Source organism: Callospermophilus lateralis, chromosome 18 (assembly GCF_048772815.1).
Source record: "Callospermophilus lateralis isolate mCalLat2 chromosome 18, mCalLat2.hap1, whole genome shotgun sequence".
NCBI classification, from domain to species: domain Eukaryota; kingdom Metazoa; phylum Chordata; class Mammalia; order Rodentia; family Sciuridae; genus Callospermophilus; species Callospermophilus lateralis.
The window spans coordinates 8,884,663-9,024,293 of NC_135322.1; the positions used below are offsets into that span (position 1 = coordinate 8,884,663).

A 139,631-nucleotide genomic window follows, 5' to 3' on the forward strand; every position below is an offset into this window, starting at 1 on the left:
GATTTCCAGAACAAAAAACATCCCAATCCCTAACCCACCTCCTATAACCTTACACATAGTAAAAAATAGCTTCTTGCTTCGTTTGGGGACCTAGCCTAATTTGTTTGGTCCCCTCTCCTTGAGGCTGAACCACTCAGTTAAAGCTTTACCTGTGTGCTCCTGCTCTCTGGCCCAATTTCATTGCAGTGCTCACTGGGTCAGAAGTTCCCATCTCTGGCATCAGATTTAAGGAGCAAGTGTAGGAACAGCAATTAGCACAGGGCAGCGTGAAGTGTGAGTACCTCATAAATAGAGCCAGTGCCCTCAGAACAAAGACCCAAACCATAGCACGACCTACTTCTCCCTGGTCCCAGGGTGCCTCTCTGGCCCCTCCAATGCTGCCCAAACCCAGCTCTACTGAGGTTTCATCAAGGACCTCACCCACAGCCCTGCCTCTGAGCCTTTGCACATTCTGTTCCTGCCCTCTGCCTCCTGCTCATCCTCCAACACATAGAGAAAGTCCTGTGCCTTCTGGGCGGTTCTCACCAACGACAAACCAACTGGCTGAAACTGAAAGTAAATGTCTTACGTTTCTGGAAGCCAGAAGTCTGAGATCAAGATCAAGACGGGGCTGGGGATGTGGCTCAAGCGGTAGCGCGCTCACCTGGCATGCGTGCGGCCCGGGTTCAATCCTCAGCACCACATACAAACAAAGATGTTGTGTCTGCCGATAACTAAAAAAATAAATTTAAAAAAAAAAAAAAAAGATCAGGACTGGTTCCTTCCAAGGACCCTGAGGGAGAATCTGGCCTGGTTTCTGGTGGGTCGCTGGATCTCTGGCACTCCCTCCCTCCGTGGTTGCAGAGACACCACCCGGTCTCACCTCGTGTTCACGGGCCATGTCCGCGGATGTCGGTGTCCATGTGCCCTGGTTTATAAAAACCATGTTGGAGCAGGGACCCGCTGTACTCCGATGTGACCTCACCTTAACTAATGACATCCCTAATGACCCTATTTTCAAATAAGGTCACGTTCAGAGGTTAGGGGTTAGGATTGTCACATAGGAATTTTGTGCAGGACGCAGTTCAACCCGTAACAGCACTGTTCAGAGGGCCCCAGGTGATCTCTCTGGGGCTCTATAGTGCATACCAGTGATGGCGGGGACAAGCAGTCCCTGGGCACGGCTCAGTGGCAGAGCACTGCCGGGACCTCACGAGAGGAGGGACATTCCTCTTCTGTCACTGAGAACAAGGGGTCCTTGTTGCCCCGCAGGAGAGGCCAGAGAAATCAGTGGCCGCAGGCTGGCACTCATCCGTGCCCCTGGGTGTCTCACACACACAGCCCCCAGGGGGACACCAGCACCCCTTCCCCCGACTGCACAACTGTACACTCGCCCAAACCCAGCCCAACTGAGACACAGTCACATCAGCACCTGTCTTTATTCAGCCACAGGTCACCACAACAGCCCGTCAGTGTCTAGCCACGTCACGACACATCCACAGGCGCAGCCACCGCCAGCCTGCTGCAGGGGGGGATGGGTGACAGTACGCAGCGCCCAACACACAACACACATGTATCCGCCCAGGAACACAAAGGTCACTCAGAGAGCCAGCCCCTGGGACCCACAGTCAGGTACCAAGCACCATGCTGCACAGACTCCATCGCTAACGCCCATGACACACAGCAACTCAAAATGCCACCAGCCCTGCCGAGACACAGCTGCTCAGTAACATGATAGGGCATGCTGTCATTCATCCAGGGACAAGACACACATTGCTGCACTTGGAGGCGCGCGCGCGCACGCACACACACACACAGACACACACACACACTCACCCAGCCGCACTCCCAGACTTTCACATGGATCTGGAACCCACAAACACCACACGGATATGCTCAATAGAGACGCTGTCACTCAATGACACCATGCACTCCGTCCCCCACTTAGAGATGCATGGTAGCCCGTGGTTCCTACCTCCTAGGTCTCTAATTTTATCGAAAATAAATTTTATAAGTAAGTGGCCCATCCCCTGTAATCCCAGTGACTCCAGAGGCTGAGGCAGGAGACTCTCAAGTAGAAGGCCAGCCTGGGAAATGTAGGGAGACCCTCAGCAATTTATCAAGAGCCTGCCTCAAAATAAAAATAAAAAAGGGCTAGGGATGGAGCTCAGCGGTAAAGTACCCCTGGGTTCAGGACCAAAAGGAGTTCCATGGGCCAGGGCAGGGCTTTGTGCCTAAGGTCCCAGCAATATGGGAGGCTGAGGCAGGAGGCTGACTTGAATTCAGGAGCTGGAGACCAGACTGGGCAAGATCCCATCTCAAAATAAATGAACAAATAACAGAAATTTTTGTTTGTTTTGTGGTGCTGCAGATTGAGCCCACAGCCTGGAGCATCCGGGCAAGCGCTCCACCAATGAGCTGCACCCCCAGCCCCTGGCTGTTCTTTGAGATCTTGATTTCCTCTCCAGATCTGATTTCTCTACCTCGTCTACAGCAATCATTGCCACATAATCCCTTTCGATGAAGATTCATCTGCACGTGGGACGGGGCGGGAGGAATGCAAGAAGGAGTTCACATAGAAGTCTGGGGCTGCCGTCCTTATACAGCTCTGCTTACAAGATCCACTCTGATCTGCTTGCCTCTGGGAAATTCGCTGGTACATGCATCCCTCCATGTCCTAATGATTAGAGTGGCCTGGGCTGGGGGCATAGCTTAGTTGCAGAGTGCTTTCCTGGCATGTAGGAGATCCTGGGTTCAATCCCCAGAATTGCAAAAAAAGGCGAGATGAGGGTAGGTCAATGTACCTGGACTGCTCAGAACTGCACACACCTGCTCTCCTCTGGAACATCCAGACACAGGTGCATGGTGACTCCGTCAATGAAAACCTGGGGTACTGAGCTTCTGATGGGCTTCGCTGGGCAGAAATGCAGCACACAGATTGCTGTCTTTCCACTGGGGCAGCTAAGCTGCTCTGAGCCACCCATTAGGTCATTTTCTCCTTTAGATCTGGTGCGTGTCTTTATTCTGACATCAAGTAAATCAACTACATACTGGCTCCCGTAAGTCCTTCTAGAAAATTTCCTAACTTGGAATGGTTTGGGGGACAATTGGTCACCCCTGATCAGAGAGGGAAGAATAGGAAGAAAAAGGTAATGAAACACAGCTGTTTCATGCACCTGTATTCCGAGAGCTCAGAAGACTGAGGTAGGAGGATTGAGAGTTCAAGGCCAGCCTCAGCAACTTAGTGAGGTCCTAAGCAACTTAGGGAGGTCCTGGGGATGTGGCTCAGTGGTTAATCCCTGGTGGATTCAATCTCCTGTACAAAATAAAATAAAATAGTAAAATAAATAAAACACAAATCACCCACATTGTTCCTTAAGGATAGAAAGACTCATTTTATAAAATAAAACTTGTATTTCCATTAGGGAAAGAAAAATGGACAGTTTTCACAGGTTTGGAATGTAAGGCAAATTCCCATTTTAAAACTTTAGAATTCCAAATTCCTACAGCCTGCTCTCCCTTGGGTGCCGTTCCCACTCAGCCTCTCCAGCTCCACGGCTGAGCTCGCTCAGGAAAGCCTGGTGCCCGCCGCTTACCCAGAGATCTGCAGGACTCTGCAGCATCTCTGGGAACCACCTATCCCTCTCCCTGTGCTCGGCCGCAGTGGGCTCCGTGCTCTTGTGGGGACATAGCAAACACATTCCCTCAGATTTTTTTCCCCTCATTTAAAATATTGAATTAAGCTGGGGATATAGCTCAGTTGGTAGAGTGCTTGTTTTGCATGCACAAGGCCCTGGGTTCTGATCCCCAGCACCATAAAAAAAAATTGAGTTAAGAATCATTTGGCATAAAATCAGTACTTTTAGTGGCGACACAGTACAAGACATGCACAGAGCTTCTCGGTTTTTGCTTTCACTGACCCTAAGTCTTTTTTTTTTTTAAACTGGGGATTTAATCCAGGGGCACTTCACCACTGAGCCACACCCCCAGCTTTTTTCTGTGTTTTATTTTGAGACAGGGTCTCGCTAAATTGCTTAGGACCTCCCTAAATTGCAGAGGCTGGCTTTGAACTTGCGATCCTCCTGCCTCAGCCTCCCGAGTTGCTGAGATTACTGATGTGTGCCACCACTCCCAGCAGTTTCTGAGGGTACCCACAGAAGAGGCACTGGAAGGCGATCCTAAGGAATTCCTGGGTCATTTCCGTGGAGGGAACTCAACTCAGGACAAGTGGGGTCTTGAACTTTCATGACAGAAAAGGATTTCCGCAGCATCAGTAGAGGCTCAGGACTGTATTTAGGAGAGCAAGGAGCACGCTGGAGGGACCATCTCAGAGTGAGAGATGCGTTTGGGGGTCCCTGGCTCCACTTTTTCTTTGGGGGGGTACCTCCTCCAAAGACTGAGCCACACCCCCAGCCCCATTTTGTATTTTATTTAGAGACAGGGCTCACTGAGTTGCTTAGTGGTCGCTGTTGCTGAGGCTGGCTTTGAACTCTTGTTCCTCCTGTCTCAGCCTCCTGAACTGCTGGGCTTACAGGCTTGCACCACTGCGCCCGCCCCCTGGCTCCACTTTTAAAGGAAACTTGGTGGGTGTGGACATGGGATGGTAGCAAGAGGACCTCAGTCTGGTTTTCCTCGGGACCCCTGGGGTGACCCATCTCCATTATCTGATGAATAGGCAATGCTGGAAAGTTCCTTAGATTTTAAATTTAAAAAAATATTCTGTGTATCTCTTTGCTTAATCTACTTATTAGTGGGCTAATTAACAGTGTGCAAGGTAATTTTCACAAGTGGATGCATCTATGGTAACTCTTGAGATTTCCAGATTTACAGCTGGGCATGGGGCCACCCACCTGTAATGCAGCAACTCAGGAAGCTGAGGCAGGAGGACAGCAAGTTTGAGATCAGCCTCAGCAACTCAGCAGGACCCCTGTCTCGAAAAATAAAAAGGGATGTGGATGCAGCTCAGTGGTAAAGAGCCCAGAACTGGAAAAAAAAAAAAAAAAATCTACAAATTTCCCAAAAGGACAAGCCATTTCCTTGCCCCCTCGTCTCCTTTCTTCCTGTGTCTTTGATTTCTTCTGTCCTCCCTCCTTCACATCCGCACTGAGTTTTTGCCTTTACTGGTCCTTGGCTGGACCCTTCCTTCAGGTAACTCAGGGTCCCCTCCGCCTTCCTTCAGGTCTCTGCTCCAACGTCGCTTCTCTGTGGGCCCCTCTCCTCCGACCTTCTCCTTCCTCACTTTCCGTGATTGTCTCTGTGTCATTATCCACACACACACACACACACACACAGGCACACACACCCTAGTGTTTGTTTGTTTTTTAAAGAGAGCGTGAGAGAGGAGAGAGAGAGAGAATTTTTCGATATTTATTTTTTTTAGTTCTCGGCGGACACAACATCTTTGTTGGTACGTGGTGCTGAGAATTGAACCCGGGCTGCACGCGTGCCAGGCGAGCGCGCTACCACTTGAGCCACATCCCCAGCCCCAGAGCCTAGTGTTGAAATGCTTCTCTATGGCTGCAGTTGAGGGCTGGGCTGGGGCTCCGTGGCAGAGCGCTTGCCTGGCACGTGGGAGGCCCTGGGTTCGATCCTCAACACAACATAAAGCTAAATACATAAAATAAAGGTATTGTGTTCATCTACAACTAAAAAATTTTTTTTAAAGGGCTGCCGTTGAGACCCATTTTCACAAAACCCAGAACTTATAAAACAACAACCATTCCTCCGCATGTGCACACACTTGGAACAACCGCGTCAGGCAGCAGTTCCTGTGAGCCAGGAAAGAGACTTGTTAGCGCCAAGAGAATTCTCATCTTCCTGCCCCACGATAAGGCTCATCTCTTTCCAGCAAGTACCAGACGCTGGGAATTCGGGTGCTGAGGGGTCAGAGGAGGTATCCGTTTCATTTCCTGTCCAGACAAACCTTTGGCTGGAGGCAGATTTGCGTCCTTAAAGGGAAAAGGCCTATTTCAGGGTGTTCATGTTTTGAAATAGAGCTTACAAACTCCTCTCTCACTAGGGGCAGAATTTTGCAAGGATGCCCTGATTCCCGGTCAGACCTCTTCAGTTTACTGTGCCTCACACACAGGGGTGCACTTAGAGGGCGGGAATCTGGTAGGACTTACTCTGGTGACTATGATATCCAGAGGGGCCAGGACACATATGTGCAGGCAAGACAGAGAATGTAGGGTATACAGGAGCTTGGGAGCACTCCGGGAAGCCTTGGGTGGGTGGTGAATGGAAGGATGGATGGGTGGATGGATGGATGGACAGGTGGGTGGGTGGCTGGGTGGATGGGGGAAAGATGGGTAGATGGGTGGGTGTTTGGGTAGATGGATGGGTAGGACGATGGGTGGGTGGAATGGATGGGTGGATGGATGGATGGATGGGTGGATATGTGGGTGGAAGGGTGGGTGGATGGGTGGATTGTGGGTGGGTGGATGGATGGGTGGATGGGTTGGTGGATGGGTGGGTAAGTGGAGAGGGAGATGGGTGGATGGATGGATGGGGGGATAGTGAGTGGATGGATGGGTGGATGGGTAGGTGGGTGGGTGGACAGGTAGATGGATGGATGTGTGGATGAGTGAGTGGATGGATGGGTTGCTGGATGGGTGGATGTGTGGGTGGATGGGTGGATTGGTGGAAGGGTGGGTGGGTGAATGGGTGCATGGTTGGATGGGTGGATGGGTGGATGGGTGGACGGGGTGGGTGAGTGGATGGGGGTGTATGGGTGGGTCTGTGGGTAGGTGAATGGGTGTATGGATGTGTGGGTGGTTTTGTGGGTGGGTGGATGTTTGGATGTGTGGATGGGTGGGCTGGTGGATAGGTGGGTGGATGAGTGGGAGGGTGGCTGGATGGGTGGGAGGGTGTATGGGTGGGTGGGTGGAGGATGTGTGGGTGGGTGGATGGGTGAGTGGGTGGATCAATAGATGGGTGGGCAGATGTGTGGGTGGGTGGATGGGTAAATGGGTGATGGATGGGTGGATGGATGGGTGGGTGGCTGAGTGGGTGGGTGGGTGGATGGATGGGTGGATGGATAGATAGGTGGGTTTTTGGGCAAGTAGATGGGTGGGTGGGTGGGTGGGTGAGTGGATGGGTGGGTGCATGGGTGGGTGGATGGATGGTGGATGGATGTGTGGGTGAATGGATGGATGGGTTGGTGGGTGGATGGATGGATGGGTGGGTCAGTGGGTTGGTGGGTGGGTGGATGGATGGGTGGGTCAGTGGATTGGTGGGTGGGTGGATGGTTTGTGGATGGGTGGATGTGTGGATGGTTGGATGGGTGGGTGCATGGGTGGTTGGATGGGTGTATGGTTGGATGGATGGGTGTGTGGGTGGAAGGATGGTTGGGTGGATGGGTGGATGTATGGGTGAAATGGTGGATGAATGGATGGGTGCATGAATGGATGGTTGGATGGATGGATGGGTGAAATGGTGGATGAGGGGATGGGTGCATGAATGGATGGTTGGATGGATGGATGGATGGATAGATGGATGGGTGGTTGGGTGGGTCGGTGGATTGGTGGATGGGTAGATGAATGATCGGATGGATGGAAGGATGAATGGATGGATGGGTGGGTGGATGGATGCATGGGTGGATTTAGGGGTTAATTGGTGTGTAGATGAGAAGGCCACAGCTTAACTAGGTGAGGCTCTCCTCAGATGGAAGATCTTGGAGATGGCACCCTGTCCCGTGAATCGACCTCCTCTCCCTCTCTTTCACCCTCCCGAGCCCCTCCTGCTGTTCAGCTCTCATGCACACCAGTGGCCACTGCTACCTGGTGGCTGCATCTGTCTGGAGCTCCAGATAATGGACTGAGGTTCAGCGCTCTCCTGGCAGCCCCTCTGCCGTTCCCTGCCACCTGGAACAGGCACCTGAGCCAGAGGTCGCCAGAAGCTCCAGTGACCTGCTGCAAGGCGCTGGCAGTCCCAAGGACAGACCCACTGCTTCATGACAGGCAGGGACCCAGAGCACTCTGTCCACCTGAGGCTGGGGCTGGCCTGGATTCTGGTCACCGCAGTGCCCTCCAGCCCCCGTCAAGATCTGGATCCTCCCCCTCCTCTATCTTTGGGGCTGGAAATGGGACCCAGGCCAGGGCAGCGATCCTGCTAAGTTGCCCAGACCAGCCTCAAACTTGTGACCCTCCCGCCTCAGCCTTCCAGGTCACTGTCACGACAGACATGCCCACTGCATCCAGCATGGAATGTTTTGTTTTGTTTTGTTTTGTAAGGACCTCAGCCCAGCCCCGTGGTGCACACCTGTAGCCCCAGACCCTCTGGACACCGAGGCAGGAGGACCACGAGTTCACAGCCAGCCTCAGCAAACTCAACTCAGTGAGCCCCTGTCTATACAAAAGACAAAACAGAGCTGGGGCTGGGGCTCAGTGGCCCAGTGACCCTGAGTTCAGTCCCCAGCACCCCGCTCCCAAAAAGGAGAGAACTTTCTCTAATCAGCTATTTCATTTTCTCCATATAGAAAAGGCAGGAAGGTGGTTTGTTTTTGTTTTTGTTTTTCCCAAGTGACATTGGAGCCGACCTGTACCTGTTACAGGATGTGGCCATCCCAGATTCCATTCCTCTCATCACCTTGGAAACCAGGTAAGTTGGCCCAGAGGTGATGCTGGTCTTTCCTGGATGCCCCCCCCCCCCACTTCTTAACCTCTTTGATGTTAAACACTCACACAACACTTCCGTGTTGTAAACATTTATATGCATTACCTCATTTAATGCTAGAAACTTAGTATCTCTCAAGGCACAGAGAAGTTGAGTGACTTACCCAAAGCCACACAGCTGTCGAAGAGTCCAGGATTAGATCCTAGGACCTCTGCAGGGGCCTCCCGGCTGGTCACTGCCCTGTAGCACCGTTGACACACCTTCTCCATGCAAGATGCACATTTTACCCCTTTAGCAGAGAAGAATTAGAGCAGGCCTGAAACCAGGCCCCTGCCTCAAAAGCTAGGAGTCAAGAATAGCTTCAGATTCTACCTCGTGGTGGTGGGTGGGTAGAAGACTCAGTCCAGGCTGACTTCCTGGAGGAGTAGGTCTAGATGTGGTCCCACTGGGACAGACAGCAGAGAGACTAGGGACTGTAGAGGAGAGGAGGGTGGGGCATCCAGGCGAATCTTAGACAAGCTTCCGGTTGTGTCGGAAACCGAGTTGTAATTGGCTTAAGCAGTGGCTTCCCATGTCTGAAAAGTCCAAGGGAGGGCTTCAGGCACAGTGGGGTCCAGAAGCTCTGGTGGTTTTGCTTGTTGAGAATCAAGTCCCACCGTCTCCTGGCTGTTTCCTCCAGGTCCCAACAGCTTCTCTAGCCTCACTGGGCTGGAAGGCAGGAACCTGTGGGGAACCCCAGACCATCTTGGCTTTGGGACATGTGATACCTGGAGATTTCTTCCCTGGAGTTCACTGATGCCTGCCAGCCCCCAGGGGTTCTGTGTGAGGTCTCAGTCTGGCAATAGGGGAAGGGACAGGATGGGATGCTGTTGGGGCTGAGGCCTGAAAAATGACAAGGACCTGTACACACAGATTGTCCTACCAACTTCTGGCCCCACCCCACCAGTCCCTTCCCCAACTCCAGACCCCTGCCCACCCCCACTCCTCCACTCCCGGGGCTGAGTCCTGGTGGGGGCCAGAGGGGAGGGGGTTCCTTACCAGATGGAAACAGGAGTGAGGTCGCACCCCCACCAGGAACCCAGAGACCCCCTGAAGGGACCTGTTTTCTCGTGGGAACCCCAGGGTCTTCAGGATCCTGGCGCGGGCGGCCCCTGGCGGCCACTTCCTCCAACAACTCGACCCTCCTTAACTTGGGAGACCCTGCACTGGGTGGTCGCAGGACCGCAGGTGGCGCCACCAGCCCGCTCTCAGCAGGTCACTGGGGGCGTCTCCACCGTGGACCCTGGGCACTTCTTAAGGACGAGCCTCCTCCTGCCCACCCCTCCTCTCTGCGGGGACTGCCCTACCCTCTCCACCGCCTCAGAAGCCACCCAACCCACAACCTGACCGTCTCCCTGCCGGTCCCCTGAGTTCATTTACATCACTGACAAGCCCAGTGGTGGCTTGGGCTTAATCTGGACAACATGCAACACAAATTTCTCCACCCCAAACCCATGTAACTGAGTTGTCCCCCCTCGGTTAACCTGTCGGGGGTTTTGTTGGTGGTTGCATTTGTGCGTTTTTATTGGTGGGTGGTTTTTGCCGAGCAAGGGATGAGCCCAGGGCCTTGTGCATGCTAGGCAAGCTCTGCCCCCCACTTCATCGCCAGGCTCCGGGCTCCTATTTTTTTTTTTTTTTTTTTTTTAAAGAGAGAGCGAGAGCGATAGAGAGAATTTTAAATATTTATTTTTTAGTTTTCGGCGCACACAACATCTTTGTTTGTATGTGGTGCTGAGGATCGAACCCGGGCCGCACGCATGCCAGGCGAGCGCGCTATGGCTTGAGCCACATCCCCAGCCCTCCGGGCTCCTATTTAAAAGGAAAAAAAGATGTTTGCTCCTGCCTGGTCTGGTGGCGCGCCTGTAATCCCGGCGAGGAGGCTGAAGGAGGATCGCCAGCCTCAAAAAGGGCTGGGGTGTGGCTCAGAGGTTAGGCGTCCCTGGGTTTAGTCCCCAGTAACGTTTATTAAGAGGCAGGGGCGGGGGATGTTCATTATAGAAAAAAAAAAGGAAACTCTGGAAAAAATAAGTAGATCCCTGGGACACCCCGCCCACAGGACTTGGCAGGGGCTTGTTGGATGAAGGCCAGTGTGGACGGTGTTCCCACAAAGGCTACTGCAGGGCTTCCGGCCCCTGGGCTGCTGGGCGCAGGGGCCTCCCCGAGTGGTGGCGCCTGCCCAGGCCGGGGCTCCATTTCCTTCCATTCTCCGCACCCCGCTTTGCCTTACGCCTTCTGAGTTCCTGGCGTTTCCTTACAACACTTCCCAAGGGTGAAATCAGCATGTCAAAGGTCACAGCATTTGCGAGGCCTCTCTGGCACAGATCGCAAGTTTCCACGACTTTGTTTTCCCTAACCGTGGTTATAATAGCCAACACTCAGGGCTTAAGTGAGTGCGCCCAGCCCTGTCCTAAGCGCTCTCACGCACAGCCTGACTGCACCTTTGTCATAACCCAGCAAAATAGGCACTGCCATTTCGTCCATGCAGCAGGTGGAGGCACAGAGAGGTTGAGCAACCTGCACATGCCTCACAGCTGGGATTCAAAGTCAGGACCCAGGTCTCAAGTGCAAAGTCCTCATATCTGATGCTGCCCTCAGGTGGGCTCCATCCTAACAGCCAAGTGAGGCCCATTGCGCAGTGAGGTGTTTGATTTCTTCAGCCGTTACCCTGGAGCCCTTCCAATATATATATATAAATTTTTAGTTGTAGATGAACACAATGCTTTTATTTTATTTATTTTTATGTGGTGCTGAGGACCGAACCCAGGGCCTCACACATGCCAGGCAAGTGCTCTGCCACTGAGCCACAACCCCAGCCCCCCTTCCAACATTTTAATATGACAGTCAGGCATATCCAGACTTGACAGTGCCTGAAGTTTTCCAAGACCCGAGTCGGTTCTATTTAGGAGAGATAATACCATGTTACAGATTCAGAAGGAGCAGGACCTTGGATGGGACTGTGAAGTGAGTGCCCAGAGGCCTTAGCTGCATCACAGCCTTACAGAAGATCCAAGATTTCCCCCCAGACTACTGGGGATTTTAAAAGTTTTTGGTGGTAACGGGGATTATCCCCATGACGCTCTACCACTGGGCCACACCCTCTGCCCTTTTTATTTTTTGAGATAGTCTAAGTGGCCATGGCTGGCCCTGAACTTGTGATACTTCAGACTGTGATCTAGGGATGCATCCAAGGAAAATTTTTCAAATAGCAGAGTTGAGAGAATTTCCTGAGAACACCCTCTGTCCAGCAACTGGGTTCCTGATTCCCTTGTTAATATTTGCTCCCTGTCCTGTCTGCAGCTGTCCAGCCGGGCCACCCGTTCATTGTCTGATGCGTGTCAAAGGAAGCTGCAGACCCAGGGGCATTACAGTCCCAAGGTCATCAACAGCGCCCTGTCCTTGCAGCTCTTGGGTTGATGCAGAATCCAGACGGGTGAAGTGCACGTACGTGCGCCTCTGCTGCGGACCCTCACGTTCCGCACGCAGGGAACAGACGCATTTCCCCCCGCAGTTATACAGCAAGGTTTCCTGAGGACACTGCGTGTCCAGGCCGCAGGACTCGTCCTTGAGTGTCTGTGGCCACCCCCATGGCACCACCTCTGGCCAGAGGCTTCCTCCCCTTCCCGCGAGCTCATTCCCATGTGCACTTCCAGGTGAGAGACCGCAATCCACCCCCAGCAGGGCCTAGAGGCTCTCCCTTCCTTCTGTGTGCTGCTGGGCAAGGGCTTGACCAGTACCCTCGGCCCCGAAGGCTTTCATTGTCACTTCCACCCACTACCCCTGCCACCTGTCCCACCCCACTCAAACAGAGAGCTGTTTTCTTATCTGTAAAACATTTTTTTTTGTACTTTTTTTTTAGGTATAGATGGACACAAAATCTTTCTTTATTTATTTATTTTTCTCTGGTGCCGAGGATGGAACCCGGTGCCTCACACGTGCTAGGCAAACGCTCTGCCACTGAGCCACAGCCCTGGCCTCACAGAACATCCCTCTTTATTGAAAATGGGAGCGGGGGAGGAACAGCAGAAATAGCCCCTTAAAGTCACAATACTCTGTGGCATGTGGTAGAGGAAGAGGGAAGCCCTGCCTTCTTTCACCTCATCCATTTCTTTTATAAACTGCTTGTTCTGTTTTATAAATATCTTGTCCTGGAGAAACCTTCTCAAAGACCACAATAGAACAGGGAAAGACTAGCAGAAAACACTGAACACTTCTGCTTGACAAAAGACACTATATACAAAGGAGGAAAAGCAGCCTGGGGGGAATGTTTGTAATATGTATGATACTGTTCAGATCCACCACAAATAAAGTTACTTCAAATAAACAAATGCAAACATCCCTGGAGGAAAATGGTCAAAAGGTCTGAACCAGCACAGAGGAGGAAATACAGATGGCCAGTGATCGTGAAGAAACACTCAACTTCATTGATAACAGGCACAGCAAAGTCACACCATAGGAAAACTGCCGGGATACAGATGGGCTCTGTGCAGTTGGAGAGGAGGACTCCTGCTCAGCCTATCTGGAGAGCACCTGAGCCAAACTGAACGACCTGTGGCCGACACACAGCAGCCCAGAGGTCCACTTCCAGGTGGTCATCCTATGGCACAGAGAAAGGGCAGGACACCAAGGCTCACCCCAGCATCACAAGGAGCCGAGACAGGGCCCGGCACAGGTGAGTCATGTGTGCACCCCACAGGAGGGGATTCCAGGCAGTTGTGAGAAAGGACAAGGACCCCCTGCCATGTCCAGATACTGAGAGGCCCCCAGATGCACAGTGAGCTCGGGACACTTCCTGGAAACTGAAAGGTCTCGTGCAGGTGACTAAATCAAACCCCAGCGAGCAGAATCTCCAGGCAGTGCAGCAGCAGGCACTCCAAGGAATGGCAGGCAGAGGCCAGGTGACAGCCGCATTGTGACCGTGACTTAGAAACAGAGTAGTTTGTCCTGCAGAATGCAGGGTTTAAACATCTCTCAAAAGAATAGGAGCAGGGGTTGCACAGTGCCACATGCCTGTGACCCAGTGACTCCAGACTCAGGACACTTTTGTGGTTCTATTTTTAGGATTTTTCTTGGGGTGGGGTGCACAGGGATCGAACCCAAGGGTGCCTGACCACTAAGCACGCCTTTCCTGAGCACCATGGTGTCTGGCTGGCTCTGTAGGGAGAGCAGCAGTTGCACCCGGCAGCTGGGTCACCTGGACCCAACCACACCCGGCTGGACGTGATCACACCTGCCCTGCTGCCTGCCACCCTGGTCTCCCTCCTCCACCCCGCATGCCTTTCATCATGCCTCAAACACAGCATGTGTCCTCCACTCTGCCTCCCTCCCCACTCCACCTCATTGACCACCGGTTTGCTTTGCCTCCACGTGAGAAGACATCTGGCCCTTGAATTGGGACTGTCCTGGCAAATGCCAGTTTCATTCTTCATGGCTGAGCAATACTCTACTGTGTACATGCACACATCCCCTTGATCCACTCATCTACCGATAGCTACCTGGATTGGCTCCATAATTTAGCTGCTGTGATGTGTTCATCTCTTCACCTATGAAATGGAAATGCTTGTAGCCCCTTAACCAGCAGCAGTGATGCTTCACTACATTAATTTACCTGCTCAAGAACAGCGCAGGGCCCAGCAGCTCAGGAGGCTGAGATAGGAGGATCGAGAGTTCAAAGCCAGCCTCAGCAAGAGCGAGACGCTAAGCAACTGAGACCATAAATTCAAAAATTGGGTTGGGGATATGGCTCAGTGGTCAAGTGCCCCTGAGTTCAATCCCTGGTACCACCTTCCCCGCAAGAGCACAGGGGCTCAGCCTCCCCCTCCCCAACAGCAGCTGAGCACCACAGAGCAGGGGCCCTAGCTCAGCACAGCAGGAGTGGCCACCCGCAGTGCCAGCCAGACCTGCAGCTTGGCCTGCCCCTTACCTCCCACCTCCAGTTTTCTCTGGTGCTGGGCTTGTGTCTGCCACCAGTCACATGTGGCTGTCTGTCTGAGGCTCCGCATCTTCTCCAATGGCTGATGGCCTGAAGAGCCTGGGTCTGCACCAGGCTTTGGTGGAAAATAACACTATGGACCCAACCCCCCCCCCCCCCCCCCCCCCCCCCGTGCGCGGAGGGGGATGTGCAGAGACTGCAGGGAGGGGAGCTCAGAGGCGGAAGAAAGCCATGCAGCCCTGGGGCGGTTGGAGAGGCTTTATTTTTTTCACAACTGGGGCCTGAATCTGCTTTACCACTGAGAAGCATCCCCAGCTCTTTATTTTTTGAGACAGTCTTGCTAAGTTGCTGAGGCTGGCTTAGAACTTGAGATCCTCCTTCTCAGCCTCCTGAGCCACTGGGATCACAGACAGGCGGGTATGTGTGGCTCAGAGGTGCTTCACTGAGGAGCAGGGTGCTGGCATCAGCCGCTATAACCTGCAGACAGAGGAGAGAGGCTGAGGGAAGATGGGGGGGTCCCACATCCTTGCCTACTCAATGCACCTTTGGCGACCCACACGCCCACACTTGGAGTTCAGATGCTGTGCTGATCCTCTTTCAGGCCTGGCCAAGGGAGTCTGGGTTTGGCAAGGGCCCTGGGACTGGCAAATGCCCCAGGAAGAAAGGCCCCTTTGGGTTCAAGTAAATGAAAACCATTTCGGTCCCAGCCAGAACCCAGCCTGTCCCCTCCCCCGGGAAAGGGAGCTGCTCACTGGATCTCGCGGAACGCCCGCTTCTCCACCAGCTTCACTTTGTACTTGCGCTTGAACCTGGAGAAAGGATGGGGACATTAGGGAAGATGAGGGACCAGCAACCTCACCACGCTCAGGGTCCCACCCCCTGCCCCAGCAGCTGAGCCCGTACTTGGCCCGCTCCCGAGGCTCTATCATGTTCCTCCTCTGGAAGCTCTTGAAGCGGTCACGCAGGATGTGGCCTTCGGGCTGCAGGAAGAGAGGGAGCTTCAGCAGGAGGCAGACCTCCACTGCTCGAAGGCAGGGCCAGCCAAAGGCCAGGCGCTGCACCTGGCCCCATGGTGGGTCTGGGTCAGCAGGAAGGGGCTGGAGGGGAAGCGGAAGAGGAAACACCAGTCCCAGAAAACAAGGGGGCAAAGGCCGGGCCAGAGAGAAGGTGTCACTAAGGCAGCCCCCCTGGCTGCAGCCCCCAGGCCAGGCCAGGCCTCCTAGGGCTCCTGGCTTAGGGAGGGGCCAGGCAGGTTTGGAGCAGGGGAGGGACAGGTCTGTCTTGAGCTTCAGGAAGACCCCACAGGACTAAAGAGGGTGAGGGGATCCAACAAGAATCAGGCTGGACCAAAAGACTCTGAGGGTCACTGGCCCCAGCCGTCACCTGCCCCCCACCAGAACCTCGTGCCCTCAGCCCCCAGGCAACGGCCCAGCCGGCCCAGCCCAAGGGCAGCCAAGGTGTCGCCCATAGCCCCTGGGGGCACGGGGAGCAAGGATGGTGTCATCATTGGGCACGGGCTCCAGAGCACCACGCTGGCCGTGGGCAGGTACCTTCAGGGTCCTGAGCGAGCCGGACAGTTCATCGCTGAGCTGCACGTCAATGTCAGGAGCCTGGTACCTGGGAACGTGGGAATACAGGGCACGGATGGGTTATACTCCAGCAGGCCCAGAAACCCCAGTCCAAAGCCTCCTGGGGCAATCGGGCCTCAGGGGACACAGTGTGGAGGGATGGCAGTCTCCCAGGTGTTCCTGTGCCAGGGCGTCCCAACCTCCCTAAGCGGAGCCCTGGCCTCACTTGAGCCGCCCCAGCCTGCGGGGCTTGTCCGCCTCGGCCAGCCGCCGAATCCGCCGCTGCTCCCGTCGCCTTGCCAGCTCTGCCAGCCGCTGGGCCACCTGTGCCTTGATCCCACGCAGCCTGAAGAGCTCCTGGTGCCTGAGCCGGGCAGCCCGCAGCGCCACCTGCTGCACCCTCTGGGGGCAGGGGTCAGACTCACCATGTGCCCCACCAGGCCCTCCAAGCCCACGGCCCAGCCTCTCCTGTCGCCTCCATGCCCGTCAGTGTCCCTCACGTCCCTCACTAGTTGTGCTCCGGAATCACCTCCAACGTCCTCTCTGGCTCTCAATCCCTGCCATGAGTCCAGGCAGGGGCTGCACCCTGCTCGATGCCCTGCTGCCCCTCCCCAGGGTGGCTAGACAGTCCCAGCTGAGACAGTGGGTGAGGCCCTAGACAGCAGAACCTGCAGGCCCAGGGCAGAGGAGGGGAGGCCAGGGCAGGTAAGCAGAGGAGTCCAGGAGGGGCCGGGGCAGGGCTCACCAGCCTCCGCGCAGCCTTCTCCCGTCGCCGCTGCTGCTCTGTTTTCTTCTCCACGGAGGGCAGGCGGCCAGGTGCCTGCGAGGTCTCGGCGCCTCCGGCCTCCGGCTCCTCAACCGTGTCCTGCTCGGCCTCCCCGTCAGACTCCTCCAACAGCCCCTCGCACAGCTCCCGGAAGGTAGACGCCTGGGGAGGGGGCCAGGTCAGGAGCTGCGCGGGGGTAGGGGGTAGGGGGCAGGGGCGGGTGGGGGCGGGGCGGGCTGCGCTCACCTGGGTGGCCGCCTGCTCTGTGGCGGGCAGGGCCAGCCTGCGCTCCAGCTTTCCAGCCTCTTTCTCACGCTGCAGCTCCACTTCATGGGCCGCCAAGAGCAGGGCCTGGAGAGAGACATGAGGACCCAGGGCTCCTGCAAGTCCCAAGCCCTGCTCCAGCCCCGCCCCATGCTCAGGCCCCTGCCACTCCCAAGGGGCTCTAACCGACCCTCCCACCTGCCGTCCCTTCTGCGGCTGCTACACACTAGAATTTCACCAAAATAAAATGTCCACAATAAACAGGCTCCTAGGCCAGGAAGAGTGGGGATGCCTGAGTCTAGGGGAGGCGGGGACAAGGTGGCAACAGCAAATGGGCGGTCAGCTTCTTGCAGGGGTGATGGATGCACGCCCCTCCACCCTCCCCCCACATGCATTTTCCTGGGACGTCCTCTCTTCGTGGTTGGCGGAGAGGCCGCCTGACAACTGGACACCTCCCAGCACGGGTTCTGCACCTGGAGCAGTGACCCTGAGGTCCCTAGCACCCTGTCCCTGAGAGGTGCCCCTCCAGGGAGCACGAAAGGGGCTTTGTCACCTTGGCTCACAATATCTGTGCTCCAACAAATGACTGGGAAGTGAACCTGAACTCAGGCAGATCTCCCCGCTGCCACGCTGCCTGTCTTTGGATCTGAGGCCTTGGCATCTACGTCTAGGACTTCCCTCCTAAAAAGTGCTGGGTCCCCACCTCGGGCCTCTGCACACACTGTTCCTGCCGCCTGGAAAGCCTACTCCTCTCCTCAGCCTTCTGAGTGCAGACACCCCCCTTCCAGGCTGCCCCGGCTGGGCAAGGGCCATACTCCCAGCCCCAGCCACCCTGGGTCACTGCTGTCTAGGAACAGACCTCAGAGGGCTCTTGGTCTCATCCAAGTCCCCAGTGCCACCCAGCACAGGGCTGGCACGGCACAGTGACCGAGTAGCAGAGCTAGACCTAGAAGGGCCGGGCTGGGGCCTGCACCCACCTGGTGGTCCTCGAAGGTCGGGTTGTAGGAGGCTCCTGCAGGTGTCACCTCCACAGCAGGTGCCGGGGAGGGCTTGATGTGGAGACGAGGTGGCCGCTGAAGGAAGGTAAGGCCAAGGCAGGCTGAGGCCCAGGCTGAGGCCTGAAGGTGTCCCTCAAAACTCACACTGAAGCCTAACTGCCCATGTGATGACATGAGGTGGCAGGGCCTTCAGGAGGTGAGCGAGTCCCAGAGTGACTCCTCCTAGAGGGGCTTCACCAGCGTCCCCCCTTCACCTTCCGCCTGCCGGGGTGAAGACTAGGCTTCAAGATTCCCCCACGAGGCAGAGACCAGCCCCCACCAGACACCAGACCTGCTGCCGCCTCCGTCCTAGGCTCTCAGCCTCTACACTGCAAGCAATAAACCTCTATCCCTTGTTCATCACCCAGCCTCCAGGGTTCTGTCATAGCAGCACCAACGGACCAAACAGCCCGGGAGGCCTGGCGCTTGCAACCTCACGTCCCACAGTGCTGGGCCCCAGGCCCAGGAGGGCAGGGCTGCAGCTGCCTGGCTACGCGGCCTGTGGGACCCAGCATCTCCAGTGGCGAACAGATGTCCTGGGGGCAAGGGAGCTGCCCGCAGGCAGGATTGTCAGCTCTCCAGGTGACAGGCCACATGGTGTTGTCCCCTGGGGTGGAAGTTCTTAGTGGCATCACTACACCTCCAGCTGTGCCACAGAGGCTTGAGCGCCCCCCTCCGGCAGAGCAAGGCACAGCGGAAAAATGCTTTCTAGAGTCTTGTTGCTCATTGTGGTCAGAGAACCCCAGGGGAGCCCGGAGCTCGTAGGGAATGTGAGCCACCAGGACCTGCGTTTTCACAAGGCCACTTGTGATTCAAGTGCCCCCTGCACTCTCCAGGAGTGCTTGCTCCTCCTTTCTATTAGGTCTGTGTCCCAGGAAAGGTCACTGGTCACAAGAAAAGGGTCAAGTGGATGCCATGCGAGCTCTCTACACCCAGCCCCTGTGAAACTGCTGCTTCTGTCCTGGAACTCTGTCCTGGTCCCCACCAGCCCACACTGGCTCAGAAACCACGGAATAACTTTGGCTCCGGTGAACCTGGCCCCTCGCGCTCACCCAGTGCCTGGACTGCTCTGCGTCCTGCAGGAAACCCTCTGGTGGCCTCCCCAACCCCAGTCACAACAACCCCGCCACCTGGCCTGCAGCCCTCCACTGCACTGGCCTCCTCCAGGCTCCTTCCTGCACAGTGCCTGTCCTGCCTGGTGGCCTGTGCACCTGCTGGCCAGCAGTCTCTGCTGGCGCCGTCCCCCTCCGCGTCCCTAAGCCGCTGGCACTGTTCCAGCAAAGCTTCCCGACTCCAACCCATCGCCCGACCTCCCACCCCTCCCAGATCTTGGTGCCATGGGCAGCCCACGCACAGAGATACCACCCGGGAGGAGGGTGCCGCACCCTCAGCCTCTACAGGCTCCTGTGCCTGCACTACTGCGCCCAGCAGGAAGCCGACACCTGTCACCTGAATGAAGCTGTACCCCAAGATTTAGTTCCTGGCTCCTAATACTCAGCATCTCCTTCTCCAGTACAGACGGCCACAAAATAATAATGCCCAATGTGATGGCCACAGTGGCTCCACGTCACCTCTAAATTCCCCAACTGCCCCGTGAACTAAGCCCGTCTGCTGTCTGCAGGTGAGAAAGGACGCAGCACATCAGCCAGGCTGGAGCTGGGACAGCAGGCAGGAGCCTGGTCACCTGGATGGCAGGCACTGAGGCTGAGACGGAGACTGCTGCCAGGAAGCAGAGGGCTCCTGCCACTCCCACTCCGCCCCCGCCCCCCAGCCGCCTTCCCCTCCTCACCCTCACTCCCTTTCCTCACCCTCACTCCCTTCTTCTTGGTCTGCTCCAGGAAGAAGGCATCCTGGCCCTCCAGCGGCTTGTCCAGAGGGTCTGCAGAGACAGCGAGCAGCTCTGGGGCTTCTGGCATTGGGACCCCCAGGGCCTCCCTCCAACCCCTCCTCATTTCCAAAAAATGGCTCTGACGCTCAGGTGAGGAAAAGAGATTCACAAACACCAAGCCAGCCCACCGCCAGATTGGGTTCAGGAAATGACCCTAAGCCCAGGCTGAGGCGCGAGACCCCACAACTGCAGAAAGGGGAGCACAGGGGAGAGGGCACCACTTCAGGGTGCTCAGCTCTGCTGGGGCAGCCCTTGGACGCAGTGCTCCCGTGCAGCACGCAAACCACACAACTGTCCATGTCAGTCCCAGCCCTGTTAGCAGGTGACACCGAGAACACTCACTGTCCGGGGCCCAGAGGTCATAGAAGGGCCGCTGGATGGTGTCCTCAGGCCCAGGCTTGGTCTTGGCCACAGGAGGGTTGAGAAGCCGGGCCTGGGCCCTGCGCACGTCCCGGGGCAGCTCGCCCTGCTTCGCCAGCTTCTCCCATAGCTGCTCCTTCCGCCGGAGTTTCTTGGCATTGGGGACCTGGTGAGCGAGGATGCTGCGGGGGGCAGGAAGCAGCAGAGGGCAGCAGGTTGGAGAGGCTCCTGCCACCCAGGCAGCCCCTGCCCAGCCCTCCCCAGAGGCACTGCACCTCCCGCCCTTCAGAGGCCTCTTCCCAGCCATGCTCCTGAGCTTGACCGAACAACGCAAGAACCCTGCCCTGGACGTCCCCTGGCACCTCACACCTGCCAGGTTAAAACTCACCTCGGCATCACCTGTCCCCTCTTCAGTGCTGCCTGACCCGCCCCTAGCCAAGCTCCCAGACTCCCCACACCAGCCCTGTCCCCTAGCCAGGTCCAGACTGTTCCTCATGGCATGGCCCCAGCAACCTAGCCAGCCTCCTTCTCCAGTCCCCTAAAACCCAAGTCCGACCCTAACCAACTTCCCCAACACTCCACCCCCAGGAAGTCCCTCAAGGCCAGTCTCTGGCAGAAGGATGGAACTAAGTGTTGGTAGAACACTTACTCTTTGGGGGCAGGGATCTTGGATGTGTTCTCAAGGACAAGGTCCACCCGCAGGGGTTTCTGGAGGAGCAGCGATTTCTTCTGGACCCGAGTCTTCTTCCTTTTCCGCTCTGGAGTGGAAGAAGAAGGGATGGAGGCCTCAGACTCCCCCACTGCCCAAGACCAGCCTCCCCAACCCCATTTCAGCTCCATAGGAGCCACAGGCTTGCAACCCACACTATCCCAGGGCACACCCAGAGGACCCCAGACTCCCAGGCAAGGGAAGAGCCCCCAAAGGTAGGGCCCAGAGTGGCCAAGTCCTGACCCTCACTATACCCACATCCTGGGCCAGCATAGGCAGGTTGGGGACACAGGAGGAGTCACATCCACAGCCCCACATTGAGAGGCTCCAGGTGCAGCCAGAAAAGGGCCACAGAACTAAAGAGAGCAGTCAAGTGACACTGAGGTGTAGGGAGCACCCAAAGGCGTATTCAGGACCCAGTACGGCCCTGCAGTGTCCTCTGCTGTTTCCTTCAAAGGCCAACCAGCAAAAGTAAGACTAAAGCAAAACATAGCAGGCACTGCACCTTTCACAACCCCTGAGGCTACAGAGGGGGGCTCCTCCCCTGGGCTTCCTCAGTGAGGACCCCACTATGCGCCATAGCAATGTGCTCATTACAGAAGCACGACAAGGATCCCTGGGTGCTCACGGTACTACCATCTTCTCTGTCTTTTTTGTGGTTCTGGGGATGAAGCCGAGGGCCTCACACGTGCCAGGCAAGTGCTCTGCCTGAGCTCCAGATCCAGCCTCCGTGTGTGTCTTCTCTGCTTCCTAAAGGTTTCCTGCTCACCACAACAGGCCCATAGGCCCCTGATGACCATCCCATCCTCGGACTGATGTCCCCACCTCTGTAAAAGTGACTCTGTAAACAACCACCTTCACCTGCTCATTCAAAGCCCCTGTGCTTCAAAGCAGCTCCTTTCATTATCTTTTGCTAACTGAAAAGGGTCCTGTTTCCATTGAATAGACCCTTGACCTCTCACAAGTTCACTGGGGACATCATGCTGTTACAGTAGCTTTCTCCCTTGCTCAGGAAAACTAACTGCCCTCATTAAAGCAGGTCACGTATTTTTTTATATCCCTTTTTTTAAAAAAACTTATTTACTTGTTCTAACTTTTCATACATAGCAGCAGAATGCATTTCAATTCATTGTACACACAGAGCACAATTTTTCATTTCTCCAGTTGCACACAACATGTACTTAGGATAGTGACGTCCATTTCATTCCACCATCTTTCCTACCAGGCCACATATAAAAATTTGTTTTTCTACATAACTGATGTAATCCCTATTACTCATCAAAGCAATCCCCAATCCACTCTCAGTCCACTTGTTAAAGCAGGTCCCAACCACGATGCTTGCTGGCAAATTAAAGTAAGCATGTTACCTAGTGTTTAAAATACATCTTTTTGTTCTTACAAAACCTCATCTTACTAACTAAAACAGATCTTTTTCTTTTTTTGGTACCGGGGAACTGAACCCAGGGGTGCTTAACCACTGAGTCACACCTAGCCCCCCCCCCTTTTTAATAAAAAAAAAAAAAAATCAAGACAGTGTCTCAGGTTGCTTAAGGCTTCGTTAAATTGCTGAGTTTGGCTGTGAATTTGTGATTCTCCTGCCTCAGCCTCCCAAGTTGCTGGGATTACAGGCATGTGTCACTGGCTCCGGCTCAGATCTGATTTAAAGTAGGCAGCATGACTGACTTTTCTGCAGCTAACAGAAGACAACTTATCAAAGCAAACTCTACCTGGCTTACCTGTGCATTGAGAACAATGATAGCAAAGAAAGGAAAGGAAAGGAAAGAAAAGAAAAAGCTTTTCACAACGCTGGGATGGAACCATCAGGATAGTGCTGGAACACTGGGCTACATCCTCAGCCTCCCCCACATTGTCTTCTTTTCACCCATCCAAAATGCTCTCCTTCAAGTTGAAATCTGAGCAGGTGTTTGCCTTCACACAGATCTTCTCAGAAGCTCGAGGCCACATAACAGTCAACGGTAGTCCTGCTGCACAAAAGCCCACCTCACCTTTCTCCTTGGAGCCAGTGTCCACGAAGAACAGTTTTTCATCAGGGGCCTCTGACACTAAGCCACTGGGGGACAGAAATGCAGACCATCAGTCAAAGTTGTGAGGAAGAGAACAGCTTTAAAATCTCGGGGTTCAGCATCCTCATTCAAGCCTCCTCTTCCCGCCGTGGGGCGCTTTGGGCCTTGCCCCTCCGTTTCCAGAGCCTGATATTTAAAATGCACCAAGCTAGGGTGGGTTCATGGGACCTACTTCTACTAAAAAGTTAATTACTGCTCACTAAATTCGAATTTAATTGGGGGTCCTGTATTCTTACTTAGGAAATTTGGTAACTCGCGCGCAACCTGGGGCAGGTTCCCCAGCCCCCCGGAAGCCGCCCAAGCACACTCGGCCTCGCACTGGGCCCAGCTCCCGGAAGTTCCGCCCCACATACCCGGTCGTGCGCTCCTGTAGCCGCACGTCCTCCAGGAACTGATCAACTTCCAGCCCCAGCGGCTCCTGAGCGAGTCGCCGCCAGCCCCGCTTCTTATTTCTTGGGCCCCGCCGTCGCCGCCTCAGCGCCGGGTCCACCGACGTGGGTCGCAGGCCCAGGAAGCCAGAATCAGCATTGCTTTTCGAGCAGTGTCTGGCACGATCGCCATTGCTTCCTGCCGCCATCTTGTTAAAGGAAGTACTCAGTTGCGGATGCCCAGAAATCCGGTTCGGATCTTGCGCGGGCAGCTCTCCCGGCCTCTCCTATTACGCACTTCCTGTGACAGCCATCTTGGTAAAGCGGTAGGGGAGAGAAAGGGGCGTGGAGCCTGCCATCTTGGTACAGGATAAATGGCTCTTTTCTCCTCCAGTCTTTGCAACAAAATCTGCCGGTTCCTAGTTGCGGGAAGCGGGTTATAAGTTCTTGACTCTTGTCCTAAGCAAAACATCTTTCCCGACCGCCCAAGGTCTGATGATGATTGTTATTTTTTTGGTAATAGAGATGGAACCCGGGGAACTTAACAACTGAGCTACATCACCAGCTCTTTTTATTTTTTTTAAATTTTGAGACAGTGTCTCACTGAGTTTCTAAGGCTGGTTTTGAACTTGTGCAATCTTCCTGCCTCAGCCTCCAGAGCTGCTGGGAAGTGAGGATGGCCTTAGGCCTGAGCCTAAGCAACTCCATTTTAAAACCTGCAGTCTCATCAGGCACGCCTAATGGAGCCCTCCAGTATGGCCCTCAGGCACAAACAAGTCACTTCACCTCACCCTGATAAACTCAGAGTCTAGTCTCTGGCTGGCTGTCTGTCTTCTGCTGATAAGAGGGAAAGGCGAAAAGACCAGGGTGGAGACCACCAGACTAGATGTTTTAACCCCAGGGTAAATGATGTCACTGAGAGACCCGGTGCCAATTGATAACGATTGAAAGGGCTGTCCAAAACCCCAAAATTTGATATAAACATTGGAGCAAATGAGCAGACATTCAGCCAGCTGACAATGATGCCCTCACGCTGAGAGCTTGATGAGGACTTGGATTGACATCCCAACACGTTTTCATTGCCTGATCCTCAACCAGCCATCAGCCTCACCGAAGAGAAGCCTGCTTTGGTTTCTGATCTGATCACTACAATCTGAGTGAGTGTGCATCTGCTGGACTTAGAGCCTAAGGCTTGAGACTTTAGTTTAGCATGCAAAAGGAATGTCATGAGCCTAGCATGATTCAGTGTGTTTGTGGTGCTTAGAATTAATCTAGAATTGCTTGCTGTGAATTGATTATTTTTTGCAGTGGCTAGCATTAAGGATGGTCATTTTCTTGACTAAGAACCTATAGAGTGAAATTATATTGAGTGATTTGAGTGAATAAAGCATTGACTAGGGCAGAAGCACATGGACATTATTTCTCCCCCTGGACTGCATAAGTTGCACCTTTTGCCCCTTGAGACAGCAGATTATAGGTGTGTGCCACCACGTCTGGCTGATTTCAGAACTGACAGTAGCAGATTTAGCACAAGACACACTGCAATCTCAGGTTTTGGCCTCTTAATGTTCCAATCCTAGAATCTTGAAAATCAAATAGTTTTAGGATTGTCAAGGCTGGAAACACAGAACATTCAAGGAGTGTTCAAAATATACACTATCCAGATCCCTAGTTAACACGTATAAGGCCCTAGGTTCAATCCCAAGCCTTGCAAAAGAGGGATGGGGCGAGATCCCTAGAAGCACAGATTCAGGATCATTCATCATCCATAAAATGGGAACGATGATGATAGATTATTCTAAAGATTAAAAACATAAAGCAAGGGTTGGGGATATAGCTCAGTTGGTAGAGTGCTTGCCTTGCATGCATAAGGCCCTGGTTCAATCCCCAGCACCACAAAAAAAAAAAAAAAAAAAAGTAAAGCATTGAAGACTGTGCCTGATATCTGCGTTAGCTATCGCCCCTGAGACTTAATCTAATAATCAACTCATATTTGCTATTTACAAATAATAAAACAAGCTCAGAGGCCTTTGGGTCCTTGCAACCATCCAAAGCTTCATAAAAGCCAGTCTTGCAGGGCGCTGTGGCACACGCTTGTAATCCTATTGGCTCTGGAGGCTGAGGCAGGAGGACCGCGAATTCAAAGCCAGCATCAGCAATTTAGGGAGGCGCTAAGCAACTCAGTGAGACTCTGTCTCTTAAAAAAAAAAAAAAACACACACACACACAAAACTGGGCCGGGGATGTGGCTCAGTGATTAAGTGCCTCTGAGTTCAATCGCGGTACCAAAAAAAAAAAAAAAAAAAGCCATTCTTGAGTCATAAATGAAAAAGACCCAGAGAGGTAAAGCGCGACTGGGTGGGGGGTGTCACACAGTGGAACGCAACCAGATCCTTGCGCACAGTGTTTGGAAGGTGACAGGTCCTGAATGGTGCCCCCCAAACCCGAGCACGCACCTGCCGCTTCGGAAATCAAACTGCCCTGCTCCCGAGACTCCGCCAGAGGGCGCCGAGGGCCACAAAACTGAGCGCGCGTGGGCGGGCGGAGAGCGGGGACAGCGTGTCCTGGGTGCGGCGGGTGTGGCCTGGGTGTGCGTCCGAGGACAGCACAGGGTGCGATGCCTGGCGCGGGCCGATCCCCAGGGCGTGAGCGCGCGCAGGTGGTCCTTGGCAGCCTGCTCGCCGCAGGACCCCGCCCCTCCCTGGCGTTCCGTGTCGCAGGCTGGGTACCCGAGTCGTGCCAGCCCAACTCGGCTGCCCGGGCAGGCGAGGGTCACGTTGTGCCCAAGAGCGCACTCACACAAGCCCAGGCCCGGCGCTGGTTCCCAGGCCCCGCGGCGGGAGGCGGAGAGAGGGATGTCCCGGGGGGGGGGGGGGGCGGGCCCCAAAGTAACTTCTCTTCGGAAAATATGCAGGGCTGGCCCCCAGCCCGGGCCTGAGTCACCGGGCTCCGCTGCGCTGACTCACGGACCCTCCCGACCCCGCGAGCTACGAGGGCCTCCCCACCCCGAGTCCACCCTGGGCGCCGCTGCCCTGGAGGGGCGTGGGCCACCCCGCCCCGAGACAGCGCGACTCCGGCAGAGGAAGAAGCCTTGCCTTTATTCGCTCTACGGGGGACACTGTCTGGCTCTCGGCCCTCCCAGCGCGGGTGGGGCCGACGGTGGGCGCGCGCATCGTGGCCAGCCACCTGGAGGAGCGCCCTCTCCAGCTGTTTGGTTCTCCCGCGTCCTTTTCGCGGGGCTTCCCACCAGGGCCGATCCCTGATGCGGGGGAGGCACTAGAGGGCGTGGGGTGCCCCTTGGGGAGGGAGGGGAGGACGGCTGTAGCACCAAGAAATCGCTCCCCACGATCCCTGAAAAGGGGCTGCAGGAAAGCCCCCAGGCCTTTGCATCGTGGGGGCTACGTTGAAGTATGGACTGAGCCCGGTGCGGGGCAGAGACTAGAATGCTGCAGTCCTCAACCCCAGGAGCCTGCGGGGGCCAGGGCCGGGCTGGGCCTTTCAATCCAGGGCAGGTGGGCAGTGGACAAAGTACCTCCAGGGCGTACAGTCTGGGGGGAGGCGAACAGACCGACTGAAAGGGCTTTTCCACGTGCTGCAGGATCCTTATTAAAGAAATTTGGGGAATCAGAATTTCCGGGCTTTCCTGGGGACAGGAAGGGGCTGAAGAAGGGTCCATCTGAGGAAGCAGGGGTCGTGTCTCCTCTCTAAGCCCCCAGTGGTCCCAACACCTGAAGACACGATGTGGGGGAGGGTTCTGGCTGGGCAGGAGGAATAGGGGCAGAAGGGAAAGTTTATCTGTCACTTCAACCAAGTGGTCTCTCACCAATGGAGAGGGACAAGGGGTCCTACCTGGAATCAATTATGTGTTTGTGTGGCTATGTATCTACCCTCTCCTGAGGCTGTCAGCTCCATGAGGGCTGGGCAAGTAGTAGGTGCTCAATAAATATCTGAATGAACGTTGGGTAGATGGGTGCCTGCGTGCTTTCGTGTGAGGTGCCCAGGTGCATGTGAGGGTCGAGGTGGGAAGGGTGTAGAGAAGCCTTGCCACTCCCTTTGGACTCCACTAAATGCTTAGAGTGTCTGGCGGTGGGCCGAGGAAGCCCCCACTCCAGTCCTTGCAGCTGCGTAGGGTGGGCAGGTAGGATGCGTGCGGACAGGGCGGGGCCAGAGGATTATGTGCGCGCAGCCGGCTGGAGCTGGGGAGCCACAGCAGGGCAAGTGGGAGGGAGGGCCTGCGGGTGGTGGCGGGCTCACTCTGCCGAGCCCTTATGGCGCCGCTTGGAGGGTGGCACTAGACGACGAGGCAGGTTGGTGGGCAGCCCGTGGCCCTCGAGCTTGGACTCGATGAGGTGGCTGGCCAGGGCGAACTCCTCGTCATCAAGCATGCCGTCGCGGTCAACGTCGCTCAGCTTCCAGATGCGCCCCAGCACCGAGTTGGGCAGCTTGGTGCCCACCATCCAGGTCTTGGCCTTGGAGCCGCTCAGCTTGCCGTCGGCGGGTGCCAAGTTGTAGAAGATCTCGTCGTATTTGGACTTGTCCTTGGTCACCACCCATTCGGCCTCGTCGTCCGAGCCTTCCTCGCCGTCCTCCAGCGCCTCGTCAGGCCCCCGCTCTACGAATGGGCCCATGTGGGTGCCCTCGAAGGCGCCGCCCTGCACCCCGGCCTCCGTGCTCTCCAGCTCCTCCTGCCGCAGCAGCGGCATGAGCTTGGCGATGTCGTGGGTCAGCATTTCATCCAGCGCCTCCAGCAGCTTCGGCTTGAGCGAGTGGAACTTGGTGAAGTCATGTGCCATCAGCAGCTCCTGTAGTGGAGAGCGGGAACACTGAGAGGTGGGGGAGCCCTCTCTAGGCCCTTGGGGTGCAGGCCTGAGGACGCTTGGGAGCACTGAATACCAGCTCTTCCCCAATAGCTGCAGAAGCTTTTGAATATCCAAACAGTGCTTTCTGCTTGGGCACTCCCACCCCCTCTTCCCTACCCAAGTCTAGCGGGCTGAAATGCAGACAAGGGTTGGAGGTTCTGCAGCTATTTCATATCATGAGGTTTCTTGGACCTGGCAGCCAAGCATGGAAGAAAAGACAGAAAGGGACAAGGTTCTCAGCTCTATGAAGCACCAAACCAGCCCCGAACCAGAAGACACTTGAGCAAGAGAGTCCCCGGGGCCCTCTGATGAGTCAGAGCAGTGTCCCTTCACCAGATGGTGGAGGAGGAGTTCAATATTTTAGGGCACCTGCCAGCCCTGCCCACCCTCCACTCCACCGGAGGAGTCCGGCCAGCACCCCACCATTTTGCAAGTTAAGAAAAGTCAATTCCATCAGTCCTGTGCAACACAGCAAGACCTCCATCTCAGAGAGAGAGAGAAGGAAAAAGAAAACTCAGCGGGACAGTGGAGCAGCGGTCATCCCAGTGACTCAGGAGGCTGAGGCAGGAGGATCCCAAGTTCAGGACCAGGCTGGGCAACTTAGCCAGACCCTGATTCATAATAAAAAATAAAAGGGGGCTGGAGTTGTGGCTCAGTGGTAGAGCACTTGCCTGGCATGTGTGAGGCACTGGGTTCGATTCTCAGCATTGCATATAAATAAATGAATAAAATAAAGGTCCATCAACATCTAAAAAAAAAAAAACACTTAAAAAGTAAATAAATAAAATAAAATAAATAAATAGAAAGGGCTGGGGGTGGATCTCAGTGCTAGATCCCCCCGGCTTCACCCAGTACCAGAAAAAAGCATTTTCTTTTCCAATTCTTGCCACCGTGTCACTGTACCACAGGGCGCAGCTGAGTAACTGGTGCCCAACCTGGGTGGTAGGGTTAGGATCCTGGGACACCTGCGCTCTGCCCAGGCCATTCTGCTCTGGAGCAGCTGTGTGTGTGTGGTCACTGGATTGTACACTGGAACCCTAAGTCACTGCGCCAGGAGAATCTCGGCCAAGGTCGACTCACTGCATGCACCATGCTGGTTTCCAGAGCCCAGGAGAGTGGCTCCCGGTGTGACTGCAAAGGAAGAGGGCTGTGACGGGGTGGGGGGAGTGCCATCTGAGGACACCCAGCTCCACCTCCTAGAAGCTGGGTGGCCTTGGGTAGTGGCTTCACCTTGGTTTCCATGGTTTTGTTTTGTTCACTTTGATACCCAGGATTGGACCCAGGGGCTCTTTTCCACAAAGCCACATCCCAGCCCTTTTAATGTTTTATTTTGAGACAGGGTCTCACTAAGTTGCAGAGGGTCTCCCTCAATGCCAGGGCTGGCCTCAAACTTCTGATCCTCCTGCCTCAGCCTCCCAAGTTGCAGCCACCATGCCCGGCTTGGTTTCCCTGTTTGTAAAACAGGGGTGATGACATGAGCATGGTGGTATAGTTGGGCTCTTGAATGTCCCCAAAGGATCATGTGTTGAAGCTTGGTCCCCAGGTTAGCAGTGTCCACAGGCGGACCTTTGGGAAGTGATGGATCCCCAGGGCTTTGACCTCATGGATGGATGAGTCCATTGGCAGTTGGTGGCCGGGGCTGGGCGGGGGTGGGGGGGTGGGAATATTGGGAGGCCTAGTTGAAGGGAGTGGCCCCTGGGGACTATATCTCATACTGCCCACTCCCAGCCTGTCTCTCACTGCTCCCTGGCCACTCGCCCCTCCGCCGTGCTCTGCCTCACCACGGGCCTACAAGCAACGGAGCCAGCTGCCGTGGATGGAGACCTCGGAAACCCTGAGCCAAAGTAACCCTTTCCTCCTCTAGGTTGTTTGTCTCAGGTATTCTGGTCACAGTGAGGAAGACCCGACTAACACACGCAGGGAAGGCCAAACAAATTCCTCTGGATGAAGTGCTGGGCAGCCGCTGTGCCTCCAGCCCCGTGGCTCTCAAGCAGGGGCGATGTTGTCCCCCCAGGGGACAGCTGGCAACATCTGGGACATTTCTCTCTTTCTTTTTAAATATTTATTATTTTTTGGCTCTGGGAATTGAACCCAGGGATGCGTTACCACTGAGACACATCCTCAGCCCTTTTTGTTTTGAGACAGGGTCTCACTAAGTTGCTGAGGCTGGCCTCAAACTTGCCTTGGCCTCCTGAGTGACTGGGATAATAGACACGTGCCACCTCACCTGGCACCTGGAGGCATTTCTGAGGGACAGAGCTGAGGAGGCGGTACTGGGCAGAGGCTGCTCCACTTCCTGCAGTGCACGCCCCCCCTCCTCCAAGAATCGTCCACCCCAATGTCCGTCACAGGCATTGAGAAGCCCAGATGTAGCCCCAGCTTTGGGCCAGGGCGGGCAGACAGTTCAGCGTGACCAGGTTGATGCGGGCATGTGCCCATCTCCCAGGGGAAGAAATTCAGGCTCCCATGGGGCTCCACCTGGCCAGGGTCACTGAGCTGCTGGTGGCCAGTGGGGACTCTGCCCAATCCTTTGGGGTCTAGGCTGCAACTGTCTCTCCCTCAGAAGTCACAGTCAAAGTCAGCCTCAGAACCGAGGCCAGGCAGAGGCTAGCCCAGCCTCCCTGAGCACAGCCTGTCCCCACACCCCGGCTCCTGCCTGCCCACCCACCTCCCAGGCTGCACCACATCCCTGCCAGCACTCCCCCAGTGCGTGAGGAGCCCCCACAGGTCCCCGACGTCCATTCTGCCCTTCTTCCTCGGTGCTGGATCCCTTGACTGTACCTGACATCAGCCACCAAGAGGAAGAACCATGCTCTCAGCAGCCCCCGGCCCTGTGACTGAGTCCAGCTAAGTGGATGTGAGCAAGGAGTTGCTCGTGTAATTTCTAGGATTACCATGTTCAATATGGTAGCCCATGGCCCCGTGTGGGTATTTAAACCAGTTAAAATTAAATAAAATCAATGATTCAGTCTTAAGATCTTTTTTTCAGTGCTAGGGATCACACCCAGGGCCTCATGTTGGCTAGGCAAGGGCTCTGCAACTGAACTACCCCCAGCCCAGGAAGTGTCCTTAAAGAGAGTGATTGTACCCTTCTCTTCCTTTCCCTCCCTTCTTGCTGGATGGAATGTAAATACAATGTCTAGACTTTCTGCAGTTGTTTTGTACCATGAGGTTTCTCAGGACAGAGGCCAGGCATGGAAGAGAAATAAGACAGAAGGGGGCTTCACACAGCACCAAAGCAGCCCTAGACCCTATTGGGGGTTTTCTCCTGATCCATCAGACTAATTCAGAAGCCATGCTCCCATGGACCCATGTGCAGGGGACTTTCCCACATCTGCCAAGGTCCCTCCAGCTTTCCAGGCCCCTCTCTAGAGCACACTGGAGGTGAACTTCCGCCCCCACCCCCCATCCCCTGGGCAGCCTCCCACCTGCATCTTCTGGCAGTCGGGAAAGTCCCCGGGGGAGATGTGGTGCTCCAGCTGAATCTTGGCAAAGATGACGGGCAGCTTGAGGATCAGCTGCTTCTTCTTGTTCTCCTTCCCAAACACAGAGGGCATCTCCTTCTTCAGGTAGCTGATGATGTACGCATGAACCTGCGGAGCAGCATCCTCACCTGAGCCCCGGCAGCCACAGGGAGGTGACCAGCAGGGCGCGGCCTGGGGGTCTGCATTCCTAACCCATGGGGGGGGGGTGCGGCTGCTGCAGGCCAGGCAGCCTCTCTGAGCCCTGCTGCCTTATCAGCCGGGGCTCCCCTGGACTCCCCTCTCTTGTAAGCGATCCCCACCCTCCCAGGCTCCAGCTCCCCTCCAGCCGTCCACTCCCACATGCCAGCCTGGACCTCTCCCTGAGCTCTAGCCTCAGCTAATGGCCTCCTCGACATTCCTCACCTGCTCCGCACCCTGACACCCCATGTGGAATCCAGGCCCAACCCCAGACTGTCACTCTAAGCGGTTCCCCTGTAGAGAAGAGGAGCCCTCTTGACCTGCCTGGTCTCCTGCCCCTGCGGCCCCTGCCCGCCAGGCAGCACCAGGCCTGATCTGCTTCTCATCCACGTTCAGAATTCCTGCCCTAGCTGATGAGGCCCTATGGGGCAATTCTCCAAACGTCTCCAGGGAACTCTAGGGGCCCCAAGACCCTTTCAGAGGTTCCCATGGCCCAAACTATTTTAATGATAATACTAAATCGCCAGGTGCAGTGGTGCAGAGGGATCACAAGTTCAAGCCCAGCCTCAGCAATTTAGAAAGACCTCAGTAACTAGAAGAGAGCCTGTCTCAAAAAGTCAAGAAAGACCTGGGGCTGGTGTGGTGGTGCACGCCTGTAATCCCAGCAGCTCAGAAGGCTGAGGTAGGAGGATCAGGAGTTCAAAGTCCAGCCTCAGCAACTTAGGGAGGCCCTAAGTAACTCAGCAAGACCCTGTCTCTAAGTAAAATACAAAAAGGGTCTGGGGATGTGACTCAGTGGTAAAGCACCCTGGGTTCAAATAAATAAATAAATAGCCATTTGTTCCTGAGACTTTTTGGTTTTTGCTCTAGTTTCTGTATCAGGGATTGAACCCAGGGGTGCTCTACCACTGAGTTCCATCCCCTGCCCTTTTTACTTTTTGAGATAGGGTCTTGCTAAGTTGCTGTGGCCTCAACCTTTCCACCCTCCTGCCTCGGCCTCCTGAGTCACTGGGACTATAGATGTACAGCACCCTGCCCAGCGACAGTGAAGTTTCTAAAAAATTACAAGATGTCTAACATTGAGACTGATGGAATGTTCGAACAGAGCAGAATCAGGCTGTCTCCTTTGAAGCCAGATGTTAAAGTGATTTGCAAAAAATGAAAAACAAATATATAGCCTGGTATGGTGGCCACCCTGTAATCCCAGTGACTTGGGAGACTGAGGCAGGAGGATCGCAAGTTCAAAGCCAGCCTCAGCAAGTTAGTGAGACGGTCTCAATAAAAAGGGCTGGAGATATAGGTCAGTACATAAGTGCCCCTGGGTTTAATCCCTAGTTCCACAAAACAGAAACAACAATTAAAAAGTTTTTAAGAACGCTATTAAAAATGTTTTTAAAGAATCACAGGTTTCAACTATTAAAACTTTCAGTGATAGTCTTCACCAGCTGGTTGAGTGATTTCTTCCCACCCTCCACCACCCAGTCTCCTCCAGCCACCTGGGATTTGCTACCTCAGGGCCTTTGTACTTGCTGTACTCTGGGCCTGGAATGCTCTCTCTGCAGATCGCCACTCAGCTCACCACATCCCCTCCTTCAGACCCCCCCCTACTACAGTCCCTCACCAGCCTCCCTCTCCTGGGCGTCACTTGTTCAGTGTCTGCTTCCCCACTAAGCTGTCATTCTTCCAGAAAAGGAATGTCGTTTGTTCTCTGCTGTATTCCAGGGCCTAGAAGAGTGTCCGAGCACAGTGTGGACGCTCAGCTTTGTCTAAGGTTTCCCTCCCAGCATCTCACCCTCTTCAGAACCTGGCCTCCTGAGATCCTGGCTTCAGGAATCACAGCACCTGGAATTCCCCCTCTAGCAGCTACCAGTTCAACCTAAGGGCGGGCCGGAGGACTCCCCCGGGCACCTGGCAAGGATGGGGAGCCCGAGCAAGTGGCCGGTGGGGGACGGTTACCAAGAGCCCCTAAGGGACAGGGAGAGCTCCTGAAGGGAGGAAGACAATGTGAGCTGTCGGTGGCCAGATATGGCAAAATCATTCTTGAGGAGGGGGTGTGGAGGGGGCGTGACACGGCGTGGGGTCATGGCACAGTGATGCCCAGTCACACTGGACCCTGAATTCCATGCCCCAAGGAGATGAGCGCACCAGGGAGCCAGGGATGAACCTGCTGAGGGGTGGGTGTGGCCTATGGACCAGAGAGACCAATCAGTGCAGGGGTGTGGCCAGACGTGTGGGTGGAGCCTACAAGAGCGGGCCAATGGGGCGAGGGGGCGGGGCCTGCAGCGGTTCCACTGGGATCCAGAGGGAGACCGCTGGCGGGAGGTCGCTGATGGCTTTTCCAGAGAGGAAGCGGGGGAAGGTGCCAGGAAGAGATAAGGTGCAGGGCGGGCTGGGCCGGGGCGCGGGTCGAACTCCGGGGTTTGTCCGCCTTTCCGGAGCCGCCTCCTGCCTGACGGGGGCACCAGGTGTCCGGCCCCGCCCCGCCCCTCGGTCCCCGCGCCTGGGTTCCAGCTCCCGCCTCTGCTTCCCCCAGGGACCTGAGGGAACGAGGACGAACCCGGAGGCTGAGAAGGACGGGGGAGGCCGAAAAAGGGGGAGGATGCAGAGAGCAAAGGAGTCAGGGTGAGAAAGAAAGGATGAAAGAGAGAGAGAAAGAATTGGAGAGACAGACAGACTGACAGCCACTGAGAGCTGGTGGGAGAAGAGAGAGCTCCGCAGGCTCCAGGCAGGATTCCTGGAGGGAGGGTCTGACTCGCCCGGCCCTGCTCCTCAAACCAACACCTCAGCTCCCCAGCACCTCAACCTTCCCGGCTGCCCTGCTGCCAGCTTCCTACCCCGCCTCCACCCTGGCAGCCTCGCCTATGAGTGTTCCATTTGGCCTCCAAAATCACTCTTCCACCAGTTTCTGTGCTCTCCTCTCCCTCCCCAAGGCCTGACCAGGCTGGCTCCTCCAGCCTCCTCCCTGGTCTGCAGGCCTCAAGTCACACCCACCTTCAACCGCCCTCCAGAAGGCAGCCTGAGTGGAACCCTGCCTCTCCCCAACTCTCACCTTCCATGGCTCCCCGTGCCCTTGGGACCAAGCACAAACTCCTCAGCACAGCCCACCAGTTCCCAGGTGTTCTGGCTCCCAGCCACCTCCCCAAGCTCAAACCGGGTTACTCACACTTTCTCCACTGGGTTCAACACAGACACTTTTCCTCAAATGCCCTCTCCTCCACGAAGCCCTCCTCGTCTGGCCCCACCCCTGATTTGCTGGCCTGTCACTGTCTGGGGATGGGTCTGTCTCTTCCCCAGAATCCCCGCAAGTCCTGGGACTGCCTTGGGGTTTCGGGGGAACCAGCAGGGCAGGGCTGGAACTGCCTTGGTCATTACTGTGTCCCCAGGACTGCCCAGCAGAGGGCCAGGCACAGAGGACACCTTGTTCAATTTGTGGGTCTGTCTAGTGTCCTCATTCGACAAATATTTCCTGAGCAATTCTGTTTTAGCACTGCGGCTACATGAGTGGAGGAAGTCAAAGATCCCTGATTCCCAGGAACTTAAACAGGAGGCAGGAGGCAGACAGTGAACACAGACTCCCCAGTGAGGCTGATGGAGGGAGGCTGTGATGGTGGGAAGGCTAAAGCAGAACCTGCAGGGCCAGAGCTGTGTTCCTGAAAGGGAGGCGGCAGGGCCCTCCTGAGAAGGTGAAGTTTGAACAGAGACTTGAAAGGCAACCGGTGAGGACAGCCCAGTGGGAGGGAGGCACAGAGGCCAGAGGTGAGGCTTCTAGGACTTCACCCCAAGTACAAAGACCCTGAGGGAGGGTAGAGGCAGCCAGGAAGGGAATGAGGTGAGGACAGAGGGGAAGGGCGGGAGGAGATGACCTGTGGGCCACCTGAGGAGTCGGCTTTTGTTCCAAGACAGGGGACAGGAATTGGAAACAAGCAAGGCCAGCCACCAGACCACCAGATTGGTGGTGGGAGATGGAAGAAGGCACACCACGGAGGAGACCAGCCGGGAGCTGCAAAGTACAAACTCAAGGTAGAGAAGTGACCCTCTGCCCCTTTCCAGAATGATCCACCTCACTGCCCTGGTGCTAAGTTGGTGCCAAGCAGCCTGGGAAGGAGAGAAGGAGGGAGGGAGGCCAGGCCAGTGGCCTGCCACTGCTCACCCGCACCAGCCGGGCCCTCTTCACCAGGTCGTTGAGCTTGCGCAGCGCGGCATGGCGGGGCAGCCCCTGGATGTCGCGGAAGAGGTCCTGCTCCTCCAGCTCGAACAGGCGCCGGTTGTCGGGCACCAGGAGCGGCTGGGACCAGAAGGAGCCGATGTAGACGCGCAGGACCTCGGGCGTGCCCACCACCTTGCCCAGAGCCCACATGAGCGCGCCATAGACGCGCATCAGCTGCTGCGTCTCCACCATGTCAGCCTTGTTGAGAACCACACGGATCTTGTCCTCGTGGCCCCGCAGGGCCCCGATGGCCTCGGAGAACTCGTCTGAGATCTCCAGCTTGTGCGCGTCGAAAAGCAGGATGATGAGGTCCACGCGCTCAGCGAACCAGCGCAGCACAGCTGGGAAGTCGTAGCCTGGGGATTGGGGGGCGCGGGCAGACGTCAGACCCCACCCTCGAGCCAGAAAGTAGGATAGTGGACTGCACAGATGTCCAGCTGTTAGCTCTCCAAATCCTGGTCTATACGAAATGGCCAACAGCGCCAGGCCTGTGGCTCCACTCTGGCTCCCCCCAGAATCACCCTCCACCCAGCCATCGCTGTGGCTCCAGCCCCTCAAGATACCTGGTTGCTGGAGACCGCAGCCCTGCTTGCTTTTCATTCTTCATTCATTCATTAGGCTGTGGGGGGCCTTGGAATGGCTGCATTGCTCATTAAAATAAGAGACCCCTGTACTGTGGACACGCCCAGTCTCCCAAGCCTCCTAGCTTTCTGGTCCCTCCCCAGGGTCTGCCAGATCTCCCACAGTCCACTGACTATGGTTCTGCTGGTTGGTTCTTGCCATGGCAAATGTTACCTACTTCTGTTTTGTTGAGCCGTATTTACTGGGAGTCCTAACTGAGCCAAGCGGGTCTTGGGCACTGGGATGCCGCAGACAAGCTTCCCGCCCTTGGAGCGCACCCATCCCCACAGGCCCCTGTGTTCCTCCCACCACTCCATTCACTTCTTTATCCACCTCTTCTTACCATCGCTGTTGACACTTTGTTCTCCATAAAGCAAAGCTTGGAGAGCAGAAAGAAATGGTTGAGACCCCCTGACCTGGCAGTCAGAAAGACCCGGATTTGAATTCCTGCTCCACCCCATCAGCTATGTGACCTTAGGCAAGTAACTTAACCTCTCTGGACTTCTGTTTCCTCTTCTATAAAATGGAAATCACAATAGAACCTACGTTATAGATCTATTGTGAAGATTAAAAGGATATGTATGAGCTAACATGGGGAAGATAGTGCCTGGCATCAGACTGTACACCTAAAAATGGGTGAGCTTGGGGGTTGGGGCTGGGGCTCAGTGGTGGAGCACTTGCCGATCCTGTGTGAGGCACTGGTTTGATTCTCAGCACCACATATAAATGAATTAGATAAAGGTCAATTGACAACTAAAAAAAAAATTTTAAATGGGTTAGCCTGCTGAGTGCAATGGCACAGGCCAATAATCCTAGCCACTCAGGAGACTGAGGCAGGAGGATCTCAAGTTCAAGGCCAGCCTGAGCAACCTAGGGAGACCCTGTCTAAAAAGTTTTTTAAAGGGCTGAAGTGGCTCAATGGCAGAGCACTTGCCTAGCATTTGTGAAGGCCTGGGCTCAATCCCCAGCATCACACACACAAAAAAAGTGTATGAGCTTCTGGCTTCTGGCATGTAATTATACTTCAATAAAACTATTAAAGACAAAGCAGCGCTGGGAGCAGAGGAAGTGCTCAGCAAGCTTTAGTCATGGGGCTCGTCAGACCTTGTGGGGGTCATTCTAGAACCATCCTCTGAGCTGCTGCTCTGTGGGGGAGGTGGAGGCAGCCCAGAACTGCCCTCACAGGCCCACCATCCACTGAGGATGTGGACCTCACCAAATGGCGAGGCTGGAACTGGGGGAATCCAGGGATCCCTGCAGCCTGGAGCGCGCCTGGCCTGATCAGGGCAGTCAGTCAGGGAAGGCTTCCTGGAGGAGGGGACCTGCAGGGAGTGGCACTGGCTTTCCTGGCTTGAGCCTGCTCTCCCAGACAGAAGGAGCTCAGCGGTCCACAGCATGCAGGAAGCTAGCTCTCCTATGACCCCACGTTCCAGATGAGAAAACGGAGGCATGAGACGCTCTGGGACTTCACTGAGACTCCCAGGCAGGAGGTCACAAAGATGCTGTGGGACCCACATTTGACAGCAGACCCAGACATCAGTGTATGTGCACACACACCAGCACACCCAATGAATGCCCTCAGTGACAACAAGCCAGAGCCCCATGGGCCTCCACGCTCCACTGGGGAGCTGGTACTGGGGCCAGTCCTGCCCAGGAGGAGGCAGGCTGCTCACTGGACAGCTCCTCGGGTGGGGTGGAGCCATGTTTGAGGGAGGAAGGGCCAGCTGGAGGGACCGCAGCTGGGCCTCTCCCCTCCAACGTCCACACACACTGGCCCGGATTTGGAAAGTGTGTCTCATGGGGCAGGCCGGGCGGGGTGTGGGGGCCAGGAGTGTGGGAATGAGACGTGGCAGAGAGGAACCGTCCTTCTTCTCCACTACAGGCTCCTACTGTGCGCCACACATTGAGTGCTTTGCCTGCGTGACCTGTTCAACCTTCTGACAACCTAGGAAGGGACATCATCGTGCCCTCACAGAGGAGAAACCGAGGCAAGAGATAAGGGGTGTCCTCAAGCTTCTGGGGTTTAAAGGCAGCAGAGCCCAGATCTGAGGCCCAAGGCCCCATTCAGCTACCATTACACACACGTGTGTTCACAGACATTACCCGCAGAGGTAGCCACACCCCCACCAATGCACACACATCAACGCACACACCAGCACACACAGCCCCACACAATCAGAGCCACAAACTGCAAGTCATGTCTCACTCATGATCCGGAAACTGCACAGTTACTTATGTTCCCACAATCACAACGACACTGTGGGACCCACATACAACAGCAGACCCAGACAACAGCATGTGTCACACACCAGCACACCCACTGCCCTCAGTGACAACAGATTCACACAACCCCACAGCCTCCCAGATGTAAAGACATCCACATGGCCACAACCACACACTGTTGCACAAGACACTCCTGCACACACACTCACAAACACACTTACACAACTGGATAGCAGACAGAAGGCGCTCACTGCATCTACAGCACATCAGGAGGCTAGCACCCTGTGACCCCACATCCCAGATGAGGAAATGCAAGAGCAATCCCTCTGCCCTACCAGGATCCTACAGCCACGGTCACATGCAGTGCAGACACACAGGCCCGGGCCTCTCAACAGACAGGCACACACAGCCGACTGGGACCCACGATCTCACGCCTTCCAGATGCAGGCTGAAGGATCTACATGGGCCAGAAGCCTTCTCAGACACACACCGGGACACACGCATTCTCCAAGACAAGTGCCTGGAGGGAGGTACAAGGATGGGGATCCCACGATTCTCCAGTCCTGCAGGATCCCTCAAAGTCACAGCCAGTCACACCTTCAGGCACACACGGATTCCCCGACACACGCGCACACACACCAAACCACTCAAGTTCAGAGTCATGACCTGGGTTGTAACACGTTGTCCCCACACTCAGTCATTGGCAGCCACCCACGCCCAGCCACCCTGTCCCAGGACGCACACAGTTACACCCGGCCCGGCACGCAGCCTCCCGTTCCTTCGCCCCACGGCCTCTGAGCGGAGACCCGCTCCCTCCCGCCGCCCGGCCCGGCCCGGGTGGAGCCGCAGGAATCCTCCCCTGCGCGCCCTCAGGCTCCCCCGGGCCGCCCCTGGACGGCGGCCAGGGACACGGTACCGCTCGCGCCCGCCCCGCCCCGGCCTCCTGCAGGGCCTCCGGTCCCCTCTGCCCCACACTGCGGCCTCCTTTGCCCCAGTTCCCGGCCCCCCGAGGCCAGGGGGAGCGGGGAACAGAGACGCTGCGGGGGCGGGGCGCAGATGCTGAGCAGGCCCCGCTGGAATCCACCCCCACCCCGCACAGCTGTTTATAAATTCCAGCCCCGGCCTTGGCCCCGGCCCAGAGTCCCCTCCCTGCCCCTTTCTCTGCCCCATCTGTGGCCCAGAGGTGCCGGGATCCAGGGTCCCAGAGCCTCCCTGCCCAGGCTCTCTCAGGTGGCTCTGAATCCGCCGCCGGGCCCCTTCATCTCTCCCTCTCCCTCCTTCTGACCCGCCCAGACATGTGGCCCCTGCCTGCTCACACGTGTCCACCTCCCGCCTGCCCAACCTCCAGATCACCAACATGGAGGACTCCCAGCCTCTCCCAGCCAGCCCAAGAGGCCAGAGTCCTGGAGGCCGCCCAGCCCTCTCCTCCCTCAGACCCAGGGGTCCAGGCCCAGCCTCCTCCCTCAGACCCAGAGTCCAGGCCCAGTCCCCTCCCTCAGACCCAGGGTTCTGCGGGCGCCTCCCTCCTCCCAGGGCCTTGCTCACTCACCCCGGCTCACTCTCTGTTTGGCGCCCGACAGGATGCCAGGTGTGTCAATGATACTGATGCTCTCCAGGACCTGGTTGGGGAGCTGGGCACACATGAACCTGGGGGAGTGGAAGGCCAGGGGTCAACTCAGAGGAAGGCAGAGAGAGAGAGGACAGGTAAGAGGGGAAGTCCAGACTGTGCAGAGGAGAAACAGGCATAGGGGTGGGGGTGGGGGCCTGGAAAGAGGGACAAGATGGAAGGAGAAGGATATCTAAAACATCCCAAGCTCAGGGTCTCTGGGTACTTGCCTTGAGTCCAGAGCTATTTCAAGTTCCCCCTGGGGGGTAAGAAACTATAGTCAAACCCATTTTTCAGATGTGCATGAGAGGCACAGAGAGGTTAAGTCTCTTGCCCAAGGCTGCCCAGCTAGCCAGTGGGGGAGCAAGGACTGGAACCAGGCAGGCTGGCTTAGCGGCTGCTGCCCTAGGAAGGAGCTGGAAGGGGGAGACCGCAGCAGAGAGAAGGGAGGGAAGCCCAGTTGCAGGTATGGAAGGTGCCCCACCCCGGGCAGCGGCCATCGCACCTGTTGAGGAAGGTGTTCCCGAAGGGGTTGAGTTTTCGGAAGGGCTTGTCGGGGTCCACCACCAGGGCATTGCCGGGCACAGTGCCCTCGGTGTCGCCGTGCATGACGGCCACGAAGCAGTCGGTGGTGGGCTCGGGCCCCACCCGGGAGCCGGGCACCTCCTGCTCCAGCAGGTACTGGATGAAGCTGGTCTTGCCCGTGCTGTACTGACCGGCCACCAGCACCATGGGCTTCCCATCGAAGTCGGCGTCCTCCAGGGCCGGGGAGTGAAAGGCCCCGAAGCGGTAGTGCTCCTCCAGGGGCAGCAGCTTCTCACGGTAGAGCTCCTTAAGGGCCGAAGTCACTGTGCGGATGGCCTCGGGCTGCTGGCCGCGAGCCCCGCTCTTCTTCAGCCAGCTGAACATGGTGGCTTCTCGCTGCCCACTGGGTTCACTGGGGGCGACTCGAAGGTGCAGGAGAACAGGGGGTTGATGGTGGACTGCCTGGAGGGAGAAGGCAAACCGAAGGTAGATAGTATGGTGGAGGAGGAGGCGCTGGGAGCACGGATGGCAGGGGTCAGGAGGAAGAAGAGGATCACAGAGCCAGCCTGGGAGGAGGGAGAGATTAATGGTGGTATGGTGGAAGAAGGGGAATTGAGAGTGGAAGAACGAGGGGTGGAAAAAGGGGAGAAATGCCTTCCTGAGACCTTCCTTCTTCTCTTCCTGTCTTCTCCCTCTGATGCATTTCCACTGGAATTCCTCCACACTTCAGAAATGTGGCCCAGAAATGAGCCAGAGACCAGCTGGCTCCTACCCAGAGCCCCAGTGAGGACCAACAGTTCAGGGTGCCCAGGAAATGCCAGGCCTCTGGGGAGGGCATGAGAATCACCGTGGGTCAGTAAAGATCAGGCAGGGCCAGTGTTCAAGCTGCTTTTACGAGGGACAGGCGGGATGAGTGGCTTAGGAAAGGGACAGCATGTTCAAAGGTCTGGGGGCCTTCAGAGCAGGTCTCCTATGATGGGTCTGAGGGTCTGAGTTAGGGGGAGAAGGCGTCTCCAAAGCCACAGCCACGCCATGCCCTGTGATCAGACTGTAGGGTCTGGGTGTATCCCCTCTTTATTCCTGACAGGACACTGGTAACAGGTTTTGCTCTTTTTGTTTTGTTTTGATCTTGGGTCAGAGTAGATGCTTACAATTGAACTAACTTTTCCAGAGCACCAGCTCTGCTCAGATCAGAGTCGAAAATACTGAAAAGGACCCGGGGGGGGGGGGGGGTGGTGGTGGTTCCTTGAGAGAGGACTGATCCCGGGGCTGGGGCAGGGAGGGCACCAGAGCCTGGATTCCATAGGAAGCGCCAAGGGATGGGAGGGGCATGTCGCAGGGACACAGGGCCCAACTCTAAGGGACTCCCACTAACCAAAGATGTAGTTAGGATGTAGTTAATTGCAAATCAAATACAGCAAATTCATAAAGTGACACTTAAAAAGTGGGGGAGATAGCAGGGAGAGGACTTGGGGAAGCAGGGCTGGAGAGGCAAGGGCGGGCGGGAGCGGCGATGGGGGATAGGAGCCGAGGGAGGGGGCCCTGGGTGGTGTCCTAGGCTGGGAGGCCGCTGGGGACCGTCCGAGGAGGATGCTTGGGCTGGCCCAAGGGGCTTTGGGGTTGGCGAGGCAGGAGAGTCGCTCTTGGTGGCAGAGGGACCAAGTTGGACGGACATGGAAGAGGGCAGTGGGGGGCGGCTTGAGGAGGGAATCTGGAGCTGAGCGGCTGGGGTGGCCGCCACGGGGAGGCTGCGACGGCCAGAGGAGGAGTGTGGGACCGGGAGGGTCGGACGGCTACAGCCTGGAGGGCTGGGGACACGGAGAGCCCGTGGCGGGGTGCAGGGCTGCGGTTTCCGCGAGCCAGGGAGCCGCGGGGCCGGGGCAGCCTGGGCTCGGCGCGGGGGTCGCGAGTGCTCACCGACGGGCGCTGGCGCTGGGTCCTGCGGGTCCGCGGGGATCGGAGGCGCCCGGAGCGGCCTGTGCTCGGGTCTGTCCTGCTGCCTGAGCCGGGTGGGGCCCGAGCGGCCGGGAGGAGGGGCGGGGGGCGGGACGAGCCCCCCCCAAACCCGCGCCGGCCTCTGGCGCCCCCTGGCGGGGGCTGGGGAGCGCGCTCTTGGCGCGGCGGCGGCCCCTCGGGCTGCCAGTCCCGGGTTCGAATTGCGCCTCCTCCTCGGGCATCGGGCCGGCCACGATCTCTGGCTCCTTCTACCATGGCATAAGGATAGTACTGCCAACGAATAAAACTGCTTTAAACCTCGAGGTCGTGAAGCGGTTCACAACTCCCCCGATTCCCTCCGGCTCAAAGCCAAAGTCCCCCAGGCCCTCCCTGCACTCGCCTCCGGCTCCCTCTCCCTCTCCTCTCGCTGATCCTCAAGCAAGCGCACAGAGCTTCGAGCTCAGAGCCATTGCCGGTGCTGTGCCCTCTCTCTGGACGCCTCTGTCCCCAGGGATCTGCATGGCTTCCTCCCTCCCCTCCTTCAGGTCTCTGCTCAAACGCCACCTCCTCCGAGAAGCCCTCCCTCATCTCCCCGTGTAGTGCCCACCATTTACTCCTCCTCGCCTCTTTATTCTTCTCCACCGTCCTGACAACCACTAAGCTTGTTCTGGGTTCTTCTGTGGCTGTCCCCCTCGGGAGAACACAGCCCCCAGGGCAGGGCTTTCCCGCTGCGTGGTCCCCTGCCTTGTGCTCAGGCTCTGGCGCCCTGCCTGACTCAGGCCAGAGGCTCCTTCCAGCCAGCTGAGCACTTCCGTTGTGCAGGGCGGCTCTAAGCTCTCTAAGTGACCTCACGGACCCCTCAGCATGTCCCAGGGACCAGGTGTCCTTACCCTCCTTTTACAGAGGAGATAGTGGAGCCCAGAGAAGTGAATTTAGAAACTTGCTTGTTCAGGACTTAGCAGCGCCCCTGGCCCACAGTAGGTGCTTAAGAAACATCAATACTTATCATCCACATCCAGAGCTGAGCTCTTCTCCAGGTCCCTGAACCTCTGGGATTCCGTACAGGAGGCCTTGGGGACCTTGCTCCTCTGTGCCTCAGCTGCCCATCTAGAGGCCTTTATCACTTCCCTTGAATCTCTGCTCCAATGGCCTCTTCTGAGAACTCCCCACCCAGCCCCTGGCACTCTTGTCCCCCTCCCTACTTGATTTCCCACCTTGGCCCTTGTCACCATTGGCCAGTCTGTATGTGCTACTAATTTTTCAATCCCCTCCCCTCCAGTTAGAGTGTCAGATTCCCAAGGGCAGGATTTTGTCCAACGTATTTATAGTTGGCGCCCAACGCCTAGAACAGTGCCTGGCACACAGTCACTTTTTATTAAAAATAAACAAATTTACTCAGGAGGCTGAGACCGGACTGATGGCCTAAAACTTGTGATCCTCCTGCTTCAGCTTCCTGAGGTTATAGGTGTGGCCACCAGTCCCAGCAAAAATTGTAATTTATAAACTATTTAATATTTACACAGAAAATATTTAATTGATTACAATAATGTACATAATTAGGGTGATGAAAATATTCTAAGATTGTGGTCTGGGAAGGTGGCTCTGTGGTAGAGTGCTTGTCTAGCATGTGTGAGACCCTGGGTTCAATCCCCAGCACATGCAAACACACACACACACACACACACACACACACACAGACACCCTAGAGGGATCTCTGAGTGTCCAACCACCCTGTCTCTTTGAATATGCTGAATAGCCTAGGTGCTGTCTTGCCCGCCTGTATTTCTGTCCCTGTTTCCTGAATCATGGATCCTGTTTCAGGGGTTGCTGTCCAAATCCCCAGATGTCCTTGCAGCCTCTGGTGTCCCCCCTCCCCAAGACACTATCTCATTTTTATTTTGTTCTGCTTTTCTGGTTCCCTCCTTCCCCATCTGTCCAAATGGTCTGGAGAAAATCTGCCACGTGCCACACATGAATGGGCCTTGAATAAATCACACCAAGTGAAACAGCCCGTCACCCAGGGACAGAGGCTGTGTGATTCCACTCACAGGGAGGGACCCAGAGGAGCCAGAGCCAGAGCCAGAAGGCAGAATGTGGTTAGCTGGGGATCACTGGACGCCTACAAATGGTCAATATGTTCAGTTGTGCGTTATGTACATTTTATCACAATTTTTTTAAAAGCAAATTTTTAAAAAAATGGATGGAGGTGACAGTCAGTGTGTCTGGATTTTAGTGGCTGAAGTACGGGTGCTGTCTCTCTTGGTTCAGACCCTGCCCTGCGTCCCTATTACTGGGCCATGTCGTGGGGCCTCCTGATTGACCCCGATGGGAAGGGGAAACCCACAGAACACCACCAAGCTGCAGCAGCCACCCGCGAGCAAAGAAGCTTATTTTGTGTGTTCATGGAATGGCAGCCGTTGCCTTCCTCTGCTCCGTGGCACGCAGTCACCCTTTCAGAACGGAGGCCCTGGAAATCACGGCCACCCTCTGAGTGCGGCCACCAGGGATCAAGTCCTGTGTCCTGTGATCCAAGACCAGAAGAGCGCCCTTCTCTCACGGTGCTTTATTTCGGTCTAGAGCTAGGAAGGGAGCTAGCCCATCCCTCTGAGCCCCCATTTATCAGCTACCCACCCACAAACAACCTCACGGGCCTCTAGAGAAGATGGGCGCGTCTGACAGGTCCAGCGGCCACCGCTGTGGTCGCCTGGGCTGGCACAGTGGGCTTGGTTGCCACTCCCCCACCGCCCCTCCCCACTTGGCCGTCAGAGGGCGCCAGTGAGCCTCATCAACTCACAGTCCTCCAAGGCTCAGAAGCTGGCTGTGGTCCCCTCTTAGAGGGAGAGCCAAGTCACCCCCAGGAGCACAAGGTCCTATAGGATTAGGCTTCCTTTGTTCCCTCCTGACCTTACCTCGGTCTTCTGCCACTTACTTCCTGAGTTCCAACCCCACTGGTCACCTTGCTGTTGGCTGTTCCTTGAGTCTTAGATGCTCTTGGCCCAGAGATCCCTGATGTTTCCTGCTATATTTCATGCATGACTCTGCTTATATGTAACCTCCCTTGCCACCTGATCCTGAGACATGTCATGTGCAGTTGAACAGGCTGTTCATTGTACAAGTCACTGTGAATGGATGAGAGGGGGCTAGAATCCAGCTCACCTCCAAAATCCAGGAGGCTGCAGGAGAAAGGGGCACCATTTTCTAGTTTACACAAAGGGGACTAGCGGCTTCCTTGAGAATGTCTGTTGTTGTAGGCTACCCAGTTTGTGGCATTTTGTTACAGAAGTCCAAGGAGACCAACACACCTCGATTTGACTCATCACTGTTTAGTAGCCAATCCTCAAGATGTGCGTCAGCCATATTGGTGAATCTGTCTACTCACCGAAATTTCTTTGAACACCTTAAATCAATACCCCTGGTACTTCCACGGGCACGCACAGGACAGCAAAATAGCAAGTCACTCCCACACGTGTTCCCAGGCAACGTGGAAGAGGAACAGGTGCCTCTGTGCCTTCCGTTTCAGTGCTCATATTGCAAGCAAGTCCCTTTTATGTGGCACCACATTTCCCACATTCGGGAGCTTCTCGAGTGATTCACTGTTTAAAATGGCCCCTAGTGGAGACTGGAGAGCTGCCTTGGTCACCAAGCGCAAGGCTGTGCTGCGCCTCACGCCGGGGATATGGATAAGCTGTGCCAGGCACAAGTTCCATGCTGTTGGCTGAGTTCTGAGCCAGGGAACCAACGGCACAAGGGTCCCAGGCCCCACCGTGGAGACCTACATCCTTGCCTACTCAAGCCCTGGTACAAAATGGCATAGTGTCTGCATATAATAATGCACATCCTGCTGTATGCTTCAAATCATCTCTAGGTGACTTGTCATATCTAACGCAACGTAAAGGCTAGATTATGGTTGTCATGCTGTATTGTTTAGGGAACTGTGACAGTCAAAAAAGTCTGTACATGTTTAGTACAGATGCAGTTTTTACAGAAGCATTTTTGATCCTGTTGGCTGAACCCACAGATGGGGAACCCAGGGATGTGGAGAGCTGATTATATATATTAAAAAAGGTAATTTTAAACAGCAACATATGTTGGGTGCAGTAGTGCACGCCTGTAATTCCAGCGAATCAGGAGGCTGAGGCAGGAGAATGGAAAGCTCAAGGCCAGGGACCTGGGGATCCAGTTCAGTTGGTATAGTGCTCACCTCCCATACACAAGCTCCTGGGTTCAATCCCCAGCACCAAAAAAAAAAAAAAAAAAAAAAGAAAGAAAGAAAGAAAGAAAGAAAGAAAGAAAAAGAAAAAAGAAAGTTCAAGGCCAGCCTCAGCAATTTAGCGAGGCTCAAAGCAACTTAGCGAGACCCTGTCTCATAATAAAAAGGGCTAGGGATGTGGCTCAGTAGTTAAGCACCCTGGGTTCAATCTCGGGTACTAAATAAAACAGCAATGAACATAAAACAAGCTGACATACTGATCAGCTGATGACAGCATCGTGGCCAGAGGCTGCCAGGACTCTTCTCCCATGGAGTGTTTCTGAGGATCTTACCCAGAATATTTAGAACTGGCCTGCCCTGGGCGCAGCTGTTCACCCTCTGCCTCCTCAGATCACCAATTCAAAGGGGCCTCTCTGTCTTGTTCATGAGTACCCCAGGGCCTGGTATGCAGAAGGTGCTCAAAAACTGGTATGTGGTTAGTCCCTCCAGCCCTCCCATGCAGGCCTAGCTCCTAAACCCCAACTCCAACCCCACCAAAGCAACAGGGCCAAAAGGGCTTGAGTACAGTTTTAAAAAAAGGATCAGTTTTTAATTTACAAGAGTTCTAAATGTACAGAATTCTCCTTTAAAAAAATCGTTATACACAATAAATACAGTACAAAAAAATTTATCTTACAGTACTAGTTTTGTCTCCGAGATTTCAAAACGTGGCGCGGGCAGCTGGAGGCAGGAAGAGCAGAGGGAAGACCATGGGGGAAGGGGGAGGCGCCCCCAGTTTTCTGTTGCTCAGATTTCAAAGTGGAGGGGTGGGAGCATGTGGGAACCTCTCTCACCTGCACGCGCGCCCACACACGCGTACACGTGTACACACACACACACACACACACACACACACACACACCCGAGACCAGGCACAGGGCTGGACACGCACACGCACGTCTGCGAGGCAGGCGGTCTGGGACACTGGCTCCTGCCCTCTTCTCCGGTTTCCTTTTACAGCCAGTGGGGGGCGCTGGGGAGACGCTGCACGCACCGGGGAGGACACCCCCAGCCCCAGTGCCCTGGGCCATGATCTGTGGATCCACACATTCAGGTACCTAGAGGTGAGCAGTGGGAGCCACCAGGTGCCCCCATCCCAGGCAAACACTCGCACGTGTCCCCAGACAGGGGCGGGCGGTGGCAGAAAGTGGGAAGAAACAAGAACTGACACACCAGGACGGCCCCTCCTTTGGCTGGGGCCATTCTCCATTGCAGCCCCCTCCCCTAAGCCCACGCCCACTCTGCCCACTCTGCAGAGGCAGGAGGCGGGGAGGAGGCCTTTGTGACTCAAATAATTTAGGCAAAAAGAACTGTCAGGGGATCCCCGGCTCGGCTGTGTCCCCCAGGAGGCTATGGTCGGATGCCCAGCGGATGCCCTGGTGGCCGCGACAGGGAAGGGAAGACCAGCCGGTGTTATCTGTTCAACGTCCTGGCGCCGAGGCCGCCGTTGTGACTGGAGGGTGGGTAGGCCTCGGGCCTGTGCAGGGGCGACGGCGAGGTGGGCGTGACGGCCGCGGGGCCGGCGTGGGGGTACGGGGGTGCGGGCGTCCTGCCGGGGGCCTGCTGGAGGTTCAGGATGCTGTCGATCGCGCTCTGAAGGTGTTCGGTGAGCGTGTCGTCCTGCGGGCTGTCGCTGGAGAAGCTGGCCTGGTCCACATCTGGGGACTCGGACTTGCGCCGCTTGGCAGGTGGCAGCGGGGGCGCCTCCCAGGCGGCCTCCCCGCTGTCCCCGCCCTGCCCGGCGCCGGCTGCAGGCTCGGGCGGGGCCCCCTTCAGCATGCGCTGGTACAGCTCGTCCTCCACGGCTGCCAGCTCGCGGATGAGCCCGCTGGTGGCTTCGTCCACTTTGGTGGGCAGTGGGGCGGGACTGCCGCCCCGGGCCCTGACTGTGCTCTCCGCGGCGCTGGGCGCCTCCACGTTCTCACGGTAGGTCTTCCGGAGTGGCAGGCGCGGGCAGTGCGCGGCGGGCACCGCGGCCTTGCGGTCGGCGGGTGGCGGGTGGTCCACAGTGCCGTTCATCTGGCCCGTGGGCGGCGGGGGCGGCGGGGGCCGTGGCGGGGGCTCCGCCACCTTGAGGGCGGCAGGGGGCGGCGGCGGGGGCTGGTGCACAGGGTCCAGGGCCGTGTTGTGCACGACCTTGCTGAGCCCGGCCTCCTGCTTGATCTTGAGCTTGAGGCCGATGCGGCTCCGGGCTTCATAGGTCTTGATAGGTGGGCGGTTGCGGGAGGGCATTGGGCCATCCTCGTCGGCATCCAGGGATGAGGCCGCAGAGGACGAGGACGAGGAGGACAGGGAGGACGATGCCCTGGCCCAGGTCACCGACGGAGAGCCACCCGCTCCACCGTGGCGGATCACGAGCTTGGTGGGCAGGTGTGGAGGGGGCTGGGCTGAGGCCCCGGAAGCTGAGGACGAGGGTGGGCCGTGGCCAGTCAGCCGATGACCCTCGGAAGAGGCTGAGACAGGGAGGCCAAGGGAGCGTGAGGAAGACACATACTCGTCTGCAAAATCAGAGGGCAAAGAAAACCCACAGGAGTTAGGAGAGCGCGGAGGCCCCAGAGCAGAGCTAAGACTTGGTGTCACTGAGCACCTGCCCTAGGCAGGCTTCAGGCTGAGGCCTTGATTCTGCACATCCTCAGGGCACAAGGCTGGGTGTGACCTATCAGCCATCCCAAGCCCTTCCTAAACTAAACCACACTCTCCCACAGGGCCACAGGGGCTGTTCAAGAGGTGAAAGAACTAACTACAAGAATATAAAACAAAAGGCGCAGTTTCTCGGTCACACTGGCCACACCCAGCACACTGGCCAGCACCTATACAGCAGGTCACCACCGCAGGTAGCTCTCCTGGCCGCACTGTGGAGGGAGGAGGGTATTTCATTTGGTGGAGGAGGTGATGTGAGGGTATTTGTGGTCTTGACTGGAAGCCCATCTCGTCCACTGCAGAAATCCTCACGTGTATGTGCTCACAGGCTGCTTCCCAGAGCCCGCTAGACACTGTCCATGTACCGTGTCACATTCCTGAAGGCATATCCTCTCCAAACAGGGCCCCCAGGGTTTAGGATAAAGGACTGTATACTGCTACTGGAACCTCCCACTTTACAGCTGAGAGAGAGGTCCTGCGAGGTAAGTACCTCGCCAAGGTCCCACGGCCAGCCAGTGCCAGAGCTGGCGTTGGAACCAGGGAGTTACAGTCTGGTTAGGGAAGCACCTCACCACCATGAGCTCCTGCCCCACTTCACCACAGCCACACCTCGCACCCATTTAAGTACCAGCTGCTACTTTTTTAAAAACTAAGGTTCATCACAACCCTCTGAGTTTGATTCCCAGCACCACACACACAAAAAGTAAATGACTAAAAATAAAAACAAGATCCAATCTAGCAGAATGAAAGCCTGTGTTGGTGGCAGGTATAGGGACAGGGCTTTTCTCCAGGGAAGCACTGGAGAGGGTTAGAAGAAGGTGGGCAAGGGCTAAGGGGACACTTTGGAAAACCATGGCTGGATTTGACTGTACCCTTTCCTGCATCGACTAGGGAGAGGCTTGTGAGAGGCAGTAAAAAGGCAAAAAAAAGGGCCACTGGCTCTCCAGCAGGCACAGGACTGGCACCTGAGTGGGCACGGTCACTGCATGTTCTGTAACCCTGGAGCCCGCAGTGTTTGCCTCCGGGTTCTCCTTCTCTCCTGGGGATGGCAGGATACTCCCTCACCCCAGGATCCAGGGGAGAAACCGACATAGGCATGAACTGTGCGAGGAGAGCAGCGCCAGAGAGCCTGCGGGCCAGGGCGGGCGCCACCTGGTGGTGGAGTCAGGCAGGGGCCAGGTCAACGTAATCCTAAGGTGTGGGTGGGATGGGAGAGCCACTCCTTCCCCTCCTCTCTCACCCGGCTTCTCCTTGGCAAGCTGTTTATCCAAGGCAAGGGTGGTCTTCTCCTCCTGAATGAACATTCGGTCGATCATTACCATCTCAGCCGAGGGGCTCACCCTCTGGTGGGGTTGAGAAGAGAACACAGGTTAAGAAGGGGGGGAGCGCTGCGGTGTCTTGTGATCTGACCTCCTGCCTCCCTGCCAACCTCTCTTCGTGCTAAGGGGCAGGAAGCCCTTCCCTGCTCAAGAGGGGAAGGGAAAGGCTAGGGTCATAGGCAGGAGGGAGGGCAGGAAGGAGTGGCAGGGGGTGTGGCCCTTACCCGGGACTCCTCCAGGAGCAGGAGCCTGTATTTATTAAGCATGGCCTGGGTGCGCTTCAGCAGCTGCGTGGAGACCGTCTCAAACTCCTCGTCCACTGCCAGGAAGACAAGTGAGGGGGCCAGAAATGAGGGCGCAGACTGTGCTGGGTCTGCAGGTCAAGTGCACATGCGCTGACCCGTCTCTATCCTTTGGGCCTCCTGCCCCTACCAGGACCTGGGGGTCAGGGGACCGTGGGGAGGCCTCACCTCTGTGGTAGTCGTTGGGGGAGGGGAGGGCACCCTGGTAGACGTGGTAGGGCAGGAGGCGATGCAGGGCGTCCTCGAAGGAGGGGAAGGCCGTCTTGTAGTCGGGGTGCAGGACCGAGCCCTGGTGTCTGTGCAAATGCTCTAGGAAACTGGGGCAGAGAGGGGTGGGAGGGACCACACAGAGCAGGGTGAGGGCCAGGAGGGAGATGAAGGGCAAGGGCCCTGCAGCGGGAGGCTATGGGCACACGTACCCAGCCTGGGCCCTGTTCCACTGACTCCCTGCCACCAGCCAAAGGCAGCAGTGTGACCATCTCCCCATTTTACAGTAGAGGAAACCAAGGCTGCGAAAAGTAAGGGAGTTGCTCCTGCCCCAAGTACACAGAGCAGAGCGCCAAGGAGTGCTGGACCGCAAGCTCACGCTCTGTGCTGTTCAGTGTCCTGCCACCTGGCAGCAGTGTCCCCCTGTCCCTGGCCTCACAGCCCTCTGGGGAGCAGGGTGCTGTGGTGGGTGGGTGGCAAGATCCTGTTCCCTCCCTGGGCTGCCGCCTCCTCACAGCGCCTGCTATAGCAGTTAGGTCTCCATAGCGGGGACTGACGCCTCCTGCCGCTGGCCCGACTCCCAGCACACCTGGGGGCAGGGGCTCTGGTCTTGTCACTGTGAGGCTGCCAGCACGTACACACTGAGCACCTCATACACACTCGGTGGGAGGAGGACCAGCATCAGAGCCCACCACCCGAGCGCCCGCCTCTCCACCGAGTCTTTTCTGCCTCTCAAAACATGTCTACCCATGCAGCCAGGCACCCTCACCTGCACCCTTGGCTCTAACACCCACCTGCCCACAGGTTCCATTCCCTTCACCCACCCTGCGCCAGCATGTCTGAGGCACTGAGGGAGACCCTGCTGCTGCCCCCCAGAAGCCAAGGCCCACTTGTCCCAGCCAACCCTCACCCCCACTCTCATCAGCACTGCATTCTCGGGAGGGGGAAACTGGGGGCCTGGGGGGTGCTGGGGGGAGCAGAGACACTGCTGAGGAACACAGCCTTGGGGTGGCGGGGGCAGGGCACAGGGCAGGCGGCACCCACTCACCAGGCCTCCTTGCTGGGCTGCAGCGTGGGGGGCTTCTTGAGGCTGCTCAGCTTGCTTTCGTACTGTGGGGAAAGAAGGTGAGCGACAATATGACGGGGACCCTCCTAGGTGTCTGGACCTGCTCCCCTCCAGCCTGGGGCACAGGGAGGCAGGGGTCCTGGCCCTAGCTGCAGGGCAAATGTGGTCTGGGCTGCGCTGGGGACAGGGGAGAGGGTGACAAGCAGGCCCGAACCCTGTCCCCTGCCCAGGTGGTCTCTGGGTCTGTCTGACTCAGGTCTCATGTCTCGTCCCTTCACCAGATGGCCCTGTTCCTGAGCCACTGTCTGACATGTGGCCCCTCCATCTGCATGCTCTGTCTCCACCCACGTCACCCTCTTTCCCCTGCCTTGTCCTGTCTCCCTTCTGCCTCTGGCAAATTGGTCATCTCCACCTACTTGGGGCCCTGGTCCCTCTGACCGCCCTCTCCCCAGCGTCTGAAGGTCAGTCTGCCTTACCTTGTCCTGGTGTCGCTGGCACCACCTGACCTGTGGGTCTGTCTGGAGTCCTGACCCTGACCCTCCTGTCCATGTCAACTCCCATCTGGGACTGGCTCTCATACTGTCACCCGGCTGTCCTGGCACCTGTCTGTCCGTCTGGGTTTTGACCTCTAAATCTTGGTCAGTGGGTCCCATCTGCCCCTTCCTGCCCATCTGGCTGTTTCCAGTGTCCTAGTTCAGCCTGCCCCGCTGGCCCTATCTCCCAGTTCCCTGATGACGCCCGATCCTTCACTGACCCTGCTCTGAGGACCTCTTACCTGCAGCCCGGAGGACTTCCCTGGCCCGGATACAGCGGCCTTGGCCACACTCAGGGTTGGGAGGTTGCTGGCAAAAGTTTTGCTCTCGGCAGGAAGCAGAGGAGGGAGGCCTGGGCGGGGCGGGGAGACAGGCCCAGGGTCACTGGCACGAAGGCCAGCCGCACACGTGTGCTCCCCTCTGCCCACCACTCTCCTCCTGGTCCTCTGGCCTTGACAGACACAAGCCCTGGGTAGCCCTGGGTAGCCCTGGGCCAGGGCAACAAGCCCTGTCCCCTGCCTGCCTGTGGCCTGATGTCTGGGTGTCACCCTGGGCTGGCAACCCCACAGTTCTGCCCCAGCCCACCCCTTTGAATCTCAGCCCCCACCCCGCCTTCAGCCCGGGTCTCTCCTGTGTGGGCTCCTCCCCCTACCTGTGGTGGCCATGGGTGCCTGGGCAGGGGGATGGCTGGAGGCGGTGGGGGTCCCGGATGGGGCCTGCCCACTGACCAGCACAGAGGCAGTGGGGTTGGCGAGGGGCCCCAGGCTGGTGGAGGTCTGCGGGACGGTGGGGGCCCCCCCAGTCTTGTTCTGGAGAATGATTCCGGACGGCACCTGAGGAGGGGACAGGTGGTTGAGGGGCACGGGCTAGGCGTGAGGGTGGCCAAATGCACCAGGGCCAGGGATGAAGAGCCAGGAAGCAGAAGGGATGGGCCGGGCGGGGCGGCAGTGTCCCTGTGGTCCATTACCTGGTGGAATCTCTCCAGAAGAGCCTTCGGCTGGGGCAGCGCTGGAAAGGGGGTGGTCACCATCTGGAAGGTCCGAGGAGGCGGTGGGGGGGGCGCTGTGGGCTCGGGGACCAGGTGGAGGGTCGGTGGGGGGGTGGGGGACTTGTGGGGTCCCTGGCCAGGTGGGAACTGGAGCTGGAAGTCAGGCGGCGTGGGGGCTGGCAACCTGGTGGGCGTCTCAGAGGAGGCCGCCCCCGAAGAGGTGGAGGTAGGAGGGAGGTGGGGGGCTGGGGGCAGCGGACCCTCAGGTGGCTGGGATGGTGGGCGTAGGGGGGGCTGGGGGGGGCCAGGGGCAGTGGGGGCCGGGGTGCTGGCTGGTGGGGGTACACCCAGCTGGTTCTGGATAACAAAGATGCCGGGCAGAGTGGGGGGTGCCTGGGGTGGGGGGCACGGGTGCAGGGCTGGCTCTGAGGGCGGGCGGGACAAGCTCTGGGGCTGGGAGGGGGGGCGGGAGTGGGGGCGAGAAGGGGGGCGCGACGGGGGCCGGGCGGGGTGCGGGGAGGGCAGGTGGGGGCTGTCTCCCAGAGGGGCCTGGTGAGGTAGTGAGGGGGACGAGGAGGGGCCCGGGCCCTTCAGTGGAGCTGCTGCTGGGATCTGGGCGGGGGAGGGAGTGAGAGGGAGGGGCGGGGTCAGAACAGCCTGGGTCCCACTGCTCCCAGAACTGAGGACCCAGCCACCCCAGCCCGAGCCCCACTCTGAGCCTACCTCAGTCCTGAGGAAGGACCCCACGTGGCTACCCTTCCCCGTCCACTCCGCCTTCTCCCTGTGCCACCTCATCCCCACTGCCCCCCACCTCCGCCTGTCCCCACCGTCTCCCCCACATTTCCCTGCCCTCTGACCTCCCTCTGCCTCCCCCGCCCTGACCAGGTGAAGGCAGGTCCTGCAGGTTGCAGGTGGGCAGCAGCAGGGGAGCAGCGGCAGGCAGGGCAGCCCGGGCCCAGGGAGGCCAGGAGCAGGGAGCAGGGGCAGAGCGGAGCATCCCGGCACAGCCAGGGCACAGCCAAAGGACAGCACAGGCACGGCTCTGTGGCCAGGGTGTGGGCGCAGAGGCTGGGGCCATGGAGCTGAGGGCAAGAAGCAGCTGTGGAAGCCTGGCCAGGCCGGTTCACAGCCACATGAATGGGGATACACTGGCAGGTGAGTCCTGGGCCCCTGTCCAGGTGTCCTGAGCCCTGTCTGTCCACCTGCAGGGCCATGGCCGTGCGCCTAGCTGCACAGCCCTGATGAGGTGCCTGCACCCTTATCAGGCAGAGCCCGAGTCTGAGGACACAGGCAGCCCAGCACGTTCTGAATGCCACACAGCGACCTCCCCAAGCTGGCCTCTGCCAGAGCGCCTCACCCCTCTGAAATCTCTTGCCAAGAAGTTACCTGCCATCAACCCTGACATAGCAGCCATTATGTAGCCAGGAACCCAACACTGGCCCCACACCCTGACGCCTGCAGATCTAGCGCACACAGCTGGGCACCCGCACCAACCCTGCCACCCCCGCGTGGCCATGAGAGCAGGGATAACTGGACGCATTTCACAGAAGAGAAACAGGCCGGGGAGCCCCGGAACCACTGCCCAGTCTCCTGACGAGGACGGGTCAGGCTTGGAGGCTCTGACGGCGACTCAGCACCTCTGCCTGACACCACTTGGCCACTGCCGAGCCATCTTCCAAAGCTGGCTGAGGAGGACCCAGGACCAGGGAGCTCAAGGGACCTGCCAAAGGCCACCCGATGTTGCCATGCTCCAACGCTGGACCTCGGCCGTGGGCCTCCCATGTGGGGACAATGTGGATGCAAAAAATCATGTTCGAGTGGCTTGGTCGACTGAGAATCCTCCTCAGCGTCAACTGTTTCAGAGTCACCACTAGCCCTGTCCTCCAAATCTGGGACCCTTCCAGCTCCGGCCAAAACCTGGCCCTGAACCACTTCAGGTCAACTCAGAGACAAAACAATGAAAATGACCACACAGTTCAACACCTCCCTAAAGGATTACCACCCCTAGGAGAGGTCAGAGGGCCAGCCCCGCTCTCCACAGGCTGAGGGGACAGTCCCCTAGGAAACCCTCCAGAAGGCAGCTTGGTCTGGGCCTTTGAAGGGTCATGACTGAACCTGGCCGTTCTCGCTCCAGGATATGTGGTAAAGCACACGCAGCCGAGCTCGGGTGGGAGACAGAGGGGACAGGAACCGGCAAGGCAGGGGTGGGTCAGTGCCCTCTAGGGACGTTTCTGACCTTGTGTGTCACTTTTAAAATTTGAGAAAGAGGAAGAAGTGTAGTTAATGATGGCAGGTCGCTTGCCTAGCATGCCTGAGGCCCTGGGTGGGACCTCCAGTACCGCAAAAAAGAGGACAAGAAGGAGAAAGGCAAAAAAAGAACATCTGGCGCGGGCTTGCAGGCCTCCCACCGGGGACAACCCAGAGGACCAGCAGCCAGCCAGGAGGAGACCGGTGGGGAGGGACCACAGTGCCGCCCACTTACCACCCCAAACGCCTTCCCAGGGGCTCAACAAACGGCCACACGGAAGCGCCGGAGAGCTATGTGGACCGGGAGGACGCCGCCGGCCATGGTGAGGGGGCAGCAGGTGAAACCGGACTGTGGCCAGCAGACTGGGTCCTGCACTGCATGCTAAGCTCACCGACTTGGACGACAGTACAACAGGTAAGTACGAGAGTGCTCCCGTCCCCCAGGGCTGACCTATCACACTGAGATGTCCAGGAGCAAAGAGGCGTTGTTGGCGATGGGGTCTCAAGTGACTCCGAGGGGAGACGTGCCTACGGGTGAGAGCTCCAGATACGGCTAACAATGCAGAAGGTTCACGGTGGGCGACAGGGTAGGCAACCAGCCTCCAAGTGGCCCCTGACGATCCCCTCCTCCTGGTGTTCAGTCACCTCCCACAATGGACCAAGGCTGGTTGTGACCAGTGCAATTTGGAACGGCAGGTGTGGTCAACCGTAGGTCACTTCCCTGATTTGGTTATAAAACAAGACTGCAAATGTCACTCTGAGCAGCCCCACCCGGCTCTCCTTCCACTGGGAAAGCCAGACGTGGCCTGTGCGGACCTGACCTTTACAGACCCCCTCGGGGAGGCACTGAGGCCTCTGGCCAACAGCCACAGGAGAGCTGGAAGCAGACTCCCCAGCCTAGTGGGGCCCAGTGACTGCAACCCCAGCTGACACCTGGATCATAACCTCACGAGGGACTCAGAGGCAGACCCCTCAGCCCGCTGCTTTCAGGCCCTGACTCACACTGAGAGACACACTGATGCTTGCTGCTTTAAGCTGCTAAGTTTTAGGGGTCACTTATCACACAGCAACAGATAACTAACAAATGTGGTTAAAGAATAAAGAACTCTTCGGGTGCCCTGGCGCACACATGCCTGTAATCCCAGCAGCTCTGGAGGCTGAGGCAGGAAGATCCCGAGTTCAAAGCCAGCCTCAGTAAAAGTGAGGTGCTAAGAAGCAACTCAGTGAGACCCTGTCTCCAAATAAAATACAGAATAGGGCTGGGGATGTGACTCAGTGGTCGAGTGCCCCTGAGTTCAATCCTCAGTACCAAAGAGAGAGAGAGAGAGAGAGAGAAATGCACATCAAAAGCAGCCCAGAGTGTCATGTTTTAACTCATCATTTTGGGAATAAGTCAAGTGTCCAGTAAAGACTTTCATGCACGTTGTCCACACTGGACAGTCGGCTACGACTCCAGAGGGGTGCAGTTCGCCTGCAGCGACTGGATCGCGAGTGCACATCCGCTTATTGCAGCACACAAGCTCCCAGGCAGTGAACAGACTGCCACGCGGGGAATGTGGCAGGGACTGGGGCTTCCTGCGGCGCCATGTGGAGCCTAATGCTCATCAGTAGCCACGTACCAGGGAGATAAACACCACTGTCCCCAGAGGAAGGATTCCAACTATACCCGAGGATGAGGACACGTGCCCCAGGCCACCTAAACATATAATGCACAGCCTGGGGGCCAACGAGACAGAACGGAAGGCCACCTTTCAGCACCCACACGAAGACCTCAAAGGGTGTGCAAAACAAGTTGCCGTGGTTACCTGGAGGGGGACAGGTGGCAGTGGGCTGGGGAGGTAGGGCCAGGGTGACACACTGTGCCCAGACACAGAAGAAACCCACGACATTACCAACTGCACCCACAGGGTGCCATTACAGGAGATTTTTTTTTCTGTATCTTCTAAATTTTCTAAAGAAGCATTAAATTCTTATGTGTATACATGTGTGTATATGTACACATGTAGACACACACCACATACACGTCCCTCCTGGTGCTGGGGAGTGAGCCGCGGGTCTCATGCATGCTCAGCTAGTGCTCTACTAGGCTGCACTCCAGCCCAATCAGTTTGAATACACTGCCACAGGAGTATTTATCAAGAGATTCTGGCCTGGAGACAGAGCTCAGTTGGTAGAGTGCTTGCTCTCTACATGTATAAGGCCCTGGGTTCAGTCCCCAGCACCACAAAAAAAAAAAAAAAAAAAAAAAAAAAAAGATTTCAACTGTCCATGTGGATGGCAAGATGCTCGGCCTCGTGTACGATTAGAAAAAAGGACAGGGAACTGATGTTCTGTGGCCCGGGGAAGAGCAGGCTAGCTGTGACCTGGTGTGGTGGGCTATGGGAGGAAGCCCTCGGTGGCCCAGCCCCGTACAGGGCAACCAGGTGACATTTACATAAAATGTTTGGGAATCAGTTTGCTCTGGAGCCCACGGTTCTCCTTCTAGAAATCTACCCTGCAGATGTGTTCAGCACGGACTCCAGATGTTTTAAGTGCTGTTGTTAGCCATGACAAGGGACCACCTTGAGTATTCCTGAAGAGGGAACTGAATACATACTTCAAGGTGACTTCAAACAGCTGGCCCTGTGACAGCTGAATGGGGAAAGAGGTTTATAAAGGAATTATGTCTGCGCTGAGCACATTCAGACATTTTTTTCTTACTATTCCCTGAGGAATACAACATGACAACACTCTCATAGCACATCGTCTCAGGCACTGTAAGTCACCTATGAACAACCTAAAGCCCAGGGGAGCAGGTGCTGTCAGGGTGGGGCACTGCTGGACAGAGCCCTCGCCCAGCTCACACAGCCCTGGGTTCCAGCCCCAGCACTGTGAGAATCAATTGCAAAATCCACGTGAGGTTACGGAGAGGCTCCGCAGCTACAGAGCCTTGGTGTCTGCGTGGGGGTCTTGGAACCAACCCCCTTGCAGGGAGGGAGGGATAACGATCATGAGCCACAACAGAAAGACCTCGAAGGAGAGCACATCAAGGCCACAGGCCACAGCTGGCCTGGCCTACCAGCTTCTATGTCCCACGAGACAAGAAACGTTTTTACATTTTTAAATGATTGGGGGAAATTTTAAAGTAGAATAGTATTTTGTGACTCATGAAAATCATATGACATTCCAAATTTCAGCGTCTTGGAGTTTTACTGGAATATTCCAAGCTTGTTTGCTGTGGTTTATGCTGCTTCTCCACTACAGCGAGAGCTCAGGACCGGCACGCTGGCTCATTATGGCGAGCTTGCCTGGAGAAACAAATCACTAAATAATGGAGAAGGACAGAAGACTTGGCCCGGTTATTTTTGTTCCACAGTAAAACATACACTCTTTCCAGGCACCCAACCCTGACCTAAGGGCATTACATACATCAGTTTATTTAGTCCTAGTAACTATAAAGTAGCTGCTATTATCCTTATTTTTACAGATAAGGAACCTAAGGCCCAGAGAGGCCAGCAACTTGCCCAATTCACAGAGCCTGTGGGGCCAGGGGCCTAAGCACCCTTCCTCACTCCCAGGCTTGGCTGCCAAATGCTCCCTGTGCCCATTTGCAATGACTCAAGTCACCCCATGGGCTGTGATCAGATTTACGAAGAACACAAGAGAGAGAATAGGAAACACTGGTGTGCATCATGCAGGGCACCGGGGAAGCTCTGTGTTCAGTGACACATACACACAGGTGTTCCCTGGGTGGTGACAGTAAGAGGCACTCTGATCCAAGGTGGGTGGGGAAGTCGTCTGAGAAGCAGGCCTCCAACACTGTTGCTAAAGAAGCAAAGCCGGATGCACAATGCGGTTTGGGGGCTTCTGTCTGCTCAGACATGAGAGGAAAGTGCACGTGTACACAAACGCACACACACACACGCACGCACACGCACTCACACGCATATGCATGCATGCACAGTCAAGTCTACCTGGGTCAGAGCTCAGAGGCTGGACAGCAAGGAATTACTGCTTGGATCTCATATGCTTCTCAAAGGGCCCCCTGGTGACCACTGACCCCCTCACTGCTCACTGACCACCACTGGAGAGCCTCCCACACGTCAGGCATCATGGTAGGCAACCGCTGCACAGGGCCAAACCTGTGCACTGTCCTAGACGGCCTGTGTGTGATGGAATCAGCTGACATCCCTACCTGCCGGTCCAAGTGCCCACAGGGTCACTACCATCCCTGAGCGCTGGCCTGTGCACAGCCACTGCGTGGTCAGTCGGGCGCCTCACTCCATTCTGCAGGTGAGGAAACTGCACTTCTGAGAGCTGACTACACAGAGCGGGCTTCACACCTGGGCCTGTCTCTTGCCACAAATTGCCAGGGTTTGGATCCAGGCTCTGCCCTGACCAGCTGGGCAGCCTGGGCAAGCAAATTCATCTCTCTGGGCCTCAACTTCCTCATCTGTAAATGGGGGATGAACACCACCCACCTGAAGGAGGCGCCATAGGGTTTCGATGAGAGGCTGGCTGTGAAGTGTGCGGCTTGCACCGAGAGACAGAAAGGGCTGCCATCTGTGGTGTGATTGCCACACACCCTCTTCCTCAAGCCTCCAGCCCTTCAGCCATTTCCAAACCGTCCCCCAAACCCTTGCACTCCTCTCCCTCGTCTCTGCTAGCTCCCAGCCTGAGACACTGCCCCCTTTCCCCGGAGACCCCCCCAGCCACCTCAAGGTCTCCACTTCCACTCTTGTCTTCCGACAAACCATCTTCCAATGGCAAGTAACCGGAGCATGCCGCGGCCTGGCTGGGGACTGTCCACCCCTTCTATGTCCAAACTCCTCCATGGCCCATGGGAGCTGCGGCTTCTCCGACCCATTCTTGCTCCGCCACTCCTCCCCACTGCCTCATCCCAGCCTGGGGCTCTGCAAATGCAGGGTCCCCTCAGGGCATAGGCCCTCCTGCACAGGGAGCGGTGCCCCTGCTGCACACGCTGCTGCCACCACCGCCAATGCCCTCTCTGGCTGGCTGCAGGCCGGTGACGGGCCTGAGTCTCCCTCCACTTCACTGTGGTGGGCTCGACAGAGCCGGCCACGGAGTTCCCCTGAGGCTAGGTGTCCCTCCATCCTGTGTTCCCATCCGCTGGGCACCGGCTACCTACCAGGCACTTCTGGGCACAGGGGACACACCCCCTGCCCTCCCAGAGCCTGGATTATGGCAGAGAGTGTGAGTTACTCAACAGAGACCGTGCCCTTTGGGCAGGAGGACACGAGCACTTTGGAGAAGGCAGGAGCAGGCTGGGCTGCAGTCTCTGAAGTGCCTGGGGAGGAGCAGATAGGGCCCTCGACCTGGGCTGTCTGGGACTTCGTTTTGCTTTTTGGTACCAGGGACTGAACCAAGGGGTGCTTAGCCACTAGTCACATCCCCAGCCCTTTCTATTTTATTTGAGACAAGGTCTCGCTAAGTTGCTGAGACTGGCCTTGAACTTAAGATCCTCCTGCCTCAGCCTCCCAAATCGATCCAGGACTCTGTTTTAAAAGTGAAAGTCCTGCGATCGAGGGCTGAAGGCTGTACTGGTGAACAGGGAGGGCCTATTGCCTCAGGACGAGCAGGAGAGCTAGCACTCAGCGCACATCTTCTCATCCACAACCACCAAGGCGCAAGAGTGCACAGGTCTCCACAGTGCCCTCAGGAGGGCTCCCACACCCTAGAGAGGTGGCCTGGAGAGGAAGTCACCAGCCAGGCAGCTTCAGCTCATGCATTTTTAAAACAGGACCCCTCATCCCCCTGCCCCTTCCTGCCTTTCTCCCTGGGTGCCATCCTAACCCTGTATCTCTTTGGTGACTGTCACTGGCCCCAGGCCTCCTCCCATAATGACAGCTAGGAACAATAATGACCTAACCATTTCTGGCGGATTCCCTCCTTCACTGCCTACAGCTGCTGCCCCTCCCCCATCCGAGGGAGGCCTGAAGAAGCAGGTGGCTCAATGTCACATTGCAAAACCACAGCTGTCCAAGGCCAAAGGCCATGCTGATCTCTGCCACCTGGCCCATGCTGAGGCCACTCCCTCTTCTCTCCACCTGTCCCTTGTCCTTTTCAAAGACTACACCATCCACTCCTGCAGAGCAAAGTGGCCCTCCATGACTTCTTATGTTTACATGACAATGACTCATATGAGACAGGAGCTCATTTTCCCTACAGGTAGTTTCTATAAATCAATAATAAAATGACCAGTGACCCAAACTTTAAAGCAATTTCATAGAAGAGAACTTACAAATAACCCTTCCTCTGAAAACTTGCCTGACCTTATTCATAATAAAAGAAATATGTTTTGAAACAACATACGGTAGTTGTCGTCACCTATCAGCTTGGCCAAGTTCAATACCAGCGAGACTTCAGGAAAACAGGTACAAATCACGTACTGATGATGAAGATCAAGCCGATTTAGACCCACAGAGGGGCCAAGAGCAACCCCTGTAAGAACTCAGCCCACAGAATCATGGCACACTCATTCTCTACAACTAATGACCAAGCCTGGCCGAGCACGCCACCACACAGCTGTAGAAAAGAAGAATGTCTCTAAGGTCACTGGAAATGATAAGATGCGACCTGTAGGCAGAGTACGTTGTGTTTGTAAAAATGGAAAGAAAAGAATGCACGTGTGACCTTCCTCTATGTGCAGAAAAGAACTGCAAGATGCCACCCCAGGGAGCTTCAGAGGCTGAGGAGCGGCTTTCACCACCCCTTTTGGCCTCTCCTGGGATGTGAACCCTCGGGGCGTCACTTACTCCAGGGTGAGCATGGCAACTTTAGGAATAACTCGTTTCCCGCTGGAGGCATCCTGTGTCCCTGCCTAGAGCGTGGGCTCCCAGGGCTGGACCTGGTCTCAATGGTCCCCGCTCTCTGGAGACACTCACAAAATATGGACAGGCGGGTGGGGGGGCGGGGGGCGGCAGGGGGCAGGGGGCACACCGAGTCAGCGAGAGACAGAGGCAGGCAGGGCAGAGCGGGGAGGAGAGCAGGAGCAGGGGCGAGGCTGGGTCTCAGCCAAGGACAGAGGCTGCTGGGGTTCATCTACCTGGGGGGCTGGAGCCGGGGAAGCCTGGCTGTCGGGGGCCTGAGGGCCGAGGCCAGCTCCTTTGGCGGTGGGGGTGGCCAAGGCTGGGTCTTGGGCGGGAGGCGGGGCGCTGACTATGACCGAGGCAGGCACGGAGAGGTGGGGGCCCTCTGTGGAGAGGGGCTGCTGGCTCCTCTCCTGCAACGGGCAGCCCGCACAGGGTCAGAAGACCACCCCACGGACCCCCGCCCCCCACCAGAGACCTCTGCTCCCCTGGGTCCAGAGCACGTGTGGTGGGCAGCCAGCGTTCCAGGGCCAGGGAAGCTGCAACCCGGGCCCTGGGCACCAGTCCATTGGGTGTCTTCCAGCCCCACCCACTCCCCCCTTCTGCTGTCTGTCTGTCTATCCGTCGCCCGGGTTTGCCCACTGAGAGGTCCTCCTCCTTGTCTGTCAGTTGGCTAGCAGGTCCCTTACCCTGCCTGTCCGTCCTTCCCCTGATCTGTCTGTCAGCCAGTCCTGCTCTCTGCACACCCGCTGGCCAATCTGCCAGTCTGCCTCCTGCCGTCTCAGCCAGGTCCTTCACCCTGACCTCCTGGGGGTCAGCTGTGCCCACAATACCTGTGCTGAGACACTCCCCCCTCCGCCGCTGGCTGCCTTTTCCACATCTGGTTTCGGCTGGGGGGCAATCCTCAACTCCCCCCCTTGGCCCAGTCCCCCCGCCTGGCCCAGCCCTGGTACCTGGGGCAGGAACATCTGCAGGGAGTCCTGAGTGAGGATGGCCGTGGCGGCTGCAGAGGGTGGCTGTCCCAGGACGATCTTCTCCGGGCTGGATGCCAGGCCTGGGCTGGGCTGGGGGGTGGTAGCCTGAGGTGGGGCAGCAGCCTGAGGGGTGGGGGCCTGTGGGGGTTGCTGCACTTGAGGCTGTTGGAGGCCCAGAGGCAGTGGCGTGCTGACCGCTGGGGGGACTGGGGGAGCGGACTGCACCGTGAGGACTGGTGTGGCCTCCCCGGCGGTGGCAGCGGGGGTAGCCGGCTGCACCAGCCCATCGGGAGTATTGAGCATGGCCACGGCACTGGGGGGCAGCGTGACCCCCTGGAGGACGGTGGTGGCAGCAGGGCCAGCGGGTGCCGGCTGGCTCTGTGTGGGCAGGCTGCCGGCAGCGAGTGACACGGGCATCTGGAAGAGTGCAGGCTGGCCCACCTGGATGGGGGCAGCCGAGAGGATGTGGGCAGCACTGTGGGCCCCCGAGTGCGGGGCCAGCACAGGGCCCAGGCTCAGCGGGCCTGCCAGGTTCTGGTTGGTGAGGATGGGGTTGGCGATGAGTTGTCCACCTGCGTGGGGGGCGGCGGCAGTCAGGATCTGTCCCCCCACGTTGGCCGGCAGGGCTGAGAGCGACTGGGGGAGCTGGACGGCAGGCGTGCCGGGCAGCAGGAACTGGTTCTGGCCGGGCAGCATGTGCTGGGCTGGGATGACGATGCTGCTGCCTTGGTTCAGGAGGTGGAGGCTCATGGACTTGTTCAGGGTCCCGGGGGCCGGGGATGGGGCTGCGCCCGTGGTGGTGACAGGGGGCTGCTTGAAGACGTTGGCCTGCAGGGCGGGCGCTGGGAAGCCCGAGAGCACCACATTCTGGCCTGCCTTGCTCGCTGCCATGAAAGTCAGGTTCTGGGGGGCCTTGGGCGGCTGCTGCAGGGTCCCTGGCTCGCCCTGGATGGTGAGTGTGGCGCCCGTGGGGGCGAACGGCTTGGGCGTCAGCTGGTAGAGCTTGGGGGGCAGCACGCCTGCAGGCTTGGGCTGGATGGGTGTGGGGGTGCGGTGCAGAATCACATTGGGTGCTGGCACCAGTGGCGACGTGCCGAGGCCGGGGGCCACCGCCAGGGGCTGTCCTGAGGGTGCCCCGCTGGCTGCTGCCGTGGCTGCCCCCGTCCCCGCGAACACAGAGTTCCCGTTGAGTGTAGTGGCTACAGCCGCCGGGAGGCTCTTCTGGATGACCAGGCCAGCCCCCTGGGGGGACACACCAGCTGAAGCCAGGGTCACTGGCTCTGAGGGCCCAGCTGCTGAGGCCAGGTAGCCGCTGACAGGCACCTGCTTGGCCAGCAGCTGGGAGGTGGGTGGGTTGAGCGCCATGACGGGCTGCCCCACCACCTGGATGGGTGCCAGGCCAAGGGTGGCTGCTGTGGTCCCCCCAGGGCTGCCATTGGGCAGGCCCTGGAGGCCTGGGATGGGCTGCAGGGTCACATTGCCCAGGCCTACGGGCTGCAAGAAGGGCTGGACACTCAGGGCCTTGTTGACCATGTCCTGGGGGGGGACCAAGGCCTGGTGGGTCAGCACAGTGGGTGGGGCCTGCAGCCCCAGAAGGTCGGCACTGCCTGGGAAGAGGGCCTGGGGTCCTGCGGCCACAGCGGCTGCCCCTGCAGCACCCGTGGGACCTGCCCCACCATCCGCGGGCTGCAGGGTGGGCAGTTGGAAGGGACCCAGGTCCAGCTCGGCCTCGGCCTCGAGCGTCTGCTCCGTGATGTTGGCTTCCTGGAGACTCTGCTGCAGGATGTCGCAGGGCTGGTCGGCGCCCCCGCCGCCCCCGCCACCCCCTGTGGCGGGCGAGCCCAGAATGTCATCTTCCAGGAAGTCCAGGTCCACACTGGGCGCCGGCTGGCTGGGCTCTGGGTTCAGGTGGTTGCCAGGAGCTTCTTGCACATGGAGCTGGGGTGAGGGAGGGGAAGGGGGAGAGCTGAGGTTAGTGAAGAGCACACCCGGCGTCACCGTCACTGCAGCCTGTTCAGGAAACTCCACGGGGCTGGGCTGCGGCTCAGTGTCAGAGCGCTCGCCTGGCACTTGCGAGTCCCTGGGTTCAATCCCCGGCACCACATAGAAATAAATTAATAAAACAAAGTATCGTGTCCAACTACAACTAAAAAATAAATATTAAAACAAAAAACCAGAAAGAATGCTCCAGCCAGAACGCGCTGGCCCTGCGATGTGACCCCAGCTCTGCCAGCGCCTGTGTGGCAACCTGGGGCTTGCTTAGTCTGACTTCAGTTTCTCACGGGTCCCATCAGCAGATGGTAATAAAAATGAATTTTTAAATAGTTCCTTTTTATTTTTTGAGTCAGGGTCTCACTAAGTTGCTTAGGGCCCCCCTGAATTGCTGAGGTTGGCCTCAAATTGCAATCCTCCTGCCTTGGTCTCCTGAGGTGCCAGGATTATCGGCGTGCGCCACCATTCCTGGCGAGTTCAACATTTCCAAAGCCCTTTTCAGCCTGAGGGGGACACAATCCAGGCTGCGCGTGTGTGAGCTGGAGCCCCACGGGCGGTACTTGGGCTTGGAATATGTCACCTTCACTAATCTTAGACCAGATAATGGATCAAAACCTGTAACTTGAAAGTTCTGAATGAACCCATGGAGGGCTTAGAGCAACGCCCAGAACAGCACGCGTGTGAGAAACAGAGGGGTTATTATTGTCCCTGTTTTTAGTAAAAGCCCAGCAAGAGGTGCTGCTACATCCTCCTTCCAAGCAGGGAGGCCACCTGGGCCCCAGCTGGTGAGGAGAGAGGAGGGGGCACCACAGGACAGGGCTCTGTTTGGCCAAACTGAATGAGCACCTGGGAGGCCACTGTGCCCCGGGGTTCTGAGGCCAAATGGTACAAAGTGCCAGCCTTAGGGACAGTGTGAGAACTCACCGACACCAGGTGTGAAATGTGCTAGGAACCCAGCCGGGGACCTCACAGGTGAAAGAGTGACAGTTACGATGGGAATAACGTTCACAAAATAATAAAAGTACAGGGTAATCATCGTCTCAGGTCTATACACATAACAACTCTGCCGGGACATGTTGTTGTTGTTTCTAAATGTAAACATTTATGTCATGAAAGGCAGATTACTCGGAATATAATATTATAGTCGCTGGAAGAACTAAATGGAAATTAGCATCCACACCATTTGTACCTTAAGATACCGAGAGCCGGGCGCAGGGAACGAGGCCAGGGCAGGGGCCCGGCAGGTGCTCCAGTGCATCCGGACTTCCCCACTCTGAACTTTGTGGTCACCACACCTTCATCCCCCAGGCAGAGACATGTCTGTGTGAGGAGGCCCCTCTCCAGGCCATCCTGCATGGCTAAGCTGGGGCAGGACCCCTGCCTTCCCCATCCCTCTCTCCAGAGCAGTGTCCCATGGTGAGCCCAGCTCCCAGAACTGCTCTGCACCAGCTGGCTCAAGGACACACTGGCCTCACACACGGTCACGGAAGTCCAACCGCGTGGACTGCCCCACCTTGTTCCTGGTGACTGTCCCCTGCACTGGTTCATCAAAGCCTCCAGGGGACACACCCAGGCTTTCCCTCTGGCCTTTGGGGCCTCCTCCCTCTGCCTGCTTTTTGAGCAACTCGAGTGATGACTGGGAGCGTGGACACTTACCCCAGGACCTTCATAGAAGGCACTTTGGGACTCCCCAGGGGCATCCAGGAGGTCATCGCTGTCCAGCTGCAACAAGACCCATCCCCACCTGAAGTTAAAGGTCAGCAGGGCAGGCCCAAATTCTACAGCAGTAACCCTGAAGGCAATTTGGGGTTATTCTAGACAAAAAGAGGAGGGTGAGGTGGAGGGTATAGGAACCTTGGCCCCAGAGAAAATGGGCTTGGTGGCCCACTCAGAACCCAAGGCACCCCAGGCCCAGGCCAAGCCCCAGGCTGGCCTTCAGGGCTCTTCTGGTGTGTCTTCCTTGGACTTGAGACCTCTGCCTCGGTGCCTGTGGCCAAGCCATGCCCCTGTCTTTGGCCCTCAGTCTCCGGCAGCGCGTCCTTTGGGTGCTGCCTGCTCCCGACCACTGCCCTTCCCTCTCACCAGGTCACCCCTCCTTCACACAGCCCACTACCTAACACACCACAGAGGCCTGTTTCTGAGAGGGTGAGACCCGGTTCTGAGTTCCAGGAGCATCTCTGGTGCCTAGAACAGGCTCTGGCATCCATACTTAAGGGCCCAGTGTGGGTCTGTCCATGGCTGAGGACTTCTAAAATTTTCTCTCAGCTGAAGGTCTCTCCAGAACCCCAACTTGTACATCCAACATCCCACCAGGACTTCTGGAATCTGCTCTGAATTTCAACTCTTAGAAACACAGCACTACAATCCGTTTAGTTGCTCAAGTCAAAATCTGGTAGTTGCTCGAGGCCCTCTCAATCCCCTGACATCAAATCCACTAGCAGTTCTATTAGTTCCACCTTCCAAACAGATCCTGAGCCAGCACTTCCCACCCCCCACTGCCTGAGTCGCAGCCAGGCCAGTGTCTCCCGCTGCATTTGCGCCAGCTCCGTGACTTACTCGGTACCTCTCCTCTCTAGCCCAGAGCTCATCCCCTCCCTCTGAGCGTGGGCCAGACTTAAGGACTCTCTGCTGTGAATACAACAAGACAGAAGCGACCATGCAGGACTCTGGAGACTGGGTCATAAAAGGTACTGTGGCTTCCTCCTTGTTCTTTCAGAGCATTCATTCGGGGGAACCCTGCTGCCATGTCCTGAGGACACTCCAGCAGTGCCACGGAGAGGCCCACTTGATGAGGAACTCAGGCCTCCTACAAGTAGCCATAGGCAGGAGTCATGGCAAAAGGACATTTTCTAGCCCCAGAGAGCCCTCAGATGACACAGCCCCCATCAATGTTTTGATTGTGCCATCATAAGAGTCCCTGAACCAGAAACATCCACTTAAGCTGCCTGCAAGTTCCTAAGTATCACAAACTGTAACAGATGTCTCAAGTCATATGGAGATGATTTGTTGCAAGGCCAGAGAAAACTAATAGAGCTGCTCATAGCCTCACCCTTGCTCCAATCTCCAGGGTGAAAAGTGAATCTGGGATTCTCTTGCTCAATAACCCATGAGGGCTGCTGTCACATTCTGAATGAAGAATCCAAACTCCTTTGTCAGGGCTTCGCAGGCCCACATAACCTGGTGACTTCTGTCCACTCCATCTTACGTCCTACTAGTTTCCCCTTCAGTTTGGCCCAATCAGCCTTCTTTCTGTTCCTTGAACATGCCACTCCCTTTCCTACCTTTGTATCTGCCAGGAGCACTGTGGCTACCTTCAACGTCATCCTCTCTGACCACAGCAGATAATGGAAACTCTCAATCCTTTCATTTTCTTTTAATTGTGTGTGTGAGTGTGTGTGTGTGTGTGTGTGTGTGTGTTTGTATGTGTACACACACACACATGTGCACACATTGCCAGGGAATGAATGAGGGACTTATGTGTGCTGGGCAGGTGTTATACCACTGAGCTACACTCCAGCCCAAACCTCTTTCTTGTGCAGAAGACATCCTTATTTCTCACCATATTGTGCACAGTGGTTTCATATTACCTTTATTAATTATCGTCTTCTTTGCTTAGCAAAGAGATACATGTGGTGTAAGGGCAAGAATTTACTATTTTGCTCATCAATATAACCCCAGTACCTGGCTTATACAAAGCACAGAGCAGACATCTATTGAATCAAGGGGACACATTTCACTGCCAATTCCATAGCTCTCTATCCAGGAATGCCTCTCTCTGACCCATATTTACCTTCTCGGATCCATGCAAGAAGTCATTGAGGGCCTGAGGGTCACTGAAAGAGAGAAAAGGAAGAGACACTGAGGAGGTGAGCTGGGAGGGGGAAGGGGAGTGGGGTGCTTGAGAGAGAGGGCGGGTGGGGAACCCATTACTCACCAAATCACGTCTAGTAAGCATCTCCCATCCTCATCATCCATCGCCACTGGATGGGGTGGGGTCAGGAAGAGGGCGAGGGAGACAAGGTTAGATCGTGACAGTTTGCTCAGTCCCCTCCCTTCAGGGGAGCCCCCTGGAGGGGTCAGAGTTTCTGCTTCCTTGAGTTTGTGGGGCAGATGAGAGCGGGTGCCCTCCCAGGCAGAAACTCCTGACCAAAGACAGCTCCCTTTCCTCATCCCCAAACTCCCCCAAACACCTGAGGATGACAATGACAGTGACATCAGCTGGGACCACACAGGCCCTGTGCTAAGTGCTTCAGATGCATTTAGCTAAATGAGTCCTCTCGGAAGCCTGTGTGTTGCGGGGGGGGGGGGAGTGGGGGACTGCTGCCACCTCTACTCTGCAGATGAGGAGCTGGCGGTGCCAAGATGGCTGCTCTCTATTGTGCAGCAAGCAGGTGGCAGAGCCAGGCCCTGAACCCAGGGCGCCCCAGGCCTGCTCTTCACCAGTGTGCTGCCTGCTCCCTGGAGAAGGGCCTGGCTCAGAGTGGCACGTGGTAGGGGTCTGCCCCGTGAAGGAGCAGATCAGGGAGGGAGGGAATTGGGGTGGGGCCTATGGCCCCAGGTCCCAGGCCCCCTGAAGGCCATGGGTGTGGTTCTCAAGGAAGGGAAGGAGATGGGGGAACCGAGGGGGAGGAAGGGGAGAGGGGCCCATGGGGTGGGCTACCCTTGCTGTCGGAGTGATGAGGATGGCGAGGGCTAACGTTTGCTGAGCGCCTGCCTCATGCCAGGCCAGGGCAGGTCACAAACGTTAGCCTGTCACCCCGTGAGGAAGGGGTGTTCCTCCCCTGTCCCTCCAGACTGCCATCTTCCCATCTCTAAAGTTCATCCAGCCGCACCCCTCCCCCTAGACAGTGGGCCCGCCTGTCCTCTCACCCACCCATCCCTTCCTGCCCCCCGGGTTCCTTCTGCCATCCCCCTTCCCTAGGGACACAGCAAGGGAGACAGAGTCCTTGAGCAGTGGCGGCTCACAGTCAGGCCTGGGGGGCTCTCACCTGCTGGTGTGTGCACGTAGGGGAGGGCCCTGAGCCCACGGAGGGCTTGGTGACTGCACAAGCAAAGCCCCGTGCGTTCACGATTCTGCATGCTCTCTGTGGGTTCGCAGCCCCTCACCCCAGGGCACCCTCTGGACGTGCCTAACAGCGACCTCCTATGGGCACCCTGACCCACCAGCCTTGAGTGCTCTGGGATGGAAAGGAAGAGTGTGGGCCGGGGCCTCCAGCAGAGGCTGGGGCTTCTCTGAGAAGTGCCAGCGGAGGCTGATGAAACCCAAAGGCCTCTGGCCAGAAACATGCCCCAGCGACACACTGCATGTGCTCCGGGGTCACAGATGGCCCTCCTGCCACACAGCGCAGAGAGCCGCATAGCTGGGGCACTCCTGGACTCTGCACATGGGTGGGGACACACGCTCTCCTGCCCCACCGCTAGCCCCTGCTGTGCTTCCTTCTGCCACAAGCCCTGCCCTCCCCAACTAGCCAGGGTGGCCCACCAAGGCCAGAGCTGCGAAGGATCTGGAGGAAGGGGAAAAGGGGCAGTAAGGTCCTGTCTGCAACTGGCACGAGGCAGGGGGATGGCCCAAGTGACCTAGGCTGGAGTAGGAAGAGCGAAAGGAGGTCGCTAAGATAGATTTTGCCAAGTGGGAAAGTTCCTTCCTCATCCCACAGCCATGGTGGACCCAGGGAGGGGCACGAAGGGATTCTTCCCTGGTTACCTGCGCTACAAACGAATCATGAAGGGAAGGAGGGGGTGTCCGCTCCAGGTCTACGCGGGGCCCCCCGCTGGGGACTTGGAGAGTGTCCTTTCAGGGGCCAGCTGCAGAGAGAGAATGAGAGAGGTTGTGAGTGAGACAGAGGCGCAGGGTCAGGGATGGGTCAGTAGACAGAGAGGGGGACAGAGGAGATGGCGAGGGCTGAAAGGGCAAGGCTAAAGGCAAGGACAGCGGGGACAAGCATGAGCTGAGGCCATGCGGTTCCCAGCACACAACACCACGTGCCCACCGCCCATGGCGTGCACCAGGCTGCAGTGTGTGCACCAGAGGTGGTCCTGGGCAGGGCCAGTTCTCCTTCCTCAAGGCCACTGAGTCCCACAGAGTTGCCACAAGCACTGAACTAGTGAACATGGAGCCACTGCTCCTGGAGACGAGGGCAGGTTTCTGTCAACCAGCTCAACGTCCCCCAGGTTTCCCCGTTTCAGGACACCACTCAGCAGACGCTGTGGACACACCACAGGGAGCCGTGGCCTATGGGCCTGCCGCCTCCATGGTGCTTTAGCACAGGGCTTGGGGGCCATTCTAACTGGCAAAATTGTCACGAAAAAGCATAATGACATGAAAACATGGCACTAAAAGACTGAAAAGAGGCTACTATGAGCTGAAATGAAAAGGCCGGATACTGGGAACTCCAATTTTTCATCACACTAGACCCTTTTGCACGTGACCAGGAAGGTACCATTTTAGCAAGTCAGTGAACTGCCCACAGGGAATCTGTGAGGGGCGAGGATGGACTGCAGCAATGACCGTAAGAGTTGGCCTACTGTGCGCCAACCCCTGGTGCGGGCATCAGGGTGTTCATTCATCTCTCCATCTCAGTCCCTACGAGGCAGGTGCTTACAACCCCTGTGTGTCGATGAGGAAATGGAGGCTCAGGGAGGGTGGCTCTCTGGTGAGCGGCCAGGGTGGACACCAGACAGCCCCCTCCAAACGCTGATTATCAGACCAGAAGCAAATACACGATTAGGAAGCGACAGCATGTGTCTCTGCGTCACTTGTGGAGGCCTGAGACACTCGGGGTTTGGAAAGCAATGGTGGTACAGCAGAGAGGGACCACAGGTGCAGCCGGACGCTTGCCCTCTTTAGATCCCAGGCCTCAGAAAGACGTAGAGAGCTCTGTCAAAGACCATGGAGCACGGCCCCTTGGCATCTGGAACCCAGGCGCGCTGCCTGTGGCTGGAGGTGCTCCCCAGCTTCAGAGGGCTTGCAGACCTTCTCCCTCCCTCTGCCACTGGTTTCCAGCCAGGACCAAGCTCTGTGAACTTCCTGCCAGCAGAGTCAGGGGCAGAAGAGCATCGTGTGGGTGATCTTCTCCAAATGGGAACTCCAAGTGATCTATGGGAGTTTTCTTTTTGAGATGGGGTCATGCTGTTGCCCAGGCTAGCCTTGAACTGCTGGGCCCAAGGGATCCTCCTGCCTCAGCCTGAGTGGCTGGCACTACAGGTGTGCCCACTGTGCCTGCTTCTGAGAATTTTTTATTCATGTGTTTTTATTCCAATGGTAATATTAAAGAAAAGAACAGGGAATTTTCTGGACGGAGGAAAACATTCTGCATTGTGACTGGGCTGGGGATTAAGACAAACACCAGAGGTTGAAGGAGATAATCAATCTAAGTGTCCCCTGGGTTTATGATGAAAATGAGGAATTGCAATGGAGATTCTAGGTGTCATGATGGCTTCGTGTTTTCCCTTTTGCCTTCCCTTTAAGAGACACCCCTCCAGCATCTGGTGGGGGCGGTGACACCACCACCTAGTTTACTGTACACCTACGAGCTGTGGGGACTCAGGGCCTACTGTCCAGGACTGGGCTGCCAGCCACCAAGGCTCCACGTGAGAAAGTCCAGTTAGTTAAAGTCAAATGAAACCAGAGCAAAGGAATGAACAGGAACTCTCCAAAGAAAATACACAAGGTCAATAAACATAAAAAGATGCTTAGCATGATGGATCCTTAGGGAAAGGCAATCAAAACCACCAGGAGACTACCTCACACCCACGAGGGTGGCCACTTTCAAAAAAAATAAATGCAGAAAGTAACAAGGGATGGTCAGGATGCTGCGGTGGAACTCAGCGCCAGCAGGAGTGGCAGGAACGTGGCAGAGTCCGGCAGCCCCTGCTCGCGCTCAGGGTAGAATGACCACGTGATCCTGCAGCCCCGCCTCAGGACACACCCGCAAAGAGCTACCCATGCACCCATGTCCACAGCACCGTTCACACACGGCAGCAACCAGCGGCCACCACGGAGGAATGGACACGCAGACCGCGGCGCAGGCGCGCAGCTGGGCTGATGCTGGAGGAGGAATACTGCACCACCCGCAGGAGCCCGCACGCATCCTGCTAAGTGAAACAAGCCGCGGGGCACCCGGAGCAGTCACAGCAGCCAGGGGGGTTAGGGTGGTCGCAGCTTTCCACTGGAAGGCTGCAAGGCCTGGGGAGATGCGGCGGTGGCTGCGCGGTGCAAACGCACTCGACGCCACTCCAATGCACACTTCCAACGGCAAGTCTGGGAAAGCTGGTGGTATGTGCACCTTTACCACCACGAAAAACTCTTAAGGAAAGGCAATCAGGAACATGAGTTTTAAATAAATAATATTTAAATAAAAAAGTTAAACAGAATTAAGCACAGTCCTCAGTTAAGCCAGGCACAGGGCAAGTGCCCGACTGCCACTGGTGGCTGGTGGCCTCCCCAGGGCAGGGCCCAGGGTTGGACACCACCCTTAGCAAGAAGCTCACCCATGAACATGGTGGATGGAGCTGGCTGCTGGCCCTGGGGCTCTGCCTTTTATTATTCTATGTGGTATATATCTGAAGAGGTCCATCATGAAAAATTTTTAATTAAAATATACTTTAGCCAGGTGTGGGGTGCACATTTATAATCCCAGTTATACCAGAGGCTGAGCCAGGAGGATGGCAAATTTGAGGCCAGCCTCAGCAACTCAGCAAGGCCCTGTCTCAAATTTAAAAACGGGACTGGGGTGGGGGTGAATCTCAGTGATGGAGCAGCTGCTGGGGCTTAATTCTCAGCACATAAATAAATAAATAAAAGAAACTTTGCTACCCAACATTCCACGTGTGGTTGTTTACTGTCACCCCTACCAAAATGTCAAGGAGAGGCTGTTGCCTGTTAAGTTCCCTGCATAGCAGTGGCACACAGTAGGGCCACAATAAATACTTATGAAATGAAAGTGTGAGCTCATGGGGGAGTTCAACAAAACCGTTCATTTATTTAAAGAGCAGCGTGGTGAAAACGCATTCACTAAGCACCTACTGTGTGTCTGGCACGGGGAAGAGCTGCGGACATCTTGAAGAGCTAACGCAGACCTAGTCCTTGGCTTTCGCAGTGTAGTCGGTAGTTATGAACTGAGGATGGCTCTGGACAACCGCTGCCACGCCACCCTCCTGTACCCAGAAGCTTTTGCAAAGCAACAGGGCGGGGCAAGCTGCTTGCGTGCAGAGCTGCCACCCAGCACTGCCAGCGCATGGGGCGGGGGGGGGGGGGGGGGGGGCTGCTGTGCAAGACTGGCCCTCAACGGCCTGCTCCTGCAGGCATGGCCACGTGACTTGAAATGAAATGGAGTGTCCCTTGAGAGTAGAAGCTTTAAGAGGCATCCCATGGTTCTGCTGACTCCCAGGACAGAGTGGACAAGAGTGGACATGTGGGCAGAGGAGCAGAGGAGGTCCACCCGCAGCAGGCAGGCACACAGGCGAGCCAAGCCTTTGCCAAGGTAAGTCTCGGAGAGCCAGGGCTCACCTGTGGTCCAACCTCGAGCTGTGTAAGCCCAGGCACAGGGCACATGGGGCACCTGGGCACGTGGGGCCTGGTACTAACAATGTGCCCAACACTCCACTGTGAGGGAGGAATGGGGCTGACTCACACTTTATGGAAAACAGACTCAGAGGGGGTCAGGGCACTGGCTCCAAATCGTACCGTGGGGCCAGAATTTGAACTCAGACCCTGTGATTCAGAAAACCTCATCCTTCACCACCACACTATAAAAAGCAGCCGGGCCAGGCCTGAAAACCACAGCCAGCCTGAGAGCAGCAGTGACGCAACAATGACAAAGTGTCCTTCCAGAAAACCGTGTGAATTCCTCCTCCACTTGTAATGCCATCGGAGTTCTGCGCTGTCATCAAGAGCTGTGCGGGAGCCAGGCAGCCTCAGGATAGGGAGCTACAGGCCCCGTCAGCTCCAGAACCCAGCTCCCTGTCACTTCCCAGTAGGAATTTTAGTACCTCTCCCATTCCCTGAAGGAAAAAGAGCAAACGCCTGAGAAACCATGTCACTTGGTGTCACTTGTGGCGTGGCGTCTACCTGCTGCTCTCCCCACCTCCCCCTTGCGTGCTTGCAGAGCCCCACTGCTGGGGGAACACACTTGCCAACTCCAAGATGTAAACAAAGCCTGCTCTGAGCCAGGCCTTTCCCAACTACGGGTCACGCCTTGGAAGATTGTGAAATCAAATGAGCAAGCTGTGACCCAGAGTGTCTTCCACCAACAGCGTGCAGTCAAACCCACCAAGAGAAGAGAACACGCCAGTGCTCTCGCACGGGAAGGGCTGGTGTTTGGGAACTTCAGATCACATGCCTCTCAAGCATACTGTGAGCTGTGGTCACACAGCCTGCAGGTAGCTAGACTAAGCCGGGCACTCCAACCTCCTTCCCCAGGTATCCACGGAACCACAAATAAAGACACCAGGTGTATAGGCCTGGCGTCTGCTCTGTGAGAAGGACGGGGACTCTGGCCGACTTGGACCGTGCCTCTTCCAGAAGCAAATCCGAGCTTCTCTGGAAGGAAGCTTTCTGCTCCCTACTTATAGTTCTCCACAGAGCTGAGGAAAGTGGAGCTGTGGCAACTATCTCGAAACCACCAGAGGACAAACCTGAGGCTGACTGGTCACAGTGGTGCCCGCCTGAGGCTGAGGGAGGAGGATCGCAAGTTCAAGGCCAATCTCAGTAACTTAGCAAGACCCGCAGCAACTAATTGGACCCTGTCTCAAAAATAAAAAGTGAGGGGGCTGTGGCTGTAGCTCAGTGGTAAAGTGTTTGCCTCACATGTGTGAGGTGCTGGCCTCGCACATAAAAATAAATAAAGATACTGTGTGTTCATCTACAACTAAGTAAATATCTTTTTAAAATAAATAAATAAATGAAAAGTGAGGGGCTGGGGTTGTGGCTCAGTGGCACAGAGCAAGACTTGCGCATGTGAGGCACTAGGTTCAATCCTCAGCACCACATAAAAAATAAAATAAAATAAAGGTATTGTGCCCATCTACACCTAAAAAATAAAAAAAAATTTTTAAAAATTAAAGGTGAAAAGGCCTGGATACAGCATGGTAGTAAAGCATCCTTGGGTTCAATCCCCAGTTCAAACACACACCCTTGAGGCTGATAGGACCCCGCAGAGGGGCGGCTGAGACGGAGGACAGGACTAGCGCCTCAGTCGCTCCTCACAGAATTTGCTTCCAAACTCTCAGCCCTCGCAGGTGAGGCCCACTGTCTGGCTTTCCACTCCTGTAGGCAAACACAACGTGATGTCAAGGAGCTGGCATTTCTAGGTGTATCTGCAGTCCACGGCAAGGGCTCTCGGCTCTCGTCTGCCACGGGTCAAGGACGACTGCGAAATCAGTGACCGAGAAGAGAGGCTCAGGTGGCAGAAGTGGGCTAGAGGGAAGGGGCTGGAGCAAGGCCCGCTGTGGTCAGCTGCAAAGGCCGTCAGGAGGCCCCAGCGCAGCCCTCCGCAGGGTCTGCTGCACTCTGGGCCTGGGCTGCTTCCCCACTGGCTTGGCCAACAGCACAGGATGCATGTGACACTGTGTGTTTCTGAGCCTGGCACACTTCCACCCTTGGCCCAGCTGCCACATGAAGTGCCCAGGCTAGCCCACAGAAGGATGAGGGACACGCCTGTCACACACCCACCCCCTAAACAGCCAGCCACGCCCTAGAAGAACCGCCTGTGTGGCCACACATCAAGCCTGGCCAGGAGCTCTGGCGAGGCCCAGTCGAAGCTCTGACCGGGGGATCAAGGTTTGTGTGCAGCCACCAGGGCAGGGTGTAATTCCTGATGATGGCTGTGACAGCACTTTCAGGCCCCCACAGCCTGCCTGACCATGTGACTGCTACTTCCCTCTCATCGGGGAGCCAGGGTAGGACGACTGTGACTGGCCTGGTGCACAGAAGTGTCACTCTGGCTTCTGAAGCAAGATCAGCAGAAACACGTCAAATTCAGCCTCTGCCCTGCCAGCTGTGACACTGACCCTGGAGGCCTGCAGCCCCAAGCTCAAAGTCCACTGTTCTGGGGCCACTATGCCCTGCGGGAGTCCTGGTGACAGTCCCACCTTCTCCTCATCCCAGCTTGGGAGCCACGCATCCATGTGAGCAGGCTGTTAGCTCCTAGCCAGGGTCGCTGCCAGCCTGAGTGTCATCCAAGCAAGGTCCCAGACAATGTGGGGCAGAGACCTGCTGCGCTGTGTCCAGTTTCTCCTCACCAGATCTGCAGCGGGTACCAGTGGTGCCTCGGAACTGCCACGGGCACTTGGCAACACCGCCCAAGGCCATCTCAAGCGCTGGGCTGTTTGTCCTGCAGCACAGCTAACTGTTACAGCCCTCTTGGGGACCTAGGACAAGCCTTGTCCCCCACAGGCCCCTCCACTCTACCCTGCTCTCCAGGGACCGGCCTCCCCTCGGCTCTTCCCAATGGCTCCCAGCTTGCGCGGGGTCGGCTCAGTCACCACTGGCCACACCTGTTGTCAAAATTCCTCATCAACTGGTGAATCGACACTGCCCAAGTGACCTGGCACCCCCCTAATTACTGCCCAGCCACAAATGTAACCCTACCTGGGATGCTGGCCAAAACCAGCCCAGCGTCAAGGGCATCAGATGGTCCTGGTTCTGTCCATCTGCCCTCAGCTGCCACCACCTCCTATGCGGTCCCCATCCACCAGAGCCAAGGCTGCCGAACACGTCCCCAGGCCCAGGTGCTGTTGGAGAGCTACACCCTCCTTCACCCTCTCTGTGACCACCAGCAGACAATCCTGTGCCACCTCCTGGTGAGGAAACCCTGGCAGAAAAGGTGTGGAATTTACCCAAGGTCACTGGGAAGGCAGAGCCAGGATTTGAACCAGGTCCCCAGCCTCATATGCCCACGGGAACCACATGAGGGCGTCAACCTGCCCCACCACACCACCCCACATGGCGACCCCCGTGACACCTTCCCGGGCCCCACCTCCTGCAGTAGCCCGCCAGGTCCTTCCCCTCAGAGTGTCCTGTCCAGCTCACACCCAGGACAGACGGGTGCCTAGGTGGCACCTCCGTGAAGCGCGGGCTCCACGTAACTCAGCACCCACAGGTCCCCTCTCGTGGTGCATCTCCAAGGACCTGCAGGGGCTGGAAGGCCACATGCACGGGTGGCCCCCGGGAGGACGAAGCTGCGCTTCTGCTTGCCCCCCTTCGCCGGCCAGGAAGCCGGGCTCTCGAGAGGCTGGAGCCTTCTCGGTGCTGGAGTATGGGAAGCAGGGAGAACACTGCGAAAGGGCCAGATGCAGGGCGCCCGGGCGGGCGGGGAGACGGAGGAAGAGGTTCCACTGACACCCACAGACACGGGTGGCCGGAGGCCGTGGCTCTGGGCTCGGGGCAGACGGACCCAGGAGAAGCTGAGAGAAGCGAGGGGAGATGCGGCCCTACTGCACACTTGGTGCCTGAGCTCCAGCCTGCGCAGGAATCACCCACACGGCTTTTCAGCTACAGAATCTGCATTTCCAACAGGTCCCGGTGATGCTGATGCGGCAGGCAGAGGCCACATTCGGATTCACTCATCAGTGAGCCCACCCAAGAGGACAAATCACCGTGAGGGAAACTTCCTTCCTCAGCCTCCTATGCAGTGAGTGTGAACAGAGGAAAAGTTCACACTTGGATAGAAAGGCAGAGCCTTGCCTTGGAAGACTGCTTGCCCCCTTCCTTCCATCTGCTTGAAAGACCGCAGTGGGCCTGAGGACCGTGACTGGGGCTGCAGCAGCCATTTTGCATTCCTGAGAGGAAGGCCCAGAAAGTCCAACAGACAGAGGCCCAGTGGCCTGGCAAGCCTCAGCTGCAGAAGTCACTGGGATGGCTGTCTACCAGACACCTTGCTCCAGGGAGAATTTTTTAAAAACCTGATTGACTAAAATGAAACACACTGACTCCAGGAGCCAGCAAGTCCACTCCAAGGGATTCACCAAGAAGCAAAAAGTGTGTCGCCATAAACATTTGGTACAAGATATCTCCAAGATGGACTGACCAAACTAGAAAGAGACCAGCATCATCACTGTCAAATTGGACAACTGTGTGACGGCCACGCACAGCTCAGTGGTAAAGAGAATGAACTTGGGCCACTTACAACAGCATGAAAGAGCCTCAGCTGGACTGAGCTGAGCAAGGCAAGGGGGTGCACAAGACGACACCCCACGTGAGCCTATCTGTGCAAAGACATCAGAGGTGTGCTAGCCTCAGGAGAGGGGAGGGAGTACTGACTGGGAAGGGCATGACGGAACCTTCTGGAATGATGGAGATGCTCTGCACTGAGGCTGGGTGATGCTTACTTGGGGAATATTGGGCAAAATTCACCAGGCTGTGCTCAGAAGGGCTGTGCGATTTCTGTGTGTAAACTATGTCCTCGGAGAGCGCGGCCTGCTGGCCGGTCCTTGTCGCCCGCAGCCGGTGTGTCCATAGAGTGGGCTTGAAATGCTGAGTCAGCAAGTCCGCAGGCTGCTCTGGGAGATGCAGGGTTAGGGTGCCGGGAGCTGGGGTGTCTGAGGGACATGTGGTCTGTGCATGTTTGTTTTCAAACACCCCAATTAACACGGGCTGCTGCGTCACAGACCTCGTGGCAGCAGCACTGTCACCTCAGGCCTGGAGAGCTTAGCCAACATGCCTTTTCTCCATAAGGCACGCCAGTCTTCCTGGGCTTAGGGACACTAGCAGCACTATGTGATTTAGCTGTTTCAAGTGTCCTCCGCAAAGAACAGAAACGTGGGAAACTGGGTAGTAAACAGACCCTGGGAAGGGCGCGTGTGGCTGATACGAGGTGAAGGCAGGCAGAGCTGCCCGTTGGGCCTTGGCTGGGAACACGTGCACGGGGACTCAGGTTTCTCTCCATCCCTTATGTGTCTGCAGATGCCCCACAAAGCACCGGCAGCACTGATCTGGGGTTATAAAGAAACCTTAGCAAGCAGATTCAAAACTTGCTCTCCTGCGTGACTGCGGAGCCCTGTGTGTGGCAACCCATCCGAGATGAGCATGCGCCTGCACAGTCTCCCCAGGAGTAGCCTGGGGTCGTGCGTGGAGAGGCATGCGGTGGGGAGGTGTTGGCAAGCTGCTGGGAAAGTCCACTGGCACCCAGTGGAAACATGGCAGATAAATGATGGGCCACCTAAAGGGGGACACTGCTGCCACTAAGAAAAAGAATGAGAGGATAAGTGGCCAGAGAGCACTGGAAGGGAGCTCGACAGGCCATCAGGGAGATGGCCGTCAAAGCCACAGGAGGCACACTCTCTGGGGGGAACTACACGGGTGACAGGTGCGGTGACAACCCGCCTGGCAAGTCCTCACAGGGCTGAGCTGACAATGACACATGGCTCTGCCCTGCTGTTTACACCAAGAGACATGAAGACCTAGGTCCACAGAGACTCGCGCGGGTCCCAGGAACCACTGACAGCCTGATAGATGCACAAGGCACACCCATGCGAGAGGGCACTGCGTGCCGGGTCCCCAGCATAGGCCACAGCACGGCAGGTCGTGAGGACACGAAGGCGTGTGAAGGTGCCACGCAGATGTCGCACCCTTCCACTCACAGGATGGCCAGAGACAAACCCAGAGGCAGAGGTGGATCAGCAGTTGCCAGGGGCTACGGGAGGGAGGGGTCCAGAGGGGCTGCTGGGGGCCCGGGCTGCACCCCAAACCACTGAACTGTGCCCTTTAGACAGGGGATCTCATGGCAGGTGAACTACACGTCAGCAAGAGTGCAGCAGGAACAGAACAAGAGTGTCGTCTGCCCGCCTCAGGAACAGGCTTCCTGGCTCTGTCACATGGACACTTAAGGCACAGAACAGCCCTGAAACGCTGCCATCTGCTGAAGAGGAGGGAGGAGGAGGCAGAGCCTCTACACGAGACATTTCTGTACGTCTCCAGGACTCCAGGAAGGCCGTGCAGGCCAGGGTTGACCACAAGGAGACCTGGAGGATGGGAACAAGGAGGGACAGCCGAGGACTGGCGGGTGTGTGTTGGGGGTTCCACTTTGTATTTTCCCAAGTTAATTTTTGATTTTGAAACCATGCAAATGTAGTAGCCTCCCCAAATATTTACAATTTTTTTTTAAATCCATTGAAAACTTCAGGAGTCTCAGCCACAGTCCTCAGGGAACAGTGACCAGTGGCTGAGCACAGAGACGAAAAAGCCACAGGCCTCCTGGACACCAAGGCCACTGTCAACTCCCAAGCCCTCCCTGGCCCTGCCTCTGGTGTCCGCAGGAACCCAGCAGCACGGGCTCTCCTGGCATGGAGACAACCCTCTTCCCTCCCTGCCACCATCTTTGCTACCATACGTGGCCCGAGGCTTTGCCATCCCCCGAGTCCTCCAGCCTCACAGGGCAGAGCAAACTGTCCGCAGAGGCAGCAGGAGCTCAGGTGTGAGGGCCAGGTGAGGACGAGCGCCTGGGCAGCTCCCACATCCCCTCCTTGGCCAGTCCCCAGCCATGGCACCAGGACCAAGCTTCCTCCTGGTTCCTGCTGATCTCACAGCCAGCACCTCTGGCCTCACTCCCCTGCTAGCCACAGGAACATGCGGGGACTCCTGGGGCTCCCGCCCCCTCCCCAGCCCCTTCTAACCCTATCCCCAAGCATGAATGCTCTACTTTTTTCCAGGCCATGTTGTTGCCCTTCTCAGGATTCTTTGCTGACTCCCTATTGGCCCCCTAAAAATGCCAAATGCTTTATCGAAGGTGCCGGGGAGACGGCAATGAGGAAAACAGACACCCTGCCCAAGCAGGTGAAGGGGAGGCCAGAGGGACAGTGAGAGCCTGGAGGGCCACGGTGAGGACCGGCTCTTGTTCTGAGTGAGTCCAGAGCGTGACCTGACTCGGGCTTGCACAGGATCCTTCTGGCTACTGAGCCAAGGATGGCCTGTGGGAGGTAAGGACTGAGGTAAGGAGGTGACGGTGATGGTGCAGGCAGGAAGCAGTAGTGGCCACAGAGGAGGAATGAATTGGTCAGACTGTGGGTCCAATGGCAGAGCACAGGGGTTCAGAGGTGACCTGTAGAGGGCCGTGGGGAGGACCAGAGCCAAGACCTCCACAGAACCTAGGGGGTGGGAAGGTGCGGCTTGAGGCCTTAGTGAGGTACACAGTCTCCTACCCCTCAGCTGTCACCTCTTCAGTTGTGACCACTCTTCCTATGGATTGGATGGCCCCCAAACTACCAAGCACCTTATTAAGAGTCACCTGCCAGCCCTAGACAGAGCAGGTAGGGCTGCTCAGAACCTCTGAGACAGAAGGAGAGAGGGAGGGAACAGGAGGAGGGGGGGGGCCTGTGCGAGGACAGGACCTCGAGGCTGTCCTCCCAGCAACACTTCCTGTGTCTCCTTCCCACCCCAAACCAGACAGAGCTTCCAGGCTTACATTTGACTTTCAATCCTTCAGTGATCCTGGGACTGACGGGTGTGTGGTATGAGGCAGGAATCTGATTTTGTCTCCTTCCATTTGGGTGACCTGTTTATTTTTCGTCCTCCCTTCCATTTACCATGAGTCTTGTTTCGCCCCAGAGCTGACCAGCAGCCACTTTGGCCTCCCACCAGACATCTGTATGTACCTGGCTCTCCTCCTGGGCTCTCTGCTCTATTACACTGGTAGAAAGTGTATTTCTATTTATTCCCAAATCTTAAGAGATAAAACAAATTAATGTGGACAGGTCTTCAATACACGGATTGAGGCTAGACAGAGGAGATCAGCAGATAAGGAAACAAGGCAAATCCAGGAAGGGCACTAGATCTCCTAGGAAATCCACTGACATTCCTTCCTTGATGACATGTATTAGCCAGCTTTTTGCTACTGTAATGAAATATATAAAGCAAGTTACTTTACAGAGAAAGGATGGGTTTTTTTTTTTTTTTTTAGCTCAGTTTGGGAAGCTGAAAATCCAAGCAGCACAAAAAAGATTCTTTTGAGGGTCCCCCGGGGGCTGTAGAACATCATGGCAGGAATGCATACCACATATTTTTGCATATGTGACCTATCTTTCCTTATAAAGCCACCAGGATTCAATCATAAGAACTCAGGACATAGGGCTGGGGCTGTAGCTCAGTGGTGGAGTGCTTGCCTCGCATGTGTGAAGCACCGGGTTCAATCCTCAGCACCTCATACAAATGGATAAATAAATAAAGGTGCTGTGTCCAGCTACAACTAAAAATTAAAAAAAAAAAAAAAAAAAAAGAACTCAGGACCTAATCTACTGAATTACTTCTAAACACCCTAGTTGGATTAAGTTTCCACTTCCTTAATGCCATTAACATAACACTTTGGGGATTAAATTCCTTCATGAGTTTTGGAAGGGCAAATCAGCCTGACACATTCCTGGTTTTTCAGTACCCAGCCCATTGGGTCAATTTATATGGTATACTATCAACTTAAAATTAATCACCAGGGCTGGGGATGTGGCTCAAGTGGTAGCGCGCTCGCCTGGCATGAGTGCGGCCTGGGTTCGATTCTCAGCACCACGTACAAACAAAGATGTTGTGTCCGCCGATAACTAAAAAATAAATATTAAAAAAATTCTCTCTCTCTCCTCTCTCACTCTCTCTCTAAAAAAAAAAAAAAAAAAAAAAAATTAATCACCACAAGAAAGACACAGACCACATCAAAAAAAAAAAAAAAGATTAAAGACAGTAATGTATATTATAAGTACTAATAAAAATGTTTTAGAAAGATAATAACGTATAGAAACTAAAGCTCAAGTAACATGATTCCATCAATATGAAATGCCCACAAGGGGTAAACCATAGAAACAAAAATCAAAGTAGAGGCGGCCAGAGGGCAGGAAAGGAGGGGTGAGGACTGGATGCTCAGTAGGTACTGGATTTTCTGATTAAAAATGTTCCAGATAGAAAAAGGGTGATGGTTGCAAAACATTATTATTGTAGAAAATGCCACTTGATTGTACAACTTAAATGGTTAATTTTATGTTGTATGAATCTTATCTCAAAAAAAACCCCCAACAATTTAATGGAACCACAAAATAAACATGGGACAGATAGTTCCATTTCTATTCAGAACTTTTTATGAAACACAATACAAAGTAAAAGCAGGGATGTTTTTAACAGAATAGGCAAAAAAGTTGGCCAAAACTTTTTAATTATCAGAACATTATTGGAAATAATCACTACTGTTGATCACTGATAAGACATGTTATTTAAGATTTTTTTAATCTCCTTCAATGCCTTTAAACTTACATTTGCATGACTGTTTTTTAATGTATTTAAGTGTGGTCATGTGTGCGCATAGTTTTAATAAACAGGTGACAATCCGGGAATAGTGATGCACGCCTGGAATCCCTTAGGACTCAGGAAGCTGACCGGCCTCAGATACTCAGCAAGACCCTGTCCCAAAATAAATAATATAAGGGGTTCGATTGGCAGCACCATATGTAAGCAAATAATAAAGGTCCATCAATAACTAATAAAAATATTTTAAAAAATAAATAAAAAGGGCTGGTGGCAGCTCAGTGGTAGAGCACTTGCCCAGGAGGAGCCAGGCCTTGGGTCTGATTACGGCCCCAAAATGACAGTAACAACCACGATGAGGATGGTGGCCATGGTGAACAGCTCGGCCGTGGAGCCGGAGACCGAGGGTTGAGTCCCACCTCTGCCTCCTCGTTGCTGTGCGCACCTAGGGCGAGGCTTTGACCTCCTTGTTTCCCTCGCTGTAAGATGAAGTTAAAAGCATGCTGCACACGTGAAGGTACATGTTCACCTTTTTTTTTTTTTTCCTGCCGGAATTTACTGCCTTGGCCAAATGACCATGGTCAACGACACAGCGGGAAGCCATGCTGACCGTCACGTAGCCGTCATGGCCCCGAGCCCCTAGGGCGCACTGAGCTCTCCAGGCGCCCACCCACTGCCCGGCTCCTGCCAGGAGACCAGGGTGAACCCCAGGGGTCAGAGGGCAGCCAGGAGGGGCTGGGACAGACGACCCAGGGCCAGGCAGCGCCCCGCCGGAGGCCGGAGCAGGGCAGCAGCGGGGTTTTCGGGACGTCCGACTCCACGCCCAGCCTGGCCCGCGCCAACCTGCGGTGGCAACGCGAACACGGGCTTCTCGGTCGGTGGGGACGCGAGGGAACTCGAGGCTGCACCACGCCAGCGAGAGGAACGCGCTGGCCACAGAGGAACGAGCCACAGTCACGCGCATCGCGCATCGAACGCACCGCGGCAAGAGGAACGCACCGCAGCCACAAGACAACACGCCATGCTCACAAAAATGAACAAGCCAGTCACGCAAGTCAATGCACCATAGTCCCGCGAGAGGAACGCACGGCAGTCCCGCGAGATTGCACCAGTCCCGCGAGAGGAACGCACCACGAGAGGAATGTGGGGCGGTCACGTGAGACTAAAGAGCCACAGTCGCGTGAGACAGTAACTGGGAAAACCAGTGGTGGGTGTTCCAGACGGTGCACTCTTCGTGACTTTTCCACAAACCTGAAACTACTCACAAGTAAAAAGTTTACCTTAAAAAAAAAAACCTGGGCGTGGGAGTGTGGGCGCAGGGGTAGAGCATGCGCCCAGCAGGCGGGAGGCCCTGAGTTCGCACACAGCCACTGAAATTTTTAAAAAACCTGATAAACTCAGCCTTATTCAATGAAACTGGAGAGAAAAAAAAGGTGCTGGCCACGGAACCTGATCTGCTACTTCTGAGAGGCACTGAGCCCCTGGGCCTCTGCCTTCTGGAATAGTCTTGGGCCTGCCTACCCTGTACAGCGCCAAAACAGCTTGCTGCGTGGCCCCACCAGGTTTTGGCCCTTCTCCTCGGCTCTTGTTCCCTGCAATCTCATCCTTGCACAGCAGCCAAAGAGATTCTGGTAGAACCCAGGTTAGCTCAAGGTTTCTCCTTTGATCAGAACCCTCCCTGGCTCCTACCTCACTCAAAGCAACATTCCAGGTCCTCAATAGGCCACAGACCCTGCATGATCTGCCCCCACCCCTTCTCTTTCCTCACCCCCTGCCTTCTCTCCTCCATCTAGCCTCCTCCACATGCCTCCCAAACACTAGGACCTTCCTCAGGACCTTTACACATGCTGCTCCTCTGCTTGGAAGGCTTTTGTTCTTCCTCCCTTTTCTCTGCTGCCATCAGGTCAATGAGGCTCAACCCATCTGGATTTATAATTACAACCACTGCCCTAACCCAGCCCTGCCATCCCCCATCCTGCTCTGCTTTTCTTTAAAGCACTGATCACTATCTGACAAGCCATAAATGTGATTTATCTTTGCTCTTGCCTGTCGCCCCCAGGAGGGGTGAGTTCCAGGTTTCTGTCTCTGTTTTGATCACTTTGTGTAAATACTGACCAGATGACCCAACAGGGCTGTTCTCAGCAGCCACAGCTGGTGTTGAACAGGGGAGCAACTGGAACAGACGCGGCTGGAGAGGGGAGAATATCCACAGGCTGACCAGAGATGCAGAGGCGGGGCTCAGAATGGGGGCCACTCAGAACTAGTGAGGCCCAAAGGACCCAGAGGTGACCTGCCTTCTGGAGGTGGAGAGGAGGTAAAGGTCATGGGCCAGATCACAGCCAGGGTGGCCACAGTGGCTTGGAAAAGCCCAGTCTGTGGGGAGGGTGGTGACACTGGGCTGCACAGAAGGCTGACCAGAGGGATGAGGGCACAAGGGGGCAGCAGCGGGAGACGGCCATCCCTCCTGGCTCCGAAGGACTCGCCCACCGGCCCAGGAGACTCTCAGACTGGTTGTCTACACCAGAGGTTCCTGCCCGCCAAACGCAGGGAGTGCCCCGTGATGGAGAGAACCCAAGACGGGGCGATGTTGAGGTGCTCACGGTGAGTTTCTCACACCAAGCCCCACAGGACCCCCTGCAGGGACAGGACCTGTGGCATGGCTGAGGTCGGGCCTGCCATCTTGTTTGCAGGCACAGGGAAGAGGGCACTTCTCAAGACCACAGCAGGGACTGGAAAGCCGAAGCCAGCAGCAAGGACCGCAGAGAGGCTTCCAAGGCCTCGTCCAGGAGGGGTGTCCAGGAGGGACAGGGGACAAGGGCCACACGGGGGCCAAGCAGAGGGCAGCGATGGGGAGTTTTCCTAGAGCTGGGGTTGCTCTGTGTAATTTCGCCTTTTTGAATGAGACAATGTGGACCACAGCATATTCCAGAATGTTCCTAGCACCCCCTGAGTGCAGGCAACCCGAGGCCCAACAGGAGAATCCATGACAATCACAAAGCAGTGCCTTTGTGCACTGCAGGGAATGTAAAATGTCACAGTTGCTGGAGACAATCTGGCAGGTCCTCAAAAAATTAACCTGGAATCACCCAGAATTCCACTCCCAGGCAGACCCCCAGGAGGGGTAAGCAGTCCACACAAAAACCTCATAAAACCCCCAATGGAAGCAAACTGTGTCCACCCCCGATGAAGGAATACACAAAAGGAAGTCCACCCAGAGTATGGAATACTATTCAGCTAGAAAAAGGAACAATGTACCAATATATGTGACAACCTGGACAAACCTTGAAGATACTATGCTGAGAGAGAGAAATCAGCCAGAGGGGAAAAGGCCACGTCATGTACGAGCCTGTCTGCATGAAAATGTCTGAAACAGGTAAATCTATACAGACAGACAGATCCGTGGTTGTCAGGGGCAAGGACAGATGGCAACAGAATTAGGGGGTGATGGCCAAGAGACGCAGGGTTTCCTTCTGAGCTGATTGATTATGGTGACGGTGTGACGACTGAGGGAACTGCCCACGTGAGACTACTGTACGGGATGATGTCCCAGTAAAGGTGTTTATAAGGCACTGTGTGCGCAAGGGGCTTCATAACTGCCAGAGGAATCTTCTTTTCACAATAAAAAAAGGAACGGCTACAGGCTTTCTGTACTGGCCACACGAGCACCAGGTCATTACCCCTCTGCAGACTGGAGACTGTGGCAGCCCCTCCACCAAGGGCACCAGGGCCACAGGGCAGGTCTGCTTGGAGCCTGGCTCTGGGGGTCTGTGGTCGGGCCCTCCCCAGGCTCTGCAGGAGGCCAGGACGGGCTTTGGCCTCCAGAGAGGTGCGCACTGCCATGGCCTCCTGAGGGTCCAGCATGGCACCACCATGGCCAGCACTGTGGGCACAGGTGGGCGCTGCTACACTTTCCCACGCGCCAGTCCCTGGACAGCCCTGGCCCTGGCCCTGGCCCTGGCCCTCAGCTGCAGCCCCTGCTGCTTTCTCTCCAGGGATGTCGTCCTGTCACTGTCCAGAATCGGCAGACCCCTCCCCTCCAGGCCCACACTTCACCTGCCTCCAGCTGGCTCCCTGCCCCTGGCTGGTCCCCACAGGGACACTCTCACAGGGTGGCTCTTTTCATTCAGAGGAAGGTCCCCACTAGGGCACTCAGCTCCTCCACCTGTCCCCAGCTCACTCCCCTGGCCCCGCGGCCTCCCCGAGGCCAGTACGACCTCCTCCACGTTGGCTGCTGCCTCTGCCCAGAGGGCTCTCCCCAGGGACCAGCCGTCCATTGCTTTGGCTCCTTCAGCCCTGCTGAAATGTCACCTCTTAACTGAGGCAGTCTCCGCCAACCCCACCCCCTGGGCCTTCCTCTCTAACACTGACCAGCATCTGCTCAGTGACTGACCCATGGGCATGTTCACTGTCCTCTCTGAGGCAGACACTTAGAAAATACTCGGTCACCTCTGGGTAGCCACCTACAGATGTGCAGGTTCCATGCTGCATAAGCCCGGAGAGGGTCCTGTTATGGTCTGGATGTGAGGTGTCCCCCAGAAGTTCATGTGTGAGACACCAGAAGGTTGAGGAGAAACGACTGGGCGGTGGCCTCAACCTGACCAGTGAATCAACCCTGATGGCATAACCGAGCGGTGGCTGGAGCGGCTGGTTTGTTGGGGGCAGGGACATGGGGTGTACATTTGATATCTGGAGAGAGGAGTCTCTCTCTCTGCCTCTTGATCGCCATGTGAGCTGGTTCCCTCTACCGTCCCCTCCCACCATGATGTCCTGCCTCACCTCGAGCCCCGAGGAGTGGAGCTGGCTTTCTGTGGACTGAGACCTCTGACACCGTGAGCCCTTAAACTTCTCCTTCTTTACAGCTGTTCTGGTCAGATCTTTCAGTCACAGCAGCGAGAACGCGGAGTGAAACAGGTACGCTCTCACTTTAGGACACTAGAGCTTTGTACATAGATGACCACAATGTTCTGGCAGATGGCAGTAAGGGCCACAAGAAAAGGTTATCTGTTTTGTTTTGACAAAACTGGAGGACTAAACCCAGGGGTGCTTCACCACTGAGCTACATCCCTAACCCCATTTACTGTGTGTGTGGAGACAGCGTCTTGCTAAGTGCTGAGGCTGGCCCGGAACTCTCCTGCCTCAGCCCCCCCGAGTCACTAGGATCACAGGATGCACCACTGCCTTCAGTGGGTCATCTGTTCCTAATTCCACCAAAGCACCATCGGGCTTAGGGTCATCTGGTTAAACATAAGGCAAACTCTTCTTCAGAGGCTGCCACACATACTGGACTACTTGTGTTCTAATCTCCTGCTAACACTAAGCAGCTCTGTGACTTTGGGCAGATTACTCAGCCTCTCTGTGCCTGTTTCCACCTCTGACAATAACCATGTCACCACAACAAGATCATCAGGAGGATTAAATTAATGAATAGGGGAAGTTCACGGACCAGGCTCACAGGATGTGAGCATTACTATACTAGTGGCTGCCATTCTCAAATCCCTGGGCTCAGGCTTCAAAACAACATGGGAAAGACATCCCTCAGTGCAGTATGGTTCAGCCTTGTGTGTGGGGCTGGGCAGGATGGCACACACCTGTAATCCCAGCGGGTGGGGAGGCTGAGGCAGAAGGACTGCAAGTTTGAGGCCAGTCTCAGCAACTTAGCAAGATGCTGTCTCAAAATTAAATGGGCTGGGGGTGTGGCTCAGCAGCTAAGCATCCCTGGGTTCCACCAAAATAAAACAAAAAACAGCAACTCCTGTGCAGGTGAGGCACGGCCTTGGACTTGACTCGGGGTCCCATGCCAAGCTCATGGGGGATGGCAATGCAGGGAGATCTTTGCAGGTGCCCTGGAAACGTGGGGGGGTCTTCCTGCAGGAACTCAGCCCTGTTCACCTAAGGACCTGAGTATCCGAGTCCTCCTCGGGGGGACAATAGTGTCTACTTAGAAGGGCAGAAATGCAGGGGACAACCTGCAGCGGCAGAGCTTCTCCCCCCAGGATACAACCACCGGCCTGTCCCCGCAGCCCCGGTCGAGCCTGCCCTCCTGCACGCACTTCCCCCTTCAGCTCTCAGACCGTGCCCCTTATCAGAACCAGAATCGACGCCGCAGAGCGAGGGGAGAGCAAGTGGGTCCAAGCAGGAGCAGGGTTGCAAGTCACTTTGGCATTCTCTGCACTTTTTTCCCTTGTCTTTCCTCTATTGTCCAATGAGCTTGGGTGATTTCTTTCTCACAACGTCAAGGCTGTGTTTGTAACCTTTTCTTGAAAGTACATGTCCCTCAAATGCACATACTGTAAGTGAAACAGACTGTCAGACAGCACGCCCAGCGCTGGACAAGGACAAGGACAGGAGGCCAGCCCTCCGGGCGGTTGAGTAGTGTGAGGAGAGACGGATCCGGGTGCTCACTGCTGAACCACATCTCTGCCCTTTTTAGTTTTTATATTGAGACAGAGAGTCTTGCTAAGTTGCTGAGGCTGGTATCAAACTTGCCATCCTGCTGCCTCATCCTCCCCAGCTGCTGGGATTACAGGTGTGCACCACGGTGCCCGGCAGGACATTCTACTTTTAAAGGAAGAACCCTAAAGTGGTTAAGAACATGAGCTAGAAAATTCCAACCTTGGGTGTGTCACGTGCATCTCACTGAGAGGCAGCATCAGGCAAGCTCAAGTCCAAGGACATTCTACCAAACAGTGCCCTGGACTCTCCTAAAACATCAGTGTCAGCTGGAGACATGGCTCATGCATCAAGAAGCACAAAAGAGGCTGAGAAAACACCTCCGACTGAAGGAAACCTAAGGGACAAATGCAAAGCGACTTGTGTGATCGCAGCGCGACTGCCTTGGGAGAGCCAAGAGGTGCGGGCCGCGAGCCAGAGCTCAGCTTGGCGCTCCGCTGTGGTCCTAAGGTGGCACCAGAGGAGAGTTCACCAGAACCCAATGCCGAGGTGCTGGGGCAGAGGAGCACGAGCGCGCCCCCACTCTCCAGTGGCTCAGGAGAAGCGAGCACATGCGTGCACCGGACACCACGGCCCGGTTTCCATATGAGAAAACTGAAGTCAGGGAACGCTTTGCTCTGCAGACTCACTGAGAGCGAAAGGGAGAGGATGAAGAGGGCAAACGTGGCAATGTCGAGAGCTGGTGAATCTCAATAAAGGATTCTCTATATTATTTTTGCCACTTTTCAATAAAATTCAAATGATTTCAAAATATGTAGGTTAGCCAGCTGTGGGATCGCACTGCCTGGATTTGCCCCCTGCTTAATGCCCCCCTGCTGTGCAACCTGAAGGGAGTTACTTCCCCTCTCTGTGCTCAGCTTCTAGATCTATAAAACAGACACAATAATATGCAGGCCGCCTCCTGGGCTGGTGGTGTTCTGCCTGTCACACGCAGTGTGTCACAGGTGACCCACGTTCTGACAGAGGCTCTGGGCACTTTCGTATTCTCCAAATTGCCCTGGCTCACGGGCTAGTGTGGGATTGAAGGAGTCCACGGGTCTCGCCCAGTCACGGGACGTGTTGTCACTCTGAGAGGAAACCAAGGCCGTGGGAACTGCGCCTCGTGGTCCAGCAACACCCCGCTGCTCCCAGCCAGGAGCCCTGCTGCTCCTGTGCTCGGCTCTCCACTGCTGCCCGGCAGCGGCTGCTTCCCCAGTCCCTTGTCACAGCCTGTCTTAATGCCAGGGACCCTGGTGACAGCCCAATAGAGATGCTGGCATGAGGGGGTGGCTCACGCTTGTCGCCAGGAATGCTGTGAAGGGCCAGGTGTCCCAGCCAAGGCAGCACCTCCAGGACTGGGCAGCGGCCATGACCCGGGAAGGGCCTGTCACCCAGGGCCGCGCTCCAGAGGCCGGCTGGGCCTGGCGGGGACACCGAGGCCTCTGTGGGCCAACTTTTAGAAACCAGGAAAAATGCTTTGGGAAAGGGACCCAGGTGTCTGTTTTCCTTGAAAATCTGGAACATCCCGCCTACGAAGACCCAGCAGCCCGGGGCCATGGCCGGCGTCCCCACCACAGCCGGCTGGACACCCACCGGGTCTGGGGTCCGGGTCGGCGCCCAGCCTTCTGCTCCACTGGCACGGACGTCAGGCCACAGATAGGACCTGCGACAAGGAAGAAAGCTCACAACAGGACACGGGAGCCGCGACCAAGAGGAGGCGCGATGGCCCAGGGCCAGGGAGCCTCTGCACACCTCAGCTACCAGGCGATTAGAATGACGCTGGGACAAGGCCTCACTGCACAGCCACTGCAGGCCTGGGCGGGCCAGGGCGGGACGGGGCACACCTTGGAGACTGTGTGCACCTGGCTGAGCTGAAGAGACCTGTCACCGACCCCACCATGCCACCCTCACTGTTCACCCAAGAGAATGACAGCACAGGTCCACGGGGGACTGGCGCGGCGTGCACAGCAGGGGCGCCCGCAGCACAGGCTGCTGCTCAGCAGCAGAAGCAGTGGACACGGCTATGCCTTGAGGGCGGTCTCAATCCTGTGACGGGAGCAGGACACCAAGGCGCCAGCTGTGATGCCCCTTCCACTCATCTACGGTGGCATCGGGGATAAAATGTGCGGGAACAATAGAGACGAAGGACTGAGAGCTGTGACCCGGGAGCCAGTCACAGAGGACACAGAGAACGACGGCAGCCTGGATTCTCGTGGCCACGGCCAGAGGGCGGATGGCAGGACAGGTGACAGGTGCTGTTGGTGGGCATAATCCGTGATTTGATGGCAGTGGTGGTCGCACAAGGGCACGCACTTCTCAAACCGCATCCAACAGCACTTTTAGGTCGTCGCGTCCCCCGTCCCTTCACCACAGCTGACCAAGTCCCTTAAGGAAGAACCTGGGCCACCCGACCGCGGCTCCAGCCACAGCCGTCGCCCGTTGCGGAGGGACCTTCGCCGCCCGCCTGGGCCTCGGGCCTGGGCACCTGCTGCGGCTTCTGCCAGACACACCCCTCCTACTGGGAAGGACAGGCGCGCTCCCTCACTTCCTTCAGGTCTCGGCTCAAATGTCACCATTTCCACAAGGGCTGGTTAAAGCAGCCCTTCACACACCAGCTGCCCCCACCCTCTCTGCACAGCACCCAGCAACCCGGGGAGTCCCCCTGTGGGCGCCCTCCCAGCAGGTCACTCCGGGGCAGGGACCCCTGTCTGCTACGTGGCACCCACACTCCCAGAGCCGAGCCCAGCCCGTGGCAGGCACCAGCGGCATGAACTGCAGAGAGGCCCAGCGATGTCTAAGTGAAGGATGGAAGAAGCCCAGGCTAAGACGGAAATGGGACCACCCCAGGAAGGAACCGAGGCTCAGAGAGGAGAAGGTACTGGCCGCAAGTCACACAGCAAGGAAGAAGGGGGCAGGCACCCCTGACCGGCACCGCAGAGCCAGTCACCAAGCTGCACCCCAGCAGGGCCCAGGGGCGGGGTCTGTGTACCCAGTCAAGATGGGGAGACCAGGGAAGAGGGGGAGGAAGTTAAAGATACAGCAGTCAGACGGTGGCTCCCTTTCTGGTCTGGAAACAGAGCGGGATGTGAAATGCACTTTCTCACCTGAAGCTGCTCAAGGCTGGGGCACAGCTCCGTGCTGGACCTGCCCGGCAGGTGAGGCCTGGGGTTCATTGCCCAGCACCACACCAAAAACACCCACCCGTGGACGAATGGACAGACAAAACCTGTCCTGTCCAGACAATGGAATATGACGTGGCTGAAGAAAGCAGCTGGGAGCAGTGGGGCACTCCTGGGACCCCAGGTGCTCAGGAGGCTGAGGCAGGAGGACCCAGGTCAGAGGCCAGCCGGGGCAACTCATGAGACCCTGGCTCAGTGCCAGAGCGCCACGGGGTCCATCCCCAGTACAGGAAGGGAGAAAAGAGCCAGGGACAGACGCTGCATCTCGGGCACCTTGCCAGGCCGTCGTGCTGAGTGACCGTAGCTGGACATGGAAGGCCACGCGCTGCCTGATTCCATCTATGCAGCGTCCAGACCTAATGCCTGCATGTGACAGAGCAGATGAGCAGCGGCCAGAGACCTGAATGCAGAGGGTGGGTTGCAAGCGGTGCCCGCCCAGGGGCAGAGCCTTCCCTGGGTGCCCAGGAGGACACTCTGGAGTCAGACGGGGCACAGCTCTGTGGGCCATATACCCCAAATGGCACAATTCAGGGGGGCGGTTCCTGGTCCTCAATTTAAAAACTGTAAAAAAAATTTAAAAAGGCCCAATCTCTGGATCAAGCCAGAGGACTGTGGTGTGGGGGAGACGCCACCCCTGGGCTGTGAGTACACACTGACTGTGCGTGGGTAAAGCTGCAGGAGAGCCGGGGCTGCACCAAGGACAAGAGAAGCAGCAGAGCAGCAGCCGCGTGCTGGTACACGGGGAACCTGGGGACGAGCACCAGGTTCACTGCCCAGGGGCCTCCTGTCAGCCACGACTCAGTAAGTCCACCTTCCAGTGGAGTACTAGGAGGCGGTGAAGAGGGTGCGCTTGAGGAATCAGAATATCCTGCCATGTTCCTAAAAGGCAGAGGGCAGAAAGGTGTAGATTATCCTGTCACTAGTGCCTTCAAGAGTGTGTGCACACGCGTGTGCAGGGGGAGACAGCGAGAGGGGGAGGCACTTGAACCTCTCTTTCAAGAAGCCCCACTGTTCTCACCTGGGGAGGAGATGATCTCATCAGACACACTTGGTCCGCTCTGAGTGGTGTATCTGGGAATGTGTCCTCAGTTCCAAGAAAAATGACAAAAATCCATAAGATAAGAGTTTCCCCAAGAAGGGCGGAGCACAGCCCTAGCCCTGCTCCTGAGGCTGGAGGAAGCTCAGCTGCGCTTCCTGGGGAGGGTGGCAGCTGGCTGAGGCCTCGGGGGACAGTGCTCTCTGGAAGCTGCTTCAGAAATCACAGTGCCAGGCTGTGGCTGGGGGGCGGGGACGGGGCAGCAAGTCACTGGAAATGGCATCTTCCACCCTGGCTGAAGGCAGGGCCCGAGCAGCTCCGCTCCATCTCTGAAGCGCAGCTGACCAGCCGCCCTGACTGGACCCGGCCCAGGGGGCCCAGCGACAGTCAGAGACAACCACACTCGTAGGACCCCTGGGGTGCCCAGAGGGGCAATCCGGGGCAGGAGGCGACTCGGGGTGAGGAGGACGAGCTTTGGGGAAGCGCAGGTGGCTGCAACCCCGCCAGCCGGGTGCAGGGAGCCGGTGCCGGGAGCTGTCTCAGTGGGGCCGGTTTAACACCTTAGCAGGAGTATGTCGTGGGGGCCGCCCGCCACCACCCCACCGCGTCAATGCACCACCCGGGTGTGCCCGCCACCATGCCACTGCGCCAATGCGCCACGCCAATGCGCCACCCCGCCACCGGCTCGGCCTCAGCATTCCAACCCGATTTCCCCGATGGCATATCCCGTGGGCACGGCCCCTCCCAGGCACACCTGCAGCGTCCACAGGTGGTTGGGGTGGGCCAAGGTCACCACGCGCTGCTCCTTCTGTCCCCACTGGCAGCTCAGGGAAGGAGGAGGCGCCAGCTCCGCCGCTGCCCAACCCTGAACCCAAAAGGCCGGCAGCCACAGAACCCCGTGGAACCCCCGCGTACACGGCTGTCTGAGGGACCTCGCCGCCCCGCCTCTCAGCGCCCACTTCAGGAGCAGACACCTGGACACTGCGGACAAACAGACTGGGGGGGAGGATGGTGAGCCCGCCCTGCAACTGTGGTCCCTCGGGAGGCTGAGGAGAAGACGAGGTGAACCCAGGACGGCCACCAAGCAGCCAGGAGAGCAGAGCCACATTGTTTCTAAGCAGATCTTTTATGAATAATGATCTGCAAACAAAAAAAAAAAAAACCCAAGCAATAAAAAGAAATCGGCAGCAGACACGCTCTTGCTCTCCAGTGTCGCCAGTGGGCTCTGTCCCCAGCAGGCTTTCCAGGCCCCACTGGGCCTCCAGCTTGACCCCCAGAACCCCGACTGGGAGAAGCCACTTTCCAGGTGCACATGGCGAAACCAACACTGAGACCTTTGCTCAACAAACTTGAGCAGTGTCCACTAGGCCCCAGTCCTGATCCTAAAAAAACATGAACTAGGAAACTAATTAGTTAATCCAGAATGCAGTATCAGCTGGTTTAAGTGGCCAGAACAAGGTGCGGAGGGGAGTTTCTAGCAAGGGTGACGTTGGGGACATCACGGGAGCTGTGTGAGGAAGGCAACAGTAAGTGCAAAGGCCCGGAGGCAGGAATGTACTGGGCGGTGCCGCGGTGGTTGCACTGGTTGCGGGGGTCACATGGCCACCGGGAGGGAGGTGGAAGTGACCGGAGGCTTTCACAAGGCACCTTCCCATCCCAAGGGCCCCTTCCCAGCCGCGGGTGGGTGCCACAAGCTCAGGAGGCAGAGGCGGGAAGGGAAGGGGACAGAGGCTGCCTGCAGGGGATGGCCTCACTGGCCTGAGGCATCAGGAGGAAACTGTCACCGTGCTGTGCCCCTCTGCAGGAGGGCTCACCTGTTACAATGGCTGGCATGACCTGAGCTGGCAGCAGCCTAGGAGTGGTATTGCAGGCCATGGGAGGTCCAGGCCAGCCGGGGGCCTTGAGCCTGTCTCAAAACCACGCGGAAGCTCATGCAGCGCGCACAGGAGGGATACGGGGACAGTAAGCTGGGCTCAGGAAAGCTGGGGTGAAGCCTCAGGGCCACCTCCAGGGCCAGACCGCCCGCAGCACCCTGGGCACAGCAGGTTCTGAACGTCCACTCCCAACCAAGGCCGGACCAGTGTCTCCGGCCCCTTCTACAAATCACCACTGTCACCAGGGAGAAAGTGGGCTGGCTTTTCAGGACCACCCTGCAGAGTGGGCACCTTTACTGCCACCTGACAAATGAGGGAAACTGCACCCAACGCGGAACAGCCCTCTGCCTCTGGTTGCGCCAGGGGGTGACAATCGCTAGAGTAAATAGGCTCTTTGAAAAACCCATCTTACAGATGAGGCCACAGGATCAGAGAGGGTGTGCCAGTAACCCAAGATCAATCAGGAAATGAGTGAGAACGCTGGCTTCAGTCAAGAACTGAGCCCACACACTCTGCCTGCCCCTGAGCCACCCACCCCTGAAGCCCTTCACATGCAGTCCCTTTCTTTTGGGTCCCTCGGATCCTCCAGGTTCCTCTTTGGTCAACATTCACCTCCTCAGGGGCTAAGTGCTCAGCACACCTGCTACACGCAGGCTCTGTTCTAGGAGCTGAGGGGACTGGGAACAAAACCAAGGTCCCTGTTCCCTTTACACTGACCCATCTGACGAGGGTCAGGGTGGACACAGAAAAGAACAGTAAGACAACACATGCTATGGAAGGTATCTTAACATATTTAATTTGCATGTATTTGATCCTGACTTAGATCTGTAAATACTGAAATACAAACAACAGCACCCCAAATCAGTTCCCAGACGCGACAGACTAGGGCTAAATGTAAAGTCAACGCAAATGTGAACCAGATGGCAGCAGACACTGCTAAGTGCCAAGGCGGCAAAGCCCTGTGAGACCAGCCAGGGACCTGCAGTCTTCAGGAAGGCCAGGGAGGGGACTGAGGGAGGGGACTGAGGGAGGGGACTGAGGGAGGGGGAAGGGTGTGGAGCAGAGAACAGCTTGTGCAAAGGCCCAGAGGAGGACTTTGTCTGGCTTGAGGCCAAAGTGGCTGAAGTAGAGTGAGTGAGGGGCAGGAATCCGCGGGAAGTGAGGACAGAAGGAAGGTCAGGGGCCAGATTGTGAATTAAAAATAATAGTTAAAAAAAATAGCTAACAGTTGGAGCAACCCAAGCGCCCATCAGCAGGAGAATGGAAACCCAGACGTGGCGTGTCCACAGGGGAAGCACTAGTCAGCCTCAGAAGGCAGCGCTGACCCACGCCATGACGCGGGTGAGCCCTGACACACGCCAGACAATCATCCACCACAGAGGACCGTACTGAATGATCCCACTGGTGTGAGGGTCCTAGATGGGGGGCTTCCCAGAGGCAGAGCAGAACGTGGCCCAGGGGCTTGGGGAGGGGAGGGCAGGGAGTCACTGTCCTACAGGAACAGGGTTTCTGTTTGAAAGAATTCTGGAAACAGTGGTGATGACTGTGCAGCCTGTGAGCACACTTAATGCCACTGGGCTGTACAGGTAAAAGTGGCTAAAGAGAGCTGGGCACGGTGGCGCACACCTGCAATCCCAGGGGCTCAGGAGGCTGAGGCAGGAGGATTGCAAGTTCAAGGCCAGCCTGGGCAACTTAGCAAGACCCTGTGTTAAAATAAAAAGGACTGGAGATGTGGCCCAGTGGTAGAGCACCCCTGGGTTCCAACCCCACTAGCACCTCCAAAACTACATCAAAAAGTTAATATGGTAAATTTTAGGTCATATGTATATTTATCACAATAAAAAAATCATCATAATAGCTGACATTACGTCATATCTGATGCAACAGATACTGTCCTAAAAGTGTTTCTCCTCCAATGTCCCTAATGGGGAGGTGCATTCTAGACATATGGCATTTAAACTTCTCAGTAAAATGAACAGTTAAAATGATTTCTTTTTTTTTAATCCTGGGGATTGAAACCGGAGCAATTAACCTCTGAGACATCCTCAGCCCTTTCGTCTCACTAAAGACCTGGGACCACAGGGGCGCGCCCAGCACCTGGCTGTGAAATGAATTTTAATAACGTATTTTGGGTGACCTTGTGCACAGCCGTGACCATTCAGTGTGCAGCCACCATGAGTGTAGCTTTGAGACAGCTCACGTCCCTTAACTGTCTTCAAAATCCTGTGTGCATTTTGTACCTGGTGCTTCTCAATGTGGACCTACCACGTCGCCGCAGTCAAGGCCACGTGCGCTCAGTGGCTACTGTGTGGGGCAGCAGAGGTCAGCCACCGTAAGGACCGTCTTGATGCCAAGTGACAGGGGCCAGGGAGAGGTCTGAGCAGAGACAGGCAGAGGGGAGCAGGGGCCTAGGCAGTGGGTCCAGGGTGGGAGAAGCCTGATGAGGTCACTGTGATGCCCTGGGAGGCCAACTGAGGTGGGCAGTGGCGGTGGGCAGCTAGCACAGCGCGGGCTAAGCTCAAGGTTGAAGTGAGGGCCGCTGCAGGCCAACGGAGCATGTGGGCAAGAGCGAAGGCCCACGGGGGGCTGCACACCTCCTGACCAGGGATCAAAACGAATAAAAAAGTGAAACTTAGCTGGGCAGGTGGGTCCTGCAGTCCCAGGGACACAGGAGGCTGAGGCAGGAGGGTGGCAAGCGCGAGGCCAGCCTGGGCAACTCAGCAAGGCCCTGTCTCAAAGTGAAACTAAACAGCCTGGGGCGCAGCTCAGTGGAGGAGCGGCCGAGCTCAACTCCCAGGGCTGCAGAATTGCAGAACACAACTTCAAGAGGCTGGTGTTGAGGGCGAGGACCAAGTGGCTGGAGCCGACATTCCCGGGCTGGTGACCACCTTGAGGGGGTCCTCACTTCCTGGCTTCTGTCTGTTTGCGGGTGTTCTCGGGGGAGGATGCAGCTGGGGGTGCAGTGTGGAGCCCTCTACGGAAACCCAGCCGAGTGCTACCCGCTGGAGACACGTGCCTGTCCCAGCGGGGTGAGTCAAATCCCCTCCTTGGCACGGTCTTCCTGGACTCCCCTGCCTGGCCACCTGGAGGTCTGGCCTCCCTCTTGGTTCCCACCAAACTGGGTCTGGCCAACGAGGCTTCCCACGGCCCCCACGGCGTGGCCTGTGACAGGCAGGCCCACGCGCACTCCAGGTGCCGAGCCACGGGAGGCCCGGTCCCCAGAGCTGCACTGCCCAGTCCTCGCCACCCTGCAAGTCCACTCCACCAAGGCCTGTGGTCACTGCTGCCGCTGAACCGCCTGGTGACGGCATGAGACGCTGGGAGACACCGACGGTGTGCACCCAGCAGGGGACACGGGGCAGGACACAGAACTGTGCTCCTGCGGCCACGGGCCTTTCCCCCAAGCCTGCGGTGAGACGTGTCCCAGTGTGGGGACTATCGGGCTGTCCGGGGACAAGGGTGCACTGGGGCTGTCACAGAGCACCCTGAAGTCAGGGGCGCTTCTGCAGCTGAAGGTACGAACATTCACATGCAGCAGGACACAGAAAGTCAAGCGCCTGTCGCCCCCGTCACCATGGGAGCACCATGGTCACTACGCTGCTGCTGGGGCCTGGACAGCGGGTCTTTTCGCTGGCTGTTTCGACAGGACCGTTTGCTAGACTGGGAGCGCCTGAGGCCAGGAACGGAAGCCCCAGAGCGCGGGGCCAGCCACACTAGACCCAAGTCCCCACCCGGGCAAACAGCTCCCTCTCTGGAGCGCCATCCGAGGGACCAGGACCTGGCCTGCCTACCAGCCACAGTCAGCAAGGACCAAGAGAAGACACCAGCATCGGCTCCACCACAGCTGGCCCCGGGCCCCAGAGGCAGATTCTGCTGTGACTGGTCCACATTCAACAGAGGACAACTCGCCCGAGGAGAGCGAGCCCAGGCTCAGGCCGGGCTCCCGAAACAGGCCTTGAACACTGCCGTCCAAAGCCTGGCCTGCCCGGGCCAGCCGCCCCCTCCCTGCAGGTCACGTCCACCACAGCGACTCCAGACAAACTGAAGCCTGGCCTTGGGTCCCAAGCAGACGCCCTCTGCCTTCTCACTGCACCCCCCCCCAAGCAGGCCCCAGGACAGGGCGCTGTTTCACCCTCGGCTGCACCCACAGCTCCCGGCCACACCCTGCGGTGGTGCCAGGGCCACGCGGCTCCCACCTAAGATGTGCCAGGCCTCTGCCACCCAGAACATTCTCCAGCTTCTCCTTTCTTAGCTCCTTGAAAACCCTCACCTTTTGGGGGATCAGAGGGTGGGACGCAAGGACCAAGAGTGGACGATCGGCAGACCCAGGCCGATGCCCGCAGCGTCCCAGAGTCCACCACAGCCTGGCGCCAAGCGACCCCTCAAGAACCCCGCTGCTGTGTGCAGGGGACGCGGAGGCCTTTCTGGAATGCGACCCGGCGAGCCACCCAAGGCACACTCCCTCTGCCCGGCCACCCCTCTCCCGGGAACCTGGCCGTAGGAACATTCTTGCGTAAGCGACTCAAGGTGCGGGTCTAAAAATGTCAGGTCAGGTCACTCCTAGCTCAGGACCTCCCCAAGGCTCGGGCCTGATCAGCCCTGTCCAAGGCAAGGTCCCAGCGGAGGACAGAGAAGGGGAGCGCAAGAGCAAAGGGCAGGGCTCATCGGTGACAGTGGCGGTGACAGTGGCAGTGGATGGGAGGAGGCTGGAGGAGGGGAAGAGGGAGAGAGGACGCAGAGGTCCACAGGAGACGGGGCCCCACGTCAACAGCCACCATCACTGCAGCGGGCCCTGCGGCCTCTCGGAAGACCGAGGAGGGGGCTCCCTAGAGCCAGGAGCCAGGAGCCAGGCCCGGGCAGCGCTGCGCGGCCTCATCTGCCAAACGTGCTATACGCTGGGGAGGATGCTCAGTGGGAGAGTTGGCCCCGTATGGGTCGCCAGGTTCCACCCCCAGCACGTTCCACCCCAGGACGGCCAAGAACACAACAAAAGCAAAGAAAAAATCATGGGCAGCTGCATCTCCACCACCATCACCAGCTCAGGAGAGAAGCCGTGCAAACCTCTACCATGAGCAGCGCGTGGGATGTGGAGCACTTGAAATTGAGCAAGTCACACTGAGGTGTGCTGGGAGCACATAACAGACACCAGACTGAAAATTTAGGGTACAAAAAAGAAGCCTATGTAACAAGTGCTGTCGAGGACGCGGAGAAGCTAGACCCACGCTCACTGTCAGGAATATAAAACGATACTGTGGCTGTGGAAAAGAGTATAGAGGTCCCTCAAAAAATTAAATAAAGAGCCAACTGACCAAAGGTAAGGACTCAAACAGAAGCTTCTACATCCACATTCACAGCACAGTGCTCATGACAGCCAAAGGGTGGATAAGACCAAAGTGTCCATGAGCCAAATGTGGTGTATTCCTCCAATGGAATATTATTTGCCCATAAAAAGGGAGATATCCAGCTGGCTGCTGGGCACACACCTATAATCCTAGCAACTCAGAAGACTGAGGCAGGAGGATCACAAGTTCAAGGCCAGCCTCAGCAGCCTAGTGGGACCCTGTCTCAAAAAAAAAAAAGAAAGAAAGAAAGAAAAAAACGGCTAGGGATGTCGCTCAGTGGTGAAACACTTGCCTAGCGCGTGCAAGGCCCTGGGTTCCACCCCCAGCACTGAAGGAAAAAGGATGGCAGGAATCCTGATGACATGCTCCAGCCCAGACCCTGAAGACAGCAAGCTTAAGTGAAATCAGCCTGACACAAAGGGCAGATGCTGCAGGATTCCACGGTGCGAGGTCTCCACAACAGGCCAACGCACGGGACAGAAAGTGGAAGAGAGGTTACAGGGGGGGAGCTGCTGTGTCACAGGTCTGGAATCTGTTTGGAACAAGTTCTGGGAATGCAGAATGTTGACGGCTGCCCAGCCCAGGGGCCGTGCTTACTGCCAGGGGGGTCACATGACTTGTGCCATGGATCACAATGAACACAGATCTGCCTCAGATCTGCTAGCAAACCCTAAAACCAAGAGCCCAGGATCCTCCCTCGGCCTTGCCTCCTGCGCCTCCATTCCATTCAGACCCTGGAAGCAACCCAGGAAGCAGCCAGAAAAGCACTCTGCACTTCACGGTTCTGAGGGGGTCCCAACCAGAGCCTCACGGGGAGCCTGGGAGAAACACAGCCTCAGGCTGCCCTGACCATCGGCGTCAGATCCCAAGTCTTACCAGGTCTCCAAGGGCCTGCGCCACGCAAAGTCTGAGAAGCTGTGGCTCCCGACAGGGCCCCATCCACCTGCACACAGGCACAGATGGGCTTGGAGGGACGGTGACAGCAGCAACAGCTGGCCGGAAGAGACGTCAAGTGCCCATCGCCTAGCCATACGTATCTCAATTAAACCTCTCAGGTAGATGCACCCATGGACCCGCAGTGTCTGTCCTTAGGTGTCCCTCTTGGTTCCAGGCCACAGACACGCGGGCTGGGAGATGCCAGTACGTGTGGTGCCGGGAGCTGGCAGCCCTGCTGGGGCGGCCATGGCGTCCTGAGCCTGCCCAGTCTGAAGCAGCATGGATTCCAGACACCCGACACGAGTCATGGGTCATCCCTTAACCTCCCTCCAAGGGAAGGCAGCAGGTTTCCTGATGGGGAGACTGAGGCAGAGTGGTAGGATCTCGATCCAACCCCAGGTGACGGCCAGACCTGCCTTCCCAGCTCCTGTCCTGGCCCTCCAATAGCCCCTGGGTCACGTGGCTCACAGCAGCTGTCACCCGCCCTCCCAGCTCACAGTGGGGGAGCCGCAGCTATGTTAACCAAGACCCCAGAGAGTCAGGAAGGCAGGGGGGCACTGGAACTCCGTCGCTTGGCAACAGCCCCGGGCAGCAGCCCCAGTCAACCGTGGGACAAGAGGCAGGAGAAGCCACTTCCCAAATGTGGGCTGGGTGCTTTCTGGTCATTGTCCCCGAAACCAGTAGGCAGTGAGGCTGCTAAACACAATGTGGCCCCAGGGCCAGGCCACCCAGGGGCAGGTCCACCTGCCACGCAGCTGTGAGGCGCTGGGCAAGTCAGGCTCCTGCTCCAGGCCTCATTTTCTGCCTCTGGGGAATGGGGACGCTCCCTGCACCTCCTCGGGTTCTTTGAGCGAAAGAAGCCAATGCTTGCGAAGGGCCTGCGCAGGGCCTGGATGGGCGAGCCAGTGCCAGTCTAGATGTCACACTTGCTGTCCCTGCCCACCCTGTGACAGCTCTTCACCAGACTCACAAGCCCCCCAAGTCCTTCCCCACATTTTGGGATGTGGACTCTTGCGTGTGTTTCACTGGGGAGAGGTCTGGGCCTCTGGTCCAGGCCTCCGGCAGACTTCTACAAAGACCTGGGCTTTCCCTTCTCTCACATCATGAAGCACCAGGTCCTCAAGGACACAAGAGACCGAGGCGCCCCGCCAGCCCAGTCAGGCCACCAAGGCTCCCCTCCACGAGCTCCAGTGCCTGGCCCCTGCCTCCTGTGCATCCTCCAGCCCCTCAGCCCACCTTCTGCCTCACACCCCTTCTCCCAAGCCCCGACCCAAGAGGAAACACCGCCCAGCCCAGCCCACGCCCTCCTGCCTGTCCTGACCTTCTTATTTCTTTTCTCTCCTGAGCTCGGGGTCTGCCCCTCTCCTCCAGGCTTGCGAAGGTCATGGGCGAACGCTGACTGTATGCCAGGTCACAGATGTGCCCTAACTGGGCACAGGGTGCTGTGCAGGAGGAGGAGGAGGGCCCCCTGGGGCTCAGACACATCCAGGACCGGGGCAGCAGGCAGAGCAACCCTGGGCCAGGAAACCAGATGAGGAGCAGGGGCCAGACCAGGTTGACCTTGAAGGGCTGGGCGAGGGCTTTCCAGCTGGGGGTGAAGACGGTGGTCAAGACCCAGGTGCCCCTCTTCCGTCCATCCCTGAGCTGCTCATCTCTGTGTGGCCACGCACGTGTTCCAGGAGGGCTCCTGCCCCTCCCCCACCAAACCAGAACACGGGTCCACCCAGGGCTGGTCCGGCTGCACTGAGACCTTCCTGGAAATCCTGGGTGGCTCTAGAGCCGCTGCCCGCTGCCCATCCTGCTCTCCTCCTGCAGGTGTGCAGCCACCTGGAGCAGAGTGCTCTGGTCCTTTTCCTGGGACTCTGCTCGGCGCTCGGCCTCTGCTCTCTGCCTCTCCACCAGCGGGTGGGGGGCCTGAGCTGTACCCCAGGACTTGTTCCCCACACCACAGGCGCCTCTACCTGTCACCACCACCAGCTGCCTAGGTCCAGCCCTAGCGTCTCAGACAGCCTTCCCAGGAAGCCTCAGCTGGCCTGTGGGGACATCTCAGGCTCCATGAGACTTCTCTCTGCGGGCCCTGCCTTACACCCAAGGCTGGCCTCAGAAGCCCCCTGTGCTCTGGAAGCCTGTCCCAGCAGCACCTAGAACCCTCTCAAAGCAGAAAAGCTAAAAGACAGACCTCACCCCACCTCCTTGGCCCCAGGCCCCTGCCCCTGCCTGAGGCAGAGCTCTGGCCACTAACACCCCAGGGAAGAAGGCCATTAGCCCGCAGGAGGCGGAGCAATCCCAGGTCCCAGAGCAACCACCTGTGGCCTTGGGCAAGTCCCATCTCAGCTCTGCCACAGGGAGGTGGGGGCCCCTGGGGGTCAGGTCTGGGAAGAAGTGACATAAAAGGGACAAACAGCAACAACGCAGCACCCATAGAGAAGAAGCAGGAGGAGCCCATGGTGAGGCCCATGGAGGGGAGCGACAGCCATGGGCTGGGCAGGATGGAGAGGGGAGGCAGGAACACGGGTGGTGGCACTCGAGGGGGTGGGAACGGGAACTCAGGGAGCCTTACCCACAAACGTACCTTCCCGATCACATGTGGTTCTGCTATACTGCTGTTACACGTCATTAAGTTATTATATAAACATAATACCTGGCGAGTGTACAGAGACTCACATATGGACCCACATACATCTTATGTGTTTAGTTTTCGCAGTACTGGGAATTGAACCCGGGGTGCTTTACCCCTGAGCCACACTCCCAGCCCTTTTTGTTTTTGATTTTGAGACAGGATCTTGCTAAATTGCTGAGGCTGGCCTCAAACCTGCGATCTTCCTGCCTCAGTCTCCTGAATAGCTGGGATTACAGGTGTGCACCACCGCGCCGCGCGCGCGGCGCCCGGCTACATAATACATTTTTAAAGCAAATTTTGTTAGAAACAAAGTTAAATGATGATCTCCCACATCTGCTAGAGTCTGGTCAGGAGCTCCTTAGGCCCAGAAGTTGGCTCAATGTCCTCAGGCAACAAACAGATCCTAGCTTCTTAAGACTTTAAAAATAAGACACAGGACCACGGAAGGGGACATGCTCATGGGGGAATATGCTCAGGGGGGAATATGCTCAGGGGGGGACAGAGGGCTTCGACAGCACTGGGGAACTCTGTTGGTCCAGGTACGGACATGGAAATTTAACAAACAGTCCTGCCCAGAACAGCCTTGAGACCTGGGTGGCAGACTGCAGACAGCCGAGGGACCCAGAGGCCACGGTGGCCAGAACTCAGAGGCATTTTGTCAACTCCAAGACTCACATTTCCACAGCCACTCAGACCTGATGAACTGCGGCACGTCTGCCTTCCACTCCTTGCTGGACTGTGGGGCAGCACCTGAGGATCCCCAGGGGCAGGGGCCACTGTTCCCTCTGACAGACTCCAGGCTCACACCTGGGCCCTGGGGAGGTGGCCAAGGTCAGGATGGCCTCTAAGACAGAGGCCAGGGCTACTCCAGCACCTTGCAAGGGGCCTGCAGGTTTGCTTTGCAGATGGGCTAGGACTCCGAGGGATGGGCAGCCTGCGCAGAGGCACTGTGCCAGGACAGGGCTCTCTAACAAACACTGCACCCCAGACACCAGGACCCCAGATGGGTCTGGGAGGGGCGTTTTATTTACTTGTTGGGGGGCAGTTACTGGAGACTGAACCCAGAGGTGCCCTGCCACGGAGTTACATTCCAGACCTATTTCATTTTGACACAGGGTCTTGCTAAATTGCTGAGACTGGCCTTGAACTTGTGATCCTCATGCCTCAGCCTCCTGAGTTGCTGGCATTACAGACATGTGACATGATACCTGGCTTTTCAAGGGGGACTTTAAATAACCACCTCTGGTCATCTGGAAGCAAATGGGCACGTTTTGGAAAATGGAGAGGGACTCTGAACACCAGTTCTCTGCTCTACTTTCCCCAACCCTAAGGCATGCCTATGGTTCAGTCATCCACTCATTTATTCATTCAACAAACATCTAAGAAGCCCCTACTATGTGTCACAAGCTAAGAACACATAGAATGCAGCCCTCAGTTTGTCATCTCCTGCACTTTAGAGTCTACTGAGATGCCAGCGTGGAAGAAATGCTCCTTGGCAGGGTGCCGTGGCGCCCACCAGTAATCCTAGAGATTTAGGACAGTCCCAAGTTCTAGGCCAGCCTCAGCAACTTAAACAAGACCCTGTCTCCAAATTAAAAATAACCAGGGCTGGGGATGTGGCAGAGTGGTAAAGCACCCCTGGGTTCAACCCCAGTACAAAAAGAGAACATACAGGGTGCTCCAGGAAAAGGGACCTCTCCCGACAGCCTCGCGGGGTGGCAGTGAGCTGGGAACTCTTCCTAGACTAGGGGCTTGGGGCCATGGAAGGGATCCAGGGGAGGGGTATGGAATGAGCCTTCCTGGGCCAGGAGGGGCCCGAGGAGGAGGAGCAATTCCATCCCCAAACCCCGATGCTGAGCAAAAGCAAGGGCTGTGGAGTCCGACTGCGAGAGGGGTCACGGCAGTCAGGGGCTGCTACAGGAGGGTGGCCACGGGGCAAGGCCACCAGGGAACTGTGGGGTGGTGCTGAGAACCAGCTGCGTCTTGATGGGACATGAGTTCCACAGGTGCACACACTGGTGAGACTTGTCAAAAAGCAAGCTCTGGCGCTGCATGCTTTGTTGTACATAAATTATGCCTCAATGAAAAGAGATCAGCAGGAAAATCCACACTGCAATCCCCCCTAGCCCCATCCTTTTTTATTTATTTTTATTTTTGGTGCCTGGGATTGAACACAGGGGTGCTTAACAACTGAGCCACATCCCCAGGCCCCCTCTTTTTTTTTTTTTTTTAATTTTGAGACAAGGTCTTGCAAAGTTCTCAGGGTGTAAGTTGCTTAGGACCTCCCTAAATTGCTGAGGCTGGCACTGAATTTGTGATCCTCCTGCCTCAGCCTCCCAAATCACTAGGATTAGAGGCGAAATGCTCTGAGACCTCCCAAGGATGCCAAAACCCTCCCTAGCAGAGAGCCACGTCCTCTCCAGACACCCCCCCTCCAAACACACACCCTAGACACAGGAGGAAGTCAACCAAGGACATAATAGGAGATGGCCTGAGGGGCTGTGGGCTCTTTCTACCTCCTGCTGCCCACAGCTCCCTGAAACTGCAGGTGAGGGGCTGCTGTGGTAACCAAAGCTTCTCACGAAAATGCAGCGTGCACCCAAAGTAGGGGCCACTAGGCACGTCCTAAGGAGGGCATGATGTCACCGTGGTGATGATTGCTGAGCCCAGGAGAGTCTTTCCTAGGAAGACTCCGTCACCCATACTGGGCGCTCAAGTTCTGAGGTGCTGGGGGAAGGGCAGGACTGGCACAGCCACCTAGAGGGGCAGGGGTGTGGAAATCCCCTGCCTGCGTCACACCGCAGTAGAGGGCTCCAGGGAGCTTCCTCTGTGAGCATCCTGGGACATGGGGACACTCCACCTCCAGATTAGGGAGGCCACAGGCCACCAGGGGCCCCCTCAGGGGCCCCCAGGGTCATTAACCAGGATCCCACAGCCTCAGACAGATACCCCTGCTCACTCCGCCCCAAGGCTGCCCAGCTGGGACACAGGGACATGTGGCTTCAAGGGGTCACCCAGAACTCAGCAGCCCCATCCACGCACAGGAAGCCCGTCGACGGCAGAGGGCAGAGTGGGGGGCTCCAGGGGCATCAGCCTCCTCAGAGACTCCCACATCCTAAAAGCTTCTTCTCCCGCCTGGGGAGAGGACACCCAGGAGCAGTGACTAAGGCACCAACTGCTGGGTGCTCACCCTGGGTCAGGCACTTGCGAAACATTTTTCTGAGTAAGACCTGACGAACAGCAAGGCCCTGAAGGAAGCACCCAGTCCTAGTCCTGAGCTTTGCCTGCTCGAGCCTGCGCTTAGACAAGGGGGCTAAGGAGGCACCAAGTCACCGGCTAGACGGGTGGCCGACCCAGTCCCCCTCACCTCTGGGGACATGTCCCTCCACGCTCCTGCTGCTGGCCCTACTTGACGCCCCCTGAATGGAGACAATCTCAGCACAGCACATCAGAACCCACGTCCCATACTGCCCGCTTGCCCGCATCCAGGTGCGAACCCCAAACCCATGGAATCAGAAACATCCCCCACAGTGTGAGTCCTGTGTGGCCAAGAGAGGGGACTCAAAGGTCCCAAAGGGGGACCTTTCTCCAGAGAAAAAGGACAACCCGGCCAAAGTCTCCACCTTTCTGCCTCAGTTGCTCCAATTAGGGAGTAATGTCACCTCCCAGATAGAATGGCACGGTCCCTGCAGGTGGTGAAAACTGTTTGGATCCCAGAAGCAAAAAACTCCACTAAGAACAACAGTAACACAGCTGAAATGACCGAGGGCTGGAATTAGCTTTAAAGTTTTTCCAGCAGGGTGGGGCACTCGCCTACAATCCCAGCAACTTGGGAGGATGAGGCAGGAGGATCCCAAGTTCAAGGTCTGTCTCAGCAACTTAGTGAGACCTGTCTAAATAAAATAAAATACAAGGGGTGACTCGGGATGTGACTCACTGGAAGAGGAACCCTGAGTTTGATGCCTAGAACCAAAATAAATTAACAAATAAACCTCCAGCAAAAAATAGGGGGGTGTGCAGGGTTGGGGAGGGAGTAACAACAACAACAACAACAACAAAAAATCAGCAGAAAACTGTTGGAGAAGACACAGGCGGCACCGCTGTCCCTCAGCCCTCAGTGTTTCGGGAGGCAGCAGAGGGACCTGGGCCCCTTAGATTCGCCATAAGAAAAACTTCAGATGATATTAAGCAAAACGAGGCTGGAGAGCAGGGTCTGTCGTAAGGTCTTCTGCAACTCAGTCACCTGAGCTTCGCTGAGGCAAGTTCTGCACAGATAAAGAGACGGAGCCCTGGATGCTGCCCTCTGCGAGAGGCCAGTGCTGGGCCTGGGGTGTGGCTCAGCGGCCAGCACCCCCCAGCCGCTGGGAGGCCCGGGGTCCAATCCCCAGCACCAAGGGAACCCCAGGTAACAGAATGCCAACACTGACCGCCTAGAGTCGGGGAGGACAAGGCCCTGGAGGCTGACCCTGGGGAGACCGTGCCCCCTGATCAGCAACAACACTCCCGCTGCTACCTTCCTCGGGCTTGCCTGTGCCAGCGCCGCCTGGAGCCCTGACAGTGCGCGAGTGCCCCAGGGTCTCCCCCGTGCTCCTCTTTCCAGGCGAGGAAACTGAGGCTTGTGCCTGATCGGGAGAGCCTGCTGCACCTTCGGCGGCCACGCAGTTTAAGAGAAGGCCAACATCCGGCCTCCTGCGACCCTTGGGAAGACAACGGGCACCTTCCAGAGTGGAGAGCTGGCAGGGATCTCACCGTATCTGTCGTGAAAATAACATCCACGTCAAAACCCACTGCAGGCCCAGCTTGGGAGGGCACTGCTTGGTTCGGCCATCAGAGCAGACCCCAGGAGAGACGGCACGGCCCGGGCCACAGACACGAAAACGGAGATGCAGAGAAGGAAGGGACCGCTCACCAAGGTCGGCCACAATAAAGTAAGATGAGCCTTCCATCCCATGCCTGCTTCTGAGGGGGCTCACAACCCGGCTGAGTTGAAAAGCCCCCTCCCCCCAGGAGAAAGACCCGCCTAAGACTGACACACCACCCCCACAGCACAAGGCCGCCTCTGCCTGCGCCCTTTTTAGGTGCCATGTAACCCTCACGACCACCTGACAAAGCAGGTACCAAGATAGACCCATCTAACAGAAGGGGAAACTGAGGCCCAGAGCCAGCAAGTCCCTTGCTCATAGCCATTCAGCCAGCAAGTGGCCAGGGCGGGATTCTAACTGACAGCCATTCTAGAGCCCATGCAGCTGACCTCCACACCAAGTGGCAAGCACGTGATGCAAGCCTCGGGCAGGAGGAAGAGGCGAGGAGGTCACCGGAGGCAAAGACGCGTGAGTTGGCAATGCAGGCTGCCAGGCTGGGACTGGCTGGAGGAGGCTGATCCGGGCGGAGAGCAGCGGCCTGCTGGCTGCAGCATCATGGTGTCTCTAGGAGCCACCAGAAGACAGAGCAGACCCGGATTCAGCAAGCCCACTCCCATAAGGAGTCCAGGCACGCTCACTTCCCAGGGAGATGTGGACACCTGCCTTCCTGCCCCGGACACAGCAGCATGGAAACACTGCCACACCTTGATAGAAACCGAGGTCTGTCCACCCAGGAAGCCATGGAAAGGATGGAGACCCAGGTGCGGGGCTCCCAGGGAGCCAGGGTGAGAACGCACAGGCAGAACAGGAGGGACACACCACCTGGGTGCAACAAGGGCTTTGGAAGACACGGTCCTCATATAATCGTGCACACAGAACTTCAGAACTGAGAGGTGTTCCTGGGGAGAAGAGCCAGGGAGGCCAGGGAGGTCTGGTATTTTAATTCTGTCCCATGTGCATCTATCACTTAGAAAGAAAAGCAGCCAAGGAGAAGTGGCTTCCTCCTTGGGAGCCTTCTCAGGCCACCCAGACAGAATTAATCAAATCCCACAGCAGCTGATCCAGCATTCCTCCCCTCCTCCTCCTCCTGCTGGACTGGGTCCCAATATCATGACTGATCCCCAGGGCCCTGGCACACAGTAGGCCCTCAGGAAGTTTAATTGGGAACAATGAAGGAAACAAAGGCTCTCTCTGCTTCCCCTGCCAAGAGCCAGCCACCTACCCCCCATGAACACAGACACTCATACACAAAACTAATTGTCACCAAACTGGAAATGCCTTAGAAAGCTCTCCCTCCCCAGCGGGAAAACTTGCATGTCACTGAGACACAAAGGCTTCAGTCAATTGAGACAAAACTCAAATGGGGGTGCTGTAGGCCAGGGAGAATGCCAAGGAGGACCAGAGGGAATCCCTGGGGACCATTCAACCAAACTCTTCCCATGTGGCTCTGGTGTGGTAAACTCGATGTTGCTGGGGAGCAAACTCTGGCAAGAAGGGGGACAAAACACCAGAGGAGAGGAAGGGGTGGGTGAGTGGGGCAACTCGCTCTCTGGGGAAGGCGGGAGCAGCGTCCAGAGAGACAGAGGCCCAGCTCAGGTGCCAGGAGCTGCATCCACTGTAGGGAGATGCCCGGGGCAGGGGTCACACATAGTCCAGGACAAGATAACCGTGCTCCCTGCCCCCACTCTCTCCCCTGTAGGGTGGGAGAAGGGAAATGGCAGCCCCTCACGTTTCCCAGCCCAGGCGGCTGCAAAGGAATGCCAAGTTTTCCTGTTTCCAATTAGCCCCCAGCAGCAGCCCTCTGCATTCTTGAGACTGGGAGTCAAGGCAGCCTGGGGTGGGGGCCCCGGGAAGGCTGGCAGCTGGACCTAGAGGTAAGGAAACCGCCCTCTGCCCCATGGCCCCAAGGCTTGGCGCTGACCCCCTGGCCCTTCTTAGCCTTAGGACAGACCCCACATCTTGAGGAAAGGTTGGGGAAGGTCCAGAGGCCTCTGGAAAGGAAGTTAGCAGGTGGGGGGTGCAGGAACGCCCCTCACCTGGCCTTTCTCGGCATCTCTGACCTTCCCCAGAGAGCAGCTCCCCTCTTCAGAAAGCACAGACCTCGACCTCAAGAGACTGCTCCGGATAGCTCTTCTCCCGCCCCACCCTGAAGGTTATTATTACTTATGCCTGTCATGTCACCAAGGAACATCAAGGAGGGGACAGTGGCTGGGGAAGCAGGGGACCCGTCAAAGTCCCTGAGATCACAGCCTATGAGGTGTGGCCTTCCCAGCTCTGGTGACAAACACGGTGCCCCCTCCCCAGCATCCCTGGCTTAGAGCCTAGCTCAGCCCGGAACACTCTCCTGACTCGGTTTCCTCATCTGTCCAAGGGCATTCTCACATGACCTCCCTCACTGGTAAGTGGGGCCTGACCAGTCCCACCCCTGCAGCTAACCATATGTGCAGCAGCGGTTAGTGCGCAGGGCTGGCGTCCCCAGTCACTAGAGCTAGAAGGGCGAGCATCACTGAAGTGGAGTTTATTCAGCTGCCTTTCCCCTACCGCAGGGAATTCTGGGGCAGAGGCCTCCTGCCACTCACCTTAGCACCCAACACGCCTCCCCAGTGCCCGTGGCATCCATATCCTGCCTGCTGAAAGGTGAATTCAAACCACACATCTGGATGATGCTTTCACCCACCCAGAAGTGAGTTAAAGCAACTGTAATTATCCCCACGTGCAGATGAAGAAATTGAGCGAGCCAGGAAAATGACCTGCTTAGGGTCACAGGGCGGAACAGCGGTGGACACTGGAGTTTTCTGCCAACTGCATGAGGTGCCATGATGGGTGACAAGTCAGAGGGCCATCACCCGCATCAACAACAGCTCCAGTCAGTTCAGCCACCTCTGGGCAGGGCTGAGCAGCAGCAAGCAAGCCAAGTTCCCGCTCAGATGGCAGATGAAGAAGGGGGAGAGTGACATTGGCGCCAGCTCCCAGGCCTGAGGCTCCCCCTGCCCCACTCACACCTCCAACTCTCCATTCCTGAAGGCAAGTTGCTCTGACCTAGCCACAGCTCAAATATTTCAGCCTCGGCCCACTTCCAGATGCTTCTACCCCTTGCCCAAACCAGCCCTCACAGAAAGACATCTGGTAGCTCCTTCCAGGGATTATCTATATTTAAGACCCAGGTCCACTTAAGTCAAAGAAACAATGTGCCACGAAGAATCCAATATTTTTGAGTTAGGTTGGAGAAACTCTTAAGTGGTTCCGCATTGGGACTTGGTGTGACCCAGGACTGCATAAGCCCTTTAACCTCTCTGGGGCCTTAATGAACCTGTCTGCAAAATGGGAAAAATAACTGCCCCTACTTCCTGCTCCGATGGTGGCCAGCTACAAAGCACTTAGCAGTAGCCAATCCATAGTACTCCCTGGGTGGGGAGATGTTATTTCCGGCTTCTGGGAGATGGGGGAATGTCTGGTGGGGGGGGGCAGAGAAGGTGAACCTGCTGGTTGTTGAGTCCTACTAGGCAAGGGAAAGGGTGGTCCCTGAACTGTCTGTCTCCCCATTTTCCTTGGAGAGGTGGGGGTCAGAGCTGACAGAGCCCGGACCCCCTGCTCAGGTGTGGAAAGGGTGAAAGCACAGTGCACTGATGATAAATCTCAGGCCTTGGAGTTCTAGGTGTTTCCAGTTTCCCTAACAGGTGCCCTCAGGAGGTGCAAGGGAAATGCAAACGCTCATTATATCCCCAGATTTTTATTACACTAAGTGGGGGGGGAGTTGACAAAAGGGGATGAGGGTCTGGACTGGAACTGAGGAGGAACAGCAGCCCACAGGCTGGGGACACCAGAGAGCTGGAACCTGTCACCGGGGGACTCCCCTAGAAAGCTGACCCAGCGGCCTCTGACCCCACCTCCGGGGAGGCTCAGCTGCTCAGAACCACAAAGCAAAACAAAGGGGCGCGGAGAGGAAGGAGCCACCGTGCCTTCCAATCACCGCTGGCGGCCGAGCCTGAGTCCGCGCCCTCCCGTGGCTCCTTGCCGGGTCCTCCGGCTGGCGGTGGACAGGGGCTTAGGCGGCCCCTGGTCCCTTGCCTCCCCGCGGTCTCCCGGTGACAGGAGCTGGGGAAGCAGCGGAGGGACAGCCAGGGATGGGAAAACCAGATGGCTCCATCCCTCCACCCTCCTCCTCCATCCCTCCCCGGTGCCCGCCGCCCTCCGCAGGGGCCCGGGGAGGCCGCGGCCCCGCTCGTCCGGGCTCACCCCGGGGAAAGGGTTGCCTTTGTCTAAAGGTCACCACCCGAGCGCGGTGCCCGGGCTGGGCCTGGTGCCTCCCATTTCCAGGCCGACGGGGTGGCGACCAGGGGCCGCCCCAAATCTCGGGAGGTGACAGGAGCCAGCCTCACCTTCCCCCCAGCCCTCTGTGACCGCCCCCTCGGGGACCAGTCAGCTGGGGGGCGGGGGCGGGGGTCAACTCCTTTCTTTGCTGGGGCTGGGGGTCTAAGTCAACTCCTTTCATTGTTTAGGGGCGGTGGGGAGGGGGAGACCCTGTAGCCTCCTTCCCCATCTATCCCTCCCCAGCTTGCGGAGGCCCCACTTCTGCCCGGCACCACTGGGAGGGATTTGGGGAGGGGGCGCAGGGGACGGACGAGAGGGGGACGTGAAAGCTCGCTGCCTCGGCCGGGAAATCGGTACCCGCTGCCCCAATGCCCTCGCCTTCCCCGAAAGGCAGGGAACAGGGCGGGGGAGGGGGCCCCAAGGCCGGGGGGGTCTCCCCGCCCCTCCCCCCGTGGAACGTTAGGTCTCGTTTTTCCGCCGCTCCATTGTATCCCCGGCAGCCGGCGGGAGGGCCGGAGCGGCACCGGGCGCCGGGCTTGGGCAGGGGAGCTGCGGAGGGGGGGGTCCCCGTAGGATCGGGGCGGCGGCAGCGGCGGGAGAGACCCGGGGTGGGGGGTGCCGGTGGTGGTGGGCGCCGAGCAAAAAAAAAAAAAAAGAGAGAGAGAGGCAGCGGACGCTGCGCCCCGGCTGGGGGGCTGAGAGTGAGAGTGTCGGGGGGGTGGGTTCGGCCCCGGCTCCGGCTCCCCCCACACACACCCTCGCCGCCAACCCCCACTCCCCCCTCGCTTTTGCGCCCTGTCACAGCCCCGACTCGCAGGTAGAGAGAGTTAAGAGATTTAAAGAGAAATTGCTACATTGTGAGAAACTCACCCTGATGTTTGAGCAGCCGTCGGCGCGGGGTCTCCGAGACGGCCCCGCACGGGCTGCAAAGGGAGGACCCAGAAGGGGCCGACCGGCCGGGCCGGTCAGCGCACTGCCTGATCGCATGGCGGCCGCTCGGCTGCGCGCCGGGCCCCGCCGCCGCCCCGCGCCGCGGCCCGCGCGCCCCGGGCCCGCGCCCGCTCCGGGGAGCGCCCCTCGGGTGTGCAAAAAAAATTTTTTTAATTAAATGCAAAAGAAAAAAAAAATCTTGCAGGTTTTTGTGTCCCGCCCCCCCTCCTCTTCCTCCTCCTCCTCTTCCTCCTCCTCCTCCTCCTCCCTCCGCCCTCGCCGGGGGATGGGCTTGGGGGAGGCCCCGCCTCGCGCCTCCGTTAGCCAGCCCCGGCCCGGCGGCGCCGAGCGGCGGGCCCGGGAGCGAATGGGAGGCTGCGGCCGCCGGGGAGGGCGCCCTGCGCACCGCGCCGCCCCTCCCCCAGCCGGCCCGGAGTTTGGGGGTGCGCCTGCCCGGGCTCCGGCTGTGTCCGCTCCCCGAGCTGCGCTCCGCCGGTGGCAGTGGGAAGGAAGCCGAGGGACTTTGCCGCCCAGACCCCGCTTCTGGCCCGCCTAGAACGGGACACTGTGCACCCCGGCGCGCCCTCCGAGGCGGGGGGCGCTGGCGCGGCGGGACGACGCACCCAAGGGGAGCATCGAAGGTTCGAAAAGGAAGCGGGAGTCGAGCATGGAGGAGGAGAAGATGAGTCCCCGGAGGAGACGGTGAAGGGATCCGGAGTCGGAGCCGATCAGGTGGAAGACGACGGCGTCTTTGGGGTGACCTGCCGGGCCCCCCGGGCGTGGCTAGATTACTTACCCGAGTCTGTCTCTGTCGCGGCGGAGCCGAGGACGCTGGTCTCCCGGAGGCCTCCCGGGCCGCGCTGATGGGATTCCCAGAAGCCCCAGGACGCCTCCGTGGTGTCGGGTCCGCTTCCGCCCCACCGGGCCGGGAACGCCTCGCCGGCCCGACACTTGGATTCACGCGTTCATTTGCGGATCGCTTGGTGAGCGCCCACTGTGTGCCCTGAGCGGCGCAGGGGGCCCAGCGGGAACCGCGACTGCTCAGGCCTGCCCTCCCGGGGCTGGTGCATTCAGTAGGTGCTTAATAAATATGTGCTGAATAAATGAGAGATTGAGCCATAATATATGCGTTTTAAGCCTTGGCATTCTAATGTCTTGGCGGTACTGCCTGTAATAAGACATACATTTTTAAAAGTGTATTTTTAAAAATTAATTGTGCATGGCCCTGACTCAAACCAGTCAACTCCTTTACATTCTTCTCTTTCCACTTTGCCGTGTGATGTTGGGTAAATTACTTCACCTTTCTGGACTTCTATTTCCTCATCTCTAAAATGCCCACACGGCTCAGTCTGTTAGGAAACACAACAAGTAAGCAAATAAGTCACTTAGTCTCAGTTGCCCTTCTTGGTCTTGGCCTACAGATCTCAGGTTTCTTTGGTAAATTATAGTGTATTTCTGCCCCTATAATGTGCCCAGCGTTTAGTGCTCAAGAAAGATTTGCTCAACAAAGAAACAAATAAAACCTACCTTTCGCCCCTCCTACACACCCCCGACCTCTTAGGGGTGACCTTAACATCTTGCCACTTGGAATGAGCCTGGCTGGGTTTGGAGGAGCCAACAAAAGCCCAGCCCCAAATCTAGTCATGGCTGCCAGTCAAATGTCCATCTTCCTTGCTCTGCTCTGGCCCCTGACATCCTTGAAATCCTGACCAAACTTCAGAGTTGATGACAGGTGTTGTCCGGGCTGCTCTAAAAGCAATGGGTAAGGTATGAGAAATGCCCCACGGTGAGGAGCAGCCAAAGGGATGGCCAAGGGCCTGTGTTGGGCCCAGTAGGGGTCCTGATGAACTGAGATCCACTGTCCTTTGAAAGTGATACCCTTTTCCTTTGAGAATTGGAGGCATGCTGTGAGTCCCTGATTAAGCTTTGGTTGTGAGACCAGACAGGTTCTGAGATTTGCCCCAGGCTACCCCATGCAGGGCGGGAGCTAATTCAGTACACCTGAGTCACCAGATGATTTAGAGACAGGCGGCTCACTTCTCCAACTCCTCCATTTTCTTATCTGTTCAATGTGAGTACGTTGTGAGACACCCAAATCTGCCTGAACCCCAGACATTTTGTTATGAAAATGTCTAACATGGAAGAAGCAGAAATATTACGGTGAAATGCTAAAAATTCACCACTTGTTTATTCGCACATTACTTGCTTTACCACACATCTGTGCATCTGTGTTTGCCAGACCCATAGTATTTTTTGATGTGTCTCAAAGTAAGTTGCAGACATCTGTTTACCTCTCCTGAACACATCTGTATATGCATATCATTAACCACAGAACCATACCTGCCACCTCTCACCATTATAATAACAACCCCTGGGCCAGGCACTTCAACCTCAATTCTATCCTTATTCCCATTTATGAAAGATAAATGGTTTCAAAGAAAGTCACAACCAGAGATTCAGATTTCGCTGTCTCCATATTCCAGACTTCGTGGAACGCTAACTTGAGACTCAGCCCCACACAAGTCTCTGTATACCCTGTCCTGACGTAGATTGAGGGCTGGGCAGGTGAAACACACCTCACAAATGCTTGTTGAATAATAAAGGAGCCCAACCGAGATTACTGTGAAACAAGTGGCTTCCCCTATAGGTCCTGCAGCCACTTAACACTAGGTGTGGCTCCAAGAAGGAAAATCCTGTCACTGCAATGAGTGTGGGGTTTTTTTTTTTAGTTGTAGTTGGACACAATATCTTTTATTTATTTTTATTGATCTTGGCCTACAGATCTCAGGTTTCTTTGGTAAATTATGGTGGTGAGGATCAAACCCAGCGGCTCACTGTGGGAGGTGGGTGCTCTACCACTGAGCTACAGCCCTACTCCATAAGTGTGGGTTTCTGAGTCCCTCTCACCATTTTGTAGGTTATTGTAATTATAATGGTGCAGTTGAAAAGGAACAACAGGAAATCCCTTTATTTGGTGTGGAGCGGTCCAGTGAATTGGAGAGCTGCTCTTCCACAACCAGGGCACTGGCTCCAAAAACCCTTTCCTCTCCCAATCCTCCAGCTCAGGGAGTGCCCCTTCTCCCATCCACTCGCAGGTCTAGCATGAAGTGGACCACGGCCTAACTCCCTTCATCTCTAACTGAGCCCTGCACCTCCAACCCACCCATCAGAGCAGTTTCCACGCAGCAGGACCACTATGGTTGATACATCACTACTTCCATAACGAAAGAAATGTTTTTGATTTGTTTTTAAACAAATACTTTGTACCTCTGAAAGTCAAAATAATGTCCTTCACGGCTCCTCCGCTGCACTGTCGACTGTAAAGTTTTAAACTTAGCCAACCCAACTAGTTTCTCTGGGAGGATGCCAGCATCACGTGCAGTTCTAGTTTTCAGTCGAGCAGCACACACGTTAGTGCATTTTTCCGTACGTACATACACTTCAATAACAAGGGAAAACAAACGAAAACTTTGCCCAGTCCTTAAACACTCCTGTGGCCCCTCCAGGTTTCGTTCAGTGGGGTGAGGAAAGAAAGTGTCCATCAAAGACCGTTCCTTGCTCTGGGTTTTAGCCACCAGGCAGAGGTAGAAAGGGAGGAAAATAAAGCATGGATTCCAGGAAGATTTCTGCTCTTGACCGTCCCTTTAAGTGTGGCTGTTACAGCTGAGTGCGCTGCCTCAGCTCCCTGTCCTGCTGGCCAGCCGGGAGCACACGGAACTCAGGGACCGCGGGTGGTGACAAAATCAGGCAGCTGCGAGCCCAGCCCGGCCTCGGGTCCTCAGCGCGGCAAGTGCGGGGGGCGGAGCCTGATCGCCTATTGGTCCTTGTTTGGGGCGTGGTTACAGCTCCATTCCGCCCCGCTCCCCCGCCGGGTTAAATGGGTCTCGCGCCGGGGCCCGGGAATTATTCATCGGGGGTGGGGCCTGAGTTTGTTTACACGCTGCTATTGGCTGGATTTGAATCGGGCCGACAGCCGGTGGGCCGCGGGGCGGGGCTCCAGAGGGCGGAGGGGCCGGCGTCTGACAGCTCCAGTCAGGCAGGGCCGCGCCGACGCGCAGCCCGAGAGCTCGGCGACCCTGGCAATGGCCAAATGGCCAGTACGCGGAGAGGGTTGGGGCACTCGCTGGTTTCCCGATAAACGTTTACCAAGAGGGGAGGGTGAGTAGCGTTGTTTTGTTTTAATAAAAGTTCATAAGGAAAATCAAAAAGGGTAGACACAACCTAGTTGTCCATCGGTGGGGGACTGTACATCTTTGTGGTCCATCCCACAAGGGGACAGGAAGTAGCTGTCGAGTGAGGAAGTGATTCATGAACTGACACAGAACAACCTGTGTATTCAGACCGACTGGGGGAGGGAGCAAGTAAGGGAGCAGAGTATCTAAAATTGTAAAAAAAAAAAAATTAAAAAAAAATGAGGATGAAAAAATAACAGGCTTAGAAACAAGTCGTAAGAGCAATAGCCTGTGGGGAATGCGACCGGGATGGGTGGGTAGATGCTTATATATCTTTGTAAACTTTGGACCTTACAGGTTCAGCACAATAAGAGATTAACAGTAATAACTAATAATAAAATAGAACAATTATTACAGTGTACTGTAATAAGCCAGGTGCAGTAGGCACACCTATAATCCCAGTGATTCCGGAGGCTGAGGAGGCAGGAGGATCAAAGTTCAAGGTCAATGTCAGTAACTTAGTGAGACCTTGTCTCAAAAAAACAAAAAGTGCTGGAGTTATATCTCAGTGGTAGAGCCCTCCTGGGTTCAGTCCTCAGTACCAAAAACATCCCTCAAAACAAACTCAAACTCCCCCCAAGAAAACAACAACAATACACGGTAATAGAAATTATTTAAAACTAATTAATTATTTCAGGAATTATTCCATTTAAGATTCTGGTTAACATCATGGTTACTTGTTGGTGTCTGAAACTGCAGAATGTCAAACCCTGGATGACAGGTGACCGCTGTATTTTAACTGCACCGGAGGGGTCATTTCCTTGGCAATGCTTGAGAGAAGGGGAGTTGCAGAGACCCACCAGGCGCTCCTAGGAAGGAGGAGAGAATATCAAAAGCAGGGCAGGCCCTTTTTAGGGAGCTGGCCTGTGGTCACCATGTTAGGCAGCAGAAAGAGTTGATGGGCTTTGACTCTTGTTATTACTCTCTGTTCCCAGAGATCCCAGGGAGAGAATGAAATGGACTGCCTGCCGCCAAAGAGACTAGGTCTGGATTCTTGGTTGGTCCAGATCTCTCTTGTGAAGTCCTCCCCCATCTGAGTTTGCACCAGGATTTGTGCAACCTGGTTCAGATGGCCATGGAAGTCGCCCATGGCTGGAGAGAAAATTTGCCAGCTCCAAGATGCTATAGTTACAAGCAATGCTTAACCCACTGGTACTACCAGGAGGTGATAGGTGCTCCTGTCATCTCTGGTTTGCAGATGTGGAAACAGGGCCACAGACAGGTGACCAAATTGTCAAAGTCATGTTTGCAGGGATTCAAACCCAGTGGCCTTGCTCTGAAATTTGTCCTATCCACTAGCACTTTACCTGTGGTATAACCACTCCTAAAAATCTTTCTTTTGATGTCTCGTTTTCAGAGCTGAGGGTGCTCTACCACTGAGCTACATTCTCAGCCTAATTTATTTTTTTTTGTTTTGGGACAGGGTCTTGCTAAGTTGTCCAGGCTGCCCTCAAATTTGCAATCCTCCTGCCTCCTCAGCATTCCGAGTCAATGGAATTAGAGGTGTGTGCCCCCATGCCCAACTTCAAAATTATATGAAGCCTTAGGAAGATTCTTTTTTCCCCCCTGGTACTGGGGATTAAACCCCGAGTCTCTAGCATGCTAAGCAAGTTCTGTGCCACTGAGCTCCACCCCAGCCCTCGTTCATTTTTTAATAAAAGAATTTCTGATTGTTTTTCCTAAAATCTTATACCAGAGCAAACACTTCTATTCTGAGCACCTTCACAGTGGGAAAGCTTTCCCCTAGGCCTTCTTTCCCCTCTGCCCTGCTAAATGGTTACCTGACACTAATTGGGTGCCAGGCACACGTTAAAGCCTTTATATACACTGAATCTTCATAATGGCCTCGAAGGAGGAGCTGCTGTCCTCATTTCACAGATAAAGAAATAGGTGTAGGGCTGGGGATGTGGCTCAGAGGTAAAGCGCTCGCCTAGCATGCGAGAGGCCCTGGGTTCGATCTCAGCACCACATGAAAATAAAATAAAGATATTGTGTCCACCTATAACTGAAAAGTAAATATAAACAAAGAAACAGGCACAGAGAAGTTCAATAATTGGCCTAAGTTCTCTCATTTCTCTCCAGAGAAGGCACAAGAAGATGAAGAATGGCTGGAGAAGAGGAAGGTGTCCTCTTCTGAGAAGGAGAGAAAAGAATGGGAATTCAGTTCTTTTTCTTTTCTTTTTCTTTTTGCATACTCGGGGCTGACCCCACGGCCTAGTGACTTGTGAATGTGGGAATGGTGGTTCAGGGAGGTAGCGGGAGCTGGGGTCACATTTCAAAGGTGGTGAGAAAATAGCCAAGAAGCACTTGAAAAGGTGGACAGTTCAAGTCAAAACCACCATGAGATACTACTTCATGCCCATGAGCATGGGTAGGATCCAGAAAGTGGAAATCAGCAAGTGCTTGCTGGCCAAGATGTGGAGAAGGCACGCCCCTCCTTCCCTGCCACTGGAAAGTGGTGCTGCCACTGGAAAGTGGTGCTGCCACTCTGGAGAAGAGTTAGTTGGTTCCATGATAAATTACACCTAGAATAACCATATTACCACTCATGTAGTATGTCCAAGTAACTGAGCACAGGTGTTCAAGCCATCCCTTTTCACAAATGTTTGTGGCAGCACTGTTCACAATGGCCAGAAGGTGGAAGCAACCAAACTGCCCAACTATGGAGGAATGGAAGAATGACACATGGAAGGTACCTGTGAGGGAATATTATGCTGCCATGTAAAGGAAGGAAGTGCTGACACACCCTGCAGTGAACCTGGAGAACTTGATGCTTTAGGGCTGGGGTGCTTGTGTAACATGAGAAAGACCCTGGGTCCCATCCCCCGCACCATGGAAGAATAAAAATAAAAAGGACACTTACTGAGTGACTCCATTTAAATGAAATGCTGAGGAGGCTGATGCTTAGAGACAGAATGAAGGTTAGTGGTTGCTAGGGTCTGGGGGCCAGGGAGGGAGTGGGAGTAAGCTTAGGGGATAGGCAGCTTCCTTCTGGGGTAGCAGGAAAGGTCTGGATTTAGACAGTGGTGAAGATCGTCCAGCATTGTGAAGGTATGAATGCCACCCGCTTGAACACTTTAAAGTGGTTGAAATAGTAAATTCATGTTATGTGTATTTTACTACAAAGAATTTTTTAATGTTGTATGTTTATACCTTTATTTTATTTATTTATACGTGGTGCTGAGGATCGAATCCAGTCCTCCCATGTGTGAGGCAAGCCCTTTACTAATGAGCTACACAGCCCCAGCCCCTAATGTATTTACTTTTATGTGGTGCTTTGAATCGAACCCAGTGCCTCACATGTGCGAGGCAAGCGCTCCGCCACTGAGTTGCTACCCCAGCCCAATAAAAAGAACTTTAAAGAAGGGGATGAGGAAACAGAGGCGTTGCACATGTGTGGGTATTTCTTTTCTTTCTTTCTCCTTTTGAAACGGAGTCTCCCTCTGTTGCCCAATCAGTCTCCTGAATGCCGGGACCTCAGGTGCTCTACACTGTGCCTAGCCAAGAATGTGGTTTTGCTAAACTGCTGAGGCTGGCCTCAAACTCGCGGTCCTCCTAATCTCAGCCTCCTGAGTCACTGGGATTACAGGCATGTGCCACTACACCCAGCCCAATTTATTTGTTTTTCTTCTTTTGTGGTGCTGAGGCCTTGTGCATGCAAGGCAGGCACTCTACCAACTGAGCTATGTCCCCAGCCCTTATTTTTTAAATGATACAATATATGGCAGTGTTTGCAAGAAGAGCAACAAAGACCTGGGAGGGGCTGGTGAAGGACCAGAATGCCACAGTGTGTGGAGGTGCCAGCTGGGTAAAGTCCAGCCACACTCTGGGTTTCTTAGCGCCTGCTCCAGGATTCCTAATAGACCCTGGACCCACCTCACAGAGCTTCGGATCTGTGGAACTCTGTGGATGGGGCTGGAATGGGGGACTTGGGGTTTCGGGAGCTGTCGCCTGACCAGTCGTGGGTTTGGGAGGGCTTCCTGGAGGAGGAGGATGGTAGGAAAGGCAGGGTGGAGAGAGGTGTGGAGAGGGAACCTGGGGATTCTAAGGTGTGGCTCAACCCGACCCCCGACGTGATTAAAGCCCTCCTGTGGCTCCGGGTGCCACAGGACAAAGTCCAAGCTCCAGGGCTTGGTTGCCTGTTTTCCAGCACATTCGCCTGCCCAGTGCCCGCCCTGGAAGGGCAGCGCTAGGGAAATGCCAATGACCAGGCAAGCCCAGTCCTGTTCTCACAGGCTCACAACCAGAGAGAGAGAGAGAGAGAGAGAGAGGGAGAGGGAGGGAGGGAGAGAACATATAACCAAGCCTTGCTCTGGCTGTAGCCCATTGGCTACACGGAGGTCAGGCAGAGGTAACGTCCCTGGAGCTTCCTGCCGTCTCTATTCCTAAAGGACCACATCTCAGTTTTGCAGATACTGCCTTTTCTGTCTGTGCCTTTAATTTTTTCTTTCAACCAACTTCTTTCTTTTTCCCTGAGCAGGTTCCCCCAGGGCTCCCACCGGGCTCCCCCTGAGCAGCACCCGCTGTGAACTCACAGGCCCGATGGGTGGGTCTTTCCTTGTGAATGCACATTAAAGTCAACGCATGGCCATTAGGACAGGCCACCAGGGAACTCTCAGGTCTGACCTTTGGAGCAGCAGCGAGGCTGGGGTGGGGGGTGCTGGAGCCCTCCCGAGGGAGGTCAGCACAAGACTTGCCAGATGGAGAGGCAGACAAAGGGGAAGGTCGGGCAGGTGCAGAGGCCCAAGGGTGGCAAGTTGGCTGGAGGGGACAATATGTGGGAGGGGGGAGAAGAGGGGAAGCAGGAAGCCCAGTGAGAAAGACGAAGCTCACAGGAAGAGAAACAGGAGTTAGTTGAACCCCATTATTCAGGAGCCTCTCTGAGCTTTATGTCTTCAGAAGAATGGGACTAGGAGCTGGGCGCAGTGGCTTGGGAGGCTGAGGCAGGAGGATGGCAGGTTTGAGGACAACCTCAGCAACTTATCGAGGCCCTGTGTCAAAATATAAAAGGTTGGGTTCAAAAAGAAGGATGCGGAGCAATCCGAGGCTGCAGGAGCGGTCCCTTTTTGGTCCTGAGAATAGACAACCTTTCAAGTAGGTTTGATACTTCCCGCTTCATGGGGGAGGAGCAGAGGCACAGGGAGACAGTCCTCCGAGGCCCCGGTGGACTGAGCCACTGTGGAGTTCTTCTCCGTAATTATTGTCATTATTTTCTGTCCTGCTCTGTGAGTTGGAATTTCTTTTTCATAATCAGACTCTAAGTCGACAAGAGACATGGAAGAAGAGACAGAGGGTAGACAGTTCTTTCTGGAAGTTTGCATAGGAAATGCAGGGGGAGTGAGGCCAACGAGGGGGGATTTAAAATCATTTTTAATAAGAAGATTAAAATAAAAGGGCACCATTAATTTCACATAACTGTCACTGGGCCTTGCCAATGATCAGCTCCATGTTGTCTTATTTCTGGAGTCTCCTGTTAACCTCCACTCTCACCTGCTGGATGACAGTTGTCCCCTGGTACCCAAGAGGGACTGGCTCCAGGATCCTCATAGATACCAAAATCAGGGGATACTCAAGACCTTCGAATAAAAGGGCACAATATTTGCACGTAATCTACCCACATCCTCCCGGGTACTTTAATCATCTCTAGCTGACTTTCAATAAGTAGTCCAAGGTCAATGCTCTGTAAATAATTGCTACCCTGCATTGTTTAGGGAATAATGACAAGAAAACTATCCACATGTTCTGTGTAGGTGAAGTTTTTTTTTCAATCCATGGTTGGTGGAGTCTGCACTCTTGGATGTGAGGGCCAACTGTATTTTGATTCCTTCATTGATTTTTTTTTTTTTTTTTTTTTTGTCTCCTCGGTGCTGGGGATTGAACCTGGGGCCTTGTGCATGCTAGCCAAGCTCTCTGCCACTGAGCCACAGCCTTGCTCCCTGACTGCATTTTAAAACACATCTCAGACATCACAATATTTCATCTACTTTTCATATCTCTGAAGGAAAGCTCAGGGTTTTTCTTTTTTAATTGTAGTTAGACACAATAACTTTATTTTATTTAATGTGGTGCTGGAGATTGAACCCAGTGCCTCCCACATGCCAAGCATGCCCTCTGCCACCAAGCCACAGTCCCAGCCCAGAAGGTCAGTTTTTAGAAACAACCACAATCCCATGCTCCATCTAAGATTTGTCCAGGATTTTTTTTACATCATTGAATATGCAGAGTTCAGATTTCCCCTGTTCTCTTCTTTTAATTATTATTATTGATTTGTTACAATCAGAATCCAAACAAGGTTCTTGTTTTGCATTGGGATTTGTTATGGGAGAGGCAGGGATATTTGGGGATGGGGACAGGTATGGGCTTTGTGACGGTTGACCTTGGTGGTCAGCTTGACTGCATTGAGAGGCCCTGAGAGTTGGTAAAGCACCATTCTGGGGGTGTCGACAGGTGTTTCCGGAGAAGATGGGCATGTGGGTCGTGAGCGAGTGGGGAAGGTCGGGGAGTGGGTGGCACCATCCCACAGGCTGGGGGGCCTGGGTGGCACCAAAAAGCCGGAGAGGAAGCTCGCACTCGACCCTTCCGGAGCAGATGTGGTTTTTGCTGCTGCTGCTGCTGGTAAAATCCAGGCTCCAGATTCTTCAGCCTCTGCGGGTGGACTGTCCCTGGGGCTCCAGACCTTTAGTCTCAGGCTGGGGCTCCACCATTGGTCCCTCCAGTTCTGAGGCTTCCGCTTCTTGGCCTGGGCAGCAGCTGGTCTCTCTGGCTCTCCAGCCTGCAGACTGCCCTGGTGGGACTATTGGTCTCTGATTGTATAAGCCTTTTTAATAAATCCTCTCATATAATTATAATATTCTATGGATTCTGTCCCCTTAGAGAAGCCTGACTCCTACAGTCTGGCAGAGGGGGAGAGAGGTGAGAAAAGGAGGAGGAGGAAGGGGGCCGCACCTAGAGGAAGGAAGGAGGGAGGGAGGCACCATGACCTCTGTCCTTGAGTGGCAGGGTGGAACCCTGGAGCTGGGGGATAGAAGAGCCTCCTTCAGGAGGCAGCAATGAGAGAGAAGAAGGGGAGCCAGTGCTCTGGGGTGGGTGGCAGGGGGTTTCCTCTCCAAAGTCTTCTGTTTGCACAGGAAGCAGGGACCTGGTCATCATCTGGAGGGCAAGTGGGGAAAGCTCAGCAGAGACCCAGGGAGATGGCCCTGTGCTGGTTTTCTCTGATTCAGGTAAAACCCGTCAGACTGGCTGGGTGGTTTCTTCCTGCTGGTCCAGCTGGCTGGGAGAATACAGATGGCTGGACCTTGGCCAGGTGAGTATTTTGGAGAATGAGAGTCATGAGGAGGCTGAGAATGCTTGAAGAAAGTGATTCAAAAGATGACTCATGGAAGTGAGGCTGAGCAGTGCCCAGGGGGTGAGGACAACCGGAAATGGCAAGTGAGAGGAGGAGCCAAAGGTCAGGGTGGACCCTTCCCTCCTGGAGAACATCTTTTGCCTTGGCTTTTGGGGGCTTCCCTTTTATTGGTTGTCCTTCCGCTTCCCTGTTTCTTCCTCTTCAATATTATCACTGGTTGATTCCCCAATGCCTGCACTTCTCATAGTAGAGATCTGGGCCTCCTCACCTATTTTCTGCCTTGTTTTCCTAACAGGATCATCAGTTTGAGGATTGTGGCTAACTTTCTTCCTTAAGGGAAATTTTCTGTTCCTAGAATGGTGTGTATGCAAGCACGTGTGTAGGGGCAGTGTGCAGAGAGGACCACAGGAGTGGTTTGGCCACTGCTGTCCCTGGAGAGCAGGATGGAGATTCCACTTCTGATAGGTGGGTTTCCCTGCAGCCACAGTGGGGATCCCCACTGGTATCACCAGGCCTGCTTTAACACAAAGCAGCGGCCACTCATGTGCCTGATGGACTCCTTCAGATCCTGGTGCATGGGGCCGGCTGGCTGGCACCTGTGCCACACCGTGGTGTTTGGAGCTGGTTGGATACAGTGTAGTCACCCCAAGGAGAGAGGCTCCTGGAGGACCACGAGTCCACCATCCCTACCGCCTCCTCCTTTGCAATTAAGGGTAGGACAATTGGGGAAATCAGGACGTGAAATACAAAATCACAGGATGAGTTTTGGTTTTGTGGGTGTGAAGCTGGGGGTGGAACCCAGAGCCCACACCGGCCCCTCCTGCCTGCTGAGCCACTGAGCGCTGGCCCTGGCCCCCAGGCATAAATCCTTTTCTTTCTTTTTTTTTCTTGTTTTGGTACTGGGAATTGAACCCAGGGGCGCTTAACCACTGAGCCCCATTCCCATCCCTATTTTGTATTTTATTTAGAGACAGGGTCTCACTGAGTTGCTTAGTGCCTCACCATTGCTGAGGCTGGCTTTGAACTCACCATCCTCCTTCCTCAACCTCCTGAGCTGCTGGAATTATAGGCGTGTGCCCCTGTGCCTGGCAGGAGAGAAATCGTCATGTTTCGTGGAGTTTTCTTCTAGCCAAGCCGGACTCACCACACACGGAGGGGAACTGGCACTGAGCAAGGTGGCTCCAGCTTAGCGGGGCTGTGACACGGTGAAGCCAAGGCCGACCTGCGGGACCTCGTGTAAGTGCCAGTCACACTGTTCCCTCCTCTGTGGTGAGCCCTGGCTGAATCCGGCCACCTTCATGCACTGTCCTCGCCAGGGCCCCGAGGGCCTTGCACAGCTCTGGAGTCAGCAGAGATTAGTCAACACTCGGCTGAATCATCTAGTCATTAAATGGCTGAACCTCAACCTGCAAAACCAAATTTCTTTTTTCTTTTTCTTTTCTTTTGTCAAAATGGGGTCTCACTTTGTTGCCCCGGCTGATCTCAAACTCCTGAGTCCAAGTGATCCTCCTGCCTTGGCCTGCCAGCAGCCAGGAGTGCAGGTGAGGAGGAAACACAATCTCTGTGAAGTCCTAAATTGAGTTACAGGAGGTTGGAGGCGGGTGGAGGCCAATCTGCTCAGGCCCAGAGCAGAAACACCCGGAGGCCGTTCGCATTCCTCAAGGTTGTTAAAGACTCACCCAGACCCCGCTCCCCTGGGTGCCGTCAACCCAGCTCACAACCCACCTGTCCAGAAGCAGCCAGAGCCTTTTCTAGATGGTCCTCCTGTCCCAGCCTCCCCATCCCTGCGTCTGCCTCTTTAGCTGGTGCACTGCAGCATGAACCCCTCATGCTTTCCTTACCCACACTTTTGTTATAAAACACACTTTGCATAGCTCTCCTTGCTGTTTTCCCACCGGTGCCTCGCCTCGCTACTGGAAGTTGCAGGAACTTGTCCCGTGACCTGTCTTCTAGCTAATTTCTGAAGTGACTCCATAAAACCTTGTTTCTGAGATTCCTGGGTCCCCAGAGTTGTGATTCAGCACATGCTGGTGGTTGGTTGCCAGGCAAGTGCCACCTAACCCTCCTTCCCATCCCCACCCAGCTCCTACAATCACCCACATCCCTCTGGACACAAACCCTGGGGAGAGGAAAGCACTGGTCTGGGAGTCAGGACAGCTGCCCCCAACTTGCTGTGTGACTTGAGGTGAGACCATTCCCCTCTCTGAGCCTCCATTTCCAGATGTGCAGATGAGGTAGCTGGGCCACATGCCGTCCCTGCTCCTTTCCAGTTCTAACATCCTGTTTCTACCTTTCTAAATGGAATGATCAACTTGGCCAGATTGGGAAGGCAAAGTGAGATCCAGCATCTCAGCCCTGTTTCGAAGAACTGTGGGTTGAGTAGAGGAAGGATTGGGGCAGGGTGGGTGGGGAGAGGACTGTGTAATTAAGCAGTCACACTGTGGTCTGGTTGATTGTCGAGAGCCATCCTTGGGCTGTGTGTGACCTGGGCGCAACAGAGCTCTATGAGGGGACAGGTCTGGTGGTGCGCTAACTGGGCTGAGCCTGGAAGTGCGCCTCTCCTCTGGCTCTGCCTGTGATGGCACACAGCACCTGGGATGGGTGTGACTTGCCAAGGTGTCAGTCAATCTGCTGACCAAGACATTGCAAAGCAAAACCCCACCTTTGAAATCTTACCCCTGCCTTATTTGGTGAGAACATTCCATCCAATCTCCTTTATAGGTCCCCCTGTAAAAATAAAGGGATTCCGGGTGCACGCTCTCTTTCCTAGGGTCACAGAACCCTACCTCCATCAGAGACTCAGTTCCGTGTGTTGCGTGATTTCTTCGCCGTTTTCTTGTCTTAGGGTTGCAGCCAGCTCTTGGGAACCCTGCTCATCTCATCAGGGCGGGCAGCTGGCGAGGGCTGGTCATCTCAGTTCTGCTTCTGGCGAGGTGGCTGCTGGAAACTTCTTATCTCTGGAGGGCCAACTTCCACCGCTGCTCGGGATGTGTCTCTGTCGCCTCTGCAGGAGGCACCTCGGTTCCCCGGTTCCCTGAGGAAACCCCTCCTCTCAGCGGTGATGGTGACATGTCTGCGTGTCTTCGAGGCTCCGCTGTGCAGAGCCACTGCAGGCATCTGGAACAGGAGGCTGCAAATCTGGTCCCCAGTCTTTTTTTTTTTTTAATATTTATTTATTTTTTTTAGTTTTCGACAGACACAACATCTTTGTTTGTATGTGGTGCTGAGGATCGAACCCGGGCCGCACGCATGCCACGCGAGCGCGCTACCGCTTGAGCCACATCCCCAGCCCTGGTCCCCAGTCTTGAAGGGAGACTGAGAGGTTAGGTAAATTTAGGGCTAATAAAACTTTTATTGCTAGTTTTTAGATAAACACTCATTAAATGATTAACCTGACTATGTGCAGCTAATAGGGAGCTGATCGTAAGTTTAGGGTAATCAAGGAGATGGCACAGAAGGAAGAGAGCAAGGCTTCGTCCTGCTCTTAGCGACCCACTGGGCTTCTGCCAGACTGAGTAAAGAGTCACTGCCTTTAGCGAAGGCAGCTCCTCTAAGTCCCTGTTACACTGAGACAAGTCCTCAGGGTAGGTCCCCCAATCAAGCAAGCAACCCAGGTAAACCAGGATCACCTGAGGAATGCCTTGCCCTGTGGCCACCAAGTCATGGCACATTAACCAAGGGCCAGAAGGAAGAAGACTGCTCTGGAGGTGTCCAGGATCCAGGACACAAATACACCGCACCCTCTGTCTCCCACAGCAACCTTAGCCCAGCCACCAGGACTGCTCTGCCGTGGGACCACAGGGCCTTTGCTCAGCCTCGTTCCCTGGTGTTTAACCATTACCACATGCTCAGCAGTCGCGACACGGTGAGGCCTTCCTGAGCATCTTCCTGTTTGTTTCTTGGTGCTTCCCAGTGAAATGGTCATTACCCCCCAGTCTATGGGGCAGAAAACAAGGTTTGGAAGAAAGTGGAAGGAGCTGGGAGTCAGGATTCAGATAGAGGCCTTTGGATATTGACGCCTCCATTTACTTAGTCTTTCTGTGCCTCAGTTTACTCACCTATAAAATGAGAGTTATAATGGTATCTGCTTCATAAAGGGCCCATATGGATTCAACAAGTTAAGATGTGTAAAACACAGTAAGGGGGATGCTCCTGAGGTTAAATTTCTGAGTCCAGTTTTCACCCTTCCTCCAAATATTTAGTGAACCCCAGAAAGGCGACCTAAGTTGGTGACCAAAAGAATGAGCTCATTCAGACCACTGCCTCTTCTTAACCGAGAAAGTTACTTAACTTCTCTGAGCCCATTTCCTCATCTGGAAAATAGAATGATGATAACATCCTATTTCATCAGGATATTGTGAGGGGTAAGTTAATCTATGTAGAGCTTGAAAAATATTAGTTATTTACAATAGTATGTATTACAATTAAGGGGACCAAGTGTACCAGATTGGTAGGATTGAGGAGCTTCTGGAGACATGGAATTTTTAGTATTAAAGTCAGGCAAGTTCTGTGCAAACCAGGGTGAGTTGGTCATACTGTTACCAATAGTGTACATATGTGTGCATATATATGTATATACATTTTTTTAATAATTATTTTTTAGGTGTAGATGGACACAACACAATGCCTTTATTTTTATTTGGTGCTGAGGATCCAACTCGGGTCTTACCCGTGCTAGGCGAGCGCTCTACCGCTGAGCCACAATCCCAGCCCCATACGTATTTTTTATTTTATTAGTTTTTTTTGCAATACGGGGGATTGAACCCAGAGATGCTCTGAGCTATATCCCCTATCCTTTTTAGTTTTTATTTTGAGACAGGGTCTTGCTGAATTCCCAAGGCTCGTCTCAAACTTGCAATCTTCCTGCCTCAGCCTCCCAAGTGGCTGGGATACAAGCATATGCTACTATGCCTGACAATAATAGTATTTATTATTATTACAGACGATATCTTGCCAAGTGCCATGGAGGTACACTGTTAAATGAAAGTTCACTAGGGTTTCAAGGAGCATAATATGGTAGGAAAAGGAAAGACCAATAAAATATAACCCAAAATAGAACACAGAATATGTGAAATATACTTTTATAATATATAAAATAGTTAGAAAAATTCCTCTCGCAGGGCACAATAGTGCAGGCCTGCAATCCAGCAGCTCAGGAGGCTGAGGCAGGAAGATTACAAGTTTGAGGCCAGACTCAGAAATTTAGCAAGGCCCTAAGCAACTTAACAAGAACCTGTCTCAAAGTAAACAATAATAATAATAAGGGCTGGGGATGTGGCTCAGCAGTTACGCACCCCTGGATTCAATCCCTGGTACCAAAAAAAAAAAAAAAAAAAAAAAAGATTTTGAATGTTTCACCTCAAGTTAACTATAAATGTTTTAGGTGATAAATATGCGAATTACCCTGATTTGATCATTCCCCAAAGTATACATGCATCAAAAGGTCACATTGTACCTGTAAATGTGTGCAATTACTGTGCATCAAAAACAAAACCACCGCCAAGACACTGATTAGTGCCTTCGAGATGCTGAAGCACAGAGGCAAGGGCCTTGCGGGAGGGCCCAGTGCTTACCCAGCTACCACAGTGTCCTCCAGATCACCACCAGCGACTGTTTGCTCTAGTCCAACAGGAAAATGTGGTTCCATTTCTAGGCGAGTCTTGTTTCTTTGCTTGTTTGGAAATGGAGTCTCCCAGGCTGGTATCAAACTCCTAGACCCCAGGGGCCCTCCCGCCTCCGCCTCCCTGGAGCACTGGGAGGAACCCCCTTGCCTACTAATCACTCCCCCTTCCCTATCTGTCTCTGGATTTGCCGTTCTGGCCATTTGATATAAATGGAATGGTTGATACCATCTGTGGTCCTTTGCGTGGCTGCTTCTCATCTTTTCAAGGTCATGTCATTCTCTGTACCCACTGGCCACACGCTTCATTCCTGTGTATGGCGGAATGCTATTCCCTTGCATAGATGCACCACATTTTGTTAATCTCTGCCCTGTTGATGAGCGTCAGGGTGTCCACGTTTGGCCATTCTGAGCCTCTTCTTTTCAGAAGGGCTGTCTTGATGGGAAACTCCACACACAAACCTTAAAAATAAGGCCTTACTAATTCCTTCCCTGGGTTTCAGCTCTGTCTTGCTAAATGGACCCCATCTTCCTTCTCCAGAGTCCCCTCATTCCTTAGCCTTGACCCCCCATAGAAAAGCATCTCACCAAGGTGGGCCAAAGGCAGACCTCAATGTTTGCTAACAGAAGAAAGGAAGGCTCAGTGTTTGAATAATTTCCAGGGTGAAATCCTACTTCCCCCCAGTAGATTCCCTGTGGCCAAGGTCCTGTGTCTTTATTTTCTTTTCTGCCTCCAGCTCCAGTGAGGCACATGGCAGATTCTTAGTCTTTCTTTAAAAAATAAAGAAAAGAAAAGTTTGGTTTTTTGAGACAGGGTCCTGCTAAGTTGCTGAGTCTGGCCTTGAATTCTTGATTCTCCTGCCTCAGGTTCCTGAGTCACTGGGATTATAGCTGTGCACCACCCTGGTTGGTCTCTGTATTTTTAAATGTTTGTTAAAAGTAGAGGAAGAAACAAATTCTCAAAAATATTGTTTGTGGATCAAAATCCTGCCTCTAGTTGTGCCACCACCTCCTTGTTTCTGGTGTCCTCTCTTCCTTTTGTGTATCCCTGAGAGGGTAGAACCAAGGAGGCTTTTAAGGTTTGGGAGAGGTTGGAAGGAACTACCTGATTTTTTTCTCAGAGGCCAAAGTATTGCTTTCCTAGCTTAAAAAAAAAAAAAAAAAAAAAAAAAATCTTTGCTTTGAGTTAAATATAGAATAGGTAGATTTTTTTTGTTTGTTTTGTACTGGGGACTGGGGTTGAACCCCACGGAGCTTAATCACTGAGCCACATTCCCAGCCCTTTTATTTTGAGATGGGGTCTCACTAAATCGCTTAGGGCCTCACTAAATTGCTGAAGCTGGCCTTGAATTGTGATCCTCCTGCCTCATCCTCCTGAGCTACTGAGATTACAGGCATCTACCACAGTGCCTGGCTCAGAGCAGAGAGTTTTTTAAAACCCTCATGTACATGTTATAAGAATAAGAACAAAATGAACAACTGTGATCCCATGACACAGTTTAAGAAAAAAAAATTTCCATTTTCTTCGAAGTCCTTGTATGAGCCGTTCTCTCATCCCTCCAAGGTGCTAAAAATTGTTTTATCTTTTCTCATGTTTTTTTAAAAAATAATTCTTCCATAAAATCATTTCCCAAAAGTATATGTTGGTTCATTTTGCTTGTTTTAAAACTTTATAAGTAAATAGGAGCCCGTCTCTGTTGTATGTAATGGAAACAGACACATATTCACTGCTGTATAGTATTTGGTTATTAAGTATGTCACGTTATGTCCAGTCCCATGAGACATTTCTTTCCTTTTCATTTCTAAATACTTTCAGAATAATTTTGATTTGTAGAAAAGTTGAAAAGATAGTACAGAATCCTGGTCCCCTTACGCAGCGTCCCCTAATGTTACAACTTATCACAGTACCTTTGTTGAAACTTCACAAACAACTTATATTACTACTGAATTTCAGTCTTTCAGAGATCTCACTAGTTTTTCCACTAAGGTCTTTTTTTTTTTTTTTCTTTTTCCATGATCCAGGATCCAATCTAGATTTTCTTCCCTATTGTAAAATCAGTGCTCATGCCCATCTTCTGGGGCACATAAATAGAATTTCCCTTAAGTTGACCCCCGGGTGTGGGTTTCGTTGGGCATAGGACATGTTACATCTTTCATGTGTTCAAAAAGGCAAACTTGTTCTCTAATGTGGCCGCACCAATTTCAACCATTTCTGATACCTTGCAAGAAGTTCCTTTTATCTTACCTGATAGAAAAATAAATGTAAAAATTTGCCAGACTGGTGTTTCACAGAAGCTGGTTTTAATTTGCATCCCCTTTGTTATATGGTTAGCTCTCATTTCAATTTCCTCCTGAATGAAGTCCTTTTTAAATTTTTTTTTTAGTTGCTTAGAGATTTATTTTTATGTGGTGCTGAGGATCGAACCCAGTGCCTCACACATGCTAGGTAAATGCTCTACCACTGAGCCACAAGTCCAGCCATGAAATCCTTTTTAATATATTTTTATTCTTTTAAATTAGGTTGCCTCATTTACTTTAAGCATTTAAAAAAATTTTTTAATTGTAGTTGGACACAACACCTTTATTTCACTTGTTTATTTTGGTATGTGATGCTGAGGATCAAACCCAGGGTCTCGCACGTGTGAGGCGAGCGCTCTACCGCTGAGCCACAACCCCAGCCACAAGCTTTTATTTTTTTAATCTTTTTTAGTTGTAGTTGCACACAATACCTATATTTATTTTTATGTGGTGCTGAGGATCGAACCCAGGGCCTCACTGTTGCTAGGCAGGCACTCTCCCACTGAACCACAACCTCAGCTCCTACTTTAAGCTTTTAAAATAAATTCTGGGGGCTGGGGTTGTGGCTCAGTGGTAGAGGGCTTGCCTAGCATAGGTGAGGCACCAGGCTAGCTCCTCAGCATCACATAAAAAATAAAAATACTGTGTTCATTTACAACTTAAACATATAAATTGAATGAATTCTTTAATATATTTTTTAGTTGTAGATGGACACAATATCTTTATTTTTATGTTGGGCTGAGGATCAAATCTAGTACCTCACATGTGTGAGGCAAATGCTCTACCACTGAGCCACAACCTCAGCCCCTGAATGTGAATTTTTAAAAAATATTTTTTAGTTGTAGATGGACACAATATCTTCATTTATTTTTATGTGGTGCTGAGGATCAAAGCAGCTCTACCACTGAGCTATAGCCCCAGCCCTGAATGTGAATTCTTTGCATTGCAAGTATCTTCTGTCTGCATTCTTAAAAGGGCTGAATGTTTGTTAAAGAACTGAGAATTGTTTATTTCAGGAGCTTAAAGCCTGTTTTTACTTTTTAGGTGGTGCTGGGGATTGAACCCAGGGCCTATGTGAATGCTAGGCAAGCACTCTACCAACTGAGCTATATCCCTAGCCCCTAAATCCTGTTTTTTTTTCTTTTTTTTTTTTTACTTCCTCCACGAGGGGAGAAATTACAGAGCTGAAATTATTTTTTAAAAATGTGTCTCTCAAGACACTTCTGTGTGTTTACTTCCTGCCTTAGCATGACCTACAAGGTTCTACATGATGATCATCCCTAGTTTCTTCTTTTATTCGCATGGTCGTAGCCATTCTGGTCTTCTTGTTGTCTTCAAAGGGGGTCTTTGCACTTGCTATTCTTCTTGTCTCTCAGGAATTTCTATAGTTTTCCTATTTTCTTCAGGTCTATATTTGCGTATTTTCTTTGGAGAGGTATGCTGTCCAATACCAGAGCCACCAGTTACATGGGCCTATGCCGCCCTCCACACACGGTCGGTCTGAATTAAGATGCCCTGGGAATGTGACATACCCACCAGATTTAAAAGATGTAGTCCAAAACATTTTCTAAACTATTTAAAATTTACGTATTGATAACAGTGAGATATTATTTGGAGTCAAATATATTAAGTCTAATTTCACCCTTTTAAAAAAGAACATGGCTAAGGGAGCTGTATTTTATTTCTTTTTTTTTTTTTTAAAGAGAGAGTGAGAGAGGAGAGAGAGAGAAAATTTTTAATATTTATTTTTTAGTTATCGGTGGATACAACATCTTTGTTTGTATGTGGTGCTGAGGATCCAACCCGGGCCGCATGCATGCCAGGCGAGCGCGCTACCGCTTGAGCCACATCCCCAGCCCTGTATTTTATTTCTATTGAACCTGTTGCTCTACAGCATGAGCTGCTCTGGGGGGCAGGGATGATTGGCCCAGACATTATCTCAGCACCTAGAACAGAAATTCCGTATGTGCCCAATGAAGGGATTCAAAAGCAGAGTAGCATAGCAGTTCCTGTCCTTTCCATTCTGTTGTCTCCCCCAGGGAGCAAAGGTGGGGGGACACCATAATAAGGGGTAATTTACACGTTACCCATTTTAACTGCATACTTCAAAGATTTTTGGCAAATGTGCCGAGTTGTGCAGCCCTCAGTGCTCTTGGTCGTGCCCCTTCCCACCGCAGGCCGGGGTCTCTCTACCCCGCGCCTTCAGTTTCAAAGCCCGGGATTCCGGTCAGTGGCTGGAGGTTCCAGCTCCTTGTCAGGCAGCGCCCGGGCAACTGCGTACCCATCACCGCCTGACCCGCGTCTGCCAACAATAGCGGGTCGCGGCCAGGTGCCCTCCGAGGTTCGCAAGCGCCCGAGTCCCCATGCCTGCGGCGGCCGGCCTCAGTGTCTCCAGCCCTGGCTCCGCCAGGCCCCCACTGCGGGGCTGAGCACCGCGGGCGCAAGGCCGCTGTGTTCTAACCCCGGGCTGCGGGAACAATGGCCAGGCGGCCGGACTCTCGGCTTCGGTGGGTGTGCGGGCCGTGGGGCCGGCCCCTCCCCCTGCAGCCCCTCCCCAGCCAGGCTGGCACCCTCTCCAGCCCTCAACCGCCCGCCTCCCAAAATGGCGACCAACCGCCTTCTTTCCCGCCTGCGGCAGGTCATATGACCGCGGCAGGCCCCGCCCCCGCGCGGCCCCGCCCCTCGCCGGAGCCGCCCGGGCTGCGAGGTCGAGCGGCACGCGCTGGGAGCCCAGGCGGCGAGAGGATGGCGCGAGGCCGCTCTGGGCGACGCGAGGCCACGCACGCGCGCACGCGCCGCGGGTGATAGGGGAGCGCCGGGCGGGCCGGGCTGC

The 139,631-nt window shown here is 55.6% G+C and overlaps 3 protein-coding genes, 1 long non-coding RNA gene and 1 other non-coding gene across 8 annotated transcripts; 1 reads left to right on the top strand and 4 right to left on the bottom strand.

Moving 5' to 3' along the window:
* Positions 1-14,803: 14,803 nt before the first annotated feature.
* Positions 14,804-23,842, bottom strand: Nop53 (NOP53 ribosome biogenesis factor). Of its 2 annotated transcripts, XM_076838967.1 has the most exons (13): positions 23,590-23,842; positions 23,159-23,223; positions 21,093-21,201; positions 20,426-20,625; positions 20,004-20,074; positions 18,136-18,231; positions 17,141-17,245; positions 16,874-17,056; positions 16,355-16,530; positions 16,111-16,177; positions 15,464-15,540; positions 15,313-15,369; positions 14,804-15,037 (listed from the first exon to the last, which is right to left on the bottom strand). In XM_076838967.1, exons 1-13 carry the CDS (start codon positions 23,811-23,813, stop codon positions 15,031-15,033), a joined length of 1,437 nt encoding a protein of 478 aa, XP_076695082.1. In that variant the 5' UTR covers positions 23,814-23,842; the 3' UTR covers positions 14,804-15,030. The 2 variants fall into 2 exon arrangements, with proteins under 2 accessions (XP_076695082.1, XP_076695083.1); XM_076838968.1 differs by lacking the exon at positions 14,804-15,037 and having other exon boundaries at positions 15,309-15,369.
* Positions 15,965-16,073, bottom strand: LOC143384607 (small nucleolar RNA SNORD23). The gene has a single exon (XR_013089398.1). It is a non-coding gene; the product is annotated as a small nucleolar RNA SNORD23 (small nucleolar RNA).
* Positions 23,843-26,683: 2,841 nt separating the features above from the next.
* Positions 26,684-43,331, bottom strand: Ehd2 (EH domain containing 2). Its single transcript, XM_076837409.2, has 6 exons — positions 43,225-43,331; positions 41,288-41,769; positions 40,726-40,823; positions 36,276-36,688; positions 31,892-32,056; positions 26,684-28,406 (listed from the first exon to the last, which is right to left on the bottom strand). Exons 2-6 carry the CDS (start codon positions 41,689-41,691, stop codon positions 27,855-27,857), a joined length of 1,632 nt encoding a protein of 543 aa, XP_076693524.1. The 5' UTR covers positions 41,692-41,769; positions 43,225-43,331; the 3' UTR covers positions 26,684-27,854.
* A 4,683-nt stretch (positions 43,332-48,014) lies between these two features.
* Bicra (BRD4 interacting chromatin remodeling complex associated protein) lies at positions 48,015-117,329 on the bottom strand. Of its 3 annotated transcripts, none has more exons than XM_076838422.1 (15): positions 117,244-117,329; positions 72,273-72,373; positions 70,503-70,548; positions 70,359-70,401; positions 68,225-68,290; positions 64,556-66,514; positions 63,839-64,015; positions 54,526-54,588; positions 54,211-54,391; positions 53,801-53,910; positions 53,008-53,069; positions 51,921-52,069; positions 51,675-51,769; positions 51,372-51,474; positions 48,015-49,989 (listed from the first exon to the last, which is right to left on the bottom strand). In XM_076838422.1, exons 3-15 carry the CDS (start codon positions 70,541-70,543, stop codon positions 48,905-48,907), a joined length of 4,134 nt encoding a protein of 1,377 aa, XP_076694537.1. In that variant the 5' UTR covers positions 70,544-70,548; positions 72,273-72,373; positions 117,244-117,329; the 3' UTR covers positions 48,015-48,904. The 3 variants fall into 3 exon arrangements, with proteins under 3 accessions (XP_076694537.1, XP_076694535.1, XP_076694538.1); XM_076838420.1 differs by having other exon boundaries at positions 54,526-55,158; XM_076838423.1 differs by lacking the exon at positions 54,526-54,588.
* Positions 117,330-121,317: 3,988 nt separating this feature from the next.
* On the top strand, positions 121,318-124,398 carry LOC143383817 (uncharacterized). The gene is made up of 2 exons (XR_013089201.2): positions 121,318-121,461; positions 123,618-124,398. It is a non-coding gene; the product is annotated as an uncharacterized LOC143383817 (long non-coding RNA).
* Positions 124,399-139,631: the final 15,233 nt, after the last annotated feature.

Coding starts and splice junctions, on each gene's coding strand:
- Ehd2 (XM_076837409.2), bottom strand. CDS start 41,691: ATGTTCAGCTGGCTGAAGAAGAGCGGGGCTCGCGGCCAGCAGCCCGAG. Junction 40,824..41,287: donor GGGAACACCTTCCTCAACAG/GTGCGATGGCCG, acceptor CCACTCCCCCAG/GTTCATGTGTGCCCAGCTCC. Junction 32,057..36,275: donor AGAGGGCCCGGCTGGTGCGG/GTGAGCAGTGGC, acceptor GCTGCTCCGCAG/GTTCATGCGTACATCATCAG.
- Nop53 (XM_076838967.1), bottom strand. CDS start 23,813: ATGGCGGCAGGAAGCAATGGCGATCGTGCCAGACACTGCTCGAAAAGC. Junction 23,224..23,589: donor CTACAGGAGCGCACGACCGG/GTATGTGGGGCG, acceptor TCTGTCCCCCAG/TGGCTTAGTGTCAGAGGCCC. Junction 18,232..20,003: donor CCAAGAAGAAGGGAGTGAGG/GTGAGGAAAGGG, acceptor ACCTTCCTTCAG/CGGCCACCTCGTCTCCACAT.
- Bicra (XM_076838420.1), bottom strand. CDS start 70,543: ATGGATGATGAGGATGGGAGATGCTTACTAGACGTGATTTG. Junction 68,291..70,358: donor TCTTGCATGGATCCGAGAAG/GTAAATATGGGT, acceptor GTCTTGTTGCAG/CTGGACAGCGATGACCTCCT. Junction 52,070..53,007: donor CAGCCCAGCAAGGAGGCCTG/GTGAGTGGGTGC, acceptor TCTCTGCCCCAG/TTTCCTAGAGCATTTGCACA.